Source organism: Tinamus guttatus, unplaced genomic scaffold (genome assembly GCF_059628265.1).
Source record: "Tinamus guttatus ecotype Peru unplaced genomic scaffold, ASM5962826v1 Tinamus_guttatus_pri_ptg000226l, whole genome shotgun sequence".
In the NCBI taxonomy this organism is placed as follows: Eukaryota; Metazoa; Chordata; class Aves; order Tinamiformes; family Tinamidae; genus Tinamus; species Tinamus guttatus.
Window position 1 is genome coordinate 5,183,679 of NW_028288760.1, and position 144,179 is coordinate 5,327,857.

The 144,179-nt window shown below is 36.9% G+C and overlaps 7 protein-coding genes across 12 annotated transcripts in view; 4 read left to right on the forward strand and 3 right to left on the reverse strand.

The window, feature by feature from the left end:
- Positions 1 to 3,957: 3,957 nt before the first annotated feature.
- RALGPS1 (Ral GEF with PH domain and SH3 binding motif 1) lies at positions 3,958 to 87,543 on the forward strand. Its single transcript, XM_088525419.1, has 20 exons — positions 3,958 to 4,061; positions 13,281 to 13,407; positions 14,588 to 14,695; positions 18,096 to 18,146; positions 20,291 to 20,374; positions 20,860 to 20,949; positions 23,362 to 23,454; positions 25,851 to 25,977; positions 65,514 to 65,651; positions 66,677 to 66,770; positions 68,774 to 68,841; positions 79,952 to 80,078; positions 80,970 to 81,121; positions 82,283 to 82,334; positions 82,606 to 82,686; positions 84,032 to 84,137; positions 84,740 to 84,832; positions 85,010 to 85,115; positions 85,995 to 86,086; positions 86,849 to 87,543. Exons 2-20 carry the CDS (start codon positions 13,351 to 13,353, stop codon positions 86,876 to 86,878), a joined length of 1,749 nt encoding a protein of 582 aa, XP_088381545.1. The 5' UTR covers positions 3,958 to 4,061; positions 13,281 to 13,350; the 3' UTR covers positions 86,879 to 87,543.
- Positions 32,287 to 51,692, reverse strand: ANGPTL2 (angiopoietin like 2). The gene is made up of 5 exons (XM_010219153.2): positions 51,215 to 51,692; positions 41,050 to 41,905; positions 34,401 to 34,594; positions 33,884 to 34,154; positions 32,287 to 33,400 (listed from the first exon to the last, which is right to left on the reverse strand). The coding sequence occupies exons 2-5, from the start codon at positions 41,855 to 41,857 to the stop codon at positions 33,201 to 33,203; spliced, it is 1,473 nt and encodes a 490-aa protein (XP_010217455.1). The 5' UTR covers positions 41,858 to 41,905; positions 51,215 to 51,692; the 3' UTR covers positions 32,287 to 33,200.
- Positions 87,544 to 99,722: 12,179 nt separating the features above from the next.
- On the forward strand, positions 99,723 to 105,094 carry LOC104572016 (uncharacterized). Of its 2 annotated transcripts, none has more exons than XR_015913402.1 (2): positions 99,723 to 100,103; positions 102,874 to 103,043. XR_015913402.1 is itself a non-coding variant. In XM_010219154.2 (2 exons), exon 2 carries the CDS (start codon positions 103,645 to 103,647, stop codon positions 104,962 to 104,964), a length of 1,320 nt encoding a protein of 439 aa, XP_010217456.2. In that variant the 5' UTR covers positions 99,723 to 100,103; positions 103,583 to 103,644; the 3' UTR covers positions 104,965 to 105,094. The 2 variants fall into 2 exon arrangements, 1 of the variants encoding a protein (XP_010217456.2); XM_010219154.2 differs by lacking the exon at positions 102,874 to 103,043 and adding an exon at positions 103,583 to 105,094.
- Positions 105,095 to 107,962: 2,868 nt separating this feature from the next.
- Positions 107,963 to 112,418, forward strand: LOC148594605 (uncharacterized). Its single transcript, XM_088525417.1, has 2 exons — positions 107,963 to 108,457; positions 110,925 to 112,418. Exon 2 carries the CDS (start codon positions 110,925 to 110,927, stop codon positions 112,278 to 112,280), a length of 1,356 nt encoding a protein of 451 aa, XP_088381543.1. The 5' UTR covers positions 107,963 to 108,457; the 3' UTR covers positions 112,281 to 112,418.
- Positions 112,419 to 116,396: 3,978 nt separating this feature from the next.
- FBXW2 (F-box and WD repeat domain containing 2) lies at positions 116,397 to 124,481 on the reverse strand. Its single transcript, XM_088525422.1, has 7 exons — positions 124,342 to 124,481; positions 122,423 to 122,932; positions 120,829 to 121,023; positions 119,944 to 120,077; positions 119,299 to 119,385; positions 118,471 to 118,640; positions 116,397 to 117,010 (listed from the first exon to the last, which is right to left on the reverse strand). The coding sequence occupies exons 2-7, from the start codon at positions 122,910 to 122,912 to the stop codon at positions 116,722 to 116,724; spliced, it is 1,365 nt and encodes a 454-aa protein (XP_088381548.1). The 5' UTR covers positions 122,913 to 122,932; positions 124,342 to 124,481; the 3' UTR covers positions 116,397 to 116,721.
- A 200-nt stretch (positions 124,482 to 124,681) lies between these two features.
- On the forward strand, positions 124,682 to 131,749 carry SLC2A8 (solute carrier family 2 member 8). Its single transcript, XM_088525454.1, has 10 exons — positions 124,682 to 124,734; positions 124,844 to 125,060; positions 125,794 to 126,000; positions 127,342 to 127,441; positions 127,560 to 127,771; positions 128,583 to 128,726; positions 129,372 to 129,480; positions 130,500 to 130,673; positions 131,238 to 131,383; positions 131,539 to 131,749. The coding sequence occupies exons 1-10, from the start codon at positions 124,682 to 124,684 to the stop codon at positions 131,674 to 131,676; spliced, it is 1,500 nt and encodes a 499-aa protein (XP_088381580.1). The 3' UTR covers positions 131,677 to 131,749.
- Positions 131,750 to 137,340: 5,591 nt separating this feature from the next.
- GARNL3 (GTPase activating Rap/RanGAP domain like 3) overlaps positions 137,341 to 144,179 on the reverse strand; it is a 39,502-nt gene continuing 32,663 nt past the window's right edge. For 4 of the 5 annotated variants that reach the window (XM_088525426.1, XM_088525425.1, XM_088525428.1 and 1 more), the window contains exons 22-29: positions 143,743 to 143,901; positions 141,856 to 141,922; positions 140,943 to 141,050; positions 140,366 to 140,484; positions 139,798 to 139,933; positions 138,884 to 139,093; positions 138,460 to 138,571; positions 137,341 to 137,662 (exon numbers count right to left, since the gene is read on the reverse strand). In XM_088525426.1, the coding sequence (XP_088381552.1) occupies positions 137,506 to 137,662; positions 138,460 to 138,571; positions 138,884 to 139,093; positions 139,798 to 139,933; positions 140,366 to 140,484; positions 140,943 to 141,050; positions 141,856 to 141,922; positions 143,743 to 143,901 (1,068 nt within the window). In that variant the 3' untranslated portion in view covers positions 137,341 to 137,505. The remainder of the gene's footprint in view (positions 137,663 to 138,459; positions 138,572 to 138,883; positions 139,094 to 139,797; positions 139,934 to 140,365; positions 140,485 to 140,942; positions 141,051 to 141,855; positions 141,923 to 143,742; positions 143,902 to 144,179) is intronic. The other variant, XM_088525429.1, reaches the window with a different exon arrangement.

Consider the following 144,179-nt stretch of genomic DNA (forward strand, 5'->3'; position numbering starts at 1 on the left):
AGACTACTGAATGTAAGTTAAGATCTCTGGCTGCTAGTCCAGATGTTGAAGCCTGGAAGAGTGCTCATGTAGTCCTAGCAAAAGGCAAATGCTTCATCAAGCTTCTTCCTTAAGTTTGGTTATCACTGACTGAATAAAATAATGGGGAAAATGAGATTAATTTCATAAAATATTTAAAAACAGAATTGCTTGTGTAGTCAGGCTTTATGATTCTATGAAAGATTAATTCCATCAGCCAAACCTAACATTGTTCTTGGATGTGTTTGTAGAAACTGACTAAAGTAATTTGATAGCTATAGATATTCTTAATCAAACTCTCTATTATTGTGACACTACAGCTAAAAAAAACCATTGCATTATCCTTTCAATAACAAACAGTACAGAGATTAATTATTGTATCAGTACTGTACTAGTGGCTACTTGAAGAATTCATGCTAATTAAGGATATATGTACTAGGAGTTGCAAGAGGTCCGATAGTGTGCAACATCAGGGATCTGTCAGTTCATGTGTGACTGTTTTTGCTATTGTTTGCAAATGGCATAACCTGTTAAAGTGGTGAACTGAAGGAAGCGGATTGCTCGATATGCTAAGCATTCGAATGAAGTTTGTGTTAAGGCCAAACAGAAATGTTTATATGAAGGGAGACTGTTGGCTTCATTTAATGTACAGGAGAAAGCATCTTGGAGAGCAGTCTTTTTGCAATTGATGTAGGTAGTCAAAATAATTAAGCAACTTAACATGAACTCTTAGCACAATGTTGCAGCAAAAAAGATTAATAGTATCTTTGAATGTGTAGGCAAGGAAGTAGTGAGTAGGGTTAGGAAGGAGATTTAAAGTTCTATAAAGTGTAGGTGAAAATGATACCAGTCTATAAAGTACAATTTTGAAACTCTTTGTTTTCAAAAAGGAAGGTGAAAGTTTTGAGTGCTCCAAAATGAGCAGTAAAAATGTTTTAAGAATACTGGTGAGAAACTTAAATAGCAAGGTCAGCTTAACTGATTAAATGGAGGATGAAGAAGCATCTTGAACACAGGAGAGAAGTCATCTCTATCATCTTTAAGTGGTTAGGCAGGAGAGAGTTCAGTGAGAACATGAGCTTAGAGTGATCAGAAAAAAAGAAGTCTTGGAGTGCTATTTTCTTTTTTTGTAAAGACTAGGGAACAATATAGAGTGGTTGCATATCTTGAGCAGTGTGTGTAGTCTTTATATACCCACCTCCCAAGGATATCACAAAAGTAGAACAGCTATGGAGAAAGGTGATGTGTACAAAGATGAGGCTGTGGTTGCCCTATAAGGACTAAACAGTAACCTGTCATAACCTGCAAGAGCTGGCTGACAGAGGTATCAGTATGACAATATAACTGGAGAAGGTGAATAGTAAAACTTGCTTTTCAATTCTATTTTTTTAAACACAAGAACTAGAAAGAACAGAACAGAAAACACTTTCAAGAGCAGAGATTTTTCATAAAATTCACAATTTAAGCTGCAGAGCTCCTCATCAGAGGATGCTGCGGATGCTCCAAGATCATGTAGATTTGAGAAGCATCTGGTTAGATTCGTAAGGGAACCAACTGGGTAAAGTAATGAGAGAGAGGTTTTTCGTGTTGTATGGAGTGCAAAGATTTCACCTCTGACTGAGGAAGTCCCTGAACTGCAAGTCGTGATAGACTGGAATAATACTTTGGAGAATTAACACTACATGGTTTCCCAGTTCTTCTACTTTTCTTTATGCTCTGCCTGTGAGCTGTTGTGGAGTTGGGAAGCTGGGCTGCACAGATGATTGACACCTCTTGATACAGCTGCTATTATGTTCAGGATACAAACAAATGAAACTGAAGCCAGAAAATTTAGAATAAAACATTAGGATGCATTTCTGGAGCAAGAAAACAGATCTGTGTCCTCCTTTCTGTTCAGGAAGAATCTTCCTTTAGTTTAGTGAAGTTTAGAGACATCAGAATACAAGGTGAGACTAAGTGACTGTAATGATTTCCTAAGGTTAAGTGCTATGAATAGCAGGTTAGGTATAGCAGTGAAGTCACAGCTATGCAAAATATAACTATTATGAATCCAAGAGAGTTAAAACATTGAGGATGGAATAGGAAACTATGTTTATTGACAGAATGTAACTCTGGACTGAAATGATAGCATGTGAGGAAAATATGAATCTTTTAGTATAAGAAATTGCTCAAGTCATAATAATGTTGGTTGGAAGGAAGCTCTGAAGGTCATATGCTCTAAATCCCTGCTCAAAGCAGGGTCAATTCAGAGCAGGTTGCTTGAAGTCTTGTTGAGTTTGGGCTATCGTCCGAGCTCTGAGATTCTGTAACATCTCCGCATGGCTTGTTCAAGTATCTAAGCATTCTCATTTTGATTGTTTTTGCTTATTCTTTATTTGAATTTCCCTTGCTGCAGCCAATGTCTGTTGCACTTCGTCCTTTCATTGCTCATCTTGGAGAAGATGCATCTTCTCTGTAGCATATCTTGAGGCAGTTAAAATCAGTAATAAGATGAGTCCTTAGCCCTGTAAACATGCATACACATGCACACACACAGAGGCATATATGTGCGAAAATTTCACTTCTGAGGAGCACCTTGGGGAGGAATAACCCCAGGCACCAGTACAGATTAGGGGTTGACCTGCTGGAAAGCAGGTCCATGGAGAGGGATTTGGGAGTTGTGGTTGACTACAAGTTAACCAGCAGGCAGCAATGTGCCCTTGTGGCCAAGAAGGCCAATGGGCTCCTGGCTGCAGCAGGAGGAGCGTTGCCAGCAGGGCGAGGGAGGGGATCCTGCCCCTCGGCTCTGGTGAGGCTGCACCTGGAGTGTTGGGGTAGTTCAGGGCTCCCCAGGACAAGAGGGACGTGGAGCTTCTCGAGAGGGTCCAGCATAGAGCAATGAAGATGATTAAGGGACTGGAGCATCTATCGTATGAGGAAAGATGAAGCGAGCTGGGCCTGTTTAAAACGCTTGGAGAAGACAAGACTGAGAGGGGATCTCGGGGAGGATGGGGCCAGACTCTTCTTGGTGGTGGCCAGTGACAGGACAAGGGGTAACGGGTACAAATTAAACACAGGAAGTTCCGTCTCCATATGAGGAAGAACTTCTTTGCTGTTTACGTGCCAGAGCCCTGGCACAGGCTGCCCGCAGAGGCTGGGGAGGCTCCTTCTCTGGAGATCTTCAAACCCGCCTGGATGGACCCTGTGCCCCTGCTCTGGGTGTCCCTGCTGGAGCAGGGGTTGGACTAGACGATCTCTAGAGATCCCTTCCAGCCTCAGCCGTTCTGCGATTCTGTGATGTATGCATGTTTGAGATGATTTTCTCTGCGTGTAGTATTTTATTGTAAATGTTAGCTATAACAGGTGGCATAAAGCAAACGGATGGGAGAGAGGAGAGGGTATGTCTAAGTATCACTGTGACAAGTTACCTAAACAGTATTTTCTGAAATTTGCTGACTCTGTTTGCTAGAAGAGATGAGACTGAATTTGGTAATATAGATGGAAGGGTAATTGTATTTGAATTTCTCTCTTTCATGTTGTGTGTTAAGTCTTGAGAAAACTCTTGAGAAAAGTGAAGAACAAGTTACTGTTCATAAGCTATCTTGAAAGAAGTGATTGAAACCAATATGCACATCCATATTAATTTGGAAATCGTGTGGCTTGACAGGATGAGAAAGGTACATATTTAGGAGCTATTTAGTTACAAAATTCTTAATACATTCCTTTTTCCTCACTAATAGATTCTTTAATTTCTTAAGCTTTAGAATTTGTCATGTAACAAAAAAACTTGAATATGGTGCTGTCATCACAGCCATTCAAAACTGAGGGAGAGCTAATAATAATAATAATAGTAATAATAAAAGAGTGCATGTTTCAGGTGAGGAATGCACAGTTTGGGAAGAAATGAGTTATGTTATAAATATTAACATAATTCTGTTTCCTGTTAATTTACAGGTATGTCATGCTTTTAAGCAAGAGATAAACTTCAACAGCCAGAGGTAGACCCAGTGACAGATGGATGAAGCAAGATGGGTTGAGTGCAGGCAGAATAACCTTATTCCACTGTAAGTATGCAACTGTACCTGCTTAAAGTAGCAGGTATTTTTTTTTCCATTTATCTATATTTAATACCAAAGGTTACAGAGTGTCTGTTAGACCTCTCAACAAGATGAGAACTAGAGTCATGATGGTATGACAATATTATGTTGTAATACTGCACATAGATATTTCTGTGAATGCTTTGTTGAGACTCTCCTAGAATATAATGCTTGCTACTTCCTAAGGTATAATTCCCTCAAATGCATGCCTTCAAACCCCACTCGGTCCACAACTTGTTCTAAGGATTAACTGCTTTTGAAAGAACTACTGGAGAGAGAACAGCAGGTTTGTTTTCATAGGGATCAAGGTTGTATGGAGATTCTTAACTTGATGTTTGTTATTCAGTCTCTGTTAAGAACAAGTAATGCTTTTTGAGGTTATTGTCCTTAACCTGAGAAATAATTTTCGCTTCATTCCTTTCCACATTATGCAGCAGTGCTCACTCATTTTCTTCTTATTTTAAAACATAATCTTTCTCTTCTTAGTGTTTGAAAAAAGTTGCTGCTGGTTTTATTTGAACTAAGTAACTGCCCATTAACACAGAGATAATTATGTTTACATAGTTGTAAATGTTCATTTGTTTCAAGACCAAATATTTGTGTGTGCGTTGTTTGTTTGTTTTGTTTTTTCTTCATTGATCAAAGAGTGACATTCAAGCCATTGGAAACCCAACATACCCTGCAGTTTCAGGGTGTAAGCAATCCTGGATTGGCGTTTCTGTTCTCGCAGATCTGTCCGTTTGACTCCTGAGAGGGTGTAAGTGCCAGCAGGCAGCCTCGATGGACTGCACTTGTAGAGTTGATTCCTGCAGACTATTAACTGAATTGTGTGGATTAAGACAAATGCATCATGACAGGGACTTGCAGTACTATGGCTGCGTTTTTGCAAAGAAGTGGCCACTAGAGTAGCAGTGTAGTGTTCTTTGCCAGAAAATTGACAGCAGCAGTTCCAGGACATTCCTTTAGAAAAAGAGTCAGCAAGAGACTGATCTGGAGAATCTGGTCTGGTAACCTGCTTTAACTGATGTGTAAGTTGTCCTCACACAATTCTCTGTTGCAATGAGAATTTTGTCCTTCATTCCACTTCACTTAATATTCAACCAGGCTTTAAACCAGATTCCTATGTCAGGAGTGATCCCTGAGCTGCTCTGGTCGGGCAGAGGCACATCCTTCTCCAGACTTCCCTGCTGCAGGAGCCTCAGATTGACAGTTCCATTTTGCAGTGTGTGTTAGTTGAAGCAAGCAGACATTTACACTGTGTATTGTAATGATTGACAGTATCTAAGTAAGATAAACACTTATTTCTTATTTTTAAAAGGTTGCTGTAAAATAAGTTCTCCAGATAATTGTATATGTATCAAAAAGAAAAAACAATAAAACGTTTCCTTCAATTTTCATACAAGAATATGTACTTGGTAGACTTTGAGTTATGCTTACTTTATAAAGCATGGGAGAGTTAAGACATTTTGAAAACAGGTCATTAATAAGTTAAGAATCAGTGCCACCTAGTGGAATGTTACAAAGCTTCCCATGTTCTAAAAGTCTTAAATTAGGTTTGGAGAGGAGAGCCTAGAGCTTTTTATGATTGACACGTCATGATAAATTCTAAATTAGAGGCATGATGCTGTTCAGGCAGCTTCCAGCAAAGGGTACTCGAGTTGTTTTGTTCTGTTTTGTTTTAGTAGTCATTTTCTTAAATTAAGAAATGCCCACTTTTTCAAAAGCAATAGACCATGTGAGATATTCCTGCTAATTCTGGACATTTGAGTACTAAACCAGCTTTTAATATTAGTGCACTTAAATATCACAAAGGCTTTGTGACATTAGTCAGTACTGCAAAGGTTAGTTCTTACTAGCTGCTAGTTGTAGCATACTGTTAATTTGCTGTTTCAGAATGTATTCATGATGTTTAATGTGACAGTGCACGCTCTAATCTTGAGAATGGCACCAAATATGAAGCTTCAGCTAGTTTTGCCAACCCAACTGAAATTAGAGTGTAACACGACTGGGAATTACTGCTTCAGTTGTGAGGCATTATTAGTTTCATGAAGCAAATGAAAAGCTGTTTCTTCCAGAAGCAGAAAATGTATTCTAAAGTTGATAACTGACTCTTTTTTGTTTTTGTTTTTTGTCTTATTTGAAATTGCAAGCAGCGGCATCAGTTTTTAGACTATTCATCCATTTTTGGTATCTCCACAGAACAGTGAGATTAATTACTTTAGAGAGAGTTGGCCTTTTTTTTTTTTTTTTAAATACAGCATGCTTTTTCTTTCTCCTTTCTCTTGTATTCTGACAGCTTAGTCTAGTGGACACAGCAAGAGCAGATGCAGCATTTATCAAACTTGGGGAGAAGAATCTGTGACATTGTGATATGGCAATACATATCATTTCAGTAAGAAACTCTTAACTTGTTTAGGTATCCAGGCTTATTAGTTAATGCTATTATCTTGATGTAATTTTATTCATGCAGTTTACTATGTTTAATTTTTTAAGATAGCTTCAATCATGTAATTACATTTTGACACAGTAAATAATGGGAGATGGAACAGAATGGGTTGGGGGAGTAAGAGAACACTTAATAATGAACTTCTAAGTATAATAAATAAATGGTGGTTAGAGTGAACCGAATCACCAGTACAAATAGTATTCCGTATCCAAATCACAATACAAAGAGTATTCCATATCCAAACCTTTTTGAGGCTTGTACTTCTTCATGGTTTCACCAACCAAGGATGCTGTAGGGCATTTAATAATTTTAAAATAAATTTTTGATTTAAGAGCATTATGAAGAGCCTTTAAGAGGATAGTTTCATTATCCTTTAAAAATAATTAGAAAGGTCTTATTTTTGTTCAGCATGTGGAATGTCAGTCTGCCTTTTTAGTGTAGTGATTGTCTCAGATTCTTTTTATATATGTAGGTTGCCCTGGAACAGTAAGTTCTTTTGAAAATTCTTTGAAAAGTGCTCTGGTATGAAATGTGACTAATAAAGTAGTGTATATCCTAGTACCACAACTGAGATATGAGTTGTTTTTAACCTGCTTTGAGGTAAAATTTAAATCAGTTGTGCACATAAAGCCCAGTAAGACTGGGACCTGGTTTTTGAAGTTGTTTCTTAAATGCATCAGAGCAGCTACTGGCAGCTGGAATACTGCCTCATTGCTTGTGGTTGAATTCATTTGCATGTACATACACTAGTAATGGGAGTTGGAAGACTTAGGTGGTGTTTAGTGCTTTGGAGGCAACTTTGGAGTCCCTTTTTCATGGATTAGATTTTGATTTTTTTGCAACAATTGGGACATGCTGTAACAATTTTCTCAGCCTTTTTTCTTAGGATTAATGTATGTTAGTGATGAATACTTCACTTAGTTTAGCAATTTCAGGCTGTGATCCGTTAACGCAGTAGGCAAACTGGTAAGTAATCCTCAGATCGTTAAAAGTGTTTATAGTCTTTTTGATTATAATTCTGTGTTGATTCATTGATGATTGACAGATCTCGTGATCCTAAATCTGGGATATACTTTGTTAGTTAGGCTCAGTTTTTGTATTTATGCTGATAATAAAACAGTGTCTGGAATAAATTGCTGCACTGAATGTGTTTCCTCTCAAAATACGTAACTTCGCTGCATCTTGTCACAGCCCAGTTGAGGTTTTTATATGCAGGAAAAGTATTCCGTTCATTATTAATGTTATTCATCATTAATTATAGTAGGAAGTTTCTCAGAGTAGTATGTGCATAAAAATACTTTCAACTTGTTCATAGCATATTTCATCTATAGGTGGTACTGTTGCCTAAAGCATAATGAAACGGGGATTTTCTAGTGAAACTGATCCTGAAAATGTGTGCACAGGACAGCCACTGCTTATGAGGATCTTTAATCACATAAATGCAAAGGCTTTTAATCTTGTATAGTGTAATTATTTTGTTTCTTACTAGACTGAGTAGGCATTAATTATTTGCAATCAGGATTTTGAATATTCTGGAATTTTGTGTGTGATACAAAATGGCCACAGGTTTTTGCTTGCTGTTAAATTATTTCAAAAGGGCAAGCATTCTTCTCATATAAAGCATTGTGACTGTTTAGATAACTCATGTACCTTACATGTATACATGTGCACACGTTTTTAGACATTTTACATGTGCATTCCGTGTACTAAATATGTCAGAGGGAGTAGTGCCAGTTAGGAATAAAATGGTTTTGTACCAGTGTTGCTTAATGCTTTGGAGGTTTATGCATCAAACCTTCTTACGTTCTCCCCCTCATAGGGCAGATGTTCCAGGCCCCTGATCATCCTTGTGGCCCTGCGCTGGCCTCTCTCCAGCAGCTCCACATCCCTCTTGTCCTGTGGAGCCCAGAACTGGACACAGTTCTCCAGATGTGGCCTCACCAGGGCTGAGTAGAGGGGCAGGATCACCTCGACCTGCTGGAGACGCTCTTCTTAATGCACCCCAGGATCCCCTTGGCCTTCTTGGCCACAAGGGCAACTGCTGCCTCATGGTCAGCTTGCCGCCCACCATGACACCCAGGTCTTTCTCCACAGAGCTGCTTTCCAGAAGGTCGGTCCCCAGCCTGTACTGGTGGTCTGAGGTTATTTCTCCCCAGGTGCAGGACCTTGCGCTTGGCCTTGTTGAATTTCATGAGGTTTTTCACCGCCCAGTTGTCCAGTCTGTCCAGGTCCCTCTGGATGGCAGCGCAGCCCTCTGGGGTACCAGCTACTCCTCCCATTTTGTATCATCAGCAAACTTGCTGAGGGAGCACTCTGTGCCTTCATCCAGGTCACTGATGAATAAATTGAACAGGACTGGACCAAGGACTGACCCCTGGGGGACACTGCTAGCTACAGGCTACAGACTCGTCACCACTGATCACCACCCTCTGAGCTCTGCCGTCCAGCCAGTTCCTAATCCACCTCACTGTCCACTCATCTATCCCACACTTCCGGAGCTTGCCCAGGAGGATGTTGTGAGGGACGGTGTCAAAAGCCTTGGTGAAGTTGAGATAGACGACATCCACCGCTCTCCCCTCATCTATCCAGCTGGTCATTCCATCATAGAAGGCTATCAGGTTAGTCAGGCAAGATTTCCCCTTGGTGAATCCATGCTGACTACTCTTGAGCACCTCGTCCTCCATGTGCCTGGAGACAACGGCCAGTATGAGCCGTTCCATCACTTTTCTGGGGACGCAGGTGAGGCTCACTGCCCTGTGGTTGCCCGGCTCCTTCCTGCCTTTTTGAAGACTGGTGTGACATTGGCCTTCTTCCAGTCCTCCGGCACCTCCCTGGTTCTCCAGGATCCTTCAAAGATGATGGAGAGCGGCTTAGCTATGACCTCTGCCAGCTCACGCAGCACTCTGGGGTGCATCCCATCAGGGCCCATGGATTTGTGGGTATCGAGTTTCCTTAGGTGCTCTCTGACCCAATCTTCCTCTACCCAGGGCAAGTTTTCCTCTCTCCAGGCTTCCTCCCTTGTCCCTAGGGCCTGGGGCTCTAAAGGGCTGCCCTTGGTAAACACCGAAGCAAAGAAGGCATTGAGCAACTCTGCTTTTTCTGTGTTATTCGTCCATCTTGTCCGCCAGCGGACCCACGTTTTCCCTGATCTTTCTTTTGCTGTTAATATATTTGAAGAAGTTTTTCTTGTTATTTTTAATGTTCCTTGCCAGATTGCATTCCAAATGCACCTTAGCTTTCCTTGTCTCATCTCTGCACTCCCTGACTACGTTCCTGTATTTCTCCCAGGGGGCCTGTCCTTTTTTCCACATTCTGTATACCGCCGCCTTCTGCTTGAGCATTGCCACAAGCTCCTTGCTCATCCGCACAGGTCTCCTGCCCCCTCTGCCTGACTTCTTACACACAGGGATACATTTTTATTTTTAAAATTGAAATATCTAACCTTGCAATTTTTAAAAGCTGAATATTGTAGTTGAAAAGTATATTAGTACTTCTGTTTTCTGATATTAGAGCATCTCTGTCTCTTTTTGCTTTACTGAATGTTGAAATGGAGTAAAATTCATTTTGGACAGGATGCAAGATCACATATGGGATTTTTCTTTCCCCTTTCAGAGCATTTTTGAGCCCCCGCACACTGGAAAGCCTAGTCAGGAAGGCGGAGAAGGAAGAGATGGAGAAATGTTCTTGTGGTCCTGATATAAATGCCACATTTTAAAGAAATTACATCATGAAAATTGCTTTCCACTTCAGTATCTCTTAAGGGCTATTAATACAAGCAATTCCAGACCTTAGAAATACTTTGTAGTCTGCTAGTGCACAAACTATAAAAGTTTATTTTATCAGGAAGCAAGATAACGGAAATTGCTTTTTGGCAAGTTTCTCTGAGGAGAACCTGGCATCATTCAAAATACAGTTACTCATCCAGCTTATGCATGTCCATAAAATTGTGGAGAAGAAATTGTTTTTTGTCCTGTAATGCCTCATAGAATGGTAAATAGGACCTCACCTGCCTGAAGGAGTAAAATCAGAGGTTCTTTTTATTCTCGGCTGCTGCTTGCTTATTCAGTGTTTTCCTATTTGTGCAATCTAGGTTTTGCAGGTAAGGCTGAGGATGGAGATGTGGCACTATCAATTCTCTGAGCGCTTCCTATACTTTGCGTATTTGCATGCATGCATACTTGCTCACTACTAGTATTAGTATGTATGTGCACACCGTATCTAAGCAGTTTTACTAGCTGTTAATAGCATATAGAAAACAGTGTCTGCAGCACTTCAGGTTCTTTGCACAGTGAAACAGGACTACACAATGTATGTTAAACTGTTCCTAATAACCTATTTGGGTTTAGTAATTCATAGTCATTAGAAATATTCAGGTAATTTATTCTTTTGCCTCTTGGCATAATACTGATTATTTAATTTGGGATAAGTTGTGTTTTTTTGTTGTTGTTTTTTGCCTATTTTGCAGGTACTGGAATGTTGAGCAATTTTTGACCCAAATTTTGCTGTATTTGTTACTTCTGTCCTTAAAAGGATAGTGCAGTAACAGAAATAACTTGTGCTCATGGAAGTCGATCCTTTTCTAGAGAAGTTAAAAGTCAAATGATCTTTTGATGAGACAGGTGTTTGGATTGAGCATTCCTTTCTGCACAGTCCTGTGAATCTGGATTGTTTTAACTTTTATAGTTGTCTAAACAAGCTTTTACTTAGGTGTCAATTGGATTTTCAGATCTAAATTCTTGCAAAACATCAATTACATGGCAAACCAAGAGGCAGGTCCTCCGCTAAGGCCTTCTCTGAAAGGAATAAAAGAATATAAAGAATATAAAAGCTTATAAGAATATAAGCTTTGGAAGATTATGTTGAACATCATGACTCCAACATCCATTGCTCTTCTACTGTCCACTCAACCATCTCATCATAGTTCTGAGAGTCTTTTAATGTAGTCCTATAAGACTATTTATAAGGTAAGAATGGTCTTAGCTTTGAGAACATATAAATTGTGAATGTGAATTTTAATTATATCATTGTTATTTTAGCTGACAAAATTTCCAATGGTAGGATAAGGCCAAGACCATATGCATTATATTGAACAATATGGTGAAGAAATTTGGCAGGTGCTGTGCCATTGTACCAATTGTCATTGGACATAATGAAAGAGCAAGGTTAGCTCATTAAGCTCATTAAGCTAGCAATGAGTATGGAGATATCCAAAATGGCCCGAATACTATAGGTATAGATAGATATGTGAAATCAAGTAATTAAGTTTTACAGTAGATTTTGAACTCTGATTTTGATTTTATTTCATTTCAGACAAATAAAAAGAATGTTTATCTCCATGAGCCACTTAAGTAGAAACACTGAATTGATTATAATGTTTATTAGATGCATCAATAATTAGACATTTCCACCAGTACTGAAATTTCTCTGAGTGATATGAAGGATTTTCTGAATTAACTAATCTTCTGGCCAAATTGTGTTTTTTCTTTACTGCATAGATTTGAAAATAAAATTGCTTAGGATTCCCCTCCATTAAATGTTGATCAAAAGGAATGGGTTTTATTCTTGGAATTTTCTGTTGTTGTCATTACCAAGTGAGAGTGAATAAGTAAAATGTGGGTATAATTCTTTTATGAAGACCTGTGCTGTATATTCCTGTCAGTTGCCATCACTTTAGTGGCAGTTAGACCCGTGATGCCGCCTTATATACAAATTATATTTGTCTGAATGAGACGCAATTGATTTAGATCCCTGATGTTATATCTTCGCTTATGTCCAGATGATGCATGTTTTTAACATGTGACAACTGATACATACCCAAGAAGATTCCCTGTGAGATTCCCCTCGTGAAATTCCCTGATGTCAATGGAATATGATTCTTTGTTCAATGGCCATGGATATGCTGTCTTGTAATTAATTATTTTTGCTTTTTTTGAAACCTGATCATTCTTTCATCTATGAGTATTACTATTGTCATCAGTGTTTTTGTTATTACTGAATTGCTAGGTTTTAGCTTTCATTACATGCTTTCCTTCTCACCAGAAGCTTCAACTGAAACAGATGGTTTCATTCAAGCTGTTAGGTTTTTTGTCATACCACATACTCTTTTTGTTGGTTTGTTTATTTTCTCCGCTCTAGTCTTTGATTTCTTGAGGAAGCTAGAGGTGGTACACATGTGACTTTCTGTGCCAATTTAGAACCAAATCTATCTGCCTAAACTAGTCTGGAAAGAGTCTCACTTCAGTCCATACTGTTGCTGGATTAGCAGAAGTCCTGGAGATTCATCCTTCCAGTTAGGGATGGTGATATTGTCAGCTTTTCTTCTCTGGAGAACTTCTATTCTTTGATATAAGATGCTTTCAAAGCAGCTGTCTGTATCAGTGTTAGTGTAGACCTAAGCAACTACAATCAGAATTTGTCTATTGAGAAGACACAGTGAGACTTTAGTCATCAGTGATGAGACTAATTTAAACAATGATCAGGAAAATGTAAGGAAACAGTATTTCTTTGTTCAGTTTATAGCTTTGTTTTCCTGTTTTAAAGGTGTGTAGCTATGTAAATGTTCTCTATCATGGACTTCATATAAAACTAATTGAACATAAATGACAAGCTATATATATATTTTTTTTGCATTTGTTGACGACATATTGGAAGTGGGTATAAGGACATGGCATGGCTTTAGTGATAATCACTAATACTCCTTTGCAGTTGATACTGTAATTATATATGTATCTGCTTTACAGGAATTCTGTTCTCATCATGTTGTCTCGTCAGTGCTGGCAGAGCTGAAGCTTTCTGCTTCTTGGAGAGAGCATGTATAAAAGGAATGACCTCATGGCCAATGTGATGATCACCTCTGCCACGCCAGAGGTACGGTTCACTGGAGTTGTTTTGTTGGTTCCTGTATATAAATAGAAGTTACAACTTGCTTTGACTGTTAGAGAAATCCTTTCCACTATCAGTCATGTCACACCTTTTTCTTCTGAACAGTTTAGTATTTAACAACAAAGCAAATTTAGAAAATTGTGCTTCAGAGCATTCACAACTTTTCCTAACTTTTTATTCCATAACAAAAACTTCTGCAAATATAGTAGCTAAGAGCAATGTAACATATCATCCAGATGGAGCAGGTCAGAACTTTTGTTGAAATTTACTAGTCTACTAGGAAGAAAGTACTCTCTATAGAGAGTTTATTTTACCTCTAATGTCCTTCAGAGATCAGGTGGCTCTGTCATGCCATTTCTAAGCCTGTTAATTTCATGTCATTTGTTGTGAGCAGCTGACAGTCTGCCTGTAGCTTCAGCACAGCCAACTGAAGGCTGCTTGGGAATTAGTTATTTTACTGACTTATTTCCTTTCATATAAAACTTCGAAATTTTATAAATCAACTGTAGTAAAGCTTGCCATGCAAAGCACATGTTTTAATGTATAATTGGAGTTTTTTTTTCTGTGTTTATGAAAGGTAACATTTTGATGTAATTCTTCCCCACTTGAAAAGTTCCACTTTACCTCCTAAGATATCTAAAGAGCCATTGAAAGCAAGCTCTTTCACAGTAGTTTGCACACATAACTTGATTGTATCAAAACAGTGGTCCTGCTTTTCATGAAGCAAGTCAGCTGTTTCAGGAGTGAACTAAGCAGCTTTACAGAGGTCTTGATATTTAAAAATCATATAATAAAATACATGATGCAGCAGTGGGCTGCAAAAGTCATTTTCTTAAATAGTACAAATGTCCTCAGACTAACAAAAATAGGTTTGCATATAAAGATGGGCATTTTTAAATGAGGTATATAAGCACAGTTTTGAAAGTCCCCTTCAAAACCATTAAAAAGAAAATTTCAAACACTTGAAATTTTTAACTGTGCCAGTATCATTTTGGCAGAAGTTGGTCAGTTTGGCAAAATGTTGGAATCATTTGTGAACCATGCTGTTTTAAATTGAAGGAATCAGTATTTGACTTTAAAAAATTTTACTCATAAATAAAAAAGGCTTTTAAAAATTTGACATGAAATTCATCACTCTGCAGATAAATCTACTTTTTCTTTGTAGGGTAGTAGCAGCTCAGATTCTTTGGAAGGGCGGAGCTCGGATTATGCCAATAAAAGCTACGATGCAGTTGTATTTGATGTATTGAAAGTAACTCCTGAGGAGTTTGCAGTAAGTAAAAGTGTTATTTTTGCATTTATATCTGTATAATAATCAGGGCTCTCAGGATATAAAAATAGCATAAAAACTTTTTCTTTAACCAAAATCATTTAAACAAACTTACAGTGTTCTCAAAAGCAAATTTATGTTTATATTAACTTCAATAGTGTAAACATGTCTTTAGAACTTATTCAGTACTGAGCTGACTTAGTGTACTGTTTGTTTTCTGCTTAAAACCATTTAATTTTTTTTCCAGTGTTTTAGAAAACACTAGCATACATTTAAGAATAATGTTGGGTATCCATAGTCCTGTTTGTATTTTAGTTGAAACCTCAAATACTCTGCTTTCCTCCTGAAACATCACTTTCTTGGAAACATCAATTTCTTAAATCCTGGGAGTCAACTCAAATAAATTTGAAAGCAAAGCTCTTGCATTGCCAAATGACAAATATAGTTCCCATGTACTTGCCACTGCTTCTAATTTACATTTTCACACTTACTTACTAGGGAGCAGACAGGAGTTGGGGTTACAAGCTAATTAAGCTAGTTCAATATTTTCATTAATATTCTGGGCATCTAAATGGTGTTCCTTTCATTTGGTTTGAGATTCAGTAGTACTATTCACAAAAAAGTTAATACAATATTATTACTGTAATTTTATGACTTTGGAGTTAATTTTTAAGATGAGTCTTTTTAACCCTAGTATAGAGTACACAGATGAATGGCAATTTCAGTACCATATGTATAAAATGGTTAAGTTGAGGTTAGATTGCTTGTAATTTGTAAGAGCATTTTTGTAACATTCCTAATGTGGTTGGTTTGAGGTAAAAGATTGTTGGGGAGGGACTTGATCTAATGGTACACTTCATAAACGAAGAAACAGTACGCCTCAGCACACATGTGTGTACACACCCTTTCTCCTTGTAATAAAGCTACCACAAGTCCAAACTTCTGTAAGGTTTCTTTTCTGTCTTTCTCCAATTCTAGTTGTCATCTATAGCCACTAACAAAAAAAATCCGACGACATCGAAACTTGCATCTGCAGGGCTGACTGTGAATGCTGAAACATACTTTATGTAAACTAAAGCAGTGTAGCTGGACGTTGGGGATATTATTTATGCTATTTTTTAATACAGTTCATGTGAATTTCTAACACAACAAAAAAGATGTTGGCCATAGTAGTTCTTCTCGTGCCACGTTTTCACTGGCTTACCCTGATCCTCTCTCTTCTAAGGACATCTCAAGTCTATTTACTGCTTCTGTGCAACTCAGAGGAATAGAATAAACCTTTTTACAGTAAATTCTAACAACCAGTAAATAATGCATGTAACATCATCTTATATCTACTGTAAAACTAGTAATCTAGTAAACTGGAATATTGGGTGCAGTTCTGGGCTCCCCAGGACAAGAGGGACATGGAGCTTCTCGAGAGGGTCCAGCATAGAGCAATGAAGATGATTAAGGGACTGGAGCATCTATCGTATGAGGAAAGATGAAGCGAGCTGGGCCTGTTTAGCTTGGAGAAGACAAGACTGAGAGGGGGTCAGTCTATACATCTTGGTATAGATATCAAAATGTATAAATATGTGTAGGGAGAATGTGGAAAGGATGGGGCCAGACTCTTCTTGGTGGTGGCCAGTGACAGGACAAGGGGTAACGGGTACAAAATTAAACACAGGAAGTTCTGTCTCCATATGAGGAAGAAACTTCTTTGCTGTTTACGTGCCAGAGCCCTGGCACAGGCTGCCCGCAGAGGCTGTGGAGGCTCCTTCTCTGGAGATCTTCCAACCCGCCTAGATGGACCCTGTGCCCCTGCTCTGGGTGTCCCTGCTGGAGCAGGGGTTGGACTAGACGATCTCTAGAGATCCCTTCCAGCCTCAATCACTCTCTGTGCGATTCTCTGTAATCTGAATGGCTCGGACAAACTTGAGTTCAATGGGAATGCTGAAGAAAAAACAGGTCTGGGCTTGGTGGTGGTATTATGTTGAGTATCTACATTTTGAACAGTAGGTCTGTGAAAGATGGGGGTTTTGTGTTGATATATAGATATTTAGAGAAATGGAATGCAGTCAAGTGAAGCTCAGCTCTTCAAGTTTAGTGTGTTATTTTATTTTTCTAAGTTTAGAAATGGCACAGGAGAAAATCCATGGCACTAATTACATAGCAGAAAGACCAGCAGTTTGGCAATGGTATTGAATTTTGTATTTACCTCCTCAGTGTTTATTGTTTTAACAATGGCTTGTTGAAATCATTACTAATTGTTACTGTTTTTTTGTTGTTGCCTTTTTTTTTTTTTTTTTTTTTTTTAATAGTAAGCTGCATAATATGGCTCAGACTGCTTTTTGGAGCATCTGCTTTGCATCTTACTAGTAGACAGAAGTTAGAAACTTCCAGGTTTTGCAGGAGCTGTGGATGATCTTAATGACCTCTGAGTTTGCAAATGCCTCAAACATTATTCAGAAGTATAAGTCCCAATATAAGAGTGGTCAACTAGAGCTTTGTGGCAAAATCTTTGTCTTAGCATAAAATAAAAGCAAGATATAATTAGAGTATTTAAACTGTTTATGGAAGGAAATTTCAGTGTCTGACTGTGAAATATTACACTTATTAACACTTGCTCACATCTGAGCGTTAATCCTGCTAATAGAAACTTAAAAACAAAATCTTCAAATGGAAAGTTACCATTCTTAATTGACAGAATCAAAGGAGGAAAGATCTAAAGAAACATTCTTTAAACATGTTCTTCCAGATATCGTATCATTTAAATGGCACAATTTAAGGTTTAGTAGCATTATTATGGTTAAACATAATTTACGTTAATAATGCTACATATTTAGAATTAGAGTCACAGAAGCAATGCAGGTACTTTATCACTGTGATGCTAAAGGTAAATAGATAAATAATAAATATTTTTATCAAAATAATTGTTTTTGAAACAACATTGCAAACCTTATTAGGGCATACTCATCAGTGGCACTGAAAATTTCTGCATGATCCTTTCAAAGCATATTCCAATGATTCCAGTAACCAGTTAGCACATCATAATGCTTTAATGCCTTTCAACCCAGCAAATTAAAAAATGCGTTCTGCTTTCTATGCGAAAGCAAATCCTTCTTCTTGCCACTTCTGTACTGTAAATATAGTTCTAAAACAGCAAGACTCTCAAAACCATTTCCTTTGTTATACCACTACAGGTTCTGCAGTTCTTCACATTGGTGTAGTAAATAATTGTAAAAGAAAGCAGGGACATGCTGACACTCCAAATGGTGGAGTTCTGCTTGTGGTATGTCTGCCTGAAGATTAGGGGCCTTATTCTGGACTGAGCAAATCTGAAGGGCCACAGCAAACAGATGTAATATGAGGAGATAGCAAGCATTTATTTACATTATTTAAAATGTTTTCTTTATTTCAGAGCCAGATTACTCTTATGGATATGCCAGTATTTAAAGCTATACAGCCTGAGGTAGGTTTTCTTAAAATATCCCTTAAAATTTTTGGATTTCAGTGCATGAAGAAATGTAACCAGATGGAAATACAAGTTGTTTACCAAGAATTTCATGTAATTAATATCTACTATTTCCTCCCATTATTGAAAGTCCTTGCTAGGAAGAAACTTTTCTGGTAATAGCCTTTTCAGTGATGTTATAATTGATATTAACTGTCTGCTTTGAGGACAAGAGAAAGTGTAACAAAATTGTTCTGAAACTGCTGTTGTATTTTAATTCTACCAATAAGAACACACTGCTTTCTTTGGTGCTTGCTTATGCAAGGTGGTAAGGAGTGTTTTGCAGAACAAGCTTCTTTGGAATTCAGCAGGTAGTGGTAAATATACTGACATATGGAAATAAGGGAATTGCACTTTGTTTCCTCTGCCAGAAAGAGGAAATGAAAAAAGCATGGAGTTGAAGTATTTTGCTTTATTTTACACAGCTTTCTTAGTTCAGTGGGAGAGCTTTACACAGCAGCAGTTCTGAGTTTTCAGCTACTGGGCTGACTAACATTAATCTACAGTTATCTACTGTTGAATTTGTTGTTTGAGAGAGTGTTATATTGTTGTTTTCTTCAAGTTTAACCGTCTTTAACATGAATTTGTGCATGAATTAAGATTTTTAGAGTTCTGGTTATCAAATGCACAAATATCCTTTAAACCTGGCAGTTGCTGAGGCTTTTTGTTTGTTTTGCTATTGAGATAACACTAAAAATGCGTTTGCATGCTACTTTATAACAGCTCAGTAAGAGACCTTTGATTAACAATTCCTTGTAATCCAGTAGAAATAACTACACTAACATTGTAGACTTCTATTTAGCTTTATTTAGAGATTTTTTTTTTTAACATCCTGGAAATGACAGTCTCTGCATATTTGTTGTATGAAAGTTTCTGTTGTAACTTTTTATTTTTCTTGTAACTATCTGCATCCTTCCATACAACAAGATAAAGTTTAATACTGGGAATAGTACATTTCACCAGTTGGGAGAGAGGGATTGGAGGGTGGGGAAGTTCAGGAGGAGAAGTTGGATCATTTACTCATATCATCAACTTTTCTATTTAGTCCAAATTTTAAACCTAGTAAAATTAATTTAGCATTTACAGGATTTTCAGTTGCTACTCACTAGCCCTGTAACAACTATTTAAGATCCTTAGATTCCTCTTCCATTTTTCTAACATGAATTTTGCTATCCCTAGTAGAGTGACTGAGATTTTTCTGCTTGAGCATGTAATTTCCAGGCTCTAAGATGCAATATGTACTGATCATGTGGTGAATCTGTCTTGATGTGTGCAAATTGGCATAGTTACATGCAGAAGGCTTAAATGTTGGAAGACTGCATCATGAAACGTGTTTGGAACTGAAAATGATTTTCCTAGTACTCACACAGCAACATGCAGCCTTCCATTTCTGGAGAAAATGTTCAGTTTATCAGTGTGAATATAAAGTGCCTTTTGGAGACAGAATTCTCTTTGGCTGATCTGCTTTTTGACCTGACATCCTCTGAGGTTAATAGCAATCATTTGGAAAGCTAAACAACATTCTGATTGAAATTGTGGTGCTAAAAACAGTTATTTTAGTTTGTATTGTGGTGAACTCATTTCCAGTATGTACATATGTACCACTTTTTAGATACATAAAAAGTATAAAGACTGCATAGATACATAGAAGTTTAAATCTGTAATTAAAAGGAGCCAGTCTGTCTAAATATGTTTGGAACTGCCTAAAATAACCATTTGAAAATGGATATTTTCTTTCTGGCAGAATCAAATCTGTAGGTACTACTTCAGATTTCCTTTGACGTATTATTTAATACAGTTAATTTAAGGAGAAATCATTAATTATGTTTTTCTAACTTTATAGTTCCAAGAGGAACTTACTGTATTTATTTTGCAGTTTAAGTGAAGATATTTTTTGCTGTAGGGCACTTAATTAATTGTAGTTACAAGTATGCTACAGAATTTATCATTTTTATTACTATAACTTCACTTAGACTAGCTACCATGAAATGAGTGCGTTTCGTTTTAGAAGTATCTGGTAAACGTTTTGCTTGGGTATCAGTTTCTACACTTAATGTTTTTGAACATTACTGATGTTTAGGATGATCTTTTTTTTTTATTAGGAACTTGCCAGCTGTGGATGGAATAAGAAAGAGAAACATATCCTTGCTCCAAGTATTGTTGCCTTTACTAGGAGGTTTAACCAGGTAAACGATATAATTCATGCAATGAAGAGATACTATTTGCCTTTGCATAAAAGGTGAAATAGAACTACTCTTAGGTATTAAAACTTAAGAATCTGTTTAAATATTTTAGTAACGAGGTTTAAGATTTTAAAATGACAGTTCCTCTTTCCAGTTTTTGTCCACATTTTTTTCTCTATTTTTCCGCTAGACTCTAGTGCTCCTAATGCTCTTTGCTGGTGTGTCAGCAGGCTATACTGCATGAGCTTTTCTTCCCTTTCTTATTCTGTGTTCTTCCTATTCGTTCGGTTACCATAGTGCTGTCCCACTTTTCTTCCTAGTTCTTAAAGTCCAGTGGTACTGCTTTGGGGTGATTATACAGATGAGAATTCATGAGATCACATCTGCTCTCTTTTCCTACCTTGTGTTTTCCATGGAACATCATGAAAGTGTACACATTTTTAATAAAGTCCTTTTTCTGTAACTAAATTCGTATGTTTACTTTATAGGTCAGTTTTTGGGTTGTACGAGAAATTTTAACAGCACAGACCTTAAAAATAAGGGCAGAAATATTGAGCCATTTTGTGAAAATAGCTAAAGTAAGTGCATATTTGTTATACTGTTATGCAAAATCTTACTTCCTTTTTGTTTGTTTCTGCACTACTATCAACTGGTACTGGATTACAGAGGGTAACATTCTCTTTTAGCACATCTGCTGTGTTGTACCACATGGCTAAGACGAAGGTATGCCATCTATTGTTTTAACCTAGCTGAGTGAAAGTATTCAGTTCAGTGTTACTGATCACTGCTCTAGCTCTTACATTCTTGCCTAACAAAGTTAAAAAATTACTTGTTGCTGTCCACTTTCTGAACTGCATAAAAATAAAAACAATATACTGAAACGCAAGTGTTTTGCCAACACTGAAAATACTTGTAAACTCTTTTGTTTTGTCCCCCCATTCAGATTTATCTTTTTATAAAAGAAATCTCTGAATCTTTTTTTGCTTCTAAAACAAACATTGTGAAGTATCAAATAATTGTTGATATAAATTACCGCTGTTCAAACATTTTATTTTAATGAATTTGAGCATTGCTTTTAAAAAGTCACTTGTTACGCTCTTTAAATATTTAATTTCCTTCAGTAATTCTGTGGATGTTGCTTAATTTCAGTGTTCTTCAAGAATTTCTTGTATCTAATCTATATTACAGAAATGGGTATTGTTCTCTAAAATATAATTGATGTTTCAAGGAAGAGTCTGGGACAACTGATTTATCACTGAGGATGCTGTTTGTAGGCAAAATACTTGCCTGCTTCAAAACCTCTGGTCCCTTTATGGTGTGTGGGCATCTTTGATATGTACCAATGCTAGTAAGAAGACAGCATTTAGATCAAAGGCCTGAGTGCTAATCTTGTACATGTGTCATAGTGGGTCAGTGTTTGTGCTGTATTTTTTTTTAACTTTCCAAACAGCTCATGTTATCGAGTCTGGGGAATGAATATCTGTGTAAAATGTGCAAAAATAATTAAATACTATTTTTCATACAATATGAACAGTTTGTTTATATATGGTGAACATGTTCCACTAGTTCATGTAGAAGTTTTCTGCAGAAAAGAACATATGTAAACGGGTTCGTGAAGAATGGACCGCTCGGAGATGTGTGGGTAGTCTTAGAAATAGCGGAGTGTTTTGTGGTGGTGGGCGGGGGGAGGTTGTTTTTTGTCCTGTGCAAAAAAGAACAAACAGCCCTTTTTTCCCCCCTTCCTCCTTTTTTTTCTTCAATAAAAATCAATTTTTTTTCTCATGCTTCTGAGCAAGGAGTAAATCTGTTGCTCAGGGAGATGGACTGTGTTTTATTCAAGCATTGTAATGGTATGTTGGCTGAATATTTGATGTATCATTCCTTTTTAAAGAAGCATTTCTAGGCATTTACTTATTTATCAAACCGATGTTATTTACATTTAAAGATTTCCTGCTCTTTGGAAGGTTGCCTGCAATATCACTTACAAAGCTATGACTTTTTCCATCATGCTTGGTCTCTTGCCCTATTCAGCAAGTGAGGACCCAGGAATCCAATGTTTTGAATAAAATTACAAATTCTTAGCAAACAGACTTACATTACCTTGGTCAGTATAATTTCAGTTTTGTGTACTGCCAACATATAGTAGAATTCGAAATGAAGGAATTCTTAGGCAGAATTGTCAGTAATATCAACTCGGTGTCAATTGTCAATAATATCAACTTCTCTCTGTGCAGAGACTGGTTGATATTATCAAAGTCTTCAATAACAAGCTACTGTTTTTAGTAACCAAAGCTGGAAGAAGAAATATGCAACTTTATGGCTTTTTTTTATTCCCTTATATTCTTGGACCTATATGGTAAGAAACTTACCAAATAAGCCAGTTTTATTTAAAATAATAAGTATTTTGAGATAATATTCTTTTGGAAAAGCATCTTCTTTGAGAGCAATGTGTTCTGAGTGTTTCTCAGCAGCGAGTTATTTTAAGGCACGATGAAATGAAAGTGTTTGCCTTGTAAAATAAATTAAAAATAAAATTATATTAATTATGAAGCTGTCATCAGCATCTTTTGTTGATATTTTTAGCCTGATTAAATGCTCTACTTCCAAAACAATATTGTTAATGTTTTAATTTATTTTGATACATTATTCTTGAAAATAATTATTTCAAAACAACACATTCAAATTAGTCAACAAATCAACAAAACAACACATTCAAATTAGATACAATTAGCATTCTCAAAACTTAAACAAAACCCCAAAACTATTGTCGTGGTGGTATATTAGGAAAATTGATGGATTTTAAAGCGGGCTTAATAAGAATTTCACACGTTGAAAGAATTGAGCTTTTTTTTTTTTTTTTTTTTTTCCCAATTATTGATGTAAACTTTGTATTTTATTGTTGCAAATTCTAGATTAATCTTACTTCCCTTTTAGGCATGCTAAAAATATTTCTCTCTCCCTCCTTTTTTTTTTTTTTTTTCCCCCTCCAGAAGCTTCTAGAACTGAATAACCTCCATTCTCTTATGTCAGTGGTATCAGCTCTGCAAAGTGCACCTATTTTCAGGCTGACAAAAACCTGGGCTGTAAGTTTGCTTTTGAGCACTGTCTTGTGTTTTGTTGTTTGAATTCCGACGTTTTCTGAACTCTTACCAATTGCTTGTGTTACAGCATCATAGCAGGAAAAGTGATCTCGTGCATGTTTTGTTAAAGCAGAGCTTAAATGGCTGCATGTTTAAAATCTGTTTTCTCAAAAAAGTCACTGGAAGCTACTGATTACATGCTCAAGAGGATTTTGGTTGATAAATAGTCTTAGCAAACTTCAGTATGAGAGCATGTATCTCTATCCTGTTACACAAATCATTGTATCATTAATAAACTGCATAATAGTAAAGGGGAAAACTTACATATATGGAAGTAATCATTCTCTGTTTATTTTACAATACATTTCAATTTTGATTTATTTTGGAAATTGAAAGCATCAATAATTCAATTTTCAGAAGTAGTCTCTTCATAACAATTTATCATTTAAGGTTAACAATTATATAAACTACATATGCAAATGTTTTGCCTATTTTTCTAAATTGGAATATACCATTGTAAGGTAGCTGTACATAATTCTTTGAATATACAGAGGATTAGGTAATTCTCATTAATTCTGTATTTCCCCCAACATGAATAACACGACTAAGAACTGATGAATATATATGAATACTTAAGTTTCTATCTTAGTTTATAACACTCCTAAAATGCCTGTAACTTTTTATGTTTTGAAAGTAGAAAATTAGGCTCTGATGTAAGAAAAGTGCAATTACCTGATGAGCAGCTTGCTTGAAGTAAATATGACATTAGAACTTAAGGAGGGAAGGCCACTTCTGTGTGAAACTAAGTCCATGAATAACTCATTGTAAGATCTACTAGAAATTTTACGAGCTTGCATTGTGCATCTGTATGTAATGTACTACACTCATTAACACTTTTTTCAAAGCATTTATGTAACATATTTAAGGAATTTAGAATGCCATATGAGAAGAAAATAAAATGTGACAAAGGCCCAGCTGAGAAGTGACATATACCAAAGGGAATTCAGAATTCAAAAGTTACTCTTACTTAAAGGCATTTTTTTTTCTTCTAAGAAAGAAGAGCGTTTTCTGTTTCTGATGCTTACTGCTGATCCTAGTGAAATTTCAGTGTTTGTCACGCCTGTGAAAAGTGTATGCCTAGTCTTGCATTGATTAGAAACCAAACGGCTTCTCTCTCTCTTCCCCCCCCTCCCTTGTGCTTGTGGTGAGGAATTATTTTTCTTTCAGCTACAAAGGGTAAAATTCTGAAATTCTGCAATGCTGACATTGTGCTACATTAGACAGGTTGTTCTTTTTTTTTGTTTTTTTTTGTTTTTAATTTTTATTCCCCTGCCTCCCTCCCCCCGCCCTGCTGGTGTTTTCAAGTATATCTTGATCCAAATGTTCATCCTGTTACATCCATGTGGAGGTTTCAAAAAAACCAAAGGCCTTTTCAAGACCCAGTAGTCCAAATATATGCTACAGTACAGAGTTAGGACCTAAGGAGTTCTCAGTGCTATTTAAAAAGTAAACAGTATAGTTAACTGGAATCATTTCACTCTTGTACCTATTACATTAGTTTATTAACAGATGTTATTTAGCTCTGATGTGGGTGTGCTGTTCCTGAGTTGGAGGTTTCAGTGTTCCTATGGACAAGACTCAGTTTTACTGATGCCCTTTGTCAAGTCTGTCTTGTTCTGAACAAAATTGAGTGAAGTAATTAACTCATGCATATGCATTGCATTTTAGACTCATGACTATACTAACAAAAGAGCAAGGTTTATGAGCTCTGTAGTAAAAGAGATGAAATTTAGAGAGGAAGAGGTTTGTTAAGAAATGTTCTGGGAACAGCTATCTGTGGTCAGAATGTAAAATGCAAGAAGTCAGTGTACAGTGTCATAATCCTCCACTCAGACTGGCTCAAATATTTTTTTTAAATAATCTTTAAAAGATTACTGGTGTATCTAAAAGCAGCTGAAATAAGGTACGTATTTTCATAGCTACAGTTGTGTGCTATGTGTTTATGCTTCCACATTTTGTCACGAATGCTATTTCGTTTTCCAAATTCAAAAAGCAGTTCAGCAGTTGTGGTAAATTCTGAGAACATTACTGGCTGTATAGTAATACACATTTTTCCTTTAAAAATTTAATACTACTGATGTTGTTCAAAACTCTGAAGTAGTGATAGGTGGATTCTTCAGAAAGTAATAATAATAATTATCCTTAAGATTTAAGATGAAAGTGCATTTTTTCCTTAACTGGCAGCACTTCTTCAAACATTGTGCTGTTTTTAATGGGGATGAATTTAATCTTAACTTGAGCATGCCTTTCTTTACGGTGAGAAATTCAATAAATTAGAATTTGTTGTCTTTGTACAGCTCTAAATTTTGATGATTTTCTTCATTTCACTTTCTATCTAGCTTTTGAATCGCAAAGATAAGGCCAACTTTGAGAAGTTAGACTATTTGCTGTCCAAGGAAGATAATTATAAAAGGACACGCGAGTACATCAGAAGCTTAAAAATGGTTCCTGCTATTCCATATTTAGGTGAGTGAGAACATTTGTCTCATTTATCTGTGTAAATATGCAAGAAACTGTAGTTCATTTTGACAATCACTTATGTAACATGTTGTGCACCTGAAGCACACTAAATATAGAACATATGATTCATTTCATTTGATATTCTGAAAAATTAAATCTGGTGGAGATTTTTAAGGTATAATGCTGTCTAGGGTCACACTAACTCGTGAAAGTTTCATATTGTACTGAACTCTCAAGCCATACATACGTTTCCTGTTTAGATTTTATTTAAATTTATTAATATTTGCAAGAGCAATGTCTTCAGTTACAACATGATTTGAGACCTTGCACCTATGGTTTGCTAGACTGATGCTTTAGATACCCCATAACTCGGAATCTCAAAGCTGTAATTTTTTAGTGACAAGTTCTTGTGACTACGGTGAAAAGAAGTGCAAGCTGAAAAGGTAGTTTCATTTATTATTTTCGGCATTTCCCTTTTATTGTTTGTGTGGGCACACTAAATCCTTATTTTCTTAACTTTTCTTTTAGCTCACTATCCCTTCACATTACTGAACTGTAGTAGCATTCTTGAATACTGTGGTCAGATTCCTGCTAATAAAGGCCATTCATTGTACTGGAATATCTTTCCATTGGTAGGGATTTTAGAAGTAAGAAGTTAGTCTAAGAAGTATTTAATCATGTCTAAGCAATATATAGCATAATAGCATAATATATAGCATAATCAAAACAGTAAGATTATTTATTGCAATAATTTTCTAGTGCCCAAAGAAGACAAATACTATTCTTTTTCTACAGCAGTCTATGTGTATAAAGTATAATCCCATTGAAGGAACTTTTGAGCATTCTATAAATATGACTCTCAGGGAAAAATAAAGAAATTCCTAAATAAATTATTGTTTTTATCTCAAATGTTCAGCACAAATCATTAATGTTTCGTAAAGTTACTTCTTTATGGCGTATTCAGTTGCTTGTATCTTAAACATTTTTAACTATTGGTGTAACCACAGACTTTACTTTTAATGCAGCTTTGCGCTCGTCTAACGTCATTTTGCCTTGCTCTTCAACCACATGAATTAATGCAAAGTGAGATGTAAAATAAGTCTTTAGGTAAAGTCCTAGTCTCCCATCTGTATTATTGCTGACACAGAAATTTCAGTTAATGCTCTACAGTTACAGCCACATGTATGAAAAGGAAACATAGATATTCTAAGAATGACGCACGGTTTTTAGCATGGCTTCTTTGTGACACTTGATGCAAACTGTTCATCAAATTTCAAAAGGTTATATAAGGGTTTTTTTTTTTTCTTTTTTTTTTGCATTTGCTTTACAAGCTTGCTTGTAGCCTTAAGGCATTTAAAGGACTCCTAGAGGAAACAAAAGGACTTAGGAATGCATAAGCTCTTCAAACTTGTTACTAGCTTGATTTAATTTGTAGCATGTTTTTGTAGTATCTTCATCTCCTTGATTTTCCACTGTTGATTCTGTTTATTGCATATATGTTGGAAGCAATTCATGACATATATTGTACTTACTTTAAATCATTTGAAAGTAATAGCCCTATAGATCCATCAGGGTAAGATCCTTCCAAAATTGTGATTTGCAGAAATACTTTTCTTGTTTTACCAAGAGGCTGTTAGAGAAACAAACTGATGCCAAGTGTAACGAACTGAGCCTTGTTGACAAATAGGTTAGCATGGACAGCCTGACTTAAAAGACGGTAGTGGAGTTTAGTAGATTGGCACTTAGATGATGTGAATAATTGCTGGAAATATTTTGCTTAGGGTATTTGTGCTTGTAAAGAGAAAGCCTTGCACAAATTTGGGACTGTCAAATTCTAAAGCATTTTTTGTGTACTGCTTTTATATCTGCTTAGCCTATAAAGCTCCATTTTTATCTCTTACTCAGCAGCAAAAGCAGGCTCAGTTTTGGTTTTGGACTTGTTTTGGCTTGGGTGAAAGATGTAATCATAAAATGCAATCTGCTGTTGTACAACTGATGGTTCACTGTGTATTTGTCATTTATGCTCTATCCTCCCTAGAGGATAGAAGAGTAGAAGCAGAGATAGTAGAGTAGAAGAGGTCTTGATTGGCTTTTATTTAGCATCACTATAAGTAGGTTTTTGTTTGTCTCTTCCCATCACTGCTCCCCACAGGACTTTCTCACCAAATTTACAAAATGTGTATATTTGTTACTCGAATTTGTAATGAATGATATGGCTGGAGAGCATGTCTAACTGAGAGTTCAAGGGGAAACAAGCTTTTTCTGATGATCCTGAGTGAATTTATATGCTTATATAAGAAGAGAGACATTATGATCTGCATTGCTGGAATATGTGCCTATATATGAATGTCCAGCTTCCCTGTATTCATGAGCTTTAGCATCAGCTGTTGTGGTGCTAGGAGTATTGTAGTAGTCATTTAGCTGTAACTTGTCTTCTGTTTAGATTATGCAATCCTAGTACGTAAACAAGTCCTGTCAAGTTCTAACTTTTGGGTACCTGAGGATTTCAAGACACAGATTTGGGGGTGCCGTGATGTAATGGAAAATATAAAAATATAGTAGCCAAACTAGATCTTAAGTCCCATATTTTCAACAAGTTTTTTAAACAATATGAGTGTATAATGGGGCAGTATTAAAGCACATACTCTTACCAGCAGAATTTTGAATTATTGCTTGCCGTTTGTCTTTAGTTTCAAATAAATGTATAGTTAAGAATTAAAAAGAAATATGGTTGATTGCTTTTTGCCGTCCTGGAAACAATTTTTGGCAACAGTAACAGGAATGAGGTTTTAAAATTTCAGTGTATGCCCAAAACCAAATCTCTGACAAGGGACCCTGAGGATGCTTAACAATGTTCGGGAAGTATATACAAGACTTGCATTTTTGAGAACCTGCGTAAATAATACTTTTACTCATGCTTTTTTCTACTCTGCTACCTGAAATCTCTAATTACCCACTGGAACAAGAAAATCTGACAGTATGAAACAGAGCTTTTAGCAAAATAAAAACTTAGAAATGGTATATGCAAACACTTTTGTACCCTGTCTCTAATCATTTCTCTTCCAAACCGATGATTCCTTGTACACCCACCTCTTGGTGTATTTGACCACCCACAGCAATCTTCTTTGACAGCAGGGGGTCACTGTAGAGAATGGGCATGGACTGCACATAGTATTCAAGATGAAAGTGCACCTTAAATGTATACAGTGACTTCAAAATTTGTGTGTTCGATTTAATAATTCCTAATATCCTGTTAGCTCAGCATTTATTAACAATGAAATAAGTGAGTTATTTTCAGGAACTACTCATTGTAATCCCAAAAACTTAACTTTTAGTGGTAGTTATTAGTTCCTTTCATTTTCTGTGGAAAATAAATCCTTATTTTCCTCTATTTGTGTCACTCTGTCTATCTTGGTAGATGTTTATCTGCTGTCTCATTGTCTAGACTCTGTCTCATAAGTCCTGCAATTCCACAGTCAGCCCTTCTCTGTTACCAGAATTGGTTAACATCAACAGAAGCTTTTTGTTCCGTTGCTCACCCCCTTTTTTCAGGTCACTTATGAATATATTGAACAGCATGAGTCCCAGCCACAAATCCCTGTGAATAATAGTCAGTACTGTTTATGTAAAATATTTCATATTAAATAAATTTGACAGCCATTCCTAATGGCCACACTAAAAAAAAAAAAAAAGTTGAAAAACTGCTTAGAGCTACTGAAAATTCCATGGAAATAGCTTAAGGTCTGAAGGATTGCTTAACTAATCAAAAGAGAATGTTCAAGGAGGTCTGAGTATGGCAGATAAATATCTTTTGGGTAAAGACAATAATAGGCACAGGAAAGCTTCATTAATCTAAGGATTAGGTTAGTTACACCTGAGGATTCCTCCACCACAGAGAGCACCACTCTCTTCTGATAGCAAAGATGAGGCTGTGTCCCTGCCCTTTTGAAATGTTTCTCAGCTTCCCAAGATGTGCAGTCGCTCCTTTGTGTAAGTAGGCAAATATAGGAAACAAATGGTGTGTTCACAACGTCAAGCCCTAATTGGTGAAATGAGAATATTCTTTACTATGTGTAAAAGATCAGCAAGAGATCAGCAAGACTGTGGCCCCGAATGCTAGAAACATTTAGCCACAGTTTGGTCTGAGAAATAGGAGCAATTAAGTTTTGAAAATTTGTGGATGGAGTCTTTTCCAGTGTTTGTTGCAGGTGATCTTTTATGCTATATCTGTATATCATTTAAAAAAAAAAAAAAAGTGGGAGCGTGCTGCTACAATCTATAATTGTGTAAATATATACCTGTAACAGTGGAGATAGGACTTTGATAACAAAAGAGTCCCTGGAATGAACCTTTGTGAAATTTGTGCATAACCGAATAAAGCATTGTTGACTCAAATGGCTTAAATATGGTAAGATAGCCTTTTGTCTAAATGCTATAGGAAGAACTTCACTGTTCATTTCTTGATATACTGCTAATTTATTAAGGTATTTACTTCAGTGTTTTGACAAAGATATCTTAACATTATCAGAACAGCAATGTCAGTATGAGAAGTGGCATGAAGTCCAGTTGGAAGCCAGTCACTAGTGTTGTACCACAGGGATCGATGTTGGGTCCAGTGCCTTTTAATATCTTCATTCATGACGTGGACCATGAGTGTGTATTATGGAGATATATTTGTATCTGTGGAGGTTCCTACAGAAAAGAAACTAGTATCTTTTCTGATGATATGTCCCATCATTGAGATGTGCAAATGGATACCTGAAGCTCTGTGCATTCCTTGACAAAGCTAAGAACTTCTGTGTTTTGCTAAGTACTTTTAGGTGCAGATATTTTCAAGCATGAAGTGGCACTTGGAAGACCATCTTTCATTTGCCGCCTTCATAAAGCTTCTGACAGAGACTTTCATGTAACCTGTGCATGTGGAGAGTACTTTTAAACTATAGTTCACTTTACAGACAGTAAGAGTGGGCAAACACTCTAGCAAGTTTGGAAGTTCTTCCAAACTACTGCATATATGACACAAGTGATAATGCTACTGTGTGTTGTTTTGTTTTGCCACTCTCTCTTAGTTTCTCTGTGGTTGGTATGTTGTGAGAAGTGGTATGCTTTGTGGTCTAACCATGCATGCTTTGGTAGCACATCACAGAGGGGAGCGGTGGAGGACAGTGGAGTATGAACACTACCTAAGGCTAAAGCATTTTCAAGAAGTCTTACATGTTTGATCATGCACACTGAGTATGCATACAAACCATGCATTTGAAAGCGCTTCCTGATAAGTGATTTTTCTAATGTGGGCATCAGTCAAATATGCATGTTTGCTTCTTAGAGAACTAGTAGTTGATGTCAATTAATAGGAGTTGTCTTATCTTAATGTAATAATCCTAGTTGTAAGAATGTTGGCCAGGCTACAGAATGAATACACATATTTAATGTTTCTTATCTAAACATTAAACACTCAGTTGTTTTCCAAAGTCCAGTGAATAAATCAGTCAAAGATGAATATTCAGTACTGTTTGAAAATTTGACCTACAGAAATTTCTTCCACCTTTGGGATGTCTGGAAATTCAGTATTTTTCTCAGTTGGGAATGACTATGCTTTTGATATTGCAATATTAGACCATAAACTTTACATAGATTAATAATAATTGCAAATCAGAGCTGATTTGAATTACAAAGAAGAGCTGTGTGCAGTTAGATAATTATTCTTTTCTCTAGGTGATCTGCACTGAAACAGGATGAAATCTAAGTATGTCAAAATAATGTTGCTTTATTAAAGGAATGCAGTGTTACAGGAATAATCTGATAATATATTAAAAAAAAGACTACTTTCAGCTGTATACATCACATGCTACATCAGGCATCACTTTAATGCACATCATACATTTGTAAAGAAGTGATGAGGTAATAAGGGGAAAAGCATGCGTGAGTACACATGCACATACACACGTGCGCACGCACACTCGTGCACACATTCAGAATCTCACAGGCTTACTGAAAAATACATTGAACCATCAAGGCCTTTGGCCATCATCATCTGTGCTTTCTCTAACTACACATTTCTGTTTTGAAATGGGCATTACAAAAACCTGTTTTATAAACTGACCTCCACAGAATATTAGATCTATCCTACTCAGTATTTCATAGTTGTTACTGACCTCTAAACATAGGTGAGTAAATCTGCTTAAGAAATTGACAGACAATAGCATGTTATAATTGTGCAATATAGTAAATATAATTGCTCTTGACTACAGATAACTTCTTTATATAATTTTCATCTACTGGCTGAGGGGATTAAATAGATTATATACTGGTATCCATCATTTGCCTGCAATGTTGGATAGTTCCTTTAAATTATGTCCAGCCATTCTGACTACTGAGGCTACATAATAGGTAGTGGTGGAAGTCGGATGTAAAATAACTTGACATTTGTTGTTCAGTATAATTTGTTGGCTGTACAGCATACTGTAGCCCTTGTACATCTGACTCAATTTCCATATATAGGTAGCCAGTTCATTTTGGTATAAAAGACTTAATTTTTTATCTAAAATATTTTAATCAAAAGTGAATAGTAAATGATAGGAGCAGAGGTATTAAGAGGCTTAAAGTGAAGGGGACAGAATGAATTTGTTGTGACAGTAATGCTTGAGTATATAATTTGAGTTTTTGAGCAGATAGTGCTAACTTTATTAATGGCAGTTAACAAAGATTAAATTAGAATAATCTCACCAATGTACATATACCAGCTACGTAGTTCAAAGGATATGATTTCCTGTGTCAAATGATTGCTAATAATAATAATAAAACTCTTGCTGTACAGTTTGTAATATTTCCTATATTTGAGAATATTTATACATTTCATAACATACAAAAATATTTAAAAGTCATGGGAGTATTTTTATGATCTAGCTTAATTTACAGGGGATAAAAAAAAAAAAAACACCCAAAGCTTATCTACAGTCACTCTCAACTGCCAGTTACAAAAGGTTTAATATTTGCCTTTAGCACAAAGAAGAACTCTGAATGTTATGTCTTTTTTTTTTTTTTTTTTTTTTTTTTTTTTTCCTCCTGGAATGTTTCTTGAAAATACAATATACAAGGCCTCATGTCCTAGGACTAAATGTACAATATCTTACATGCCTTTTTTTTTCCAAAAAAATAATTTCAGATAACTATATAGCTTCACATGCTTCTTAAAAAGAACGGGAAAACAAGCCAATAGCAGAAGAATTTCAATGGAATGTGTTGGGGTTAGGTCTTATCATCATAACAACTTTCTTTAGTGAATATGATCCCCCCCGGAATTCAGCCCAGTAAACACCATCTTGGTACCGACTGCGGTAATGTCCTCCCCGATACCAGACTCCGTTGAGATTTGAATGAGCACATGCATTGTACCACCATCCTCCCTTCTGGTAGTGAGCACAGTTACCTGCAAAAGAAAGTTCTGAGTCAATCCTGGGAGCAAATGAAAAATTTTTCAACAAACTGGTTAAGTGCAAAACAAAAACTTTGGCTGTGTACTTAGCACACAGATTCCATCTGGTAAAAGATGGGTGAGTTAGCTCTATTTACGTTCTACAGAAACTGTAGTTCTCCTCATTACTGTTTATCTCCATCACTAGAATATTTATTGCCTTAGACCCAAATTCAAATTTTTGCATTACTGTCTCAAATAGTAGCCAGTAGTATATTTTACAGACTCCTACATTAGTTCAAATACTAAATATTTTGGTAAGAATTTTTGTTTCAGTATTAGTTCTCATGAGGTTTGAGAACATAAATTAGTTTGTGCTTTGTAAGTTTCTAATGGTAGACTCTCTAAAAGCATTATACTTTTGTGTGTGTGTGAGCATAATTATGAAGTCATGAGTTTTTCCTTTTGAAAATAGAGAGACAAAAAGGAGCTTCCTACCAGTGTATACATCATGGTCCCGGTCCAGAGTGGTGAACTGTTTTCCATTGTGCCAAGTGAAAGAGTCTCCAGCATTGCCATTGTAGCGTCCCAATCTCAGCTTGAAATATTCACTTTCTGGCTCCAGTCTGAAGCTAGCATACTCAGCAAATACTTTCCGACCTGACCAGTCTTCCATTGTTATTAGCAGTTTGTAGTTGGCTTGATTTGTTAACCAATAAATGTTTTCTAAACCAAGCCAATACTCTCCATCTATGTTACCAAATCCTTGCTGTAAAGGAAGAAAGAGAATCACGTTTAAAAATTGTGTCTGTTTCACTAGTAAGTCCTAGTGCCTTCCTAAACATCAAACCAAAATAGCTTGTTTTCATAAAAGTTCCTCTTCTGGAAGGGTAAAAGCACACGTTCTCTTTTCAAATACACTACTGTCCAGCTTCTAAAATCAACACTCTTTACATTAAATTTGCCAGTAATTTTTTAAAGGATAGAAAATGCCAAACTCCTCACTTGTCCTAACCTTGTATGTCTCCCAGTTCCTGAAAAAGTTGACAGACCCATCCAGCCGTCTCTGAATGACTGTCCAGCCACCCGGGTCGTGCCGTTGATCACACCAGACCTGCATAAGTCGGTTTGTGTTTTCTGGTTTTACAAGATAGATGGAGCTGGTGTCATGGCCATCTTCTAATGCCTGTAGACAATCTCTCCAGGGCCCTGTGTCAAAACAGGAGGATTTTGCAGTCAAAAAGTAATTGAGCATATCTTTAATACAGAACAATATTTGACTTGCTAGTTTTCTTCTTTTTACAGTAGAGTTGCTTTTGTTGAGAACTGCATTTTTTTCATCTTCTGAAGGTATAGTTTCCACTATGTCTGCACTTTTAAACTTCCGGAGCACATCACGGTTACCAGTGAATAAATAATAGAAATTGTTTGTTTGTTTGTTTTTCCCTTTTTAAGGCTACTGAAGTGCCAGAATATTGATTTTTATTTAGAGGGAAACTAAACATGAATTATTCCAAAAATGAATAGTAATATTTTTCATTTAGAAAACAAAATTATAAATATGACTTAGTTTCTTTCTTGGGGACTTTCAGCTTTTTAGATTACCAAAATTATCAACAGCAAGAACATTAAGACCTATGGAATCAGCCATAAAAATTAATTAATTTAAACATTGCTACTGTCAGTCTAACAAATGATAGCAAACTAAACACAAAGTAAGAATTCAAGTTCGTGATTTATGAAGTGTCTGTTACACAGTGAGGGAGATAAATGAGGAGACTTCTGTAATATTTTGTGTTTACAGAATTTAAAAATAATGCTGTCCTGTTTTGGTGAAAGAGAACACACGCTTATTTCTTGAGTTTCATAGATCCATAAAGAAGTTCTTAATCTTTTAGAAAGTATTTTTCATGATTTTAAAAGATTTTTTCTCTGATAGGAAGCTCATTACATTCCATGCTAATGATTCTGAGAAATAGTTTGTATTGGTATCTGTTTGTATTGGTTTGTCAGTTCGCATTGTTATCTGCAGGTAGACTCTTCCAGTTGCTTTGCTGCTATGTTCATATGCCTGCCAAGCGAAAGGAGTTGATGAGAATCCTTGAGGTCAGAGACTCCTGGGGTTTTTTGTTCTTTTTTTTTCATGCTGAGGGAATAAGATATGTCAGATCTTCTCTATCAGTACTCATACTGAAGTGTATTGTGGCTGTTAAGAGTAACTTCCATTTTAAACAATTTCCATTCATCTACCTTTTTTCATAATTGATTATTTAGCTTTGGAAGTAGGGCTATAACCATACTCAGTAAATGAGTATTAATTAAACAGTTCTGTAGCAAGAAGCTCTTTTTTTTTTTTTGTTTTGGATTCTTTTGGCTCTGTCACTGTGAAGGTGACAGATCCCTGGCACAGGCTGCACCGAGAGGTTGTGGAGTCTCCTTCTCTGGAGATCTTCAAACCCGCCTGGATGCCGCCCTGTGCCCCGTGCTCTGGGTGACCCTGCGTGTGCAGGGGGGTTGGACTAGATGATCCCTAGAGGTCCCTTCCTGCCATTTTGGGATTCTGTGGTTTCTTTATTTAAGTTAGTCCACAGGAGGTGATACAAGTTTTCTGCTCCGTGTCCACATTGTTGTGTTCTTGCTTTCTTAGTTGTACTCTCAGACTGTAAATAGAGTGCTGCTTCTAACACCCTTCTTTATTTCTGTTATGGTTGGCTGCTCAGATTTCTAGCGACTAAGGTGTAGACACAGTATTCTGTGGCACAATTGCGTGATTTATCATGAAAGGAGACAGACATACATCTGATAAATTGGTTTTGTTTATTTTACTACAATAGCTATGTAGCATAACTTTTTTAAAAACAATAAAAAAGAACAGATCGGTTCAGAGTCATCATGGAAGCAGCTCCTGAAATAATCAACTACAAGTATTCCATTGTGTCTTCATAAAAATAAATACACAGCAATTTATGATTTAATACATACAGATTTTTAATATTGCAGTTTATTTCTAGACCATCTTACACCAATGCTGTACTGCACATGAATCTTTTCCATTGAAGTGGTTTAAGATTAGCTATTACAAATCTTTAAAGCAGAGTTTGCAACTACTTTTCTATAGGTGTTTTTACAGACATTTGGAAGGTTAAACTTTGACTAAGGCTTGCAGTATGAGATGCCAGGTGTTGGAAATACAAGGCAAGGTACTGAGGAACACTGGCCCCAGCACACATCTCTGCAGGGCTTACATGGTTGACATGCATCATGATACAGAGCTCCTTCTGCATTAGGCTTTCTGATAGGCTGCCATGTCGATAACTTTAATGAAGGCCCAGCTGTCTGGTTCTGTTATTCAACAGCTACTTGTATGCATTTTGGGACATGAGTGGAAAGAAAGAATGAAGAAATAAGAATCGGAAGTAAGTAATTGGTGAATTGATACATTTGAAATACCAAGTTCTTATACTGGAAATCAAACCCAGCTGTTTTTAACATTTTCCTTTATTTAAAAAAAAAAAAAAAAAAAAGGCGTTTTGACAAGATGCTATTCCTGTATGCCTTGTGTCTCTTAAATCTGGTGAATTATTTATTTGTTATTTGGAAACCACATTTTGGCTTATGAGTATGGGACAAATATTCAGTTTACATTTAGATCATATTCAGGAAATCTGTAGTGGTAGGTTTGAAGTATACTTCAAGCATGACAGATAAATATTTCTAAATGTGTACCTTATTTTGGATCATAGTCACCAGAATGTACACGATTAGTTCAAATGAGAGAGAAATAGGTGAAGCAATTGAAGAATAAAAGTTTTACTTTCTGTGCACTTCATATGCTTAATTAACTTAAATGTGGTTTCATTTTTGATGCTAATTGCTCCTGTCTTCAAGGGGCTCTTTTACATGTTATTAAAGGCTTTTTTAAAGTGCATTATATTGATATTTTCTCAGATACTTTTTACCCAGAAGAGATCAGAATACTCCCCGTGCTCTACAAATACAAATCACAATGCTTTGTTCAGTGTTTATTGTCTTTTTTTGTTGGTGATGGTAAACTTCTGTGGTATTTAAACCTTTTTCATGAATCTTGATAGAAGCATTTCTTCAGCATGCTCTTCTCTTTTCAAGCTGTGATACAATCATTACTAAACTTAACTGTTGCACATGCTACCATCCATCTCTTTAATCATCTATCTATACCATACAGGCTGCACATATGCATGCGGATATTCTACTTGCGACATTGCATGTATCTATATGCATCTGTCATTTCATGGGTATTTTCTATATTATTGGTATTTGTTTACTGAGCATTTCCTTTGCTTTTTTTCAGAACAACCCTTTCACCCTCCTTTTGCATGTTAAATAATCCTAGTGATAAAAGCAGTTTAGGTAGTCAAAAATAAGGAAAATCAGTAGATTTGTTAGAAGAACAGTTAATAAAAATATTACAGTTCATAGCTGTCTATAGGAAATCTTAAATATTATGTTCCACTTGACTGTTCTAGCCTGGAAAATACATGTTCTGTGGTCCACAGATTTTTACACTGTCATGATAGAAATTGGGCTTTTCTGATTTACTAATTTTTTACTTTTTGAATTACTAACTTCTAACTACCTGATGAGCTGCTTGGGAGAGGAATACAGCAGATACAGAATATATAGCAAGTTTATGGATTTATTTAATAAATGAATAAAGTGGTGAGAGCAAATACAGAACAGGATATACTAGTTTGGAACCTAAAAAATAGGGAGGAACTGTTTGAAAATGTGAAATGGAAATCAGTGTAAGTGATTTTGACTGAGAAATAATGGTATCCACAATCCTTAAGAAGGGAAAGCAAATAGAAAAACAAAAGATAGACTTGACTAAAATAGAATTCAGCAAATACAGAGAATGGGTAGAGAAATTCTGTAGGAGATTAGTTTGTTGGAAGAGTCTTCCAGTTTCCTAGAGAGTCTCTGTTAAGGACATTGTAATGGATTTCACTAATGTGAAAGACTATGGAGGATGGTAAGAAACTGACCTGCCTAAATCATGAGCTTTTCAATAGCTCTGAAAATGTAAACAAAGCTCAGACAAAGTAGAACCTGCTTCAAATTACTCGCGAATGTTCAAATACTAGTTGTGTCAAATTATGGTCTAATGTGTGCAGTGAGGACAAAATAAAACTAGTGAAAGAATTAAGTGTGTGATCAAGAGGAAAGTATTGGTCCACTACTGAGTGAGAAAGGAAAGTTGCTGACCAATGAAACAGAGAAGGCATTAAATGCCTTAATTATTATTATTATTATTTTTTGCTTCAGTTTTTATATAACAGGCAAATATTCTACATAGTCAGGTGAATAACCAGGAGTGTTGGTGCAAGTTGAGAACTCAAGAAACAGTACAGAAATGACTGAATAAAATGGTATGTAAATTACTTTCAGTGGCTGGGCCTAAGCAGGGTTTTTCAAATTTGTTCCAGACACCTGTGACGAATTAGCTGAAGGAACTTTTGCAGTATTACCTGTGGGAGGGTTTTGTTCGAAATGTCATTTTACATAGAACATTAGAAACATTATGTTTTGGCTAAGATCTTGCATTTCACAATGCAAGCTTAGGCCAGTTCTGCTTTGGCAATATAGTGGAACAAGTGCTTTGTCAGTAAATGTGTTGAAGGCTGTGCTTTAGATCAGAACAACTGTTCAAGCTTTTGTTGTAGGTGTTTCCAAGGAGAAATAGATCTGTGTTTAATTTGACAGATACAGTATTTGGAAATCTTAAAGCATTTGACACTGTCACTTGGAAGCTGTTGCAAGTAGCCTGATAAATATGCCGTGGGCAGCTTATGTGACTAACTATTTCAGTTCTTTTTTCAGATGTCTCAGGCCCCTCTTTATTTTTGAAGCAAGCATGTTGCCCACACACTGAAAAGCATACTAGTTTTATATTCATAAATTTGGACTAATAATAAGTATAATGTTTTTGGAAATATGTGAAACTAGAAGTGAATCTAGATTCTTTATTTTTTAATCATCTAGTTCAACTAATGTCTAATATGATTATATATGCCTGCATATATAATGCAGAACTTCAAAGACACTAACGAGCACCATCTAATGTCCCTTACTGTGGAAGGCTGTTGGGTATTACTGTGGTTTTGTTTATCAGATTGTCTTAGCCTGATTGCAGTTTTTCATTAGCCTGGGTAAAGCTGCTGACATGCATTTTATCTATATATATTTTAAAAAATCAAAAATACCTAGGACACAAACTATTTTCCTTTCTATTTGATATTAAAGAAAACTAACTGCATAACCATAGTCATAACAATTACCTCATTAGTAAAAATGCAGAATCTTAACTCAGACTTCAAATTAAGGACCTAAAAAATTGAGAGCAAAAGTAAAGCTGCTTCCCATTTGGAGAAAGAACAAAGGGCCAAAGATTCAGAAACTGACTAGAAATGAGGATTTATCCACGTCATGAACAAGAAAATTATTTTTCTCGAGCTATACTACTGTCAGTTTTATTCACTTCAGGGCTAAGAATATGATTTAGCTAAAGCTGAGGCCTATTTATCAGTTCTAAACTATTCAGACCAGTAATCAATAACAAAACCTGAGTCATCAATAAAATGACTGAACTGAACCTATTACCATTTATATTCTCAAAGCAAAAGCACAGTAAGGCATAAGAGTTAAAATAATACTAGAATGTCAATTGATTATTTAAGTGGTTGGTTCCAAAGTGCCATTGGCTTCACTGAGCATCTTCCTATTGATTTTTATTGAGAGTGATTAAATCTAATTAGGGAAGTTAAATAATGATTTTCAGACTTCAATCCCAATTTAAACCACATTTGGTATTCACATGCATGTGAATGTCCATCATTAGCTGTATATACACTGCCCCATTTGAAAATAGACCTGAAGTTAATAAAAATCAATCTTCCATCATTTCGCTCAACTTCTCATATTTTCATTTTCCTACATTCTCTCCTACAAAAAAAAAAGCTTTGGAAAAAAGTCAGATTAGTAATATTATCCTAAAGTCGTTAAAGCCAGGATGAAACAAGCTGTAAATTAATGCATATTCCGTAGTTTGAATGACCACTCTGTGAACTCTGTCCAAACTATAGCAAGCTGAGAGAGACATTTTTAAAATGTTCTAGACAGTCCTCAGTTACGTTTATGCTTTGTCTTAGGATGTCAGTTTCTGAGGAGTCCTATCATACGTTACCATTTTGTTGTTGTTGTTCTTTTTTAATCCTTGATTTGTACCAGTGACAAATTTGGAACCAGTATAACTTACAGTTTCCATGGAGCTTTGCTTTTTTTCACGCACACCCACACTTAAAAGTTGTTGCAGTAACTGAAACCTGTAATAACCTTAACTGAGCATAATATGGCAGTAACACAATGTCTGAAGAACTTCTCAATCACTGTAATGAATTCTTTTATATTTGCAAGAAGAGGATTATAATCTTGTGGCAAATATTGTTAAAGCACTTAAACATACAGTAGAAACCACAAGTCCAGTGGCCTTAACTGAATCTCCATCAGTTCAAACTCATTTGCTTGCATTTATTTTGCTAAATAAATAAATTCTATCTGCATTTTTGATACATGAATCAGTCCATATTAGCATAAGTTAATGTAGACATGCCAGTAACACTACTTACCAGATGGCTTATCAGTTCCAGTTGGAATGCTAGTAACTGCAGGCATGGTTGGCAAGGTAGGTGGCAAAACCTTTAAGTTCTGATCGCTCTGAATCTCATTAGTAGATATCTGGTTAATAATGCGATTGTAAGTGGGAGGCTGATACACTTTGTTAGGTGGCTGTGGAGTCTGTGGCAGTGGCTTTATGGACGGCATTCTTTGACAGTGCTCTTCCAGCTGGGCTATTATTGTTGACTGATTATTGGCAATTGTCATCAGATGCTGGTATTTGTGCTCTAAGTCTTTGTATTTGTTTGCAAGCTGCAACATATCTGCAGTTTGGTTCAAAATCTTATTCTCAAGTTGGGAAAGTTCTAAGGCGTTGTCCCGTTTTCGGATAATTTCATGTAGTAGTTGCATATATAGTTGTGTGACACGAGAGTTCATATTTCTGCTTTCTTTTCGTAGAAGTTTAACCTCATTAACAATTCCACCATCGACCTCTACCAATTGCTGCAGAGTTTCTATTTGTCTCTTTTGTTTAAGAAGTTCATTGTTAAGTAATTGTAATTCTTGTTTATTTACCCTGTTTTCAAGTAGGACTTCAGGTTCCTTCGAATTAACACAAATGGCACCTGTCACTCTCTGTTGAGGTACAATAAAGGTATAAGTGCACTTGTCCTGTGTGTCACTGGAACGCTTATACCTGTTGGTATAAATGAATTCTTGCTCTGTTTCCTCATCATTGCTTTCAAATTCTTGTGTTTTACTTGCAGTAGCTCCCAGAACTGCTATTAACATTAAACAGATGAATCTTGCTGTCATCATGCTTCTTTATTTCTTGACAAATTTTCTTCTGCGAAGTATGTTTAATATCTGTTTTAAAATAGATTTAACAGTAAGTAACAAATAAGAAATCAATTACAACTTACAACTGGGGAATCTGTTCTAAAGCTAACAAAATAATGTTGCTTAGCAATTGATATGTATGTGAATAAATAAGACACTTATCTAGCAGGATTAGTTGTATCATTCTATGACCGGGACTGCAGTTAGTAGTTGCTGGCTTATCTAAAGCCTGCCAAAAAACACAGGAAATAAAGTAATAAATAGCAGGACTTTTTTTTTTGGAGGGGGGGGGGAAGAGAGGGAAATACTTTTTTTTCTAGTCAAATGGCACAAAAGTTTCCAACCTGGGTGCTTTCATTTAAATAAAATTACATTTTCATTTCTTATAATCAAGCTGTACATTGCAGGAGGTGTGGCTTGTATGAAATGAAACAATTTTATTTTGGTCAGCAATCTTGAGCAATACAGGTGTTTTTTTTTTTTTTTTTCCATTTGTTTTGTTGTTTAGGTGGGGTACACTTTTGTCCTTCAGTACAAAAGCAAACACACAAACAAAGAAAACCCTCTACTCTCCAAATATCATGGGCAGTGAAATCTGTTGTTTTTCCAGTGTAGGAGAACTTATAACTTCAATATTTAATAGGCAGTCACTGGGGAAAGGGGAAAGGCACAGAAGACAAGTCCAGGGAACTAAGAAAATCCCCCACCTGTTAAAATTAGCTACTAGTGTTTATTGACGTCCTGCAAGAGTACCATTTTGCTGAAATTAGTTTAATTTACTCCTTGGAGCATTTAAGTGATATGCTTATTTGTGATGTAAATTTGACTTATCTTTTAAGCTTGCAATGACCTTAATACCAGTAGTTTATAAGCAGCAGTCTTCTAGGAAACATGAGCTCAGCATTGGCACTACTGCCGTGAATGTCCTTGTGAGAAAATATTTTCTGAATCAGCTGCGTTAACAACACTTAGATATCATATATGTCTACTAACTCTTTGTTGTAGAATGTTAATATAATTTATTTTTTAAAAAATATAGAATAGGAAGCCTGTTTAGCAGTTGGGTGTTCTTTTAAATCTAGATGTTTTAATGACATGAAATGATGATTCTAACAGCTATTGAGAAACAGGAGTGAGTCCAGCTGAGGGCCACCAATGTGGCAAGGGGCAGCAGACATGAGGTGTGAGGAGAGGCTTGAAGAACTGGATTTGTTCAGCTTCCAGAAGGGAAGATGAAAAGAAGATCTTACTGCTTAATAGGTATTTATAGAGAAGATGGACATTCTTCTCCGAAGTGCGCAGCAAAAGTGTAAGGGTCAGAGGGTACAAGTCCTCAAGGAAAATTCTTTTAGGGTGTTAGAAAAAATATATGTATATCACAATGGGGAGGCAAGAAAGGAAACAAGTCGTTCAGAGAGGCTTGGAAATCTCCACTCTTGGAAATAGGCAAACTTTTGCCTTGGGCAAGGCCCTGAGCAATCTGATCCAATATTGGTGTTAGCCTTGCTTTGTAAGAAAAACATTGGACCAAATGACCTGATGAGAGGTCCCTTTTGATCTGAAATATTCAATGATTCTATAATTCCAAGCCACATCTGGCTTTTTTTTTTTTTTTTTTAGAGTTTCAAGATAAGCTGGATCTATATGCTTTATTATTCTTAGTGAACAGGTATGATTTGTCAGTCACATTTTTCTGTTGTTTTGAAATAAATCATAGAAGTGTTATAGCTATTTCTATAAAAGTTTCAAACAAAAGTGAGTAGGAATGAGGGTGACAGAGCCCTGGCACAGGCTGCCCAGAGAGGTTGTGGAGTCTCCTCCTCTGGAGATCTTCAAACCCGCTTGGACGCAGCCCTGTGTCACGTGCTCTGGGTGACCCTGCGTGTGCAGGGGTTGGACTAGATGATCTCGAGAGGTCCCTTCCAACCTTCAGCGTTCTATGGTTCTGAATGCTTTCAGAAGTGTTTATATGCCTCAGTTTCTTATGCAGTTTGGAATAAACTTATTTTCATTTTGCAAGTAGAAAAGGATTGTCCTTGACAGACTTGACGAGAATCCTGAAAAACTTTTCAAATACAAATCTGGAATTTGATATGGTTGCTGCAAATAAAGCAAAGTTATCTGGAATCCTGGAAAATAGAGAACATAAATTTTCCCCAGACAGCTTTAACTTGCATAATCAGCATTTGCACAGCAGGTCATACTTGGAGGCCCTGGCAGTATTCCAGGGCTCATATTTCTACACAGATGAACTGTTACTGCAAATGTTGCTGGCATTGTGGGTGTAAAATGGGTTTTATTTCAATATTTTAATTGAAGAACTTTTCTTCACCTCAAAAACTACATTTATGGTGACCACTGAAAATAAACTTTTCTTTTTCTTAAAGTTCGCCTTTGGCCTTGTTACTACATCTCGTCACAGAATTTGGGGTGAAAATTCTTTTTTCCAGCCTGAAGATTTACAGAGCAATATTTAACAGTTTGAGTTTATCCAATACTTTTTGAATAATTGCAAATTTAAAATAGAAAATAAAGTTCATCACCCTTATCTTAATATGGGTATTTAACATACTTCAAAATGCAGAAGGTAAATTGTCAGTGAAGGATATTAATATGCCCAGACCATGCCAAAATGCTTATTTTTCTCATAACCTTTTGTGTGTAACATATTCTATATTGTTGCTTCTATAAGAAAAAAATATTTAAAGGAAAGGTGTTCCATATACATATAGCAACAAGAGCCATACTATCTTCAAGATGGCTTTCCTGCTGCAAAGTCTGTTTGTGAAGTGATCTCTTTTCTACCTTTTATTGTCCTGCACTCATTCAGTTAAAATAAATAGTTCAGAATGGAGACTATTGTGACTGTCCACAGAAGATAAATTGCATTTCTTCTATTCTGTGTCGGATTGAAGGAACTTTTACAACCAACATGAATGTTTGACCAACTCTTTTGCACGATTGATCTTGCAAGGAGAGAAATAGTGTTGCTGGGGGAAGTGGGGAAGGAAGCCGTAGAAACTCATTTAAGGCAGGCTAACATCCCTTTAGTACTTTTGAGTATCTTGCTGTTCTGTTTTAAGCAAGAGTACATCAAATTCTTAAGACATAAGATTTTTTTCCCATGAGAGAGGAAGAGGATCATATTTAATAGGTCTCCTGCACACTTAGCTTTCAGTTTTCTCCTGATGAATTTGTGCCAAGTAATTGCTCATACTTTGTCCTTAAATAGTGCTGCTTCTTGCTGATCGCTCATTTCTTTTTGTTTCTCCATCTCTGCCTCCTCCACCCTCCACCGCCCACCCTTCCTTCAGCTCTTCCAAGCTCTTCTGGACTGGAAGCTCTATTACTTTGGCCATGTTTGTCTTTAGTGCAATATTCCACTTAAGCATCGGCGATTTTTCGACTCCACGCTTTGCTTTGCATATAGCCATGTTATATAAAGGCATACTTGCGGGTTACTGCAACTTTTCATAATTAGTGGAAGTACAGCATGCCATTCTTACTTTCATACACACTGAAAAACTTCAACAAATAAGCATGCCAACAAAACAGCGGGAATGCAAGTGCACTCAAAAAGAGAATATAAGTGTGAGTTTAAATATCAAATAGTTTTTTTAATCAGAAAAAAATTTAAAATTTTAAGTGGTTCCTATGCTTAGGTTCTAGTTGCTGAAGGCTTTTGCACATTTAAAAGGATTTTTCATGGGAGTTGAGCTGGTACAGATATATTGCTGAACTCCTTGAAGGTCAACAGTTACTGAAACCAAGGTTATTTCATTTTCTATAAATTAGCACTACATGGTAGTATATCGTAACTTACTCATGTAGAAGATATATATTTTTTTAATTTTTTGCTAGTAAAACTTTGATATTTGGCAACACTGAACTAAGGGTTATAGCTCATATATATCATGTTTGCTATATATAAAAACATAAACATATATATAACATATATATATAACATATAGCATAAACATGTAACAGAAAATGTTAAATATAACATTCTTCATATGCCTAGTTAGGATGTGCTGAGGTAAAAATTCAGTTGGTAGACCAAATGTTCGCTTCTCTATCTATCTGTATGACTGCAAGTAGGTAATAATGGGTTTTACTCCTTCACTGACTGCTCGACTGCGGATGTTCCATTCATCTGATAGAAAAAAAAAAAAAGGAAGACGCTTATTAAAAGGTTATCAGTTGTTTCAGAATCTGGTGGAATTTTCCTGTGCCTTTGAAATGAAAATTAAATCTTTCTTTGACTGTTACTTGGAATTACTTTTCTATCCTGTACTCTAGAGCACTTACACATGACTTTTATTCTGTCAGAAAATATTGCCTTTTTATTGTTAAAGTATCTTAAGACTTACAGGTGATATTTCAACAGTATTTTAAAATTTATCATATTTTTATCATCTGAAATAATATAGATCTTTCACCTATGATTTATGGCTTTCAAAATCTTGTGAAGTTTAGAAATATTCCTATGTGTAAAGTATTGTTGCTGATGCATATTCAGAGGGTTGTTTTGTTTTTATCAGCTTATCTTAAGAAATATTAAATGTAGCAGTAGTTCAAAGTTGTTTTAAGCCACTCGCAGCAAAATATGCACTTCCTGTGGATATTCCAACATGTATACCTTTTTTTTTCCAGAATTTGTTTATTTTGATGCTGTTCTTCAGAAGGCCTCATATTCACAAAATTGACAGGCACCCATTTGTATTAACTACCTTTTTCGGGTTTTGTGAAATATTTTACATTTTAATGGGATTTTTCTGTGCAAATGAGGATGAAGGTACATCTCCGTCAACTAGAAATATGACTTACATAATAACGTACTAGCGAATCATGAAGTTGTTTTGGAAATGCTACCAGCAACTCTTCAGTCCTTGGTTATCTTTTGTCAGACATTTTTAGTAACTTGAGACATATTAGATTGAAAAGAAAGGTGTTCACTAAAGCTATATATCGTGACCATTGCTGCGCTTAAATCTAAAGAGATTTTGCAGTGCTGTAGATTTCAACAAGTGAGATTTGGATATTTAGTCTTTGCAAATTATGCTCTGTTCTCTCTACAGTTTCTGTGTTCATGTTCTGCTAAAAAGAGCTGAGACCATGTGAAGATCACTGTTTGGTAGTGAAGCAGATATCTGTAGCACTGCAGGAATACACAAAAGCAAAATAATGACCTGTGTAGATCTTGTCTGGAAAATTGTAACCATGACATAAATATATAAAAGGAAATGTCTGGATTTCATATTAAAAATACAGATCTTTGTACCTTAAATAAAAGTAGCAGGTAAATGCAGTCAAATTGGTTGTTTTTCTATACATATAATAAACTGTTATTAAGCTAGAGGACCATAGGTACAAAAGCTTATGCATTGACCTATATAAATGCAGCTTTTGTACAAATGATATGTGAGACTATACCTGCCCTTGGAGACTGCTTTACAGAGAAGGCGATTTTCCATGCTAAAAGCAAGGGGATTTCTTTGGACCTCAGTGACCATATGAGTTTCAGTATAGGTAACTCCACTAAAGGGAGTCTGACTAAAAAAAATTGATTTCATAGAATCATAGAATCATAGAATCATAGAATGCTTAGGGTTGGAAGGGACCTCTAGAGATCATCTAGTCCAACCCCCCTGCATACGCAGGGACACCTAAAGCACGTGGCACAGGACTGCATCCAAGCGGGTTTTGAAGATCTCCAGAGAAGGAGACTCCACAACCTCTCTGGGCAGCCTGTTCCAGTGCTCTGTCACCCTCACTGTTAAGAAATTTTTCCTTAAGTTCCTATGGAATTTTTGATGTTTCAGTTTCCGGCCATTTCCTCTAGTCCTATCAGTGGCCACCACTGAAAAGAGACCATCCCCGTCCTCTGCACTCCCTCCCTTGAGGTATTTATATACACTGATTAGATCCCCTCTCAGCCTTCTCTTCTCCAGGCTGAACAGGCCCAGCTCCCTCAGCCTCTCCTCACAGGGCAGATGTTCCAGGCCCCTGATCATCCTTGTGGCCCTGCGCTGGACTCTCTCCAGCAGCTCCACATCCCTCTTGTCCTGTGGGGCCCAGAACTGGACACAGTACTCCAGATGCGGCCTCACCAGGGCTGAGTAGATTTGAGGAGCTCATACTTCAAAACCAGCTATGTGATTAAGATGGCAGCAATTTTCATTAAAATGTTAAAGTAGATTTTAAGTGGTTTGTGTGATGCAGTTTTTTGAACTGGGCAGTATTTTTAGTCTCAGTCAGGCTTCAGGTTATGATGTTTTTTATAAAGCAGGATGAAGACTCTTTTTTAAGTGAACACTCACTAAAAATGCCAAAATAAAACATGATGCCCCATTTAACTCATTTTATCTTTTGAGAAAACTGCTGCTATTTAGAAAAAATATTGCTGTCCTTCTCTGTTGCTATTACTCAGACTCCCTAAAAGGCACTCACAGTGTTATACCTGTAAGAGAACTAATTCCTGAGTGTTGGCATGTTTGGTTTATTATTTACTGTTTCATTCTATCTTGTGTATGTGGTGTGATTTATATGTCATATTTTCATCTTTTTGATAATAGAGGGTTTTCTTTTCATTGAAGAGTGGATAGGCAAGGTCCAACACACAAAGTTTATTCTCAACTTCATTATTTGTTCAGCGAAGATTTCCTGTAAATATTTCCAATGCTGTTTCTTAAGAACAAATTATCAAATGCAGTATGAATATATGATCAAATAAATCTGTTTATCTTTTCAGGACTAACTACAATAAGAGGTAACACATATCAGGGCACATTTTGTGAAGTTTTATATAAGTAAATGCTTCTGGAAACTGTGCAAAAGGTACCATAGCATGTAAGGTGCATAGGAAAAGACAGCCCATCAAATGACTGATAGCCTTGCCGTATTAAATATGACCTACACACAACAACTGATACACTTCCTGAAACAGATTTTGTCACAGACTGATTTTATATGTTAAAATAAACTCATCTGTATATACAGTATCACTTTTATTTTTTTCTTTTAAGGTAAAGCAGTTATGCAGGGAAATGAGAAAGTAGGTATCTTGTATTTGTTAAATAATATCTGAATATTTTTAAAGGCTTAGTTTAATTATTAAAATATGTGCATCCAACTCTGCATTTAGACTTACTTGCATCCGTGTTGATTCAAATCTTCACAGAATTTCCTTAATAAGCTTTTGCCTATAAAATTTGAATAGTGCTTTAAGATTAGTTAGTGCGCAGTTGTACATTTTAATTAGATGGAGCAGATGGATCAAAGGTGCTGAAAATGGAAAATCCATCTATAAAAACATGAGAGGATTTGCTTTGTTTTATTTTGTAGGTGGACATTAAGTTTTACCTCTGCAAGAGTCCTTTGACAGTCAGTGTTTGTGGACTTACAGTTGGCTGGCATGTTCCAGGCACTAGGCCAGTAATTTGATCTGGATTTCACAACACCATTGTAATAAGGAAGATATGCATGAATTTTCCAAAGCTGCTTGCTTTCTTATTGCCCACCTCTTTTCTCAAAACATTCACTCAACTATTCTTCCTCCTCTTTGCAACTGTTCTTTTGCCTAGGTTTCTATTAATCCCTTATCATAACTTCTCATTGAGCCTTCATAGTGATTTGCGATTAGTTAATTCTTGCTATCTTTTCTGAATGGAAGGACTTAAATTGTTTGAGATTTTCTTCGACAGTTCAACTCACGTAGTTCGACTTTAGGTAAAGAGTACTGTTGCTAAACTAACCCTTTTTATTTTGGGGGGTGGATAAGGGAAAACAGCAATTCACAATGAAAATACTGCATAATAGTATGCATACCACAAGTATTAGGAAGACCTTTGATATTTTGCTTAAAGTTTTAAAGTAAATAGGAAATAAGGAAGGACTGACCTGCAGCATGCAGTTTTACTTAAGAAAAAGTAATAAAAGGCAAGTTGAAAAGCTTTATCTCAAGCTTATTGGATGGAGTTATTTTTGCATTTTTGCCACTGTATACTCAATTCCACTGTAAGCAGTGCAATACCTTTGACAGACATAAATTATTTTCTTCACATATTGTTGTTATATTTCATTCCATACTGTGCTTTTTCTGTCCATTTCAAATTGTGGTAGATCTAATTTCAGAACTAATCTATCCTTAAAAGTAAAGATTTTGTTTTACTGAGGGGATGACGGATGAAATTCTTAGGAATGAAGGTATCTTAAGTAATTCTTGGAGAACTTTTGTTTTGAAATGGTACCAAGTACTGCAAGAAACTTCAAAGGATTGCCTATTCTTTAGTGCAACATATCTTTCATTTTCAAGTTTTTGGCAAAATAATGTAGCCTTTTGTTACGAGAATTAACAGTTTTCTTTCTGGATTGTCAGGGTATTTTGTTTTGTTTTTTAAGCTTGTCAGTGCATTGTTCTTTAGGCTTTACTAAAGTTCTGTCGAGGGCTGAGAATGTAATTACTGAAAGAGAGTACAGCTTTTGCTCTTACTTCCCTTAACTGCGGCCTCACCTTATTTTCACTTAACTCAGTCACTACCAAAAAGCGTTTGTTCCGTGTGTACGTGTGTGTGCATATACGCACGCGCACTTAGTACATAACTGCCCTTAAACCTAGGTCTCACATTTTAATAAGTGTGACTCATTTAGCTCAAAAATTGTAGTTAGATCATAAAGTAAATATTTTGTGCTTACATAAAGATTTTCAGATAAAGGTACTCATAAATACTGTCCTTTTTAAAATGAAAGTTCTGTGAAAATTTTCAATGGTTTGTTTTATTAGAACCTATTAAAGTTGGAAGAATTTTTATATTTCCTTGATTAATCATAAATGTAAGAAAAACTGGAGATAATTTTTTAATACAGGTAGTCCTTTTGGAATGTTATTATAGAAATTACTTTGTCATAGAAAGTTTGTTGGAGGCTATATGGTATTCATACACTTTTTCAGTCAATTTGAGGAAGCATGAAGCCCAAAATTGCATGCAGAATTAAATAAGATAAAATAGATTTCATATTCCTTACTATATGACATCATAAAATGTCTCAACTATTTTAACAAGCATATTTTAATATGCTAAAAAAAATCCAACAACAGTCTTGCTGCATGTATTAGGGATCAGTAACAGCTTTAAAAAGCTTATATTCACTCATAAGGTAATCTTTGTATTCTATGACATCTCCTCTGCAAGAAAATACATTTGTTACCCAAAGGCTGACTTTGCAAATCAGTCAGTTCTTGGACCCTGGACATTAAAAACAAAGGAAAACAAAAACGAAAACAAAAAAACCTCTATGTTTTAAATGCAATCAGCTGTACTGCAGCAGCATTCTTACCCTGTCTCCTTTGGCTTCTTTCTTCAGTCCTTAGCGTGCTTTCATCAAAAGTTAACTGAACAGCTTGTCCATAAGAGTTGTGACATCTCACTTCGTTGATTGTATCAGACGAATCTCTCTTCAGTGAATGTTACCTAAAATTTAAAGCTGAAAAGCTCTGTATGATGTACTGTAATTAGCAAAGTAAATAACTAGAGGTTCCACAAAATTATTTTCTTTTTTCCCCTCTTTTCCTTTTTTAAGACTTTTCACAGCTTGGCTGCCTGGTCTAAGCCACACATCCCCACAGTGGAGGTACAGTAAGACTTTCTTTCAGTGAAAGAGGAGACTTCAACATTCCATTTCTAAAGTTTTTAATCTGTCGTTTCGTGCAAGGCTACAGCAGCCTTATTTGAGCTTCAGTTCCTTTGTGGTGGACTTACATCCTGGTAGGGGAAAAAAAAAAAAAAAAAAAAAAAAGGCAAGCATGCAAGAAGCTGACAAGCTCTGGTTGGACAAGCGCCTTTCCCCCTCCCACATGTACAGGGATCCACCGCGAAAGACGCGCTCGGGCCTCCCCCTGGCGCAGCGCGAGGCCTGGCCGGAGGCAGCGCTTGGGGTGACCTCAGCGCGCGGCGCTGGCAGCGCGGCCAGGAGGCTTCCGGAAGGGCTGCGCGGCGCTGAGCGCGGCGGGGATTTGTAGGAGTTTGAGTGTTTTGTGAGAAAAGACTAGGATTTCATTCTTGGTGTTATGTGATAGGTTCACTGTAGTTCTGTGCAGCTTTTTAAATTGGTTTCTGTAACTGAAACTTCCCACAAACATGAGTCATGAGCTCTTTTTCATAATACTTAAGCCACGTGAAAACTAGACTCAACTAAAAAGTTTTGTTGTTATACTGCGCTTACTGATTAAGTAATTAATGATAACAGATAAATAGCTTTTATTTTAGATTGTGTGTGATACTGTTCTTAAAGATAGGAAGAAATTCTGGAAACTTTGAAGAGTGCTTTTTTTTTTTTTTTTAAATCAAGTGGGGTGTTAGAATGTGTTACTGCATATCAGATCACTTCTTGATATAGTTTTCAGTTCTTAATAGGATTATTTAAAATTCTTTTAAAATTTGTCTTAAAGATGTATTTATAAGGCACTAGGAATGTGGAAAGAAATTTACAAGAGTGAAAGTGAAATTTCACAATATTTGATATAAAAGCATTCATTCCTAATCTACTGTTTAATCAACAGTTGAGCAAACCAAACTATTACTTCGCTTTTACAATATATTATAGCCATCATTAGAAAGTTCATACCACATTCAAATAATTAATTTGTTCATAATGTTTTGATTAGAGTTATGAAATATATTTGGAGTTTGAAGAAACTGAGAAAACCAGTATGAGAACACTTTGAATAATGAAAGGACAAATAAGGACTTTTGAAGATACTGAGTTAAAGGCAAAAATGTGTTCTTGTTTAAGCTGAAATGTGGCCAAGTAGTAACCACCCTAATAGTAATTAAGAAATTGTTTACACTGTAAGAATGGGTGTCTAGCATGTCACAAAAAAAACTCTGAATATACTGCACTGGTAATTCAGTGTGCTTCAGGGTTTGTGTTTCTTGTATTTCTTTGTTTTGTTTCTTGTTCAATATATTCTTGCAGGTATTCTTGCAGGGAGCATTAACACCTCTCATAAGTTATTATCATTATATGATTATTGCTATTTAATTTGAAAACTTACTAATTTTTACGACTAACGAGGACAAAACCAGGGCCTGAAGGGTTGTTTTAGCATTGTTAAGTAGGGTCATCCAGATTCTTGAGAGCTCTTTCTGGAGTAGTGGTTTTGTACTGGAGTGGGGGAACGCTGATTTAATGGAACCAGAATGTGATGGTTCTGTTCATTTTTGACTGAGTTTGCAGATAGGCCCATCAGGTTTTCTTCCAACCTGCCAACAAGCCCCCGTTTCATTTCCCGGTTACCTTTTGGCCTGCAGATACACAGAGCTTCCCAAGGGAGAGAAGCAGGGAGCAGAAGCAGTGAAACTAGGTGGTCGCCAAGATTGTTTGCCAAGATATTCAGGTGGCTAATGCCTGTGCTGGTCAGTTCCTTAAATCCACAACTGTTTGCAAATCTGGGCAGGCAGGTCTTTGCCTAGATTACTACTTGAGTTGACTGTTTCATTTTCACCTAAAAATAAGCGCAAGCAAGTAAGTAATAAGTGCAAACGCAAATTGCACTTATTTAAGTGCAATTAAATGCCTGTATATTTGCCTGAATAAATCGAGCTAAACAATATCTTCTCTTGTTGGTGTATTTTTCATTCATTAATGCTATTACACACAGAGGAGAAAAAAAAAGATTTGAAAGATCAAATGTAGACAAACCGCTTTTCTTGGTCCTGCCTCTCTTCTGAACATGAAAAAAAAATGCATTCGTGCACAGATAAACCTTTTGATTGTTTTTTTTTCTTTTCCGCAAGAGTCTAAATAGCCTATTTCTCAAAATGTTTCCACGTATGAGTGATTCAAAACTGTGTATGACAAAAGCTTTTTAATTGTTCGATATGTTACAGTTTGTCTTTTGGGAAAAATAAAGTTGCACTCATCTGGCAGAAGACAGGAAGTTTTTATGCGAAATGTGAACAGAGTATTTGATTGTTTGGTAGAACACTAGGAAGAGTAGAAGAGAAAAAATAGCATTAGCGCAGGCCTTTTGCTTGGACAAAGTGGGAATGTCCTTTCCTTGGTATTGTGATATTAGATGAATTTCATTGCTTTTATTAAAGGCTTTATGCTGAGTAACATGATTTTCCAAATGTTTAATAGTTGTTGCATTGACTGACTTTTCAGTACTGAGAATCTCTGAGGTCAGCTTACATTTAAATATCCATGATTAGAGAATAACAGATTCTACTAATAGTGGTAGACCCCTATTATTTCTGGCTGTGAAAGCTGACACTTTCACTCTGACTTTTCACCAGAGTAATCAGCAAGGCATGATTGAATGTTAGACTTGGCTTTGTAACTAATGGTAATACTGTAAAACAGCTGGTCATAGAAATTAGCCGTGGATTGGCTGAGCCAGAAGCTCCAGGCTATGCCTAAAAGGCAAGAATGTACCATAGATAAGAATATACCATTCTTAAAAGGTAAACATCAAGAAATCAATAAAACAAACAGAAAAAATAAACTGTGTAGTTAAATTGCGGAATTCATTGCCACAGGATGTTGTGAAAACAAAAATGGTCGAGAAATGGTATGATAAATTTAAACAAAAATTCTTTGTGCGAGATCTATCTCAGGAAGTCCTTAAACCACAGAATACTGGCTACAGGAAGTTACATCTGGAAAATTACTATTGCAGCTTTGTATTTTTCTTATGTTCTTTCTCTAAATATTTTCTGCTTTCTGACACTGGATAACAAGGTGTGTGAAACTGTCATGAGTCAGAAGGCACATGCTGTTGGCATTTGTTGGCAAACAAATAGGGATGACTAATGTTTGAAAGAATCCTTTCTCTTTCGGTTTTGTTTTGTGGGATTAATATAATACTCCTACAGTTTTTATAATAGTACAAATAATTGAACTGTTTCTGAAGTATGACGTGACCTTAGGCTAGGGCTAGTGGTAGACTTAACGGGTTTGGGGCAGAGAGAAAACTGAATTGCTGTAGCAGGCTCTCTGGTTTTAGGGGAGAGACAACAGAAGACAGAACTCCCTACAGATCTCCCTGTGCTGGTGAGGACTGTCAAGGCCCAGGATGCCACTGAGCCTTTTGTAAAAGGGCTGAAGCACTGCAGGGATGCTGGGAGAGTTATCCAGTTCAGTAGCTGAGTATATTGGCTAGCAGACTAAGCCTCCAGCAGGGAGTGGAAGCAAATGTTTAAAAATACTAAAATGAATCAGTATTGCAAAACTTATATTTTGTAATATGTTTTTGCCTGCTTTGTGAGAAAGCATTGGGAAATAATTAAGCTTTCGCGTACTATTCTGACAATCTGAACTCTTAACTGGTGTAGAAAATAAAGGAAACTAAATCATTTAGATTAGATGTGAGTGGATTAGGCATTTTTGTGCCTTCAGGAACATCAGGTTTTAGGTTGCTTTACTTTTACTTTGCCTTATTAGAAGTCCCAGTGAACTTTTATACTTGCAACTCTATAAAGAATTGATATGTAGTATCTTCTATTGAAATATAGGGATTATCAGATACCATGAACATCTGAAAAGAAAAAATGTGTATAGTACTATCATTCACTGGATGAAAGAGGGAAAGGGAGATTATTCATGGTGTCTGTGCATATAGGACAAAGAGCATTAAAAAAACAAAGAGTTTGTTGTTGTTGATGTTGTTTTGTTTGGTTGGTTGGTTGGTTGTTTTTTCCTGTAGGAAGGCAAGCAAGAAGCTAGTCTGTGTATTTCATTAACAAAAACTTTACAGAAATTTCTGAAACAGGTAAAGAATGATCAGCAGTTAGTGTGGTTTATCTACAACCAGCTCTGGCTTTCACTCTGAGAATACTATCCAAGAAATCTGGAGTTGCCTAAACCAAAATCATATATCAATATGCCTGCGTAAATCTTGTAATCTACATGTAGAATTTGCCATGCCAGTTGCATATTAATTTCTTGAAAAGAAAATAACCTGTCCACATAGACATTTTAGAAGGCAAATAATCCATCATTTCATCTTGTGTTTAGGGACCCTACTGTTTGCTCTGCATCCAAAGCAAAGCATTTTTGATACTGAGATCAAATATTTTTATTTAAATTTCTGTTTACAGCTCAAGTGTTGTCCATATCTTGTACTCAAATATTCAATAGGTGGGACTACTGAGATGAAACTGTCACTTGCCTGTTGTAGACTAGTGTCTTCACACTGCTACCGTGCTGGCCTCAGTCACATGTTTTGCAGAAAGGATACCATTGTGCTTTGTGGCGTTGTCCTCCATCATTCAGAGGCATGCAGTCCACAACTATCGTTTAAACCGTCACGTAAATAAGATAGATACTGAAGAACAAACCCATCTTTTTTTCTGTAATGTTATTTTGAACAAAGCTTGATGATCAGCAATATCAAAATCTGCTGATGAATCTGAAATAATAAACATAGACGTTTTTATCTTAGGAGGACATCATCTGTTAAATCATCATTTCACAACTGCTATTCTCTAGTCACATTTTTGTCAGCATGAAATGAGGTTCAATATGCAGGCCAGTTGCGTAGCCTTATCAGCAAGTTACTGGGGAACAGGGTAAAACTGTATAGGAAAAGGAAATGTAGTTCAGCCTTCTACTGAAATCAGGGCTAACTTCAGAGTTAGGTGAGATTGCTTATGGTTTTGTCCACCTGGGTTTTGAAAATCTCCAGAGACAGAAATTCACAATCTCTCTGGGCAGTGTTTCAGTGCCTGACCACTATCAGTGATGGATTTTTTTTCCATTCCAGTTGGAATTTCCCATGCTGCAAGTTGTGTCAGTGCCTCTTGTCCTGTTGCTGTGAATCTTTCAGAGGAGTCTGGCTCTGTGTTCACTGCAACTGCCACTCACACTCCTTTTTGGTAGGTAAATAACTGCAGTTACCTTCTGGCCTCTCTTCTCATCTCCACGCTAAGCAAGCCCCATTTCCTAAGCCTTTCCTCATGTGTCACATGTTCCTGCTTCCTGGTCATCCTGGTGGTCCTCTGCTGACCTCTCTCCAGGTTGGCATCTGTCTTGTACAGGGATGTACCAAGGCTGGATGGCAGTATTTCAGATGCGGCCTCATTAGTGCCAAGCAGAAATAAAGAACTAATGTTTAACACCTTTTATGAAATTAAATTGTATCCTATTTGATTGCCACGTCTCTGCAAACTATAAAACATTTAACAGAGTGGCTCTCTATTAAGCAACTTTTCCTGACAACTATATGTTTGCACTCTAATCTGCCCTAAAAATAAAGTGAAATTCATAATGTTGTTTTCTTAAAACTCCTTAACAGTTATAGAGTGGCTTTTCTCCTTATATGTCCACTTAGTGATTTTTAATCAGTTGAGGCATTCAAGCTTCTAATATACGGCTCCATTATAAGGTCTTTCAGCTTTTGAGAGGGAATTGTGATTGTACTTTTTTCTGGAGTTTGATGATCATTAGTTCTCTCTTTTAGCTACAGAGGGAGCAAAAATAGTACAGTATAGCAGATGGTCTTGCTAGAAAGTGGAATTAGAAAAGGAATCAGTGATTGCATTTTATTTATTTTTGTAGAATGAATGTTTATTTTTAGATATCTATGCTTTTCCCGAAAAATGTTTAAGAATAGTGTAGTTGTCTCCCATTGCTAAAGCTATTGCTTATGCACGTATCCTCTGATTGGATTTGCTTTTGGACTTACGTACATGCTGTAATACTGGCAGTGTAGTTTCCCTTATTGTTACTAAAAAGTTTTTTAAAATGACACGTTTTGTCAGTTGTGTTGAATGTGGGTTGAGTCCTATCTTTGTGCTGCTGAGTTTGTTTTTTCATGTAGTTAATCTAGTTTTAGATTTTGTTCTGATAGAGGTGACGAAGGCCATAGTGTTTTTTTTACTAACGTTTTCCTGTGAATACATGACACTATTTGTAGGATCCAGTTATAACTTCTTGGTTTTCATGAAGTAAAATCATTTTTAGGAACATTTATGGCCATTATTGATTTTTCTGCATTTTCATGTTTGATTAATGGATTCTTATATTAGACTCGTTTTTTGAAGCTGTGAAGTGTATTTGCCTGAATAATCCTAAGGTTTTTTTCTGACAAATGCTGCCTACACTGAAAACTTACTGAAGCAATTATTCCATTGAAGCTGAAGTTGGATATGATCATTCCAAAAGAATGCTGGGCCTGTAATAGAATATCTCTTCCAGAATAAATATTCCAAAAAAGTTCATCTGAACTTTCCAGGCACACACAAGCCCTAAGTAGTAGTGTGGCCATTTAGAAATGTCTGTAAGTGAAACCGGGAGAGAGAGATTATTTTATACGTGTATAGTATGTTGGTATGAAAGAAGCTTGTTTGATTCGGTTAAGAAATGACATATGATAAGCATTCCAGTACAGAAAACTTTTGGTCTTTGTATGATGAATTGCTGTTTCAATGCAAAAAATACTGCAGACTTGCATGTGACACCTGTTGTGCTTTTTTGTTCAGAAAAAGACTAACACGCTTTCAGATATAATTGATTATCTCTAAAATAGTTATTAATGCATTCTGCCTTATCCACTAGGGAAGCATTACAGAAATTTAAAGTGTGTATACTACCAATGTGAATTTTTATTTTTGCTAGTTCTGGATGTTGAAGTTGATTAAGTCAAAAAAAAGCTATTTCAGTAGTTGTATGTTTTTGTAAGCTAAATTTTGCTTACATGTCATGATTTCAGCAAGTGTTTCAAGCAGTCTCTTTTTCACAGTTCCAATCAGTGTATGTGTCCATGCATAGCCTTGCAGTAACAAACAGTATAGTCCATATAGTTTCTGTAGTCCCTGTCTGCCCTACAATATTAGATGCATATGTATTTATTGTGGAATTATAGAAAAGACCTGGTAGGAAGGGACTTTCGGAGATTGCTTGACCCCGGGTTCAGCTTTCTGTTGAGAGGAGGGTTGTAGGTTATGATGCTTTATAAAGAGCAGCTTTCTATAAATACCAAAAATCAGTATTTCTCAGTAACATTCTGGAATTTGGAACTGTATAAGTAAAAATAATACAAATCTTTTTTTATTAAAAAAATTTACTGTCCTTCTGACTCACCTTCATTATAGTTCTACGTTTGTGTATGTGTGTGGTTTTGATGCCAAGGTCTGTCTAACTGGCATCAGGAGTGATAAATTTGGTTAAAAATCACCCTTGCTTTCCTCTGACTGATTCTATTCACTTGGCCACTGGACTGGCAACATGTATTACAAGTCACATGTTGTTGACTTGGCAAAGATTCACATACAATTCGTGGTTAGAGTATTCCAAATTCTACCAAGGCTAACCAGTATGTACATTTGGTTGTACAGATAAATTTTCCAGCCCTTAGTCCAGGGAAAAAGCCTAGTTTCTTGAAACCAGCAAAACCACAGAAGTGTTGGCTCTTTTCTTACTGTGAGCTAATCTCTTAAGAATGGAGTCTCTGGTTTTCCAGACTGCTGACTGCAGTAATTTGGGCTTTTACCAGTTAGTAGTAAGTTGATAAGTTGGATTGTCTTTGTTCTCTGCTTGATTTAGTGTGCTGCAACCTCACTAATATATGTGGGAAAAAGTTTTTATTAATATAGCTGACTAGAAATTGGAAACATATTTTTGTCTCTTCTGGTTTTCCTATCAAATCAACTTTAGGGGACAAAAAAAGAAGAAATAAAATGATTTTCCATAGATTTCTTTCTGTTATGCGTGCATGTCTTAGATACCACTTCCTGTACTAATGAATGTACTAGACTCAGATCTATGTTTTACCACAGCGTATGTGTGCCCAGGGGCTTCTCAGTTGCACATATCCTTACAAAGGGTATATGATGATGTCCTGATTTAGTAGGGAACTAAGTGTGTTAATTGTGATAATCAACTTTTGTTTTTCTTTTCTAGCATTTATTTGTACTTGTCATTGTTGTAGTAACACTATAATTTATCAAATAAATATGGTTATAATTCTGCTTAAAGCATTAAGTAAGAATAACAAATCTAAGTAACTAGACTTATCTGAACTCATCTGAAATGCTTCTTTTTCAGTTAACTGTTCTTTGCTGCAAAGTAGTGGGTGTCTGCCTAACAAAAGTGAAATACAGAAGTTGCTTCCTATTATTTTTCATTACAGAATTCTCTATAAGGTATTTAAACCCTACTTTTGTAAATTATTAAGGCTTCATAGTCAAAATACTTACTTTCATGAAGCTTTCCTTATGGAAGGAAATGCTGTCTTTCTTGCTGAACATGAATAGTGGTAACTTGCCTGGGACTGCCTAGGTGGCAGAGCAGGAAATGTGAACAAATACTTCCAGATTTCCAGGAAAATGCTTTAAAAACAGATTACCTTTTGTTTCTGCTGCTGGAGTTTAAGATAATGCCTCCACAGATCTTCTCACTGAGATATCTTCATACATATTATTTATTGGACTGCAAGTATTTTGTCACTCATAGCATCTTAGGTCATTCTTGGTGAGAACAAATCACACACCATAGCTGTTCATATCAAAACTAGGTGTGTTAACATTGATTTGAGAAGGTTTAGAGGTATGTTTCTTAAGAAAAAGAACACGTTTCTTAAGAACAACAAGAACCCATTATGTCCAAAGTTCAAATATTTGCTGCCTACCTCAGTTCAAGTTTCTCCTTCACAGAAGCCTTCAGTACTGAATGAAGAGAATAATAGAAAACTTTAATCAAAAGTGAATCAAAAGACACAAGTATATAGACTCCAGCATCCTGCCGAACTCTGCAATTCTCCATTAAGTGTTTTTCAGTCAAGTTTAGTCCTAGAAGTAGTTGTCTAGTGAGTGGAGCACTCAAAATTCTGATCTGGTTGGCACTGACTGCAGCCTTTCAGGGTCACTTTCCTATTGTACCTCAGTTTTCTTATCTTTAAATTGTCAGTGGTGTTATTGCCTTGTTTAAGTTCCCACTATGATTAAAAAAAAAAAAAAAAGCTAGGCATTATAGGTTTTTTTTTTTTCCAATTTAAAAAATAGCCCATTCCATTTTACAGAGTGTACTTTCCATTGATTCATTTAATTGTATATTATTTGGCCATGCTTTTGCTTATTCTGTGTTAATATTTCCATGATACCATAAATTAATGGATGCTGTATTGTCCACATATAGCCAGCTGGGAAATTAGTTTTAGTAACAATGGAGAAAAGTTAGAATCGCTGGAAAATGTTTTGCCTGTGAAAGCAGCTGCCCATGAGCTCACTTTCTGGAAAATATCCTGATGGCTTCACATCTTAGAGAACTTTTTCTGTGCACAGTAGCAGAAATGTAAGCCAGGGCTTGAAAAGCTAGCACTGTGTGTTTTCTTTGGCATATGGCAACCTTGAGCCTCTCCTTTGTGAGGCTTGTCTTAAAAGTCTTTTACTGGAGGGAATAATTATCTTTCCTCTCAGTGAAATAAATTGATTCTCATCAACTATTCTTATCACATCATATTTATAGAAGTCTAAAATGCCAAGAGTTTAAAGAAGAGTCTAAACCAAGGTCAAGACTGGTAATACTAAAAGATTTATTTGTTGAAAAAGGAGGGAGGAAGGAGAACACAATTGACTAGGTGTAGGTGATGTTTGTTTACAAAGAATAGGGTTCCTTTTATCCCAACATTCTGCATTCAGGTTAATTTCTCTGTTAGAATCTATCCCGACCATTTTCCTGTTCTCTTCTTTGGAACTCACAGAAGCTATGTTAATACTCCATCTCTTTTTGTTTCCATTGCATCCCGTTGTTCTGGTCCTCTTCTGCATATTAGCTTGGAAAAATTAGTTTGCCATAAAGAAATAATTAAGATCAATAGTACAAAAAATTAATCTAGATTTTATCTGGTGCATTTTGTTTTTTAGTTTTTCTTTGACAATTTGTGTAATTTCTTCACCCATTCGTTACTATGCTGTGGAAGGACTTTGGAGAACATGTGAACGAATAGGCTAAGTACTAAAGAAAGGAAGTAGATAGTTGCAGCCTAGCTGCTGCTGGACGTAATCCAGTGTGACCCAGTGAGCTGTTTGTTGGTCAAGGTGGCAGAGATCTGAAGAAGCAGAACTGGTTCAAGCCCAACTCCAGTGACTAAAAGTTTTGTAAGGTCTCAGGGAGAAGCATTAGTGGAGATCTTGTCACCTGGTTTTTCTTAAATTCACCTGAGTATTGCTGTTGATCTGTAATTCATAGTTCTAGATGATGGCAATAAGACTTAGTACTAGACATATTTGTCGTCTTTTTTTTTTTCCCTTTTTTTTCCCCCTTTAATCTGAAAAGATTTGAGGTGCAGTTCCTACCAAAAAAATTACACTAAATCTGTATTCCCAAATACAGATTTGGGAATTTTGTTTTCATTGCCCAAACTCGATACACTTCCAGAGAGCTGAGCTAGGGCATGCATGCCCAGAGTACCCTGGAAGGGTTGTGTTGCTTAGATGTCTTGCATTGCATGCAATTCACCACAGTAGTTTTCTGTGTGGCACTTGACTAGCAGATTGTATTTCCTGTTGTTTTAATAATTGGAATTCATCGGGGCAATTTAACATGATAAAGCTGCAAGAGTATAACTGAGCCACCTAGCTATTTTTCTGAGCTGTATAGTATTCTTTTCAAAGCAAGGCAAGAAAATGTGGGGAGAATTTCATCAATTGTAAACATGCTCAAAATAGAAAATGGAAAACTTTTTATGGAAGTATGGCAGACTTTTTATGTTGCACGAATTATTTTCCTACCCAACAGAATGTTCCCTTTTTTTCTTACGCAACAAAGAATCACTGACTTAGCTATGCAGTGCAAAATGTTTCAGGAATATAGTAAAGTAAATTCAGCTTTTTATCTGACCCTAAATGTCTGAGCAATCCTTTAAAGAAAGATCAGAGGTAGTTAATGTTTTTGACAGTGTTGAAATAGCTGCAGTGATCACCAAGTCAATCAGTGATTTCTATTCAGACTATGTGAATACAGCATTCACAGTAGGCTCAGTACATTTTGTGCAGCATTTTCTCAGTGCATTCATAAAGAATTTTCCTTCCAGCATCACTGAGGTCAGAGAGAGTGGTGCAATGACATCTGAGCCATGGAGACTATGCCATTTATCTTTTTAGCTAAATGCTAGAGTCAGAAATTGCAGAGCAGCACTTAACCAGGCAAAGATTTGTGCAATGTTTGGATTTCTACTGCACAGGTTTTTACAGAGCATTTTCTGTATACTGACCGTAGTGAAAAATACTAATTAATTATTATATTACTCTTGCTTTCCAAAGTACAGCATTTCCTAACTCTTCTTCTCAAATTTATAGATAAAAGAATTATCTCTATCAAACTAAAAATTTGGAATTTTAGGTTTTAGGAGCAGATCGGTTTCAAAAACATGGCCTCTCCATCAGATTTGCTTTAATGGAGATGGAAGAGCAAGTAGCACTAGAATATCAAATCTATTGGAGCTCCTGATATTCTGGTACCGGGAGTGTAAGTCCAAGACTTGAACAGTTCATTCTGAGTGCAGTAAGTTTATACAAAAGTCTTTTCTTCAATGAGCATTTTATTTGAGCCTGCCTGCTAACTTAAGATGAGCTGAAAACTTACTTTGTTGTGATCTCAGAACTGGAAAAACAGCTGTGAGTTTGCAGTGCTTTTGTACTCAACACTTAAATAGATGGTACAAAGCAAAGCTAAAAAGCTGTGGATGGTTATAGAAAGCATAAAAAGCTTCAGATTCCACATCCCTAGAAAGCTGTACAGGCAGACTTTGTGTCTGAGACAGTCCTGCCCACATCTCTGAGATGCTGTGAACTTCCGTGCAGTTGTTACCATTTCAAGACAGTTCTGCAGAATCAAAATTTTATCACACAGTGCTGAGGAGTATTTTAGTCTAATTTCACAGGCGAAATGTAAAAGAAATATGTAAACAATCAGCAAGATACTAATAATAGTTCTGCCAAAGCATTTTGATAACTGCCTATGTTTACCTTGTAATAGATTTAGTAAAAAGCCAGAAATCTGTCTCTGGCTGACCTCCTTTTAGTTCTTAAAATCATTTTCTGAAGCTGTTTTAATTCTCTTTGCTGTTGTTTAATTTTTTGCTTCAGTGCAATGGCATTTCCTGTTTGTTAGTCTCCAAATTTTGTGTAGGATCAAAACAAGCAGCAGTTCTCCAGTTCTGTGGGTCCAATTCATGATAATCTCTACTACACATTTTGTTGCCATGTACAGAGGGCTATAGGGAAGACAGGCCAGATTCTCTCAGAGGTGTGTATCAAATGGGCAAGAGGCAACAGTTTTAACATAGTTTTACATGTTGTACATAGTTGTATATAGTTGTTGTACGTAGTTGTACATGTACAACAACAGTTGTAACAAGTTGTAACATAGGAAGCTACAACTGAATATAAAAAAAAATATAATCAATACTAAAATGATTAAGCACTAGACCAGGCTGCTCTGGAAAGTTAAAGAGTCTCCATCCCTAAACGTGACTTTGTAAGTCTCTGAGCAGTGTGATCCAACTTCAGTTTAGCCCTGCTTTGAACAGGAGTTTGGACTAGATGACTTCTGTATGTCCCTTTTTATCTACACCATTCAGCATTTTTTGTGTGCCAGTGCAAAGATAAAATGCCACCAGGTAAAATTCTAATTCTCATTTAATAAAGATACCATTATGCCGAGCGAGAGCCAAAAGCAGGCTGCTTGCCGTTATATTTCAAGTTTCCAAAATTCATAGCTAAAACTTTACATGAATTTTCCATGCTGTTTCATTTTTCCTAAAAGTGGTGATTGTATGTTGTATATGCTTCACAGTCAATAGTTTTTCTTCATTTGTAATGCCTTTTAAACTGTCCCAGAGCAATAAAAGAAGCTCATTACATATCATAATGGCATGCATGAAAGTGAGATTATATGTCTTGATAAATGCAGTCTACAAGATATTTTTTGCAGTATTGTGAATTTATTTAGTTCTTTAAGCCTGCCTTTTTCCATCCTGCAATTCACAGGAGAACAAGCAGAATTTTTGGTAACTGCAGTGATCATAATCTTGTATTTGCAAAATGTCCAGGGCTAAGGCCAAGTGTTTATACCTTTTTTCAATAAAGAATTTAGTAGATAAAAAACTTTCCTGTTTATCATTTCTAAATCAAAGCTTAAATATGATTGCTTTTTGTCTTTTAGCAAATGCAGCCTGGAACCTCAGCAAAAGTATATAGTATTACCAAAATGAAGTAAATAGTGGCAGACATAGAAAAGCACTATAGTGCAGTAGAAAACTCTATTCACTGTGGCCAAATAACTGTTGTACTTGCTTGCAACTTCATGGAGATTACCTTTACTGTCATCAGTAGGTCATGGGAGCTGTTACTCTTACTTTTTTAGTGTCACTGTTATTGTCTTGCAAATGCTTCATAGTAGACATTATCCTGTATCAATGTGTATGATCAAAACCCACTATTTTTTTTTAAGAAGAGTCATAGAATGTAAATTCTAAGTAAGAATTAAACATAACAAGATCCAATCTCTCCTTTTTTTTTATGTGACCAGCCCAAAATGATGGTCAGCGGTTACTGGCTGTTCTGTTTATTGACAATACTGTAAATCTTTCTGTATAAACACTAGGTCAACTGGTGAGTTTGTTTGTTTGTTTCAGGTATTTATCTCTTAGATTTAATCTACATTGATTCTGCATACCCTGCTTCAGGCAGCATCATGGAGAATGAACAAAGATCCAACCAAATGAACAATATTCTCCGAATAATAGCTGATCTGCAAGTCTCCTGTAACTATGGTTGGTAGTTTTTTGTTTTTTTTGTTTTTTTTTTTTTACACGTATTTGGTCTTAACTGAAATTTCATTAATACGATGTGATAAGAGGTTTCTGCCTCATGTAAAAGCAATACAAGAGCTAACAAGAGCTGAGGGCTACTAAATGATTCAGCTTCCATCACTGTGCAGTTTCAACCTTGCTGGCAAATTAGGCAAATGAATATGTGTTCTAAATTCTGGGAACAGTAATAGACATTATACAAAATTTGTTTGCTAGAACAATGGAAGAACATATGGAATAAAAATATCATATTTCAAGGGGAGTTTTTACATTTACTTTATATTCTGTTTCTGCCAGAGGCAATGAGATAATCTTCTTAAGATCTTTTTTTTTTGCAGTACGTACAATGACTTTGGAGTGTACAGAGTGTTAATTTCGTTACCATTTTGTTGAAATTACTCATGTATGTCTAAGTATGCCAGCCCTTGTCCATGTCGACTTCAATATCGTAAATGTTCTTGTGCTTAGTCACATTTTTGGAATATTGAGTGCCTTTAAAACATTTGTTTTTAGGAAAGCATTAAAATTAAGTCAGATATAGCAACATGACTGCATGCTTTGATTTTCTCTAACGCAGTCAAATCAAAGCTTGCACAAAAATAACACTTTGACACTTGTGAATTGATAGCACATAATAAATCTTCTAGCTTTCCTAATGATAAAATGCTTCTGTGTTGTCTTCAACAGTTGGGCATAAATTTTGCTTGATCAAATATTTAGCATGCTCATAACAAAGAAAAAATAATAATTGTAGCCATTTTATTCTTCATAATGGCTCACATTCTCTGTTTCCTTTAAGATAACTGTGAGAACCAGAAGAAACTGAAGGATAATGCTTAGAATGCTCAGAATCATTATGGTTGGAAAAGGCCTTCAGGATCATCAAGTCCAAACATAAACCCATCAGCACCATGCCTACTAAATGATGATTTCATTTGTTTTTGTGATGTGCATATTCATCTTTTTATCTTTTTAATATTCTACAGATCATCTTACAACGTTACCCCATGTGCAGAAATACTTAAAGTCTGTCCGTTATATTGAAGAGCTTCAGAAATTTGTGGAAGATGATAATTATAAGTAAGTACCATTGTTTTCCTCACATTTGGGCAACATAATAGAAATATCACCTGTCTGTTATTTTGATTAAAACATGAACAAAAAGCCTTTGATAGAAGGGATTTGGGGATTTGCTTGGAGTTGCTGTAATATTTCTGAAAGAACTAGCACATTAAATCATAGGTCTGGTAGCAAGTTTTTAAATAACTCAACCAAGGCAGGTGTGATGCTATATAATTAGGGACTGACAAACATAATACCTCTATTTAGGTAAGTAATCAAATAAGTAATCAAGGCAACCAGAGATTTGTTAGTATGATGGTACTAAGCAAGATGTTTGGAAGAGGAAAGTTCGTAATGAAATTCCTTTAAAAAAAAAAAAAGTCTTATTTCCAGTTTTCCTAAATATTTCAGTTGAGAACCTTGTCTCAAAAGTTGTTTATACTTAGGCCATTTGCTGAAAAAAAAAGTGTTGGAAAGGATGATCAAGTGAAAGGTGATTGAAAGATGATATCACAAAGGAAGAACTGGATGACCTGGTGACCCAAATAATAATGATATGAAAATGATATGAATTTATTCTACCAATAATTTATGATATTGATCAGATGCTGTCTGTATCACCAATGAGATACAGCCATAAAAAGACAAATCAAATATGGCACTGATATTCTTTTTTTTCCAGCTTATGACGTTGTGTTTCACAAATGGAGGAGTTATGTAACAGAAGTATATTGAACAGCTGCGTTATGCATGGTTTTGTAAAAACATCGGGGAGTCCAAGATTTGTATTAAATGTATCTGAGTATTAGGATTTAATAAATGATTGTTATTTACGTATTTCCAACATGTTCCATGCTTCATAAAAGTAGGGAACATAGAGCAAAGTTAAACTAAGTAGCAATTGAGAAATATCAACATTGTAATTCATACAGGCTTTACAGCCTTGAACTAGATGCAAGAAACTGGTCATATTGCTTAATTTTACCTGATAATTTAGCAATGTTGACATATCTACAATAATTTTCATTAGTTCTAATATTTTTAAGTGTATTAAACAAATGGTTTTTGTAAATATTTAGTACCATGACATAACAGTTGAAGAAACCAAAAGTCATATTTCTAGCTTAAGTTTTTGAAAGCTATTTTAGTTCCATCGGGGTCTTGCTAATAATTCATAAAGGTATTTGATGTATTGCATGAGACTGCATGAGATTATGCAGTACTTTTGATCCATTTTTTGTGAGAATGAATATCTTGATCAAATGTACAGTATTTTTTCCTAAGCCTGACTATACCAGGCTTACAGTTCTAAGAGGTTTTGAAATGGGCAAAATGCTTGATTGCTAGTGTAGTAAGTTTAGCTGAAGTTTATAAGCGTTGCTCTGTATTAAAAAACCTTGACTTTATTCTACCATGTTTGTTTCATCAGGAGGAAAGCTTTAAATCAATCTTCATCAAAACTTCTAACATCTGTCCATAAAGACCTCTCCCCTTCCTCTTCTGTCTTATTTGAAAGAAGTTTGTGGATTTTTTTTGAACATTAATTTGTTTTGAACATGTTGTTCCTGATGGGTCTTTCCTAGCATTTTTCCCCTATTATACCGCCTTTCTGTAAGTCATAGTAACTAGTATTTCTTATTAGCTATTTCTGATTGTACAATTCCACAAGATAACAAAATTAATTCAACTTTTCATGCACAGAGACAAAAAATGTTCATTATGTTTCCATCCAAATTTACTAACTTCTGGAATTTTTTTTTTCAGATGAAATATATTAACTTACACTTTTATATTGATAGAAAATAAAAAATACCGATTTCAATATCTGTTTTCATAGACTTTCCTTCTCATTTATTTCTTGGATCTGAGGGGCTTGTTTTATTACGTATTGAGATAAATGACTACACTTCCGAAGAAGTAAATTTCTTGTGTACCATTGCTGCAGTAATTACTTTCTTCAGTTTCTTTTTGTTTTGTTAAGATTTTTTAATGTTAATTTGTCTAAAATCTTGTATTTACAGATTATCATTAAGAATTGAGCCAGGCAACAGCTCTCCACGACTAGTTTCCTCCAAAGAAGACCTCGCAGGTATAAAATTTATTTGAAATTTTGAACAAGAAGAAAATTTTAGTTACAAAAATCCTTCATTGAAGTTCATAGGGTAACCCGTTTTTTATCAAATGACCTTTGGAGGGATCAATTTCAAAAATGTGGTTTTGCTGCAATTAGGAATTTTTTGTAAGTATTGTCAAAGAACCAATGCTTCTTCATGCATATGCCTGATTTTGGAATATCCTTGGCTGGAACAGCACTGCTCCTCTGAGAGTCATAAAAATGAGTGTGTGTGATGTGGGAGTGGTTGTTTGGAAAGCAAATCCTTCAAAACCTGTCTGCCTCTACTAATGATTCAACCACCAAATAATGACATTGCATGCAACTCAGCCATCATGGACAAGCTGGTGTGTAACAAAACCATTTGGTGAACAACACTACAATAACATATTGGTGTATGCATGCAGTAGAGTGTGGGGAAGTGTTTGAATTTGGACAGCTTTTTATAGACAGCGAAACATTTTTAAGAAGCCAAGTTTAATCTCATTTTTATCTGTATCTTTTTTCAGTGTTTCAGTTAGATTCATTACTTCTCAATGCAATGCCAGGCTTATAGATGAATTCTGGGCATGGATATATCACCTTTCCTCATGTTTCATGTTTGTAGTTTCTTTGATAGTTCAGATTATGTCAAGAGTGACTATCTTAGTAGGTAACATTAAAAGAAGCTATGTTCTCCTGCGTTGTACATACAGATTAACATTTCCTCATTGGGCACAATAAGGTGCCTGATCATTCAGTTGTGTGGAACACCTATAGCTTTGAACAAGCTGTGGAGACTGCTAGTGGTAGTGACATTGTCCTGTTTTGCTAGTACATGTTTTGCTAGTTCATGTTTTGCTTAAAATAATGACATATTCAGAAAAAAAAATATTGATGACATGAACTTCGGTGCTGTATTGTTAATTTCCAGTTATGGTAAATAGTGATATTTTAGGGTGAAAGTTGTGCTGTTAGAGGGAACAAATAAAGCCAAAAAAGAGCTTAAAGTTCAATATATAAAAGCAATAGTTCACAGAGCAGTAGAGGTAATTCCCCAAAAGAGACGGGCATGTTGGAAGAAATTTAAAAGATGTGCAAAATAATTAAAAGTGCTCGAGAGATGAGTTTGAACAGAAATTTAAGGGGAAAAAAGAATAAAATGTGCTGAAGTAATAACCTTGGAAGAAAAATACTTCTTCAGGAATTCCTTTCTCACCTGCCCCTCAATGCTCAGTACAGTTACTTGTTGGGTAAAAGGTAAGGAAATAGTTCACAGGGAGGAAATCATTTTTAAAATAGGTAAGTTGAAAAGTAGTTGTTAACTAATTAGCACTTTCTTACTTATATGGGAAATTTGATTTTTTGCGATTTTGATTTCTTTGATGTTTACGAAGAGTTTTTAAACTTGAAAGTTAAAGCTAAGATATTGCATCTCATATTTGAAGAAGACATACAGGTGGTCTTTTTAACTTTTTACTTCGGTACTACTTACATTTAAATGTTTTGCACTGGGGTTTTGATACTAACATTCCATTAGGAAGATTATGAAAGTTCTGACTGAAAGGCAATTAAAAATACAGTTCCAAAGATGGAAACAAGAACCTTGAAACTGTCCTGAGCAATGCCAGCAGTATGACTTCATAATGCAGTGAGCTCAGCTGTAATGGAGAAGTCATGTTCAGAGTGATGTTCATATTGACCGAATATGTAATTGTATGGTATCTTGCAGTATTAGGAAAGGGTAAGCCCCTACATATTCTGTAAGGTTGTTCTGTTAAAATGAGAGTTAATATAATAACTAGAAGCTGAGTCTAGAGTCATTCCTATTGCTCCATTTTTCTGTCAGTATTTCCTTTGAAAGCTAGACACATTTGCAATCTAATATATATCTAGATCAGCTGCAGAATTCTTATCTATTGACAGAGAGTGAATGCCACCAACATTTTGTAATACCTAAATCATTTTTTCAATGGTTTGCATCTGTGTGACTAAATGGAATCCAGTGTGCTTTATTAAAAATTAAATAAATTCATGAAGGTAAAATAGCAAATTGAGATTTAACTAAGCATGGAGGCAATGGTTTATTGGTTATTTCACAACACTCATAGAAGAAGATGTAGATATATGTTGGTCTTGAGTAATTCTAGTCTGAAGTATGTGTATATGAGTAATGAGAAATTTCACCATGGACAATTAAAAATAGTACAACTTAAGGTATCTGTGTCAACGTTATTGGATTCAAATTATAGTCTGAAATCATCTTTCCACTTCAGTTATTATGAGTCGGGAATAAACCCACTGTAGTCAGCAAGTTTATAATGATAGGAGATGATCTGAAAGTAGTCTAGGTGGTAGTTTCATGTTCAAGTCAATGTTTTAAAGCATAGGAGTCTGAATATAGAGATTTCATCAAAACTTAAAAGCTCTTGGCCCCTTCACGGCAATCATCAGTTTTATTTCTCTGATAGTCAGATATCACAAAAGATAATGTTATTTATAACTAGGTCTAGCTGAGTTACACATATAACATACTTTCTTCTTCTAGGCTGTTGTATGTTTCTAAGTACAAAGGAAAACTCCAATACTGTGTTAATGATTCCAAAAATCTATTAAGGACATTAAGTGCAGGGAAAAGTATCTTCAGGTCCTAAATTGTAATTTCTTATGTTAATGATGGAAATGGAGTTTCCTTTTCAGCATTGCAACTTTTATCTTCTAAAAAAACTCCTGCTTTCCTTCCTTCAAAAGAAGGTAAACATTTTATTCTAGCCAGGGACACTGTGGTTTTCTCTTTTTTTCGCTTAAAATATCCTTGGGAGTGCAAGACTCAATAAAAGCAGCTATAATCTTCAATATTTCTGTTTGTAAAATAGTGGAGAAAAACATGTGTCCATTTTCCAGCTTGATTGCCAAACAGTTTTCCCGTAAATTTGAACAGGAGGCAGACATCTGATTAAAATGGATGTCTCACAACAGAGTATGTTTTGTATATTAGTGGCTAAGATGGTCTCATTTAATTACCAGATTCACATATAATAGTGAATAGTGCTTTCACAAGAAGGCTTCATGCCTTCCATAGCACTGTAGAGATTCTGGTCTCTTGCAGCAAGTATTTAAAAAGAAGCTTTAAACAGTTTAATTTTGTGTTTTCAGGAACTGTGATTCACACAACTTCTTTGGCAGCAACCTAAGTCTGTCTGTTCATTCTGTCTTGCTATAGTGAGAGCAAGTGAGAGAGAATGTATCTGGAGAGCTTATAGTATGCTAACTGTTCAGTTTCCAGTTGAATTAGCTGCAAAAGACATCTGTGTTCTTGCAGTGCTGGCTATGAGATGCCCACATTTATGGTACAGCCTGCAGACAGATCATTTTAGAAGGTGTAACTTTTTCCCAGAACAAAAGAAAATATTTAGTGTAGTATGTAGTAAATGAGTTATCCTTCTAAGCAACTAATCTCCTTAGAATTTGCAAAATAAATATAAGTCAGTATAGAAAACTTTATGCATAATATGTATATACATCTTGATGAGTTTGGGGATCATATTCTAATCAGAAAATAGGGCTCCACCATCGAAATCATTAATTTGAGGGAGGTTATTATGCAGTAGTTTGGATCATTTCTCGCACCATCACCACCTCCTTTTAGTATGCCCTGGTATAACTCTCGAGAGGAGAATAACAAGACTAGAGGTTTTACCCTGTCACTCTAGCAGTCATCTGGAGGTAATATATTTCCTTTTTTGTCAGTGGGCTAGAGTTCAGGCCATTATGTGACTCCATTCAGTTTTGAAAGTTGCTGAAGAACTCTTAATATTTATTTTAGTTAACTAAAAGCAGTTGCTTTATTTTATCAGATGTGAAGTATGTGATTTATATGTAAGAGTTGTAAACAGAAGAGATGCTGAGATGTTTGCACATTTGTATCCCTCTGGCAATAGATATACTACACTGGTGACGTCTCTGTGGCACTCCCAACCTTTTAGATTCAAAAGAAAGCATCATTTTCCATGTAAACATTTAGTCTGGCATTTAGTTTTGCCATTTGTTTTACTGGTTCCTTTGGTAACCAATAAACAGTTTGTGGTAAGTGCTTTGCAGCCAATCGTTTTGTAAAAATGTGGATTGTCTAATCCTCCTACAAGTGCTTGATTATTGCTTCATGTGTGTAGTGTCTGCTTTCCTTATGCTCAGTTAAGGTGGAAGTGGCAGAACTTTTTCTCCACGAAAGTTAACAGCCCATCCAGAAAACTTTGCCCTTGAGTTTCAAACTCAAGTCAAATCTTTTTCTTTGTGGTACATTTCATGCAAACATTTAAAATTCATTTGAGTATTTTTGAAGTCAGTTAATATCAAATAAATGTGTGGGGTTCACATGTGAACCGCTAAATGCAGAGTTACTGTATTGTGTGGGATTTTTTTTCTAAAAGACTGAAGTTTCCCAATAATAAGTTGTAGAAGAGCATTCTTGACATCTTAACAAGCATCTTGACAAAGAATATACAGAGTCATAAGGGAGAAAATGGCCATACACACCTTTTAACTCTTATCAATTTGTATTATTTTCTACAACTGCCTAACCAAGCAATTGTGTTTAGTGTCATAATTTACTGATACTTATTTTAATTGCCAAGCTGTTGTTCCCTAGGAATTTTAAAGGCATTTAAAACGCATAACAAGGGATTTTACTGTTCTTTTTTTGTCTCTTCCTTGAGAGTGGCCAACTGAAAAAGGTTTTGCAAAACCTCTTTTTTACTGTTTTGGTTAATGTATTTTATTCAACTCAGATTTCAAATTTTCCCTTTGACTATGCTCACACAGCGGGTGGGTCTTCACTACGAGCACAGGGGTCATCCAGGCTCTTGCACTACCCTTCAGAATCAGCTGCAAGAAACTCATCGTTGGTGCTGAAGTGTAAGTCAGGGTATTGCACATTCTACTGTTGCAGTATAAGTAACACAAATGTTGAAATTCAGGAAGTTTTTAAAGAAAATACAATCAAATCTTTTTGCAGTGCAGATTAGGTGTATGGTTAGCTGTACTTGAGCTTAATAACATCACATAGACAGTGCACCCCAGGTTTTTTTTGTGTTGCCCCCTTCGCTGCTGTCCTTGCTAATTGTATTAAACTAAACAATGAGCCTTCCTGTATTGTAATCTCATTTTTCACTACATTATTAACATAATTCCACAGTCCTACTCGGAGGAACTAGATCGAGCACTACTGGCGAGTCTTCTGTAGGGTCCATTTTGTATTTTATTTGACATTTCATATATTAGCATCAACAAACTCCCTTCTGTGTCCTCACTACTTAATTGGTAACAGCTGGTCCCCTTTCTGGCAATTTTAGCAAAAAAGGAAGCCAGAATCAAATAGTCCAGGAAGATGGAACTTCTTTGTCACCCATGTACACACGTTTTTTATAACACAGATGGTGACAGGGTTAGTAGATCTGAGCCAGCCTAAGCTCTCCTTGCCCAGCAAAGGGACATCAGGCTTCTGAGATGAAAACCCAGTGTGATTCACTGTTGTACTTGAAGTTGTGGGAAGAAAAAGTGTAACTAAATATGCTTCTCCAATTTTTTTTTGTTCTTTGTTACCGGCAGACAGCTTTTTATTTTAGTGAAACAGTGAAAATGTTGACCTACCTAGTGTTTAGTCTCTCACTGCAGACAATGAACGAAAGCATCTTTTGAAATTAGCCTTTAAATTAGTAGATTTAGTTAATGCAAATGTGAACATAATACAAAGATTGTATCAAAGGAGGACCACACTTGGGTGTCTATTCCAAGCATTCTTGGCCCAGGTAAGTGGTAATGTTTCGAAAAAAAAAATCAGGCCAAACTATTCTTGTTAAAGATTGAAGAAATAATGTTTGATAAAATAATGTACAATACAGTAGCTATGGAGAAAATGTTCTAGTAGATTAACCAATAAATGTGCTATGAAGTCCTATGAACACAAAATAAGTCTGAAAAAAATGGGATCTGGAAGTAATGTAAAGGAAAAGAAGTCCACATTCTTCAGATCTCTCCTCTCTCCCTTTCAAAATTTGGGCAGAGGGTTGTTTGAACAAAGCAGATCAGTTGACCGAGGGAGGAAGGAGATGCTCTGTCTGTCCTTATCATGACTTATATTTTGACGAAATGAATGAATGTTCTTAGACCATTTAAAGTTGACTCCTGATTATAGAGAAATTTTAACTTGCACATCTTGCTTGAAAATCTGATAAAGTCTGTAATAAGTGAAGGATCATTTAGAAGGGAATCAAGAAGAAAGAACAAGCCATGATTGGTAAGGTGCAAGTTAGAAATTAAACAGAGAATGATATTGAAGGAAAATGTAAGCAGATCTTTAAGCATATTAGAACTAGAAAGGACTTGAGAAAATTGTGGTTCATCTGGACTGTCAGGAAAAAAAAAAGCTTGGAGAAGGAAAGGGCAGTGCAACAAATCTAGGTTGTTTATTTGCAGGAATCTCAATCGCAAATTCTGTTGAACATTTCCATAGTCTTAATATATTCTTTCTATTTTAAGTTTTCTATTTTAAAAATAGTTTAAAGCCCCTCTGAAAGAAGTAATGAAAATCATCTCCATGGCCTCTGTAGCCACAGGCCCTTTCGTGCTGTTTCGAGTCAGAGCAGGCAGACTTAAATTTGTTTGACCAAAACACGCTGGCATTTTTTGTTGGCATGTATTTTGAGGGGGTGCATAAGGGGAGTGACAGCCAAGTACTGATGTTTTTTCTTGATTTGTTCTTGTCTGGGAAGCGGGCATAATTTACATCTCTTTCATATTGGATGCATTAATAGCATTTAGTTGATTTGTAAAGGAATACTTTGAAAAGGAAAATTCTGCTTTTAAAATAGCCGTCATTCTTAATTTCTTTCCTTTTATGCTTTTCTTCATTCTGTGCACAAAATTCTTGATTGTCTGTTTTGCAAGTAGATCATTGTATATGAAAGTTTTTATTATCACCCATTAACTTTGTTACAATGGCAACAGAACTGTAAAAATTTACTACAGAGTTTTAGCTAGAGTCTGTGGCTTTGCATGTTCTTACTAGATTTTAGAAATGGAGCTGGTAAAGCCTACTCCATTTCTTCGAGATTCTCAGGAAAAAAAAAAAACGGAGTTGAAACTGTTTTACAATCTTCCCTTCCCCCCAAAAAATAAAACAAATAAAAATCCACTGTCGTTCGACTTTTCCCCATCTGATATGTAACTCATTTTCATTTTTCTGTTTGGGTGCCCATTGTTAGTTTACTGATGGACACATAGCAGATGATAATTTTGAACTGTTAGCTCTGCCCCTGTTGCTTTTCTTAAAAAAAAAAAAAAACTCTGGAGACTGTGGATGTTCACATGTTCTCCTGGAGGATTGCAAAAGTAACATTCATTTATAACATTTGACAGATTATTCATGGAAAAATTATGCAAAGGAAAAAACAGTGAGATCCTTTGGGATATGTGTAAACTTTTCCAAATGTTCTTGCCACAGATCTCTAAACAGCACTCAGTTCATTCTGATGAAGTTGTCTCACATTTCCTAATGTAAACAAATTGTAATAATGTTTTAATATTTTTATACATTTTTTGTACATGTCAGCATAGGCTTGAAAATGATGCTGAGAAATAATGAAAACCAAACTAGCTCTTGTTCATGCCAGGTGACTGGAAAATCCGACGAAGAGTGCTTTGTCTCCATGAAAGGCAAAATAACAGAATAGCAATCATGGTAACAGTATGCACTAGGAGTGAAGCCAGGGGAGTAAAGAAGCAAGCTAGCAGTAGCAGATGACTTCACTTATTGGAAAAGAGGGGCAAAAGAACTCAATCTCGAGTGAATTTAAGTACTGGAATTTTGTTATCAGCAGTATCAGGCATAGTTCCCCCAGCTAATTGCTCAGCAGTCTGGTATGTTCATGAACATCACTTGATCTATGCAAGTTTCGTCAGTATTTTGCCACTTTGGTATCCCTTCTCAGCACAGGCTGTCTTACCCCTTTACAGAAATGAAGTCATCTCCCTTGTGCCCCATACTCACTGACATCCTCTGCACTGCAGGCTTCTGACAGAATTGACAGCAGAGTTTCTGTCCTATGAGAGCTCTGAACTTCGCAGCTGCCCGAATGCTGGTGCATTTGACAGCAGGAAAAGGCTAGAATAGATGGAAAGACTTTGTAAAGGTGTCTAGGCTTTGATTCTTTTTACTGTAGCTCTGTATATTTCCTCCTCTTGCCTTGGAGATGAAGATGCAGGGTTACGTGGAAAATGGTCACTCCAGGCAGAGTAATATCAGCATAAAATGATTTACTTCTGTTTTTATCTTGCCTCACAAAGCATATTTCTGTCTTCATCTAATCTCAGAAAACGTATCTTCTTTCATAAGGATGTCTACTATTGACACATCACTAGGAATTAGAATGAGTTTATTATCTCTTTTCACAGGAATGATTCAAACAATCATAATTGCCATGTGGAATAGCAAGGAAACCAAGCTGGAACTGTTGCTTTAAGCTGTGAGACCCTTTTCCAAAAATTCATTCACTCTTTACACCTCTCACTTTAGCCAGGCAGCATTTTAACCTGATCTGAATTCTGTTATAACAGATTCTGTAATCTATCATCAGTCTGAGATATCAAGTACTTTTCAGCACCTTACACTGTTTTTGTTAGTTTGTTTTTTAATCCACTTTTCTGTTCTGAGGATGTCTGCTTAATGAAAGGCCTTGCTAAAATGGAGTAATAGTGATTATTCTTTAAATCTTTTTGTTTGTATTGTATTAATGTTAGTGTAAAATTCAACCTCTTGCTTCCTTAATGGAGGTTTAATTTCCAAGAGAAGGGACTGTAGAGTGGAAACTCTCAAAGAACTATTTCTCTTTGCAGACAACATCTGTTATTTTTATAGGTTTTTACAGAGGTAGCGTTTGAACCTATAAATACTTTAGAATACTTGCAGATAAATCCAACTAACTTAGATTTCATTCTGACCAGGTTGACTCAGTACAAGACTCATTTTTTTGCTGCTCTTTTTATAGGTTAAGTACTTGTGGTGCAATCTTGATGCTTTGTCTCCATGAGCATTGTCTTTGAATCAAAGAAATCCAAAGTGTTACTGATTTGAGCTCAGAGACTCACCATGGTGAGAAACTTAAACCCTTAAACACTAGAAGCTAGAACTAGAGTGTGCTAGAATACTAGAAATTTTAACTCAGTTATTTTGATATTTTGAACAGCTTCTGTGTGAAAAAGCACTGCATCATACTTTAAACATAAGTTCTCTGAAGCCACATATGCCAGTGACTCACTCTACTAGTTTCTCATAAAATCTCAGCAGTGTGATAAACAAATTGTAGCAAAGACAAGCAATTAGAAGCCCTCCTGCATGTCACTGTACCCAGGAAGAAGGTAGAAAACAGTATTTTAAACTATTTTCTCTTTTTGTTCTTCCACTAAATGGGTGATCCGATATATGATGGTAGTGAAGGTTCTTCTAATGAACTTTTGCTTTCTCTCTCTCTCTCTCTGTCTCTCTCTGTCTCTCTTTCTTTCTTGCTAGAAGTTTCATCTTGTCTTTGTTTTCAGAATCCTTTACTTGTTAATTAAACAGTGTGATGGACGGTCTGATCAAATTCATACAACGTTATGTATAAGGATTTTCCTCCTACTGCCAGGAAACAACCTTTGTAATTCTTTCTAGTGGAGACTTGGCTCATAGTGACCTTCCTGAGCCTAGGCTGTAGCAAAATGAAAATCAAGTAATAGGGAATTTGTTCACAAAACTTGATGTAAATAGATTGCAGAGTGGGTATAGACAATAGAACACCTTACATCTGTTCAGTTGGGCTCTCTTTTTTTGGGGGGGTGGGTAGAGGGTAGGCTTGGTTTGGTTTGAGTTTCTTTTGCAGGACAAACTCATTACTTATCAGTTTGTATCCCATGAAGGTTCCTTCTCGTATCACATGAATGTTCAAGGCAGAAGCAGCTAATGCATATTTTCTGCTTTTGGAGAGGAAGGGAGCTGGAGACATAGCAGGTGCAGAATCATTTCTGGTACAGCTAGTTCACTAGCTGTCCAACTGTGCCCCATAATGTTCTTTCTACCATTGCTTATCACTAATTTGAGTCAACACTTCTGAATGGATTCAGGAGATAGCTCTGTATGTTTTTTTCATATCATGAAGGTTCCTGTCTCTGTTGAGCTCTTACAGGCAGTTTTAGATTAGAGGCTCAAAGTTGAATAGTTTAAGGTCCTTGGAGCCTGCAAGAAGTGGCTCCTGGAATGTGGAGGGCAGGGGGGTATTGATTTGCTGCTACTTGATTTGTACTAGGTCTGGAGAGGTGAGGCAGACAGCTGCTTTTTATGACCCATTTCTATCATAGTGTTAACATCACCATTAAATATTTATTTTTTTTCTATTGTGAAGTTAAGAATAGTTTTACATTTACTGAAGATGATGATAGACCATGTTGTTCATATTGCAGAGTTCATTGCCAGCCTTTTGCAAACAGCATCAAGGAACTGGAACGAGAACAGCTTGTCCATGTTTTCTGTGGGGCCTCATAAAATTTGTAAAATGAGAGGAAGAATAATTGCAGTGAGATATCCGTAAAGCTCATAGATGACTGAGAAATAATACATCTGTATAGCCATTAGAAACATGAAAAGCCCCTGCCTTCTCTTACATGCTTAAGCTGTGAGTCAGTATGAGCAAATTGTTTACAGTTGATGGGAGTTGTGAATAAAATTCAGAACATATGTGTGAGCATTCCTGCTCACACCCGAAATACAAACTAACTTTATGGCTCTGCGTATTACACTTCAGCATATCCAGCTGTTATATGAATGCCAACACATTTTTCTGTTAAGTTCATCCCTAAAAATATGTCTAAAGCTGTTTTGAAAATGTCTTCCAGACAGTTCAAGAAAATAAAGATGAATTTTTAACAGAGTGGATGGTGTAATTCCATTATGCAAGAGACACTTTTCAGAAATGGTGCCTTCTGGGTATCTGTAATAATTCATTTTAATCAATGTCTAAACAAAACAGATGGTGAAGTTTCTATTCTTCACTTCAGTGTTAATTGATCTCTCTTTTAGGTCCCTCTGAAGTGTCCACAATTACGAAATTCAGCAGGAGACCAACATGTCCTGATGCCTCAATGGCAGCAGGTCTACCAACACCTCCTGTACCAAGGCACAGGAAAAGTCACAGCTTGGGAAACAAGTAGGTGCTCCAGTCTGTCTCACCCTCAAGTAATTCATGCGTCACAGGGTTTAATCTAGCAGTTGAACACTTTGGTGTTTGCCCCTTGCATTTCTTGATTTTAAGAGTACTTCTGGTTTTACTGTGTATTCTCTAGGGTTTTCCAGACAGGTACCTTGGCACTTTGTTATCTTTACTAACACTGTTTTCTTATAGTGCCAGAAAATAGCAGTACTCAAAAGCTGCATATCCACTTTGTAGGTGTCTGATGTGTTTAACAGATTTTTATTTTATTTTGTTTTGTTTTTTTAGTATCTGATAATACATCTAAGGAAACTTACTGTCTGCTTGGTGATCCTTCCTTATTATTCAGGAAAGTTGTGAATTTTTGCACTGTTCTAGCTGGGTAACATGGATTATGTACATTTTTATGTGTCACACTTACCCAGATAAGTAAGAGCACCCACTTCCAGTTGAAGTTTCAGTGTCTAACAAACTTCATGATTAATAGGATAAGGAAAAAGTTAATGTGACTTTTCCAAAGCCAGTATATTCCGTTTAGCAAAGGACCACTGAGCAGTGGATTTGCTGGGTTTTTTTCTACCTTTTCTCTACCCAAGTAGTTCAGCTTTTGTACAGAGAGGAGTCAAAAAACTTAATACATTTCTGTAGATGGGAATTTATAATGGTTAATTGTAAAGGTCACAAAAATGTGAAGCTTGTTTTGGTAGTCAAGGAGCATATATACAAACAATAGGAAAACATGACCAGTACCATTTAACTCTCTGCTATTTAAGAACTTTAATTTATGATCATAGTATGGTGAGGCATAGCCTGAGTGGAAAAATCAGGAGCAAAGTGTTGTTATCAGATTATATAAGAGCCTTTTTGTATTTTCCTCTGATTCTCCAGCATGATGTGTCAGTTCAGTGTCGTGGAGAGCAAAAGTGCCACGTTCCCAACAGAGAAGCCACGCCATCTGCTGGATGACAGTGTCCTGGAATCGCACAGTCCTGCGCGCAACCGCGTGCTAAGCTCGGTTTTCTCTAATGGCATTTCCATAGGTAAGGTCTGTAGAGAGAACTGCCGTAAGAAGCAGTTCTGCATTTCTGTACTGGCTATCTTGAAACTCAGAGAAGCCCAAAAATATGAAATCAGGAAAATCACTAGCTACTTAGTCCCTTTCATAGAAGAAAATAGGTAAGAACTGCTACTCAGCAACTTACTCAAGTTTATCTCAAAACAAATCTCCTCAGTTAGCTGATGGTTTTGACAGAAGTGACATAAAGAAGGATCGTCTTTGCGTGTAATCTCTATGTAACATGGACGGTGTGTGAGTTTTCACCAGCAAAATAATAGTGTTACTTAAACTGAATACTGAATATATTTTAAAAGCTACATTTTTACAAAGAAAACTTGTTTTAATGGAATATTTTGGAAGACAGGAGAAAACAATAGCTCTTCTATGAGACTTCAAATGAAGCATAATGAACTTGTAAATGTGGATGATGACAATGATGACAACTATACTATGGTGGCAAAATGACTATCTCTGGGATAGGAAGTAGACTGTGAGAGCTAGTAGGATCCTTGATCAAGGAGAACTTCACACTAAGATAGTCTTTGAACTTAATTAGCATTCTCAAAATGCAGACGCAGCTCTCTATATGGAGTGGGAGAAGATCAGTGTTAGACAAATTAGAACCATCTCCATGTATATGAGTCATATATCTGTGCCAAAGAAGGTGAGAGAAACTGGTCATGGGCTTGGAAGAAAAAGAGAGACCACCATGGCGAATGCCATCCCATTGATTTATTATGGCTCCAGGCAGCATCATACAGCTGTCATGCTTTCCAAACAGTGATACCATGTCCAATACTCTAATAACATTAATTCATCTGCACATTTTGTAGTGAAAATGCTGTCTTAAAAACTGAACTAATTTTATTTTCCTGAAGTACTCAGCTTTTTGAAGGAAAAGCAACATTGTGAAAATGAAAATGACATGCAGACATTTGCTATTCAAAACATAGCATAAACATAAATGGGAAAATTCATGTAAGACTCTTCTGATTTTAGATTTTACCTTAAACTCTAAAGACTGACTCTGAGACATGATTTCCATAGTCCTGTATAAATATTACTCTGATGATCACCCTACATTGGCATTTTATTTTCCTTTGGGTGGTTTTCTCATTCCTTCTCTGTACTTCTCCTTTTCTAGATAGCAGTGAAAGCTCAGAATTTAGTGAGGAACTGTCTTCAGGACTTGAAAGGTGAGTTAGTCTTCATTTACACTAACTCACATTATTCAGAATTAGCTAAAAAAAATCCCAAGTGACCTGTAACACAGAAAAAAAATGAATCGGGTGTTATTTTTATCACATTATTGATCAGGTAAGGAAAAATGGTAAACGTTTTGAAGTAAACCACTGTAAACTTGCTGTATTTTACCATAAGAATTACTCTTGTCGTGTTTTTTGTACTCTGATTATTGAAGATCTCAGACTAGAATTTTCCTCATGAGATATTTACATTCACAAACAGGGGTCGTTTGTATGCCACGCTGGGGCCTAATTGGAGGGTACCAATCAGGAATTCTCCCAGGAGTCAAAGCTGTATCTACAGGTACTATTCATGGTTTACCTTGCTTTAGTGTATGGTGCTAAACTTTTATTTGAGTCTCTACATTTTCCTAGCCTAATGCATTTTTGTGAATAAAAGTATTCCAGTATGATCATATCAGCTCATGGGAGTCCACCTGATGGAATGGTGCAAAAGTATTTTTGCCAACAGGTTGGCCAACCTTGGAGGCAGAGTTTTAAACTAGGAATGCCGAGGAGGAAGAGAGTGACCAGCAACCAAGTGGTGGATGGGTTCAGCTAGCAAAGAACCTGGGTTGGGGTGAGCAAAGGGACTCTTAGTCAGCAAGACAGAGTTGATGTGAAACCACACTGAGCACATGCAGGTAAATAAGGAAGTGCCTATGGGGAAAACGTTATGGGGAAAGCTCTCGTTCTCCTCCTGGCAAAACCTCATGCTGGTAGCCTCTCTGATGTGCCTGTGCACTAATGTATGCAGGCTGGAGAACAAGCAGGAGGAATCACAGACCTGTGGGCAGCTGCGCGGCTATGACCTCATTGGGGTCATGGAGGCATGGTGAGACAGCTGGCATGCCTAGAGTGCTGCATTGGACAGGACAGGAAGGTGAGGAGTGAAAGCTGCCCTTTATGGGAGAGAGCAGCAGGAATGTCTGGAGCTCTGCTGAGAGAAGGGGAAGAGCCAGCTAAGAGCTTATGGGTCAAGTTTTGTAGGCAAACCCACAGGGATGACACTGCAGTGACTTTCTGCTATAGGCCACCTAATCAGGTAGAGGAACTAGATGAGGCTCTCTTCAGAAGTCTCACATCACATCCATACCTGACCTGGGCTTGAAAAATTCTATGACAGCAGGAAGTGAAGTATATATGAGCGATAAAAAAGAGACTCCAGAAGCAATATTCTGCAAATACTGAGATTTTACTGCAGTTTAAATCCATTCAGTTTTTATCTGAATTAGTTTGCTGTAGCCACTCTAGCTTGCATTCATTCTTCTTTTTCTGGAATCATCTTCTGCTTCTTTTATAAAATTCTTGCAGTTGACAAGAATTCCCATTAGTGCAGACAGGGCAATTCCACTTAACCAAAGAAGCAGCATCTGCCAATATGAGGCTCTAGGTCAGAGCCAATACCAATAGGTGTTATTCCACCACTGTGTGTTTATATGATATTGTCAAGCTTGTTCATGATAGAATGGTGTTTCTTTCGCAACTGGATGGTAGATCTAGTGTCTGTCCTTTTCTTTGTGTTCATTATCAGACATCTTAGTTGTTAGATGATATGCAAGGTAATGTATTTAGAGTTAGGTTATGTTGCTTACTTTTTGCTCTTTTTTGTCTGCTCAAATATGTGTGGTGATATTTTGTCTTTCCAGCCCAGCAGGAGCCTGTAGCTGCACATCAGGTACTTCTATAGGAGTTGTTACCATGGAAGGGCCCTTAAGAAGGAAAACATTGCTCAAAGAAGGCAAGAAACCTACTGTAAGTCCTTGATGTGATTCTAATTAAACTGTGGGTTTTTTTTTGTTTTCCAGGGATCAATTCAACTTGCATCATGGCACCAAAGAAAGAATGATCTTTTTTTTTTCTAATGTATTGCAAAATCACTTTCTATTCAAAAGTTTTAACTGGGTTAATAAGGTGGTAATCCTTGCCTGTCATAACATTCCAGACTGTGACAGCAGAACAAGAGGCTAGCAGCTCTGAAAGGCCAGAAACTTGGTGTCATGTGAAAACAGGAGGGCTGCAAGACATCCACCCTTAGCACAAGAGATCTGGTCTTTCATATTTACCCTAAATGATTCTAATGATATATCGTATAGAAGGCAGCATGCTACTCTGATGTGAAACAATCAATCCAGAAATTTTCATCAGATAGAGATGGAGTAGGATGGATTGTGTTAATGGCAAGGCACCAGAATTTAGGTAGCTGGGATGAGCTACTCCAGAAAACAGTCAGTGTCTGACTCTGAATTCCTTGCTTCCAAGCTTAAATTTGTCAGCCCTTGGACTTGATGATAAAAAGGTTTTTGAAATATCTGAGGTATGATAAGTTCTAATTCTTTCTTTGCTTTCTGATTTAGATCTCATCATGGACTAGATACTGGGTTACGCTTTCAGGATCAACTCTTCTGTACTTCGGAGCAAAATCTTTAAGAGGCACTGAAAGAAAACATGTAAGGCTTAAAATTTGTTCCAAAACCAGAAAAAAAAATAGTCATAAACAGTTCTGGAAGGGTATTTGAAGTGTATTTGCTATTGTTTCAGGCTAAGCCATATCTGCACAACTTTTATAGTCAATAATTAATTCCCACTACAGTCTTGGTTGTGACTGACTTATCTGTCTCTTCCAGTATAAATCCACACCTGGTAAAAAGGTCTCCATTGTCGACTGGATGGTAGCACTGCCTGATGACCCTGAACATCCTGATATTTTCCAGTTAAATAACCCTGACAAAGGTAGATGTTGCAAGACGGAATTTCTCTGCACTGCATTTCATGTGTTTGTAGATAAGAGCACTTGCAGTGATACTCATTTTAAAGACTGAAGGAGAATTTCAAAGAAGGGTACAAATGGAGTGCTTCTATGGTGTCTACAGAAGTTTTGTTCCATTTGACAATTACTGTAAGAATTGCAAGAATTGCCTAATATGAGATTACTTTCTTAGAGTTGGTCAATACCAAATCTTGAATTACAGGGAGGCCAATTTAAATATTATGGAAAACCTTCAAACATCAATCTTTTATCAAAAAAAAGTATTATTTAGATTACTTTTTAGCAATTAATTCTAAAGTGCCATAACTCTTCCACCTTGATCAAACTTCAAAAACTTTAAAAGATCAGAAAGACCCTGGAATTGTTTTGCACTTTCAAGGTTATGTGAAAATTTTTGAGGCTTCCTGAGGCTTTCTTCCTCTTCTCACATTTTCAACTTCACAATTTCACAAATATCAAAAACATCAATTGGACAATTGACAGTAATCACAGCAGACTTAATGAAAAAAAAAAAAAGCTAGGAGCAAAATAATTTATATCTGCTCACCTTTCTGACTGGTCTTTTCTGTGACTGTAATTTGGTCTCATGGACCATATGCCCCTTATATCTTTACAGACCACATGTGTGTTTATGCTCCCTTCACCCATGGATTGTTAGTTAACATAACTCCTATGAGCTGTGTTGTATTAGAGAGATGCCGTTTGACCATTTGAGGTGAAAAATAATTCAATTGTTTACTTAAGAGTTTTGTCATATAAATCCACATAAATCCATCAAGGCTATATTTATGTTGAATTTCTATGTTGCAAATTCAGAGCCTTTGATTTTCTTAATTTTGTAGGCAATGTTTACAAGTTCCAAACTGGTTCAAGGTTTCATGCAATATTATGGCATAAGCATTTGGATGATGCCTGCAAAAGCAACAGGCCTCAGGTGAGGTTGGGAAACTATATTTCTACTCAGTTTTTCGCATTTTCAAAAAAACCTTACTAGAAGAAGATGCTTCTTTGCCAATTTTGGGTGCACGCAGCCCTGTGGGGATGTTCATAACTCCTTGTTTTGTGCATTGATCCAATTTTGTAATAGGAAAAATAAAAGTTAAAACCGTAGAATTCCCACCAAAAGTCATGATTTGTGCAAGTCTAGCTATATGTTTGGAGACCTTAAAAGTGCATAACCCTTACACTCACTGCTTCAGGTGAGTGTAACCCTGTCTTTACTTTGGAAGAAGCTTTCTCATGAATAGTGTGTCAAACAGGGCAGCATTTATGCTGATGACTGGGTTCATAAGTAGCGTTGAGGAGACTATCCCATAAGTTGTCATTTTATCCTTTAGATAGCAGCACCATTCTTCTGAGAAAAATGTTCACTCTTAAAAGGATTTTCAAAGGTTGTATTACTAGGTTGCTACTCCATGCAGGAGATTAAACAGAGCGGAGCTTGAGAATCTTCTTTATGCCTGCCATGCCCTCCTGCCTCAACACGTACTGATGAATTTGTAGAATATTTTGGTTAGATTTTGTCCATGAATATAAAAAAAAAATCGGGTTTTTATCTTTCCTTACAGTTGTGGCTTGTTGGGCCTGTTTGGGATTGATTGCACTGTCATACTGAGCCCATTGTATTTTATAATTTCTTGATGCCATAATAGATTCAGGAGCTTTATACTGCTGAATAATTTACATTTTCTTCCAGGTACCTGCTAATCTAATGTCATTCGAATAATTTCCTGTCTTACGTGGTGTGACTTCAAGTGCCAAACTGAAGAAACAAACTATTGTTCTCTTAAAGAGGAAGAGGATAAAAAAATGGTTTCTCCTGACATGAGCCAGCCACATATATTTCAGCACTTTCCTGTGTAACTTGAAAGTGATTCTGGCACAGCTTTTAAAAGCAGAAAGTGAATGTTGTCCCTAGGACCAGATAAAGTCTCATGCACTGAGTGAAAGTAGACAATTTAGGTGGACAGAAGAGTAATCCTGACTGCTGCAGGATTCTAGAGCCCTCAACTCTAATTTTGTGGTCACAGACTGCCCTGAAAAAGTGTTCAGACACAAACTTTGCATCATATCTTCTGCCTATTCTTTTTTTAAACTGTTATTTTTATTATTAAGCTGCTTTGTGTGACTGAAGAACATTTGGCCCATGTTGGGTTTCAATTCTTTTCTAATGCACAAAATGATTTATGGTGTTAACTTGCTGCAAAGTGACAGAATAGAAAATTGTAGAACAACATTTTTATAACTTAAGTGCACTGAGTTGCTTGGCAATGTGGCTGCCTCAGATTTTATATCAAATTTCTGGACAATTTTGCTGTTCATATTTGAGCTATTTGAAAAAAAAATGTATTTTGGCACAGGACAATTAGTAGCATTTTCAGTTTTATTCAATGACGTTGCTCAGGAATGCCATGACAATGGATCTAAGGCTATTTAAACTTATGCTGTGTCAAAAGTCTTCGTGGGTTCTTTTACTAATGGTATGATTGCTTATATGTCTATTTTTTCTTTAATTTGGGTGCTATCTTAAAACGCTTATTATCTTAAATCCCTTAATAAAGGAAAGTGGATATTCAGGCCTTCCATATCACATGATCCTGGCTTCTCAGAATGGTTCCATAGAGTTTTATTTCTGTTCCATTTTCTTATAGATGACCCAGACCCGCTCAGTTCCAGTAAATGATGCACTTGTATGATATACAGTAGTGGTACATAGTGCTGCTGTTATGAAATTGTGATGGGGATGAGAATTCAACTACAGCGGCAATGTAGGAGGCACAAAGAAGCCTCCCAGCATCCTGAAAACAAAATAAAAAACAAAAAGGAGAGGGGGAGAGAAAGTGAGCCTTCTGCTGAGAGAACTCTCTAAATACCATGCTATTCCCTAGCACTCTTATGGGTCAGAGTGCTTTTTGGTTCCCATGATAAGTTAGTAGTTTTTGTTTTTAAGCTCTTTTGCCATAAGACATCAGTATTCAGACTTATTAAATCATAAGAAAACAAAAGTATCTTAGAAATTGTCCTTGGAATATGAATGCTCTGCGTCTTTTTTGGCTTGGAGTTAAAGGGTAAACTGCCTGAAATGAGACCTGAAAAGTCAAGCTCTAGTTTACAAACCATGAAGAAATCAAAAGTCAATTTGTATGGACTAAGCCTGCATTAGAACAAGCGTTGTTGCATAAGAGTATTTATTCTGTGGACTTAAATGATTGCAATTTTTCAGAATTTTTATTTTAAAACTATTCCTAACAAAATAAGGTGACTTGTTAAATTTAGGTTGAGTTTAATTTTTGTGTTTTCTCAAGTGTTTGTGTTGCAATCCTGAGAATGAAATGTGATACACACCAGCTTTTCAAGAAAGTTTAACTCCTGACAACTCCTGAATTTAGAGTCTGGGATGTGTGAGTTTATATAAAGCTGGCAGTTTCTTCAATAGCTCAGGAGTTGAATAAAACAAGTAGTAACGCCAAGTAAATTTATAATTTTTTTCCCTTGGTGTGCCAAATTAAAAAATGTTTTAGCAGTGAACAAACTGCAAGAATATTTGCAAGGATAAAGTATCCAATGCTATTAGAGCCAGTGTAAAAGCTTTTGAATGGGGTGATAGTCTGTCATCATTATATGACCTCAGACTATTAGAAAATGGAATAATCTTGAATTGTTCTGCAAGACAGGGACAGATGTAGATGTTTGTGATTAGTATCAGTGAGATTATGTATGAGGATGCAGGGATTGCGTGAATGGTCATTTTAATTAATGTGGTAATGTAAGTTTGTGCTATCTATGAAAATTCCATAGAATCACAGAATGCTTAAGGTTGGAAGGGCCCTCTAGAGGTCATCTAGTCCAACCCCCTGCACACGCAGGGTCACCCAGAGCACGTGGCACAGGGCTGCGTCCAAGCGGATTTTGAAGATCTCCAGAGAAGGAGACTCCACAAGCTCTCTGGGCAGCCTGTTCCAGTGCTCTGGCACCCTCACTCTTAAGAAATTTTTCCTTAAGTTCATGTGGAACTTTTGGTGCTTCAGTTTGTGGCCATTACCTCTAGTTCTGTTGGTGGCCACCAGTGAAAAGAGGCCAGCACCATCCTCCCCACTGCCTCCTTTAAGGTACTTACATACACTGATCAGGTCCCCTCTCAGCCTTCTCTTCTCCAGGCTGAACAGGCCCAGCTCCCTCAGCCTCTCCTCACAGGGCAGATGTTCCAGGCCCCTGATCATCCTTGTGGCCCTGCACTGGCCTCTCTCCAGCAGCTCCACATCCCTCTTGTCCTGTGGGGCCCAGAACTGGACACAGTACTCCAGATGCGGCCTCACCAGGGCTGAGTAGAGGGGCAGGATCACCTCCCTCGACCTGCTGGAGACGCTCTTCTTAATGCACCCCAGGATCCCCTTGGCCTTCTTGGCCACAAGGGCAACTGCTGCCTCATGGTCAGCTTGCCGCCCACCATGACACCCAGGTCTTTCTCCACAGAGCTGCTTTCCAGAAGGTCGGTCCCCAGCCTGTACTGGTGGTCTGAGGTTATTTCTCCCCAGGTGCAGGACCTTGCACTTGGCCTTGTTGAATTTCATGAGGTTTTTCACCGCCCAGTTGTCTAGTCTGTCCAGGTCCCTCTGGATGGCAGCACAGCCCTCTGGGGTACCAGCTACTCCTCCCATTTTGTATCATCAGCAAACTTGCTGAGGGAGCACTCTGTGCCTTCATCCAGGTCATTGATGAATAAATTGAACAGGACTGGACCAAGGACTGACCCCTGGGGGACCCCGCTAGCTATAGGCCTCCAGCTAGACTCTGCACCGCTGATCACCACTCTCTGGGCCCTGCCATCCAGCCAGTTCCTAATCCACCTCACTGTGCACTCATCTGTCCCACACGTCCGGAGCTTGCCCAGGAGGATGTTGTGAGGGACGGTGTCAAAAGCCTTGGTGAAGTTGAGATAGACGGCATCCACCGCTCTCCCCTCATCTATCCAGCTGGTCATTCCATCATAGAAGGCTATCAGGTTAGTCAGGCAAGATTTCCCCTTGGTGAATCCATGCTGACTACTCTTGAGCACCTTCTTGTCCTCCATGTGCCTGGAGACAACGGCCAGTATGAGCCGTTCCATCACTTTTCTGGGGACGGAGGTGGGGCTCACTGGTCTGTAGTTGCCTGGGTCCTCCTTCTTGCCTTTTTTGAAGACTGGAGTGACATTGGCCTTCTTATTTGTATCATGTGTATTATTAGCACTCAGAAGGTTTGTACCTTGTACAACTACTTCATTATTTTAGATTAAACCTACATCGCTAACAGAACAGTTTTATTTGTCAGTGCCTGTGCAGATTTATAGTACTTTTGTGATTCTGTGAATGCTAGGTCACTGCTATAGCAGAAAGATCCCTGCATTCCTGGATTTCTGGGTTTAAGTCTGTGCTGGAATATAGTATCGTACAGGACACAGGGGCTTTCTTATAATGTATTTAGATGTATTTAGATCTCCTGGTGCAAGATAAGCCTTATTTATTTTAATTGTTTTGGAAGTCTTTAGAATACCTACCCATTTGTAGTGTGATTCATTGGAAGAGATGATGACTCACGACTCTTTTTTTCCATTACTTGAGATAAATTAGTAGATGTTGTAACGAATTTTCCTTCTGTGTGACAGCTCTGTCTCAGAAGGAACTCTGCTGATTGAGTAACCCTAATAGCTTGACTGTTCCTAAAGCATTAAGTATGATATTGTATCCACAAGAGGCAGAGCTTTCTATCATTCAAAAGCATACATTTTCTCAAAATTAAGAGCTGTAGAACCTGTTGGAGCAATTACAAAATGGGCTATTTTCTCTTGTTTGTAAAACAGATTCCCTGCCAGAAAAGATGTATCTTTACCTGAAACCATGATAGCCCCCAGAATAGTGGGGCATGAAAAAGAGAATATTTCAGAGCATTTCCTATAGCCAGTTTTTTATCACTAACAGGAATCAGTGTATCTGTGGAGAAATGAAGTCTTTCAAGTAATCCTACTCAAAAAAATTGTAATTTGGAAACATGTCAAAAAAAGAATTGAATGCCTTCCCACTGTTACCATCTGAGTGTTAAAAGCATTATATAGAAGAGAGATGAACACTGCAAATAAGTCTTGCACATTAGACAAGTAAATGTCTTTTCACTGTAGCACAATTATGAAAGTGATGCATAACAGTAAAAAGAAAAGATCCAGAATGTTGGTGCAATATAAAAATATTATCAAAAATATCTTGATTCCATTTTAGATTATTTTTTAGGCATCAGATGGTTTGTGGCTACTGGTTAGGGTTTTTTTTTTTTTTTTTAGCATTCTGTATACAATACTTCTGTTGTAAATTTAAAGCACAACATGGTGTGTATCAGTACTGATGAAAATATCATTTTTGCAAAAATATCACAAACCATGCCAGCTTTCATCCAAATAAAAATAAACCTTATCTGAGAATGGCTGTTTTCAGAATTGTGAATGCATAAAATATATTTTGGTAATATTATTTATTTATGTGTGCAATTTTCAGTGCCAAAATGCATGTTTTTTCATATAGCACTAAAGTGAGGCAAAGAGTAGTTTTCAAATTGCAACTCATATGTCACATTACAGTAGATACAAATTTCTACATTTTCGTTTGTTTCTTGTGAAAACTGTTGTACAATTTTTTGGCTGTATTTTCCAGCAATCCACTGCATGCCATTTGTGTAAGGGTTCTTTCCATAGTTCTTGTGAATTGTTTCACCCATAATAACCACTAAACTTTTAATCTTTGTGTGGGAATCTAGGTTTTTGGCAAAGTATTTCGTTACCTCAGTCTTGTATCAAGTTGCTGTATTTTTCAGCTTGTTACATTGATAATGATTGTTTCACTAATTAAATACTTTAACACAAAAAAAAGTTTACTTGGACAGGAATTGCATTTGGTTGTAAATTTAAACATGAAAAAATGTGCAAAATATGTATGTTGTTAAGAATAAAATATTTCAAAAAAGAATAGTAGAGATAAAAAAGAACTTTTCAGCTCAAACACAACAAGCATGTTTTATGTATACAAATACCTGAAGAGAGAATGTAAAGAGGATGGGGCCAGACTCTTCTTGGTGGTGGCCAGTGACAGGGCAAGGGGTAACGGGTACAAATTAAACACAGGAAGTTCCGTCTCCATATGAGGAAGAACTTCTTTACTGTTTACGTGCCAGAGCCCTGGCACAGGCTGCCCGCAGAGGCTGGGGAGGCTCCTTCTCTGGAGATCTTCCAACCCGCCTGGATGGACCCTGTGCCCCGGCTCTGGGTGTCCCTGCTGGAGCAGGGGTTGGACTAGACGATCTCTAGAGGTCCCTTCCAGCCTCAGCCGTTCTGCGATTCTGTGATTCAATTGTGATTCAGTGATGATTGTGATCATTTGTGATTCAATGATGACACAGTTGAAGAGTGAAGTTTCTAGTTGCCTAACATCTAGTCACTTAATAATGTAGATATTACAGAATCAAAATATGTTTCAGAAAACTGAAAATCCCTGCAGATTTTGTAGTTCTTTCAAGTAGGGCTTGGAAATCCCAAAGAAGTGGAGATGAGCCTGTTCTGTTTCTTCTCAGAGAAAGATGTTTAGTCACTGTCAAACCTACATGTTGATGTTGACATCAAAGTAAATTTATTCACACTTATTAAACTTTTTTTTAGAAACTTAGGTTCTGCTGACAGAAATTGACAGAAATTATCTGCCCTACCTTAAACAGCATAGCAGTGAAGCTCTTTATTATAATAGCTTCTGGTATTAAAATCTGAAATTTATGAGAGATTTCAGAGATGCATCCTAGAGCCTTGAAACATTGAGTACTGTTGATAGGGAGAGTCTGCCAATCAAATGTTTATTTAAGTTTCCTCTTGGGGAAGAATCAACAGTGTCTTATTATTATTATTAATAATATTTCTCTTGTTTTTGAGCAGTATTTTTTGCTATTGGAAATAGATCAGCTCCACATTGTGAATGGCAAAGTGGATGCTCTAACTTCTGCAGTTATTTTAATTTTGTGAGAAGTTGCCTGAGGGAGAATAAGAAATTATCCAATATGAAGCTGAGAACAGAATAAGCTTGCATGGAAACAGCTGCTTTCAGTGCTGAACAAGGAAGTACACAAGGAAGTTTTTTTTTTTTTTTTTTTTTTTTTTTTTTTTTTTTGCCATGAAGTCTTGGAAATCATTTGGCTCTATAGAACTTGCCTCCAAACCATTTTTTCTTGTATAAACATTTTATGCTCCTCCTGAAAAAATTGCAGACATGAAGAATTGCTTAATGCATAAGAAAACATCAATGAGTGCCTCTTATATCTACCAAATATGGGTTTTTGTGGGAGAAGGAAAATTAATCAGAATTCTCCAAGTAGCCAACAGGCTAGAAAATAGAGCAAATGAGCATGTTTGCAATGATCAGGGTGTTCCATAATGTGCGTATTATTGTTAAAACAACGAATGATGGGAGAGAAAGGAGACCATTTTCTGCATTGCAGTATTTCACTGTAGTGTTTCATGCTTTTCTGATAAAACACACAAAGACAAGTACCAAAGAGTACATCATTAAATTTCTCATGATGAGCAAGCCATTTTTTTTTCTTTTTGTAGCCTGTGAGAGGAAACAAAAATGAAATCTTTAATAAGTTTGTTCCTACTTTACATATGAAGTTGTCCTAGGTAAGTAAGTTGTGGCACAGATAAATTGTTTTGGGTTTTTTGTTTGTTTGTTCTGGAATCAGTAATGTTTGTTGTGGTATTTCCATAGCTGTGATCTATTGATACAGATTTTTTTTCTTTGTTTTTTCTTTTTCTTCTAATGTGTCGGAATTTTCCTTTGGGAGAGTGCAAAGAAGAAAGAAAACTGGTCAATGTTCACATGCTTCAATAGGCTACAGATGTAAGTACAACACAGCTTGACCTATTAGGAAAAATGAATACTCCCATTTTACGTCAATTCAAACACTCTTGTCCATGAGAAAGTATAGATAGTAATGAATTGGAGGAAGTATCCTCTATACTTCTGGACTCTGCCTGTAGTCATGCATTTCCTGCCAGTATTATGCTTTTCAGCTTTAAGGAAGAGTAGACTGTGTTCATGTCTGAAAGCACAATGTTATTGAATATTAAACTAACAAGCACATTCAGAAAACAAATATATTCATTCTAGTGTCCATTCTAGTGTCATTTTTGAGTACAGGAAGACACCCTGGAAACACTGACAGTTACAAGAAAACAGGATTTTCTGTAGCAAAACAAAACTTCATGTAAATTGTTTGTTGCAAGTGAACACAAAGGAAGTGTGCCTTGTCTTTTAGAAAGTGATATTAAACCTACAAAACAAAGAAATAAACATGAAGAGCAAGGAAAGGGACAGGTAGGTAGTGCAGAAATTAATAGGTGAAGGAGAAAAGTGGAAATTCACAAGAAGTTACTTCCTTTTAAATAATGTGGCCTTTCTGCTGCTTTCAAGTTCAGCAGTACTTGAAAGTCTAACTACTACTGTCAGCTTTGGATAGCAGTACAATTGTTTTAATCCTACCAACAAATATATGTCATTGGGGGGATGCCACCACAGTCTTACTTCAGATACTAGCCTCAGAAAGCATACTGCTGATTGCTGAGGGGACTTGACTTTCAGATCCTGAGGATGAATGCAGGTCTGTAGCGAAGGAAAAACAAATTTTAGGACAAATACTGAGATACGTGAAAGCGAGTTACTTGCTTTAAAGTGGTAGTGTTTTAAACTGGTAGGGCTTTTTCCACATTTTTTTAATAAGTGTGTGAAGCTCAGCAACTTCTGTGTAGTATCGGAGAATTCATATAACACTGTCTTAAATAGATCGTTGGATTTTCTATAGAAGCATCTTGTATAACAAGCTCCTCCATGACTAGAACTTTCTAGATACTACAAAGATGTTCACACCAGATGTAGCTGAGATATGCAGTTAATTTATAATGAGATAATATGAGATGGTAAGACAATAAAATAATTCATTAATTGTGAGCAGATTTTTAAACCTCTACACAGTCAGAGGTGGTTACTCACCTCTAACAAATTGAGCAAACTCATACAGTTATTTTGAATTTGTCTCATGGAGACTGTGATTGTCTTCCATGGGACTGAAAACAGATAAAGAATTTGAAACTGTAGGGTATTTCTAAAATCCTACAACTACTTGAGGACCTATTCTAAGCACAGCAGACTAACTTGAAGCTGCTATGAGCTCTGCCTTTGTCTTAACGTCTGTCCTAACCATCTGCTCACATTCCCTCTCATGGACAGTCTGTGTCTCCGGATGTGCGAAGGACTGTGAATCCAATGTGTGGATTATATTCAATTAGCTGTAAGGCAGGAAATGTGAAGAAGATACCTATCCATTCATAAGTGGTGAATGTCCTGATTTACAATTAGGAAAAGCATCTGTGGACCACAGGTCCCTTCCTCACTTCCTTAGATAACCTTGGAGATCAAGCTTCCTCAGTTTGCTATCTTCTTTTGCTCTAAGGAATCAAAGAAAGGGGGAGAATGTATAATGTCAGTTACCAACTTCTGTATTAGCAAAGTATTAAGATCATCATATCTACTGGGCTCATCCTGATGGTGACTGGAGCCAGCATGCATGTTGGTATCCTATTATTTCCCTGCAGCTGTCTGCTCAGTGCAGACAGATGTGCATTCACTATAATCCCTTAGATCTATAATGCAGGCCATCTAGGTGGAATTGTTTACAAACCCATCTCTTTTTGCTTTTGTGTGTGTGTCTGGCGTTTTATTTTTAGTCATTAGAGAAGACAGGAGGTGAGCTTCTATGAATTGTGTATCTCAAGATATTTACTTGATATCTGCTCTTAGCTGGGTTTTCTATGATGGCTTTTTCCCAGATGATGTCATTTCTATTTAATCATTACAACTTGGAACCTAGTGTTTGTACATACTTCATCACTGACTTATTTTGCTTATAGAGCTAAGGTTGGGAAAAACGCTTGTCTCTATTTCTTTTCACTAACATTTAGTGAGTATGACGCTGTACAGATTTAGCTTTATTATCAACATGAACCTTTTTTATATTTTCCTCAGGATTCTTGGGTCAAAATATGGCAAGGTGGTAGTGCAGTTATTGTCTTATTAAATTGGAAGAACATGGTATATTTTCAGATGGAGAAAAGCATACATGGAACATCACTGAAATCGTGTTCTGTTTCTTTAAAAAGTTGATTAAGTCCTATAAACATTTTTAGAATATGACCAACAGCAGTGTCTGGGTGAGGTGCAAGTGTGGTGAAGTCTGAGTGCCTGCCTTCACTAGTGACTCGCCTCAGGTACCTTGTAAGAGGCTGCAAGAAATCCTGTACCTGCCACTACAGAATGTAAGATAATTATTTCTTATCCTGCTATCTGGTGCCCAACTAAAGCTGTGCAAAACACTGAAGAGGATTTCTTCATTGTTTATATTTGTTACATAAATTACTAATAAAAGTCCAATTCTTAATCTCAAAGCTATTTTATGATCAGAAGTTTAAAATATTTGTAAAGGTAGCAGTAGTTTTAAATAATGCATGACACCAGTCCAAAAAGTTGCAGGTGCTGTGTCAAAAAACAACTAGACAAAAATGAACCAGAAGCATAGGCCCAGAAACAGGGCAAAGATGGAAATGAGGTAAGAATATACTGTACAAGCAAAGTATCTGTGGATATGTGCATGTTTGCTTGAGCTCTCTACCCTTTAACAAATTTTTATCTGTCCGTATTTGAAAGTATTAGGAATGTCTACACTGGGAGAGAAGCATGCAGTCTGTAGCCAGCTTACTTTGTGCAAGTTACAATTCCAACACCTGTAGGTCTTCTATTATTCTCTGATTAGACACATCCACACTGTGAGTCTTAACATATGCCAGATTAGTTACTTTTTTAGTATATCTGTATATGTACTTCTATGTTATATATATAAAATATAAATACATTTATTTATATATATATATACACATAGTATATTTACCTATACTAATGTATTTAATATTATACAAGCATCATGTGCTTTTATATGAAAATATATATGTGTGTGTATGTGTGTGTAACATGTTCATGTTTAATACGTTCATGTTTAACGTACTTAAACATTCCTTTTTTTCTAGTTAATAAACAGTTAATGTAGCCACCAAGGAAATCTGTGCCAGGGAAGAGGGACACGTTGGTGCTGAAGTCCAGTTTGCAATGCAATGTTTCATTCTTTTTTCTGCAATTAGGCACAACTGACCAGACCAAGAGCCGCATCTCTCACTGACGTCCATGCTTCATTCAGCTTAGTAATCCCCACACCACAACAGAGATCTCCTAGAATGGAGACATCGTTAGCAAAACTGGAAATCAAAGGTAAGCAAAGAAGTTGGAGGTCACCTCTATCTAGAAAGTGACATATTTCCCCTAGAAAAACAGAGGAGTGTGGGCATGAGCATGACCTGTGTGAAAAATCCACTGCACCAAGCATTAGTTGATGCAGCTCTGGTGGTGTGGTGCAGTTTCAAGGAAATAAGCCTGAAAACTTAAGAGTGAAAGACTTCTAATCATTTTTTTGGTTGTTGATGGCTGTTTGTGGGATTTTTTGTTTTTCAACTCGCCAGTATCTTGAGCATGTATAGACAAGTTACTGTACCTCAGCCAGAAAACGAGGTGGTACTTCAAGCCGTTCAGTCAGGCCTCTGGGGCACTGACAGGCCTTTGTGGCCCTGACCACCTAGGGACACCACCTACAGATAGCAGACTGTGGGCCCATGAGCCTGCTTAAGCACAAGCCTAGGGCCTCGCTCCCTGACGGGGTCATGCTGTGTATGCATTGGTCTCTAGTTTGGCTAGCACTATGCTTGTGCCAGGTCATGCAACCAGCAGACTGAAGCCTGGGCTGTGACGCTGCTTTGCAACATGACTGCAGGCCTTCTCTATCACCACAGAATGGCCCAATATCTCTTGGTTGAACCTGTTACTGGGGGAATTAATAAAATAGAGATTATATAGGACAACACAGCAGCCCAATTTGACTGACAGAATTTTGTTAAATATGAGTCTTTCTTATGCACAGAAAAGACTCACACATCTAATTAAAAATATCTTAGTGCAGACTTTTTAAGTTCTAGCATAAAAACTATGATGCACTTGACCAGAAGTCAGGCACTTCCCTGGAGGTTCTCCAGGAAGTGACAATATGTGCCCACAGCCCTCAGGTGCTTCTAACTGCAGCAGCCTGGCTGAATGCATCAGGAATAAATGGCCAAGAGGGCTATAATGCTCTTGGGGTGGAATCCTGACATCAGTTGACTGAGTATTATAAATCATATTACAGACAGATGCAGTATTAGTCACTCTAAACCTGAAAGCAAAACAACACAAAAAAATCCTTACCTAAAACTCGTAACCTCCAAATTTAGTGATAACATTAAACAGAAAGATTATTGTTTTCTCTTAGTCTTGTTTTGAAACCTTTGTTTTTTATAAATGGAAAATTCCCAGAACATGATTTGTTTCGTAGTGACATTTGTTTATAGAAACGAGCTGCCTATGAGGAAGTTGATATTGCATTGCTAATTGACATCTTGCTACATCAAGTGTCCACTGCCTTTCCCAAGAATTGGCAAGTTGCTTCTCTTAGTTCGCATATACAGGATCACGCAGACCACTGACTTCAGAAGACGGCCTGTTCTGAAGTGCAGTGCCTGAATGGCCTTGGGACTCGCAGGAACCCTCAGCACTAGTGAGCATTGAGCAGTTGCACATACAGCAGCCACTCCTGCTCTACAGGCTGCTGTCTCGAGCTCTCAGTAGGTAAGTCATGACATGCCAATTTCATAACAGTATCCATATGCTACATATCAATATGCATTCAAATAAACAATAACAATTGCAGTCAAATAAAATAAATGAGTTATTTATTTTATAGCATTCAAAAATGAGTTATTGGCTGTCTTCTCTGAGCCTTAACAAGCTGTTTTCATAAAAGGTATGATCCAGGTGAGAGCATAAGAACTGCTTTATGAACAAAGTCAGCTAGCAGTTACTTTTTTCTGTTGCAGATCACATGAGTATGAGGGTTAATAAGAAATAAGTCAGAAAAGCTGGTTAATTTCCTCCTCCATCCCCCCCCCAAAAAAAAAAAGCTGACTTCATGCAATGTAAGTCAAGTGCAAATTCAAAGACTGCTATTAAAATAAGTTCAATAGAAATAAGATTATTAATGTATTTTAGAATTCTAGGAATTTTAACAACGTGCCTATTTGAAAACATTGACCCAGAGAATCACTGACAAAGTGTGCTGTTAAAAATGACCAGAATTCCTCATACTGAACTGAGCCAAGTAAGCTGCTAAAAGGAAGTGGATGTTAGTTGTGTAATGCTTTGCTTGGTGCTTTTGTGTAAGGTTTTGCTTAGCGTCAAAGACGTCAGTGGGCTCCTAGAGTTAATTTAGTCTGATGCTGATGAGTCTAGGGCTGATGTTTTCTTTTACTAGAAAAACAAAAAACAAATATGACTTTTTATTAACGATATCATTGCTTGGAGACTGTCTACCTAATGAGCACATACAGCAACCACAGTAACACAGCCAGCCTTACTTCAGGCTGGAGCACAGTCATCATTCTCCCAGTTAATAAATATGACTATCTGAGATACTGAGATGTTTTGCATGGTTTGAAGAATGTGTTATTCTATTAAATTGATAAAGTTGTTCATCTGAGAAAACAGCAGGGTAGAAAACAAATTGAGTTGCAGTACAGGAAGTTAACGAAGTCACCGGATTTCCCACAGACGGCCAAAAGTACTAGTATAATCGCAGAGGAAGCAGATGTTGAGGAGGCAAACAAGGGTGCAAGGTCTCCCCTTTCAAAGGGAGCAAGGGACAGAATTCGGGTCGAAGTGGTGGAAAGCATGAAATGCTAGACAAAGAGACTTTGAACTGTGAGTAAATGCACTGTATCTTGTTTGATTCTGACTGTGTTCAGGATTTCTTGTGTTCTCATGAAGTATTTAGACTGCGCCTAACAAACATGGATTCTGTTAATATTTATTTTTTCCTTATATAATACCACAAGGTGCTGAGCTTTTGGCTAACTGTACAAAGCAAAAATGAGGGACAGTACTTTATAAAGCTCCATAACACAGCTATTAAAAGCAAAGTCCTATTCAACTTTGCTGATATAACATATGTTGCAGTAAAACATTGTCTTCTGGTTTCTTCTCTGTATTGCTAGTGACATAAATAGATAGAGGAGGTCCAGAGTCACTAATGTATTTTAATGGGTCCTCTTTTTAAAAGGAGGGATATTTTTCAGCTTCTGATCACACAGGGTATGTTTTCAATAGCTAAAAAAAAGTATGTAGTGAAATCGGTTATAGTAAAAGTGTGGCCATTTGTCCAACATTTGAATGTTGGAAATAATGTTTTATGAAGAGAGGTTTTGCCAGCATACATTCACTTGAACAAAGGACAATACAAAGCATGGTAATGAATATTGCCTAATAAGTGCGTATGCAGAATCATTTTTCATAATGGCAATGGCTGTTCCTGTTCAGAAATGACTACTCTGACAACAGCCAAAATACATCTTTAAAAAAAAAAAAATACTCCTGCTACAGCTAGAACCTTTTAGTCACATAGTTAAGTGGACACCTAATGCAAGTGTAGCTAATGTCTGCAACCTGTGGATTCTCAAAGAGATGACACAGGCTGGAACTCAAAATTATATTTCGTATTTAGGAATTGCTGCCATGTATTTTTTAGAAAGAAAAAAAAATCCCCCTGAGAACAGCTGAAGATAAAAGACAGAAATGTGATCAGTTAGCAACCCTTGGAGGTTTCCACAGTTCTTTAAATAATTTCATAAGGGCAAAGCACCAGGTTATTTAAACAGATGACATGTATCTCATAGTATCTCTCTAGATTTATAGACTCCTTTACATAAAAGGAGTGAATCTTGTCTTTCTTGTTCTTGCCCATAAAGCTACATTTGCATTGTAGTTCTTGCCCTAGAACACCATGGGTTTGTAAGAGGAAAGCTAGTTTACTTTGCCTTAGATCAAGTGTAAGATCATGGTTAAAAGTGGCAGAACAAATGTTTCTGTTTCAGCAGGCCTGTAGGTCTAAAAATATAGGCTATTAGGATGAATTTGCATTGCCCAAATCAAGTAATGTATTCATACAAAATTTCTACTTCATACAAGCAGTTTGTTTTCAGCAGATTTAAAAAAAAAAAAAAAAAGACGTGAAATGCAGGGCAATGTAGAAGTGGACTTCCTGCTTTGCGTTACTCACTCATTGAAATGGCAACTTCTTTCCATACGAATGTGGAGAGATCACTCTCTCCCTTTTTTTTTTTTAAAAAAAGAAAAAGAAAGCTAGAAAATAGTATAAGCGTACTTCCTGTGAGAGGATTTGGCCATTAGATTTCTGTTGCAGAAACAGACAAATATGTTAATTTTTCTTTATTAAGATGCTAATATTAAAAATGTAATTTTCATGTAAATTTCTCAAGCCTGATTTAACAATAAAATTTTAAGGCATAGAGCTGCCTCTAGAGTAAGACTGACAGTTGAAAAGAAATTTCATCAGAAATGTATAACTTTTTGCTAAGCATCTATATCAAAACAAACAAACAAACCCATATTTCTGTAAATATGTATGACAGACATTAATGATGTGAAATTTTACCAGTGTTTTTTTTTTTCGTTGTTGCTTTTTAGTATATTTGCTCTGTCTCTTAGGCAGTAAGTTGTCTCTAAAATAGTGACAAATATTTTTATTGAGATTCTGTAATATTCTATATCTATCTGTAGATGCATATAGATATCTAGAGCATATATAGGTATGTCCTATAATGTTCAATCACTTTCTGATGAGAAGAGAAGAATAGGGCCCACAAACAACTGTCCTTTTACATGTTAATGGAGGCTCCTGACCTCTGTTCTGGTTAATTCCTTATGTCTTCTGACCGACATCAATCTCTGCAAAGAATCCTCTTGGTTTCTTCCAGAACACCACTGACGGCCAATCTCCTCCTCCAAAATATATTTTTAAATAAAAGCAATTGTAGGTTTAAAACCAGAACTAGAGTTTGGGATGGCTGCTCTTTTTCCACATGGCCATCAGGCTCTCTTTTATATTTTGAGGTTTTTCTTAGAACTTTTTGTAACTATTTTTCAATCCTACTTCTCAATAAATGTTCCTATGGAGGAAAAAAAAAACTTCAAAACATAATTTCTCTTTATTTGCTATTAAAAAACATGCTAGTAATTGTAAATGGTTTACAAGCCAAAAATAGAAATAACAAATATTTGAAGAACTTTGGTGCAGTTCAATTAATAACTGATGATGAAGCAGCACTTTTCACAACTTCTGTATATTTTTTCTATTTTTTTTTGCTAAATATGACTAATAAGGTCCTCTTGACTACTGAAATAATGATAATTTGTGTATTTTAATTTAAGTAGTTAATTGGGCAGGTAACATTAAAATATTTAAAGCAGGTGAAACAAAATATTTTCTGCAGAACCGTAGAACTGTAACTGGGACCTTTCTTAGTAGTTTAGAAAAAAAAATTCAGCAAACACAATGAATCTTAAAAATAATAGTCTGGAAAGGGAAAAGATAAACAGCTTACATGACAATTTTCAGGGAACAATAAACAAGACTTTAGAGAATGAGGCATTAAACATCTAAAATATTTTATAGGCCACAGAAATGAGAAAGAACATCTTGGATTTGCTGATTACACCAGGCAGCAGTGTTTTCATTGTGTTATTCAGACCTAGAATTCTGAGTTTGGTGTAGACTAGTAATGCAGTTTTGTGAGTCATTAGAAAGCAATTATTAATCAACTGGAATTGAATGCATACAAAAGAGGACAGTAGGTGTTCTACCTACTGAAGATACCAACTCTTAATGGTTAATTGATGGGATGAGTTGTTGTAATGTGTCACACTTTTTTCATGTCATTATGGCCACCCATAGTGGGGCTTGGTTTTGTTTTAATTTGCCTATCATCTGCTTGATGGCTTAGGCATGTGTAAATATCAAGCTGTATTGTAACTGAAAATCTTCACTTTGTGGTCAGATTTGGTACCACCTTATTCAGAGAACTTGAATTTTCCATGGCAAGATTAAAAGGTTCTGTTGCACATGTAGATGAGTTGAATGGTCCCAGTATTCTCATAAAGTCTTACTAAAATCAACTGCCAATTTAAAACAATGATCTATGAATTCATATTTAGTGATAAAATCAATTTACTTTAAAGTAATATCAGCCATGTAAAAAAACTGTGAAAAGATCATTCTTTTACAAATGATCACTCTTTCTTTTCTTTTTCTAAATGATATCCAATATAGTTCAATGCAAGTATGTCTTTCACCGGAAAGTGTGCTTTTTTGTTCTTTGTTTTAGAGAAAGTGAATGGAAGACTATGTGTGCAGCAGTGTGTTAAATATCAAGTTTGCTGTTCAGCAATGATGCACTGTGGGAAAAGACATATATGTGCTATAGTTGCATGTATCCTTGTATTTGGAAGCATTTTAATCTGCTCCTGGAAAGGTACTTATCTACAGAGTAATATCATTAGAAAAATCTTCCTCCAAGAAAAAAATGGCAGACCAGCAGGTTGCTTTTGTAGAGGAAAACCTGCTCAAAGTGTCATAACACCCTTAAAAGATAACAAAACTTTTATCATTGCCCCGTACTTTGATGGCAGAGAAAGCAAGGTCACCCGTGTGATTGGAATTGTTCATCATGAAGATGTAAAGGAACTTTACTGCTGGTTCTGCTGCCAGCCTCATGGTGAAATACAGACGACCAATGCAGAAATTGATGTTCACTCAGATAGATTTGGATTCCCTTATGGTACAGCAGACATAGTTTGTTTGGAACCACCAAACTGTGATCCAACACATGTGTCAATCCACTGGTCCCCACATGGAAATATTGACCAGCTGCCAAGGTTTGAAATTAAAAACCGCAAAGCCGAGGCCTTTTCTGTTGACTTCACCGTATGCATCTCTGCCATGTTTGGAAATTACAACAATGTCTTACAGTTTATACAGAGCATGGAGATGTATAAGATTCTTGGGGTGCAGAAAGTGGTGATCTACAAGAACAGCTGCAGCCAGCTGATGGAGAAAGTCCTGAAGTTTTATATGGAAGAAGGAACCATAGAGATAATTCCCTGGCCAATAAATTCACACCTCAAGGTTTCCACTAAATGGCATTTTTCTATGGATGCCAAAGATATCGGCTACTACGGCCAAATCACAGCCCTGAATGACTGTGTATATCGTAATATGCTGAGGAGCAAGTTTGTGGTTCTTAATGATGCTGATGAAATAATTCTTCCCCTTAAGCACCCAGACTGGAAAACAATGATGAGAAGTCTTCAAGAACAAAACCCAGGGACTGGCGTTTTTCTCTTTGAGAATCATATTTTCCCTAAAACCATATCCACCCACACGTTCAACATTTCATCGTGGAATACTGTGCCAGGTGTTAACATACTGCAGCATGTTCACAGGGAACCTGACAGGAAAGAAGTTTTCAATCCCAAAAAAATGATAGTTGATCCAAGAAAGGTGGTTCAGACTTCAGTTCACTCAGTTCTACATGCTTATGGGAACAGTGTGAGTGTTCCTGTGGATGTTGCACTTGTTTATCATTGTCGGGTGCCCCTCCAAGGAAACCTTCCCCGAGAGTCCCTCATCAGGGATACAACGCTGTGGAGGTATAACTCATCATTAATCATGAATGTTAACAAAGTGTTATATCAAACAGTGCTGTAAGGTCAAAAGTGAAACCTTTGTTGCAAGGAACAAAGTGCAAGTGGAGAGCTGCCCATGTCCATGGAGAGGCAGAAGGTATCACTTAAAAGCTCACACTGGAAATAATTCCACGTGCAGATTTTTGTAAATTTGGGTGATGGTGGAACGATTCTCTTATGCACTGTATGAAGGTAAATTCTTTTTTTTTTTTTCTGTAACATGAAAAAAGGCACCCGGAGTAGATAATCTCCAAACTAAAGAACTTGAATTTGATCCAAAAAGAGCATTCAGTCTTCAGTCATCTGACTTGTAGAGGTGTCTGGAGAATGTTGGGAAGAGCCTGATGAGACTTCACATGTCATTGCAGGAAACCTTTTGAATCCACACTTTTTTGAATTCAGGGATTCATCACTTGGGGAAATAATATATATCTTTAGTTACAGAAGTTAAGCTCTGAGAAAACTTAAGATTTTAAGAACAGCAGTGAAACTAAGGCATTCCTGTGCACATTTATTGTTATGTTCTCCTTAATACACTGCAAATTCAGGATTGTCAGAGGGTCACAAAATGGTCTAGTGTTTGTCCTTTAAAAATATCCTACCAAGAATGTTAATAGAATTTGGTGTTTGAAACCAATGCTTGTCTGTAAAAGATATTAGTGTGATATTATTATTACCATGCCATGTAATTATCAGTTTCATTTACTATTTTTCATTAATTTGTATGTTGAAAATACAATGGCTCATTTGTGTTCCTGTATTTTACCTTCAGTTAACAAGAGTCACAGACACAGGCGGGGGCCGGGACCGAAGCCCAGGGCCGGGCCCTGCGCCCTCCTCGGCGGCCCCCGGCCCAGCCGCCTCCCCGCCCGCGGGCGGCCCCCCGGGCTGGCGGCTCCCGCGCGGGCGCTGCTGGGAGCGGGCGCTGCTGCGCGCGGGCTGGCGGGGCGGCCTCGCCGCGGCCGCCAGGGGCGCTGCCCCCCCCGCCTCCCAAGGCCCCGCGCCCCCCGGCCCGGGCGCTGGTCCCGCCTGGGCGCGAGTCCCTGTCGGCGGCGGCGCCGCGCGGGGGCGGCGCCCCGGGGCTCCGCGGGTCTCGACCGCGTGACAGCGCGGGGGGCGCCCGCAGGCGGCTGCGCTCGAGGCCCCGCCTTGGCCGTGAGGTGCCGCGCGGCGACGCTCCCGCCCGCGGGCGCCGGTTGGCAGCCGACTGCGATCGCGGCTATTTCTCCTCGCCCCTTGCTGGTAACTTAAAGGTATTTATTAACTGTGCAAAACACTTTTCTTTTTGAGCCTTTATCAGCATATGCCTCACGTCAGAGCGTTTAACTGTAGATTTAAAGAATGCAAAAGAAGCCACTCCTGAAAGAGTGGTTTCAGTGTGAAAGATAAAAAGCTGGAAAAAATAAGGGCCTTTAACCATTGTCCCAAAACTTTTATTTTGCTTGAACTCTTTCTCTTCAAAGAACGTAAAAACTAATTGTTACTGTTGTTTACTGTTGTGCTTACAATTGGATGCGCATGTACTTATGCTTGTACACTAAATTACGTGTTTTCCCTCTGTGCCAGGCCTAACACACACCAAATACTAGGAAATTATCCTAGATTATGTCTTATTCAAGTTGGGAATAGAAATGGGCAACTTAATCTGTGTTAGAGCGATATTTTACCAATAGTGAAGTAATAGTGCCCTCAGTTTCACCCTTCAAACAATAATTTAGATCATATAACAGTAGAAAACCACTGGAACTGGAAACATTACTTCAGGAAAAAAAAAAAGGCTATAAGATTAGAGAGAGTCTAGATTAAGGTGATTAATGATTATTATTCTTTCAACCTTTTACTTATATTTAAGCATCAATGTTGTATATTGCCATTTCTGGCGAAGCAATAAGCAGAGAATACTTTAACAAAAAGTGATATTTCTTACTGTTGGTTTTTAGTCTGGAGGTGGATGGTTCAAGGGTAAGGCCTTCATCATTCCTGTTATGGAATCTAATGCTGGTTATTAGGAGCTGAAAGGTTGAATCATCTCTCTCTGGTGCCCCTCTGAAGTGTGTGTATTTCTCCCACCCCAAGTCAGGATGTGTAGGAATAAAGTGAGTGTTACCAGAATTAAATTCTGTAGCCTTAAATTCTGTAGCAGATCCCTGCTACAGCCTTCTGTAGCAGAGATCTCAGCTGTTCCAGTACAAAGGAAACAAATTAAAAAAGGAAAGCCACATTGTAGACAGTAGTGTAGGAAAGATTAATAATGACCTGAGGAGAGCTCTTGAACTAAATTAAGACTTTAATTAAAGTTTTTGTAAGTATAATGTTAGCTGTGGAAGTTAAAGATAATGGGAATGAAGGTCTGAAAACAGCAGTTACGATAGCAAAGATCTAAATAAAAATAAGATAATACTCCAGGTAGAGGTTGCTACTGAATAATTTAAATTCCAAAATTCTAGAAAGACAGACAAACTGTTGAAGAGCCAGCAACAGAAACTTACCAATTGTTTCACATTTGTAGTATTCCAATATGGGGGAAGGAGAAAAAAAAAAGGTTGTTTTGTTTTGGTTGGGCGGGTGAAAGGTCAAGTCTGCCAAGTCTGAAACTGACATCTGGATTGGACAAAAGGCTTTAGAGTTTAGAAGGACAGCTAGAGAAATAAGAGGAATTGCGATGAGTTCTTGTAGCAGCTGACTGAACTATTTATTATGACCTTGTTGAAGAAAAAAACACATTGAGTAAGTGCGCACTCAGGTGAAAGACAAGGTTGATGTGGTAATCCCAGTTTTAAGACAAACAAGCTCAGTTGTATCTGTACAACATGATGCATCTACAAAAATATGTAATCCTAGTATATGTTAAGAAAGACTTTTTCCTATAGTGATAGAGGCTTCGAATTGTCATTTACAAATGAAAGAAAACCATACATTTTTTGTCGTCCGTGCCTGACATTAATTGAAACTGGGTCAAATAAAGAGAGGGGGCTGCTAAGGAAGTATTTTTTTTTTAATAAGTATAAATTAGAACAGTCTATCCTGTTTCATGAAAAACTATCAAAAAGGTAGACCAGGAGGGATATGACTCCATAACAGTAATTTCCACAAGGAAACTTAACTATGTAGCCTTAGAAAAAAATCACCTAAGAGCCTGGGTTTGATTTGCTTGAGCAATTACTTGGGAAGTTTTGTAATTTAAATTAAGTTGTTGAGAGGCAACTGTATGCCTTGCTCAAAAGAGGTTAAACTTGTTTTTCTGGTAGGTGTGGATATTTTACTAACGTTAAGGCACACCAAGCATTTGAAATAAAATGTCTTGGCAGGCATCTTAGCTACTGTATCTAAGTTTTTTTTTTTTCTTGGTCTCTTTCTGGTATTGAACAATTCTTGCAATTTATCTTAAAAAAAAAAAAAAGTTTTTTGCTTCTGCGTTGAACTGAGCAATTGGTAGATACATCATACCAAAAAGTAACTGTGGAGAACCAGTTGGAGAACTGAACAAAACTTTACTCTGCTGTCTGCTTTAAAAGGTATGTTTGCTTTCTAATGCTTCATATTCAAAATGCAGTTGAAAATAAGCTTCATTGTTAATTATTTACAGCCAACAAAGGAGAAGAAGCAATAAATTAATTGCATTTTTAATGTTGATTTATTGGGGATATTTTTAGTAAAGGACCAAACCATATTTTAAATCATAATAATATAAGATCAAGGATAAATGTTAAAATATTAAATGGGGCTTACTCTCTGTTATAAGAACACTAAGAATAAGATTAGTAAATGCTCCAGGTAATCTTTCTGCCCAACTTTAGAAGTTCGATTGAAAAAAAAAAAAAAAAAAAAAAAACTTACAAATGTTTAGTTGTTCTTAGTTACTGTTCTCCAGCAGAAAGTTCTGATAGTAGCAGGCGTTTAAGCATACATTTGGTTTTGGTTCTGCTCTAAATTATAAATATTTCTGGAAAGATTCTTCACTTCAGAGGTTCAGTATAGTCTTGCTGCTGCTGTTCTGCTTTGTCCCCAGTCTGGTATAGTGAGATTTGCAGTGCTCCTATGACAATTCTTCACTGCAAAGCAAATTCCTGGGAGCTATCAAAGGCTGCTGTAAATCATATCAATCTTGGGAAACAGGATGTTTTAAGAATTGTATTGTGACCTTGTATCTTACTACTTTTCTTTCTGAGGAAGGAGCAATTGGACAAAATATTGCACATTCTTTATGACGACTTGGTCAATTATCTTCTGCCTAAACTCAGATGAGATTCAGAAGTTAGATTACTTATTTTGGAAAATATGTTAAGAAGAAAAACAGGCCTCTAATGATCCTTTCAAATCAAACAGTGAAAGTGCTAGTTATGAGATGCGGAGTATGATCTCTGAAGCAAAACTATAGATTTAGGTGTTTATATACTCTAGATTTGTCACATTCTTACTTTGCTCCTATGATTTTGAAATTATAATATTCTGTTCCAGCACAAAAGACTATTGAAATATAAGCTCTCAAAATGTCTATAATTATACAATATGTGAAATATTTCCTTCTTTTTTTATTAAATCTAATTCTGATTTTACAGTAGATTAGGAGCATTTTTTTCAAGGACATTCAGAGATTTTGTATACTCTTGAAAGATACTTAAAAAAATAAAACAAGTAACTACTTTACAGCTCTTAGTGGAAGGACAAGAAATATGCAAACTTCCAAAATCTGCTACATCTATGATATTGCTACTTGCTGTCTCTATAAATTACACACATACAGATTTGGGTCTTTTAGCAGCACAAATATTCTTCTCAGCAGCTGGCTCTATACAGCACTGACATGCCTGCCGGAAACATGTTATCTTCTGCAATACAATCAGTTTATTCCATTGGGAATTTTACCCCACTCTTTTTGCTGGATAACTGAGAGACTTTCTCCTATGCAGTCGGGTTTTTCCTGTCTAAATGACAGCAATATGATTAATCTGGGGCACTCTTCTGAGAATCTGTGGTACAAAAAGGCCTTTGAAAAGGTTTGCTGTCCGCTTGCTATTCATTATATCTGTATCCCTAATGATGCATTTCTTTTAAAAAAAATTTACTCTGAGTTCCACTTACAGAAACTGTTATTGGTGTGAGCCATGAGCTCAACCATTTCAAATCCCAACACTTGACAGCATTTGAATGCTGTCAAGGACTTTGACCCTGCAGGTGCTAAGGGGTGACTGTGCAGCAGCAGGAGAGCAAGACCTCACCAACCAGAGCCATACCAGGGACTGCAGACATTAAAGCAATGCCAGCAGATCCTAAACTCTGTTGAGAATTATGTGAGAATTATGCCTTCCCTACAGACCCTGCATGGTAGCATTTATAAGTGAAATATACTTCCATCAGTTCACTTGTCTTCTGCTGAATTGTATCAAGTGAGCTTTATCTGTATGTATTGTCTCAGCTGTAATGAAGGTTAGGGAATTTATAAGATGCAGTATCTAGACCATCATGTGTAATAGTTCCTAATTGTCCTGTTTATCTATGAACTTGCTTAATCCTGTATTCCTTTCAGTTATATCTTTGCCCCTAACATTTCTGTGGCAGATCCAGTTGAGTTTAGCTTCTGTGTGTGATTTACTTAGACACTGTGTTGAGAAAACAAACATGGTTTTGTTGTATTTTAAAATTACTGTATAAGTAATCAACTGAATGATCTAAAATCTTTTTTATAGAAAATAGTGACTAATAGCATCAATAAGCAATTGATGGTCATATATTCCAATACCACCACAGACCCTAAAGAAACCTCCATATACAGAAACCAGTTGAAACCACTGATGTTCAGGGCCATTCAGAGAGTCATGGACACTACTGCCGACCTGATTCATTTTGCATAAAAACCTATTGATCGAGTCACTGATGAATCAATGCACAGTGACAACTATTTGTCCCACTATCTTTTTTATGAAATTCTACAGTAATGAATCTAAGTCAATATCATCTAATGTTATATTTTCTTTCCTGCAGATGCATCAGCATAAACTGAAAGGACAAAGAAATCTACATCCACGTTTAGACAGACTGAGAAAGCTCTGTGGTGGGAAAAAATCCTACTTTGCTGCTGTTGTGTGTATTATTACTCTAGCTTCGATGGTCACAATTTCTTATGTTAGGTCACAGAGACTTTCTATCCTGCCCAAAATCATTCAAGAAGGTAGAAAATGTAGAAGGGAAATTGCTAATAACATAATAACACCCTTAAAAGATAACAAAACTTTTATCATTGCCCCGTACTTTGATGGCAGAGAAAGCAAGGTCACCCGTGTGATTGGAATTGTTCATCATGAAGATGTAAAGGAACTTTACTGCTGGTTCTGCTGCCAGCCTCATGGAAAGGTGTATGTATCAAAATCAAAAATTGATGTTCACTCAGATAGATTTGGATTCCCTTATGGTACAGCAGACATAGTTTGTTTGGAACCACCAAACTGTGATCCAACACATGTGTCAATCCACTGGTCCCCACATGGAAATATTGACCAGCTGCCAAGGTTTGAAATTAAAAACCGCAAAGCCGAGGCCTTTTCTGTTGACTTCACCGTATGCATCTCTGCCATGTTTGGAAATTACAACAATGTCTTACAGTTTATACAGAGCATGGAGATGTATAAGATTCTTGGGGTGCAGAAAGTGGTGATCTACAAGAACAGCTGCAGCCAGCTGATGGAGAAAGTCCTGAAGTTTTATATGGAAGAAGGAACCATAGAGATAATTCCCTGGCCAATAAATTCACACCTCAAGGTTTCCACTAAATGGCGTTTCACACAAGATGGAACACACATTGGCTACTACGGCCAAATCACAGCCCTGAATGACTGTGTATATCGTAATATGCTGAGGAGCAAGTTTGTGGTTCTTAATGATGCTGATGAAATAATTCTTCCCCTTAAGCACCCAGACTGGAAAACAATGATGAGAAGTCTTCAAGAACAAAACCCAGGGACTGGCGTTTTTCTCTTTGAGAATCATATTTTCCCTAAAACCATATCCACCCACACGTTCAACATTTCATCTTGGAATACTGTGCCAGGTGTTAACATACTGCAGCATGTTCACAGGGAACCTGACAGGAAAAATGTAATCAATCCCAAAAAAATGATAGTTGATCCAAGAAAGGTGGTTCAGACTTCAGTTCACTCAGTTCTACATGCTTATGGGAACAGTGTGAGTGTTCCTGTGGATGTTGCACTTGTTTATCATTGTCGGGTGCCCCTCCAAGGAAACCTTCCCCGAGAGTCCCTCATCAGGGATACAACGCTGTGGAGGTATAACTCATCATTAATCATGAATGTTAACAAAGTGTTATATCAAACAGTGCTGTAAGGTCAAAAGTGAAACCTTTGTTGCAAGGAACAAAGTGCAAGTGGAGAGCTGCCCATGTCCATGGAGAGGCAGAAGGTATCACTTAAAAGCTCACACTGGAAATAATTCCATGTGCAGATTTTTGTAAATTTGGGTGATGGTGGAACGATTCTCTTTATGCACGGTATGAAGGTAAATGCACGTTTTTATCTGTGACCTGAAATATGCTTCCATATAATAATACAAAGTGATCAAGATCTAGTACACAGCTGAGTTCTTCAGATAAAGTCTGTTCTGCAGCTTTCTGGCATGTGAGAGCTGAGGCTTAATGATAATTTTTCATTTAATAGCCTCTAAGCATGAAAGGGCATTATTCAAGACATAGGAACTGATCATGCTGGAATAAGATTTTCCTGATTTCTGACTTTTACCACCCTGTAAACAGCCCAAAGAAAGAATTAACTAGTTCTCTGTATCTATCTAAACACATGGTTGGCGGGGAGGGGGAGGAATGCAGTTGTCTAGTGGCTGCTGAAAAATACAGCTGTGTTTAGTGGTGTCTCTAATGCACTGTGAAAATGACTTCAGTAAATACACCTATTTCAATTAAATAAAAAAGCATATTATTGGGAATAGGTTTTGTTAAATTGGTGACTTACTGTAACACTAAACATAGCTTTTAGAGTTTTGTTAACTCGAACAAGCGCATGGTTCTGTGACAGCTGTAACTTTAAGACAAAGGGCGATACCTTTTTATTTGCTATTAACAGCTGTGGTGAATCAATTGAAAGTGCTGAGTGCTGCTTTGTGTTGGAACTCTTAAAATGGGGCAAGGGCTAGAGAGTGGGGAACCTGAAGGAAGAGTGTTTCTGTGTGGAATGACAGTAAGGAATAATGGCAACTTACTTATGATGGTGGTCTTTGTTTGTTTGTTTTCATTCACTGGAATCAGACCCCAGATAAGATGTATTGTTTTGTGTCATTATGTGGATGTAAAATTACAGATCTTTCTTCCCCAACTCCTATGTAAATAAGCACAGTGTCATTTTTCATTTCTAATGTAAGGATCAGATAGAAAGAAAAGCAAGCAAAAAAAAAATATGCACTCACTGTAATTTCTTACTTTTAGTCATGAAAATGTTTGCAAAAGTCCCCCTTTCCACCCACCCATTTCACATTTTCATTGCCTCTTCTGTGGTGGCACATACTTAAATTTGGGAGTATTAATTTGTTCAAAATATTTTGGAAGTTGGGAAATAGCAGAATCCCTTTTCCGGTAGTACTGTAACAAACTGTAGTAGTGACTTCAGAGTGGCAGCATCTGCCAAGATGCTACAGCTCAGGAAACTCGAAGTTGTGGTTATGTCAGCAGTGCCTGCTGCAAAGTTAGCAATTTGCTTGTTGAAGGGTCCGTTTAAAATTAGAGGCTCATGTAGTTAGAGGGGGCATCTGGAGGTGTGCACTGCAACTACCTGCTCCAAGTAGGATGGTCTGAGCTATTTGTCCTGAAAAGCTGGACACATAACCAACCAGCCAAGCTGTTCCAGTGTTTAACTATCTCATACTGGAATTCTTTTCACAAGTTTGCTGGAGTTTCCTGTGTTGCAGTTTATGACCATTGCTCCTTCCGCTGCAAGACAGCCAGAGCAATCTGATGTTTTCTTCTTTGTGTTCTCCCTTTACGTACTTGTGTACTTGGAGAAAGCTGTAAGATGTCTCCCAGCTTCTGTTCCCCTGCTCCAGGTCTCTTTTGAAAGCTGGACAAATCCAGCTTTCGCACCTTTTCTTTAGATGGTATACTCCAGCCCACCATCCATTGCATAGGCCTTTCACTAGATTTTTTTGTGCGGTAATATCTGTTTTGTATCAGGGAGCTTCACACTGGAATCTGTGCAGATGTGATCTCACATGCTGAAGAGAGAGGAAGAATCCTTTATTTTGACCTGCTGACTACACACTTCCCAGTATAATTCAGGATACAGATGTCCTGCTTGGTCACAGGTCCTGTTAAAGAACTGAGTCCTGTTAAAATGTGTTGTGTACTAGAATGTCTAGATTCTTTCCTGTAAACCTGTTCCAGTCTGTCCTCTTGTATGCCATTGTCTTGTCAAGCGCAGGACTTCTTACTATTTGCTTTCTTTCAAGTTTAGGAGGCTTCTGTCAGCCCATTTCTCCCATCTGTCGAGGTCCCTCAGAATAGCATCCCTACTCTTTGGTTTACTGATGGCTTTCCCTTCCCATGGTGCCTTGTGTCCCAGCCAGTTTCACCCTGTCCAGCAACTTGCTCAGTCACATCATTAGTAAAGATGTTAAATAATATTCGCTGCAGTTCTAGCTGTTCAAGGACATCACCTGTAGCTTGTTTCCAGCTGTATTAGCTTTCACTGATCAACAACCTGAGCCTGGCAGTAGAGCCAATTTTCTACCTGTCTTACAGTCCACATATTTAATCCATACTTAATCAATTTGGTTATAATGTATTTTTGACACGTTCCTGTCTAAATTCCTGCCATGAAGGACTCTGAACTAAGCTTTCAAAGCTAATATATTTTATAGATAGCCCATTTTATTATGGTGTCTTTAATGTGAATTACTGCATCCATTATGCACTCTGGTTATGCCCATATTGAGAGTGATGAGAGCTGGATTTCAGACAAGTTATTAAAAGCTTTGTTTCATATGGGTTTCCTGCACCTAAAAGTTCTAAGAGAAAAGCTCTTAAGAGATCACCACCTGTGCGCCAATCAGCATGGTTTGAAACAAAAGCTGTGAACTTGGCTTCTGATGTGTAAACCCCTTTACTTCAGATACTTTGTTGCATAAAGGTGGAAAACTCTGTACTTAAAGACTGTAGCCTTGTCTTCAAGGAAACACTCACTATGACTTCATGCAATTCCTGTCACATCACTCAAGTACAGTGTCTTGCACAGAGAAACTCCCTTCCCATAGGTGTAATATCTTTGAGGTATCTTTGGAATTTGGGTTTTCATTTAGTAGTACTTAGGAAACTAGCTCTCCACTAATCTTTGACAATAAAAATAATATTAACAGTATCTATGATAGGTACTTTTATCTTCTCAGGTATCTGAATCATCTTCATTCAAACATTTTAAAGTTGTGTAAAAATAAAGTGAGACTTTTATTTTAAAAAAAAACACGGCATTTCTAAAGGATGGGGAGTTGAGATATACTTAAAAGTTTACTAAATTTATCAGAAGTATGTGAATAAATATTTGCTACTCAAGTTAGCTCATATTCATTTACCTCAGATCTCCTACAGCTGATGAAGTAGAAGACCTTTTCCTATGCCTATTCTTTTCTTCCTCATAGCTTTGATTCTGAGAGATATGGCAGTCGCATTGTTATTTGTTTCTGCTTTCCAGTCAACAGTTAACAACTACTTTAAGCATATCATTCTCTTAACTGCATTATTTGCAAAATGTGAATGTCTGGTAGCCCCCCTTTAACATAAAAGATCAAGTCTTGCTGTAGAGATTGAACATCAGCTTTCCTTTCATTATATTTCCACTTACTGATGAATTAAGCTACATTCTCACACATGCTGTAGGAATCATGGGACTAAAAACACTGATCAAAACAATCTGAGCACTCTGAGTACTCTGTAGAGAGAGTATTTCATGAGATGACCAGGACATGGTCCAAACTGTTCCTTTAATATTTGTGCCACTGAACAGCTTTTGGAGAAGTACAGTAAGTTTGTTAGTGATGGTAATGAGTCCTTTTTGTTGTAATTGCACCACTGGCAAATATAGTAAACAATGGCAGATATTCTCTGAGGTTAGTTGCCAGGGCAAACTTTTATCAGTTACCCAAAATGTTGGCTCATTCTGGTGAGGAAAGCTTGCATCAATGTACTACTGACCTTAGACAAATTACTGTTGTTGGCATCTGGTCTTAGTTAATGGATTAAATTGATTCTTCAATTTCAAAGGCTAAACATTGAAAACTTCATAAGGAAAAAAAAGTCTTGAAGAGATTGATACTAAAAAGAGAGAGAGAAAGAGCGCGAGTGTGTTCTTGTTTAACAGCCACACACTGTAACCAGTATTTGTTGTTACATGTACAAAAGTCTATTGTTCTAAAATATTAGCTGCACCTTCTGTTTCAAAAACAAAAAAAAAAGGGCAAAAGTCAAGTCAAAAAACATTACTTCATTTTAGACTTAATGGTGAATTTGAGAGGTTTAAACTTTACAAGCTATGTTTCAGAGCCCAAATAAGTATGCTTAAACATGAGTACAGACAAAATTTAGTGGTAAATACTGTTAGCATGCTGTGTTGCATTATGTCAAAAACAACCCCAAATGCCCAAATAAAAGTAAGTGATTGTGCATTGCATGATCATACCATTAGGTGTGCAACTTTGGTTCATGCAAAGTCTTATTTTGTGGATACAGCTGATAGTCCATATATTACTGAAGATTCTGCCATGTGTGATCTTTTCAGCCATGTTCTTTCCATAATACCAAATGGATACTGTGGTCTGGCATACTGGTAGCAAAAACCAAGCCCATATCATTTTGGCCATTTAGTCCATTTAACCAAGACATTTCACCAGCCAAAAAGCTTGAACCTCTCTTTGACTTTCTATACTCTGGTAGAGGCCAGCGACTGATCAGTTTTTCTGTCCTCAAGTCCATTATATACAAGTATCTGTTATCAAACAGTAGAGCAAATATCTCTCCAAAGCCCAGCAAGGACACATTTGAGAAGTCGGGAGGTTTGATAACCCTAGAAGATAAGACAATATTGTTAGAATATGTGTCACTATGTAGTCATGAGCTTGTTTTACTATAAATAAATCCTTATGTATGTCTGTAGAGATTGTGTCTAAAGTCATCAATCCCAAATGACTTAGTAAAAACTTGACGCTTTTTTTTTTTTTTTTTTTAAATTACTTCAAGCACCTGCACATTTGCCCTGAGGTTTCATTTCTTGCTTTGTGCATTCAGGATGGACCCTTCTAAACAGAAGTAGAGGTTAAGGAAGGAGGAAGATTCTGCATAGCTGAAGGGAAAAAGAAAGAAGTCTGTTTCCAGACCTGAAACAGCAAGTTGTAGTGATTTGCAGCTTCTGCCTCTTGAAATTAAGAGGAATAGCCTTTTATTATTCTTTTGACTATTCTTCTAGAAGCTGGAGATAAAACAGAAATGTGATGATAACATAGCTCATTCAGGATTGATCCTTAACAGAATGCTGTGTTACTGGACAATTAGCCTAGGCTAAACATTTTCATTTTAGGGGGAAGTAATAGTGTTTGTTAATTCCAGTACATCTTTGAGGGTTTTGTGGCCTTCTAAATAAAACTCAAACAGGAGTTAGAGGGACTGAGTTTCCTACAACTGACCAGAGCATTTGATTATAGCATTACATGAAGTAAAGAACTAGAATTCAAACATGTCCTGAGACCAAAGTTCATTCTCAGCAGCACAGGCTGCTGTATGTTCTTTTGAAAGTCTTACAGACTAAAGAGGTAAAATTACTGAATTATTCTTAGTGAGAAGAAGCATTTGTTCTGGAGTAGATCACCCTACAATAGGGTACAAATATTCAGACCATTTCAGCTAAGAGCTTTTTTTAACAGTTTTATAATGCATTTTTTCCTTTAAAAAATGGTATCTTTGATGACATCATTTCTAATAGAAAGAGCCTCATTCTGAGTTCTTAATGAAACACTGTAATCTCATTTCATCTCTCTCTGCAGTCTGATAGATTTCACTGTCATTCTGTAGAATTATCAAGAATGATAGATCTCAGTTCAGCAGGGCTATAACAAGTTCTTTTAATTTCTTGTCCCACTTATTGCCCCTCTAATTTGGCCTTCTGTAGAACAGGCTTTACAGTAGCATTAACTCCTAGCAGTGCCAGGAGTTGCAGCTAGCAGTATTATTTTTATTTATGTTGAAACTCTTCAGCTTGTGTATTGAACATAGAAAAGATGACTGGCTTGGGACCAAAAAAATAAAACAGGAATCAAATGGTTAGTATAAACAGATGAAATGTATAGAGTTTTAAATTATAAGAAAAGCTGGCAACCTGGCAATTCACAGAACTTTCAGAAGCTTTATCAAGACTCTGTTGGCCTACATCTAAAATAAGTTACTAAAAGTGAAATAATACGGTCTACTTCTTACTTACAGAAGACCTCTAGAATAACTTTACATACCTTAGTCTTAAACTGAAAGATTTACCTGAGAATATCATAGCTGGCAAAGTCCCACTGGTACAATCCGAGAGCTGAGCTGCAGACTATGTATTTACCATCAAAGTGCAGTCTGGGCTGCAAGGAGATGCTGCGATCTTCAGAAACAGATAATGTTTTTAAGCACTTGCAGTTTATTTCCCTTCCAATCGGCCAAATCTACAATTAAAGGACAGTTTAAGACTGTAAAATACTCGGACTTTAAACCATTGCACATATAAAGAGATTGTAACCTTTATAAGCTAGTACATGTGCACATCTTCTTCATAATTATTTTTCTACTTTAGGTAGGAATTCCAATTCCATCATGTCCTGTCTCATGTTATAATTTCAATATGTATTCCTTCTAGCTTGAAAAATCACAGTGAAAGCTGCGTGCCTGGTTGTTTTTAAAAAAATGTCAGAAAAATCCCATCATTCAATTGGAGAGAGAAGAATGATGCTTCAGATATGAAACAATTTTGTAACTAATGTATTTGCAATATTATTCAACTCAAAAGACCCTAACAACAACAGTAATTGTAGCAAGTGTTTCACTTTGAAGTTAGCACATTAGGCAAACACTAAAAGCATTATTATTTTACATTACCATTCCCCCAGACCTACTATTCAAAGCACATCTAGCTATTTGGTACCTTTACTTAAACCTTAAAAAATGAACTAAAGCACTGAAAAGTTTGCTTCCAAAGAATTACTTGTTTTTTACACAACTTTCCATGCAGGAAATATGGAAGAGAATAAAGTCATATACTCTTTGTAAATTTCAGATACACGGGTATTTGATTTCCCTGGATACCTTAGTGTATATTATACATACCTTGATTTCATACTTATCTGCACTTAAAAGAATATAATCCCCAGGACTGTGCATAAGAGATTTGACTTTGCACTTCTGCAAAACTACCTGTAATTGAAGGAATATTTTAAGAACAAAAAATACTTACTTTGATGCTGTTAACTACTCAGACTTTCATTTGCATTGTTGTTTGCATAATTCATTTACCATCTGGGTAATGTACTCTTCTGTGTAGAAGGTAGAATCTGCAGGTACCAGGTAGAACCTGCAGATTTTCTGTTTCTACTAGTTTTAACTTACAGTATTAATTAGCTAGCATGTATACTTTAAAAATCTCCTCCTTATCACCTTCCACATTGTGGAACACTCAGATGGTGTTCTGTTTTCTGACTTGAAAACAATTCTCAACACTTTTGGTTATCAAAATAATTGGTTATTCTATTTGATTTTTAAAATCACTCTCAGAACCAAGGAATTCATTCGTCTTTGAATAAGACACTGATGCGTAATATTCCAACTGCTTTAGAATAGCAATTATCTGCAGTTTCTCCAGATTCTACACCTAGGTGCAGGATTACAGTTAGCAAACAGAACTACAAAAATACATGTAGCAAACTTCTTGCAAGTGTTTTGCAAGATTTATCAAAAAAAAATATATATTCCCACCTTAGTGACCCATTCTGTGTGTCCAGTAAGGGTATTCAGACATATTCCTGTTGATAAAGCCCATACTTTCACAGTGAAGTCTGCAGAGCCACTGACCAGAATATCCAGTTCATCATTGTAATCCACACTAAAAACTACAAGCAAAGAGGATACTAAATGAGGATACCAGTCCCTATGCATGTGTGTTTCTGTGACACACTAAGTAGCCTCAAAATTCATACACCCTGACAGCTGTGGTGTATGGTATAAGAACAACAGTTAACTGTTGTTCTTAAATTGTATATGTGAATTGTCACTCCGGACTCCTAAGTAACACTGCAAAATTACTGATTCTTCTCCAGATTACAAGATGATAAATCAGTCATTCCAGTTTGGTTGTAAAGCATAACTTAAATAAGCTAGTTTTATATTGCAGGAGTTCTAATAAGCTGGTTCCCATAGGCTTAGTATATCTCCTTACTCCAAAGCGGGAGACTCACAGCTCAATTGAGGATATGTTGCAGTAGAGGATGAAGAACTTCATAATGAGACATGTAAATACAGATTCCTGGGTCCTACCATGCTCTTCCCTGTAAACCCCTCTCCAGTTTGTGGATACTTATAAGGAGCTCCAGTTGAAATGTGCTCCCTGTTACCTAGGATCTGCATCTTCTTGTCAGACTCCAAAACACAAATTAACACATCATTGTAGAGTTTTATAGGTACATGCATATAATACCATGTGACTAAGCCTTAGTATTTTTCAAGGGCAGAAAGATCTACGTCGGTTGTGGCTCCTTTCTCCCAAAGAGCAATTTGGGACAAAAAGGAAAAAGAATAGTTTGCAAAGAGTTAACTTAATTTGTGATTTGTTTGATAGTATAAAAACTGAAAAGGCTAACATACCTGCACCTGTGTGTCCTCTAAAATGCTGCATCTTGGCCCCAGAGCTCCATTCCCAACAGGCTATTGTGTTATCAAAAGATCCCGTTACAAGCTTTTGTTCATCAAACTTCACTGCAGCACAAGTATGCGTCTGGATACCATATATGCACTGACCTGTGCTTACATCCCACAGTTTTGCAGACAAATCATCTGATCCTAGAACATGAAAGAAGAGTATAATTGGAAACAAAAAGCGATGTTTCCAAATTTATGCTGGTTTCCCTTTCAAATAGCATTTTCTCACTAAGAGCAGCTTTCAAGCTAAGTCTCAACACTACACTGAAGACCCCTGTTTTCAGCTCAGCTGAGCTGAGGATTCTGGCAGTGGCAATTCCCGATGTCCTTTTTGCACCTTCAGCAGATTCCAGCACTATGTCTGCTTTGACAGTATCTACTGGAACAGATGCATTGACGCTTTATATGACACATCACTCTCAGGTTTCCAAAGCCACTGATTGTACCTGTAAGCTTTGGTTTGTTTCAGGCAGGAAAGGAATTCCTTCAAATCTCCTTACAGAGAAAGGAAGACAGCAGGTAAATATCAGGCCCCTTCACCCCGCTGTCCTCCTTTCTCTCACAGAGCGTTGTTTTGTGTTGTTTTTAAGTGCATAACCCTAACTCCGTCTGCTTGCTTTGTAGAGCAGAATAAACTCTGCACCCTTTCACCTGATTTCTCCACAAGGCGCTTTCATAATAAAAGAGCAAACAGTTCGTCAGTAAGATTCGACAATGCCGTCTCTTGAGTGTTTTCATTCCCTGGTGCTTAGGCAGGCAAGACTGGCCGGAGGCTAGTTCCTAGTTTCTCATAACCTTCTGAACATGACAACAAACGTGGGAGTACTAGCCAGTACTCAGCTTATCTATAGCACTGCTGTCTCAAGGGGCATAGTTAGGAATGCTTTGGAATATGCTCTGGCAGGAGTTCGCTGTAACTTTGTTACTATTCTTTCTTACTTAAGGTTTCATATTTGGTCTGGCTTTATTTTCAAGGTCAAACTGTAATCTTGAAATCTGAAGTCCTTAGGAAGAAAGTTGATTTCAGCATTATAATGTGTAATTCAGACTAGTAACAAGTTTAGATCTTGTTTTCAAGTCTACATACATGCATTTACATTACATTAAGAATCAAAAGAACTTAGCGATTGTATCACAGAGACTGTCACTGCAAAGAGAGACAGTCCCTTTAATCTGAATAAAGTATCCTCTAGGATAGCCAACATATCTGTACTTCTCAAATGGGCTTACCATTCTGAAGCATTATATGCAGCACTGTCAGTTTTTTTGTTTTTTTTTTTTAATAGTAGTAAGTGCTTTCTACTGAAGTGACCAGGGAGCTTGCCAGTATGCCAGGTGTTCCAAAAATCAAAACAAAATAAAACAACAACAACAACAAAAAAAAAAAACAGTTATTTTGAACACCTTATTCTGAGTAAGCACGATGACAATAACTTGCCTAAGGAAAGTCAAATGGTCAGTAATCACGTGTGGAAAAAAAAAAAAAAAAAAAACGGACAAACTAGGAAATTTAAGACACTCAATTTTCTGAAGTTCCTACCTGTACACAGAAGTCCATCTTTATAGTAAAGTGCATATACTCTGGCACTGTGTCCAATCAAAGAGGATGTCTCAAACGCTTCATGGTCCTTCAATTGCTTCATCCTTAATATAGCCTTTAGGTAAACCTTCTTCCAATGTAGAGGATCCTGAACAGAGTCATCTATTTGCCAGCCTAAATTCTTACATGCAGTCTGCCATACCTCTGTACAGGCACTTATAACCTTATTCCACTGCTTAGAGACGAGGCAACATGTGAGTAAGGTCTGAGGATCGAGCCATTTTAACAGATAAAAACTAAGTTCCAGCGGAAGAAGTTTGAGGAAGTCCCTCTTGAGGAGAATCTCTAGATTATTGGAGAGGTGCCTGAGCTGGACTGCTCCACTCAAGCTAATCAGGTGATCCAGAGTTTCATTTTTCTGCAAGTCCGTCAGAGAAAGAAATGTAATAGAAATGTTATCAAGCCATGCTTCAAAGTCCTTTTTCTCCATAAGGTTATGGAAAAATTTACCTGTGATACATCAAAATATTGTATTAGTTCTGTTCAGAAAACAAGGTAAGCATCACATCTTTCATTACTGGTATATCAAACTGCATGTTAATGCATGGACTGAAATGACCAAACATACTCAAATATTCAGTGGGTTAGTACTAAGCATTTGAAAATACTTTGAACCGCTAGGTGGACCATATTAGACTTAGATATGATTTGTAATGAGCCAGTGCATGCTAGTGTTCACTGTGGAACATCTTTCTTGTTCTACGTTAACACTTTCAAGTTCTTAATCCAATAAGGTCAGGATTGTTTCAAGTTTTAAACTTATGGCAAATAAACACTGTCTTACAGTTTACCCGTGGATTATACTGATATGGAAGAAAACAAAAAAAATGTACAGATAAGGTGATGAGAAGCTAGCTGCTGACAGAACTTACTCCATACTTTTGTCCTATACTCTTTTAAATACAAAGTAAGTAAACATGCATTTTTAAGAGGACTTCTGAAAAATGGGATGAAGCATTTGTTAGCCATCTAGATGGCTATTGCAAAGACTGTAAATTTTGCTGGCATAATATCAATTTTAACTTATATTTATGTGTTTCCTATCTTTCTGGTTTATTTCCAGCAAACAGAATTAACTGAAATCCTGATAAATGACTTCTTTAATTACCTGAGCTATATATAATTTTACTACTTTGTGGCATCTCAAGTTCCTACAGTAAGTTTTAGTACAGTATTAACAAGATAAATGTTACATGACTAGTTAAAAAGCCATAATTAATTCATTACTCTGGAAAAGCTAATTTCATTCATTAGGCAACTAGCTGAATTCAGTTCGCAGAAGCTCCTACAGCCAAAGCACTGAAGAATGTGAGTGGGGGTCAATAACATGTTAATTTCTATGCAGACATTTTATCTTCACAGAATAAGACTTTAAAATATACCTCTTAAAAATATGAAGTTATAGCACAGGAAAGTATATTTTTTACTGTGAAAGGTTGCATTACACTGGGTGTGAAGTGCATAGGAACATTTCTTCCTGTTGGATCGTAAGTTTGCACGGAGACTTCTACCGATAGCGCTTACCAGCTTTTCTCAGCAGGCCTGACCAAAGCCGTTTTTGCTGTTCTAACAGGTTTTTATCCTCTTAGGACCGAACAAAAAATCCTAACGCCTTCCCTATTGTTAACAAAAGTTACGCGAACCTGGGGGCAACTGCTGCACTCGACGGAGGGCGCTAGTGCGGAAACCAGGAGCTGGAAGCGGCACTGAGTGCTGGCCGCGCGGGACCGGGTTCCCGGGGCCGAGCGCCGCCGCCGCCCGCACGCAGGAAACGTGGCGGGCGCTGTGGGCTGCCAGCGCCGCTCGTGCCAGCGCCGCTCGTGCCAGCGCCGCGGGCCGCGCCGGTCCGCTCTGCTCACCTCAGGTAGCGGCCGGCCGCGGCGTGTCCCTGGGCGGGCGGCTCGCGCGGCTCCCCGGGGCCCGGCAGGGGCCGGGCTGCCCCCGCGGCCATGGCCCCACCGCAGAGGCGCGGGCTCCTGCCGCGCCCGTGCTCCTCGGCGCGGCCCCCACGGCAGGCGGCGCCGCGCGGGGCGGGGCGGGGCGGGGCGGGGCGCGCTGGACCGGCCGGCACCGGCGGGACGGCGCTGCCCGGCCGCGGCCCCGCAGCAGCAGCCGCAGCAGCAGCAGCAGCAGCTTCCGGCGCTCGCCCTGTACGTCATCACTCCCCGCCAACGCGCGCGAGTCGCTTCCGTGCGGACCATGGCGGCCGCGGAGGAGGCGCAGAGGCTGCTGCGCCGGCCCGAGCGCCCGAGGTGAGGCGGGGGCGGCGGGCGGGCGAGCGGGCGGGCGGGGGCGGCGAGCGGGCGGGGGCGGCGAGCGGGCGGGCCCCGCGCGGAGCTCCGGGCGGCGGGGGCGGGGGGCACCAGACTGGGGCGGCGCGCGAGGCAGCGCCGTCCTTGTCGGCCTCTCCCGCCTCAGAGTGCAGAACGCGAAGCTCTATCTCGCCACCTTCGCTGCAGTCCTGGGACCTCTTAGCTTTGGCTTCGTGCTAGGCTACAGCTCGCCCGTTATTCCCGAGCTGAGCAGAGTCAGCGATCCCCAGCTCAGACTGGACAGCGCTCAAGCGTCCTGGTTTGCGGTAAGACCGTGGGCTGCATTGCCCTGGCTTCCGTTGGAAGCGTAGGTCAGGAAAATACTATTTGGTAGGGGGGGCAGGGGAAGGGAATGTTTTTTTTTTTTTTTTTCTTTAGGATGATAGTAGCTGCATATGTTAGTTACAAACCCAATCCTTTGTTCTTTCCCATGAATTTGGTGAGTGGGTCTCTTATTCCTCCTCCCCCCCACCATGGTTAACAGTGATAATCTGATGACATTTCGCATATGCTAAAAGATGGCCTTATTCACTGAACTACTTCGGTGCTAAAATACCTTCTGACAATTCCAAGTTTTCTCAGCTGTAGATGTTAGGGGACCACAGAGAATAAACTTTCTCACAAATTAGCTGCAATCCATCTACATGGGAATATCTGCATTTGGATGTAGGCAGAATGCCATCTTAGTTAAGATGGTAGCTAGCTTCTCTGGGTCTTTGAAACATTTTGAATAGCTGTTTGAAGAGACAGTATTGCAGACAGATTAAAAAGAGATACAGTTTTTTTAAGTTTTGCTCTTTTTATATTTAATCTTAAAATCATTTGCTGTTCATTTGTGCTGAGGAGTAATTCTGAATTATATCTTGATGAAGACGTTAACATTAACTTTGTTTTCTTTCAAAACACTGCTGTGTATTTGCATATTTTATTTAGAAGCTGCTGTTTACTTACCAAAATTTTTCAAGAAATTGAAGTCTGATACACACTTATTTTCTGAAGTCTGTAGTAACACTAGGAGCTGCTGCTGGAGGAATACTGGGAGGCTATCTTGTGGATCGAGTTGGGAGAAAACTGAGTCTAATGCTGTGCTCAATACCATATGTTTCTGGATATATGGTTATTATTTCTGCTCGGAATATTTGGATGCTTTATTTTGGAAGAATACTGACCGGCTTAGCCAGTGGAATTACTTCACTTGTTGTTCCAGTAAGGCATTTTTTTTCTACTTAGTGTGAGGTTTTTTTGTTTGTTTTATTTTGTTTTGTTTTGTTTTTTGGGGGTGGGGGTGAGTAAGAGATGCTGATTGGTTGGTTAGTTTTTGTAATTCTTAGGGGTTTGGATTAAGTAACTGGGCAACTGTAGCCAATACTGTGGATTTAGGAGATATTTTTTAAAGAAACTTGGGCATGTTATTTTATTCATATTTTCTTGATTAAAAGCAAACAAAATAAGTTTTGTCTTCTCTAGTGACATTAATGTACTACACATTCATAATACAGTGATGTAATCTTACTGCACCACCAGAAGGGATTAAAAATGAATTTCCAGCTCTTGAAGTGATATGAATGCTAAAAATCAAAGAATAAGAAACACTATAGAATAAAATGTTTTTTAGTTTTATTTTTATAAATTTTTATATTGGTAAGCATGTGTAACGTATTGCTGAAAATACCCTTTTTTAGTCTGGTGTGTTAGTATGTGTGCAGGAGGTCCATCTGCCTTCTCTTTGATTCATGGAGCTGAGCTTTGGTTCCCGCAGCTAAGGGATTTACTTAGCAGCCAACAGGGAAAAAACTATGACCGCAGTGATGAGAGAGGGGAGCATGGTATCACTATGTGCCTTAAAATAATTTTCGAACTAAGAGTTGCTTGCTTTCCATCTGAAAAAGTGAGAGATCTAACTTTGGGAAGACTTGTATGCCTGTATTTGAGAGAATATTTTTTTCCAGGCTTTTAACTAAACTGTAACTGCGCACTTGATATCAATATCTAAAAAGAGCTGAGCACTTTAAGGGTAACCGAAATATTGGATGAGATGTGATGTTCTTCATATAATATATGGAAGGACAAGAGCTGTCAGTCTGGACCTCCATGGAAGATAAAATAATTTGTGCTCTTCATGTTGAATTAAAATTTTAAACCTTCCTTTGAAAAAGCATTTTATCTGTGGCTCAGGATATATGTTTATGCAAAAACTGTTCCAAGCTTCAGGCTTCTTTGTGCGGATGTATTTCTTGATGAATATGGCCAACAAAATTCTTAATAATGCAAGATTGTTTCAATTTCTGGGATGCTGATACTGCAGTTTACCAAACAGCATCAGCATTCTTGTGTTTCAGGGCTTCCTTTCTTTCCAGGATTTTTCGTAATGGCAACATCAATTTCTGAGTACTTTTCTGCTTACTCCATTTTATCAAGGCTTTTTTTTGAGGAGGGGAAGTTAATGGAAAATGCACCCATATTTTTTTCAGAAACAAATTACTTTTCAAATCCTTGATTTGAAATTGGAGAGGAGTAATTATTAGGTATTTTCTCCCTATGTTTTAGGTGTATATTTCTGAAGTATCTCATCCTAAAGTTCGTGGTATGCTTGGCTCTTGTGTTCAACTGATGGTGGTGACTGGCATACTGGGAGCCTACATTGCAGGTATTTTAGTTAGGGCTGTAGGTTGCAGCAAAGAGTTTAAGTAATACTTTCAATTTCTTAGTGTATGTATTACATCGGATGCTTATAGTCCTCTCTCTCTTTCCTTTTTGTGGTCTAGGAATAGCACTAAAATGGCGCTGGCTGGCAGTGTTGTGTTGTTTTCCATCCTGTATAATGCTTTTGTTCATGTCCTTTATGCCTGAAACACCGAGATTTTTGTTAAAGCAGAACAAGCGTTCAGAAGCCATAGCTTCCTTGCGGTTTCTGAGGGGACCACATGTGGATCACGAATGGGAATGCAGGCAGATTGAAGATAATGTTGAGGAGGAGGTGAGGAGAATCTGATTTACAGTAAAAAAAAGTGTATGGACACAGTATATAAAAGTTACAGTTAAGGGTTTTTACCATATCTTAGTTTAATAGCCTCCTCTACAAATGGTTATCCAAATACCTTTCGTCAGCCTAGTTGTATTTAAGAAGCAAATAAGATTGCAAGAATCTTCATCTCTGCTATCACCTCTGGCTGCCATAGGTGCACATCAGTAGCAGTCAGGCTCTTGATCTTAATTACCTGTGACAACTATCTAGTTTTTCTGCCATATTTAACAATTTTATAGATAGTTGAAGCTATTCAACACCTAACCCAGGTTTCCTTTCTGTGTGTGTGTGTGTTGTACCATTGTATTTCCTCTTGCATCTCTGTAGTAGTATATTTTAGTCCTTTGTAATGAAATATTATATAACAGCCTCCTTAAGCAGGCATGTCTAATCATGAACCATGAATTCATTCACATTAGCTTTTCCTACAAAGATTTATTCATTTGAATAATGTCAGATAAGGTGCCAGAGAAGTGTGAGAAATCTAATTTCTCATCCATGGAATTTTGAACTCACCACTTGTTTTTGTTGTTGGTTTTTTTATATATATATAATTTCCATATATTTTGGCAATATTGTGAGTCAGGACCTGAGATAAGGAGGAAAATTTATTCAGGTATTTCAAATGAAAACTTTTATTATCAAGGCATTTCGCCTATTTAAAAAAAAAAACGTTTTTGAACAGACTGATATCTTCTGAGGATGTTTTCTTTCATTTAAATGATTGAGTTTTTCACTGAGTTATTGCTTAATCTTTTAACAGGGATTGAGTATCTTAGAGTTCAAGAATCCCTCAATCTACAGACCACTTCTTATTGGTGTGGCACTGATGTTCTTCCAGCAAGTAACAGGCATTAATGCAGTTATGTTTTATGCAGAAACTATCTTTGAAGATGCAAATTTCAAGGTAATTTGAGTGCATTTGCAAATTGGCAAGCATGTCTATAGTTTGAGCACAGGCAGTGCTAGAGTAAGTCTAGATCACATAACAAAGTGACATGATGATGATTCTGTATGTCAGAAAGACTATGGTTTGGCTTTCCATGGGCTTTTTTGTTCTGGGTTATAGAGGCTTTCTTGACTGTGGGGCTTTGGCATACTCAAACAGTATGCATTTGGGGAAGTGTATGGCAGGTTGCTGGTCTGAAACTTTGCTACTAGCACAAAATTCTGTTATTATCATCTTTGTGTATAGACTAAAGTAGCTGAAAATGGTCTGCTTGAGAGAAGGTAAAAACTACAGGAATTTGTGGCTTCTTTTAAAAGATGCGATCAGTATGCTCAGTAACTTGTCAAAGTGTTTTCCCCATCCTGTTGTCAGTCTTTCATTTAAATGTCTTCAGAAAATGTCTAATAGTATCTTGCTGTTGGTGTGGGGTCTTTTTCCCTTTTGGTTGGTTTAGTTTTATTTTGGTCTCACTCCTCCCTCCACTTTGGTAAGTCCTGTGGCATAGTTTTCTCAGACTCAAGAAATGAATGTATGATGTGTAATGTCCAGCAAGTGATCTTCTTATCAGTCTGAACTTTTTTTCTGCCTCTTTCTTTATTTCAGGACAGCAGAATGGCTTCCGTTGTTGTGGGTTCCATACAAGTATGTTTCACTGCAGTGGCTGCACTTATCATAGATAAAACTGGACGAAAAGTTCTGCTTTACGTATCTGGTAAAGCATTAGTCCTATCTTAAGGGCTACGCAAAAGGAGGGTTTTAATGACCATAAATGGTTAAATGGATGCACTTCATATTTTATGAAATTTTAAGAGTCTGCTTGTAAATCCCAGGTTTTCTTGTTGCATATTTTTAGTCCTTACTTATACCTGTTCATCTTGACTAAATGCAATGTAAATGCGCTTTTATGAACAATTCTAGCAACTCTAAGGTTTTTTTTTTCATATTTTTTTCTAGTGAGTCTGGCAACAAGTCAATTAGCATGCCAAAAACACAGCCTCAGTTTGGATTAAGCGTTAGTATATCAGATCTGCAAGGGTGTCTCAGCGCTATGGAATTTTGTACAGTAACAAAAAGCTACTATACATACATCTAGAGGGGATTAAGAATTAAAACTTATGCATTTTATGTAGTTTGCACTGTAATTTGAAGTAACTATAGACTTAAATTATGATTCAAAGGAGAAAGGAGATTGTCATGCTTAGAGTTAAGAACATTTTGAGTAGTTTGGAGATTTATAGACACATTGTAGGGGAGACCTCTTGGAACTAGTTTTTACTTTGAAGTAGCTAGCCATGTTAATTTTTATTATGGTGATCATCTTTGCATTTAATAAAGATTTACTGTCATCATAATCTTCATTAATCCATGGCTGCAGCTACTTTCATGGAACATTATCCTCTGTAGTAACAAAATGTATTTTTTTAACTTAGCAAGTTTTATTTTTTAACTTAGCAGAAAATGAATCGATACAGTTATGCTGCACACTCACTTCAACAGTAATGACTGTTGTCAAGATTATATTATGTGTGTGACATTGTTTAGAATAATCATGTCTGGGCTCTCTCAATTTTATCAAGGCCAGGGTTTGTTCCCAAGAACACTATCATGAATGTAAGGAACATTTTTTTGCCAGGGCCAGCAAACCTTGTCTTTGATCAGTTGTATTCACGCTCTCAAGAAGATTACCCAACAGGCAGTCAATGACAGCTTGGCTATTGCATGATTTTTCAGGGTTCATCATGGCTCTCAGTACTGCACTGTTTGGGCTTTACTTTAAAATGGTCCTTCCAACACCAAGCAATTCATCACATCCTGACCTACTCTTCACTCTAAATACAGTAGCCCCAGGAACAGAAAGCAGCCTACCCTGGCTTGCTGTAGTGAGCCTAGGGCTCTTTGTTGCTGGTAAGTGGGAGATGCTGGTAAGTAGAGGTTGCACAAAACAGCCTTTCTCGTGAAAGTAACAAGTTTGTCACAGTAGAGATGAGTTTTGTCTTCATCAGAGCTTTGTAGCGTATATTGTGAAGTTGGGTTGACCTTTACAAGCGTGGTGGTAGAGCTAGGGGTTAAGTAGTCAAGCCAGTACCTGAGGAAGTCAATTTATGCCTCTTGTGCTCAGGTTGAATTGTTTTAGTCATTAATCAGTCTGTGGGAGCATCTGTGCCATGCTGAGTTCTGAGATAGTACAAGGCAGCTGCAGATAGACTTAAAAATTAACCTCAGGTCTATGACGTTAGGGACTTCTTAGCAAGAAGTATGGCTTGTTAAGAACACCTTTATAAATAAACTGTCGTGAAGCTCATCAGCAGTTACAGTGCTGCCCCTAAATAACTTACTTTACTGGTTTCCTATAGATGTATTGGGTACCTAGAATCATGGTGAAAAAAACTTATGTTTTTGGGGTGTCATTTAGTCTTTGCTTTGTAATATGTTTAAGTTGCATTTATTCTCTTTTGTTTGTAATTGCAGGTTTTGCCCTGGGCTGGGGTCCCATTCCATGGCTGGTGATGTCTGAAATTTTTCCACTTAAAGCTAGAGGCATTTCCAGTGGTGCTTGTGTGTTAACTAACTGGGTTATGGCCTTCTTTGTAACCAAGGAGTTTCATGACCTTATAGTAAGTATCATAAACTACACTCAGGAGTTCCTTTTCAGAGGGAGATGTTAAAGATGCTCCTGAGAGAATCTTGGGGCACACTGTTCTCTAGCAATACCAAACTGCAGACTGCACTACTGATTATAATATTCTTCCCCTTCTTTTCTTTCCTTTAGGGTTTATTAACAGCATATGGCACATTCTGGCTCTTCTCTGCTTTCAGTTGCATGAACGTAATTTTCACAGCCTTTTATGTTCCTGAAACAAAAGGACGGACCCTGGAACAAATTGAAGCCTACTTCAGAAGATCTTAAACCTGAAATTCTTATATTGATATGAAACTTTCATATCATGAATTATGGTGCTATTGTTAAACTAGCTGCAGCAGTTGGCAGACAACTTAGTGATGCATTTTGATTGAGAAAAATATTTTTTTAATGATAAAAAATAAAGGGAATCTGCACACACACACACCCTTTAGCCTTTTTGTCTATTTGTAATACATTTTTCTCCCTTGTACAGGTCTTAGATATATTCTTTTCCTTCAGTTCTTGTGTTCCTTTCACTTATTTCAAATTGACTATAATAATCAAGTAGGAAGGTTGTTAAACACTCTTTTCATTTTTTTTTAATATGTAAATTAAAGATCTAAAGATCTAAATTTATAAAACTTAATTGCTTTGCCACAATATACATGTTGTGCTAACTTTTTAAGACATATGCTACAGCAAAGAAACTCAGGCTATAGCCTGGTTCCTGTAAAGGAAAAGCCATAGGGAGCTGAAATTATTTGTGTACTTGCTGCATGTCTGGGATTTAGGATTGTAGAGTAAGGATGATGGAAGTCTTTGACTAGATATGAAGGAGCTGCTTTCATATGCATTAAAAACTCCAGCATTTCAAAAGACAGCTTAACGTTAAGTTTAGTGAGCCCTCAAAAAGCTGCCTTGTGCTAGGACAGCTGCACTATCACACTAATAGCTACTCTATTAGTAGTTGAATTTCCTCAATCAAGTTTGTATCAGTGTACACTTTATAGAAACCAGTATATACAGGACCTAAAAGGAATCAAACAAAAGCAACAACCAAGCACACCCCCATTCTTAAAAGGAGAGAATGTACCATTTGCAAGAAAAGAAAAGCATCTTTTACAGTGTTAATTTAAGGGATAAAGATCTGTAACTAAAGCACATTTCTGAAAATCTTTAAAAAAACAAAAAACAAAAAAAAACAACCCACCTTCGGAACTGCTTGCCCACACTCCAGCAATGTTGCATATGGTTCTTGTCAGTGATGTGTTATACTCAAGCCCCAAAGCTAGTGTCATTTGCGTGACACAGCACTCGCATAGGTGAATCACATCTGGAGCAAAAGCTTTACAGAAGGTAAATGGTAGAAACAGTAACCCAGTCCTGCACGTGCAAAAGAAGTGATGTCAGACTTATTTTATTATAGATGAAGGAATAAATGGTGTGTGTTACCCCTGCAGAAAAAGTGATACACTGCAGTTGCACCAGTTCTAAGGATAGGAATGTTTCTATTGGGATGCTACATCTAAACCAGAAACATACACCTTATCATATAACATTAAAAACAATGCCAATACATCAAATTTTAAGACAAGTGGTGATAAATAGGTTTTCATCACAGAAATTTAGCAACAGTCTTAACAATATACAATTATTCAAGTACAAAGCAATCTGCTAACATTCGAATATTTCATTAAAACTGACATTTCGAGTTGATAACACTTTCTGTACAAACTTTTAGAGACATAACATTTTCATTGAACTAGATAAATACCTAACAAAGATGTAAATAAACACTCAAAAATACTTTTTTCTCTTCGAATCATGTGCTTATGTAATTTTATGCAGGATTCAGTGGGTTTGATATCAACAACAAAGTGAAGCAGCTAGGCATTGCATAGCCTGGCTAAGTTACTGTCCTCTCCTGTATGTTAACAGTAAAAAATCCTTTTATCCTGCATGTTAGTACAGGTGTTTGCTACAGACAGTCATGGAACACTTCCTATATCCTTAATATTAGATATGGAGTTCTCAAGGTATAATTAATTCCCTTTAAAAAATTAGGTAGGTTATTAGAAAATACTGCTTTAACATAATTGTCAGGCACTGAGCATATGAACTGTGGCACCAACCTGTTAACAGTGGTAATACAGTATGTGGTACATAGCTTCATACACAGGCAGCAACAAAAAAAATGATACCAAAATCACCTTTTCACTTGCAAATGAGATGATATTTGGTGTAAGATCAAGTTATGTTAGCTTCTTATATATGCTTAGTACTTTTATTCATTTAATACCTGTGAGAGACAGCACAAACATAAAAGAAATGCTTCCCAAATGCAGAAAGGGAAAAAAAAAAATCCCAAACCAAAACAAACAAAAACACGGATCTGGCTGGGAAAGCTCTTCCATTGACATAAATACATTATAAATGCACACCTTTAAGAAAACTTGTATTAGCATCAAAGTGGCTTGTCTTAGCTGTGTTGGTGTAACAGCAGAAATTAGACAAGAGCAGCAACTCTGAGCATATGTAACTAGTCAGGCCACAGTGTTGCTCTTCTTGTGGGTCCTACACATAATGGTTAACTGGTCCCCATCATACTGTGAATTGCTTTAACATTTACACAATTGACTGGACTTGTACTCAATATTTCATTTGAATCTACCAGGCAATAACAAATATTTATTATACATAAGAAATATTTGTAGTGTGACTTGCATGTGTATATAGTCAGTTGCTGGCACGCTACTCATTCTGGCTGTTGCTTGCATGCTGTACATTATGCACGTTAAAAACAAAGCTACAACAAAATCCAGGAAAGGGTTGTAATCAGAACATGACCACTTTTTTTTTTTTTTTTTTTTTTTTTTTTTTTTTTTTTTCTCAAAATAAGCAACAGAAGGTTCTGCTTGTTCACCTGCATCCATTCTTTCTCAAGTTTGTATTTCTGCCTATTGGGACTGATAGCACCTACCCCCTTCCAAGCTCCCCTTGTGTCTTTCTCTCTCCTTAGAAGGGTTATTTTCATTTTTCAAATATTTATAAAATTTATACTGCATGTAATGCATGGCATGTTTCAAGGCTCTTAAGAATGAACATCCTTGTACAGTGGCTGTTTTTCCAGTTATGCTGACAGTTTCACACAATTGTGCAATAATCTGTTTTAGATGTATATGATACAGTACTTCATGGAATTTGGTTCTTGTGTCACAACAAAACTGAAACATCCCTACTATGCTCTCTACCTTGTACTTGCTAACGGAGAGCAGCCGGAAGCAAACGTATATAATAGCTACATGTACACTGCACCCTGAGGCCTCAGCTACCATCTCTGGGAGTCATACAGCCAAACTAATGTCACCTGATCCCCCTTGATTCCTTTTGATAGATCTGATATTATCCCTACATGCCTGCAAGACATACTGATTAACTACAGAAGCAAAAACTCAAGAAATTACAGTCTTAAGGCACTTACTGCAAACATTCGGAATAAAGACATATATTTTTTTTCTTTTCAGTATTTAGATCCTGTGTCCTATTGAAGTCCTGTTCTGCCTTTTAGGTTGAGAAGGTACCAACATGACCTGCTAACAGTTTGCATGTGACCCGTTAAGTCAAATTACAGCCTAAAATTCATGTTATGGAGAAAAAAAAAGAAAAAGAAAAAAAAAACCCAACTTAGGCCTTCAAATTTTAGCCGTAATTTGGTTCTTTTACTGCCTGCTAGTATATGCTGGATATCATCAGTGCTGCTATTACGGGCAGACTTATACACAAATGTATATAGAGATTGTATATAAAGACTGTGTGCCTGTGCATGCGTATTTGTGTGCATACTGCACAAACTACTACTAAAAACTCTGGGCAACACTTGATTGCCATTGCTGTGATTCTGTTCAAAGAACATAACTCACCTTCCTGGGGCCCTTGACTATAATCAAGTCTTGGCTATCATGCAAACGCCATGGCTATATGCATCCAAAGTACCACTACTTCCAGGAGTCATCTTCTGCCAGGATTTCCCCATTCTTCTGAGCTCTCTAGTGCTCCATCTCTGAGGCCTTTCTATACATTTCAGCATATGTATTTGCTGAAGTTCTTCAAAATAGCATTTAAAACACCCTGCAAAGTTTCAGCTACTATCAGAAAAATAGATATGTTGTCATGCTAGAATAGCAGGAGTGAACAACTGCAATTTATTTAAAAACTGATATTCTGAGAATGCGAAGTTTTCAGTAAAACCTGAGTTACAACACATTGGAAATCTTCAAAAAAAATCAGACCACCACAAAAACAAAAAACATAGACAAAGCAGAAGCGAAATACTATGCTGAGAAATCATTTTACAGAAAGAGAAGTGGATGAGGCTGCTTTCTAAACCTATCGTGGTGTGAACAGTGCCCCCTAAAGTGAATTCAAGGAGTGCACAGAAGCTAAGAGTTTCCAGCAAAAGTAGGCATCACATGCTACTTCCAGACTGATCTTTTTTTCCAGCCTTAGCTGACCAGATAAATAGGACAGGATACATTAATACATTCTCTGGAAATGACATTTCCCCCCCTCCCTGCAAAAACAACAACAACAACAACACACACACACACACAAAAGTACAACTTCTTGCAAAGACTTCAAGCTAGCATTACCTTTCAGAAGTTTTCAAGTAATAGTAGCCATTGGTTAACTGCTCCTGAAATAATTACTGTTTGAAAATATTGCTTCTTTCTTTGACTGGCCACTATTGTTGAGAATAAGAAGTGATCCCTTCAATTAAGGCCTTGCATATTTTCTTAACTGGAACAATTAAGCCATTATAGACAATAAATAGGGCTCAAAGTACTTTGGGAAAAAAAGTTTTACATTCAGACAGACTGACATGGAAAAAAGGCACAAACCTCCAACTATTAATGCTTGGACAGAAAATGAAATCACGATATATGACTGCCACTACAAAAATAAATCCAAAAAGTAGAAGTATTTCTAAGTATAGAACACAAAATACTTGCTTCTAAAGCTAAAATTTCCATACATAAAAAGCTTGTGTCACATTTTAATGACAAGAAAAAAGCAAACCTTTTTAACCTTTGTTTAAAATTGAAGAAAGGATTGGCATGGAAGAAAGGATTAAAGAAAAAAAAAAGAGCAATCCTTAAAGATGAAATCCTGTTCTTTAACATAACAAAAGGACCCAATAACACTCTTTCCTAATAGAAAACTAGCTGCTCATCAGTGAAACTTCATTCCAGAACGACTTAGAAAAGTACAGTTATCTGGAGGAAAGACTTACACTGTTAATGCAAGAGCAGACAGCAGGTAATTTCTGATGCTCGCATAAGAACCCTTGTGTAGTCAAAAAGCAAATCAAGCATTGGTTTCTGCCTATAATGGAAAAATCTGTAGGTGCAATACCAGAGTAGCATTTCCAAGGACAGAGAAGCAAAATATTACTTTGATTTTTCACATTTTTAAAGGAATATTTCAAAAGTTTGTATTTTATACAAAGAGTCTCTGCTCAAGGGCTCTTGATGCAAAACTGTTTTCAGGTTTCTTTTAAAAATGTGCATGGATAGGTTAGAGCAAAGAAAGCAGCATGTTCATATCTTACCTGATCTTTACAGAATATCCTTGATTCTTCGGTGAACGTAACACAGTTGCACCATTTCAAGGTGCAGCTTGATTTTTCTTTTTAAGATTAAAAAACAAAAGGCTTGATTTACATTACCAAATTCCTCTTTCTACAAGACACACTGCTGTAAAACTCGTAATAGCAATAACAGTAATCAGCTTAGCTAAGGGTTACTTTTATTCAGGTACTTCAATTATAAGAGGTTCAGAAGAAGGATTATTTTTTATTCAGTTCAGCATGAAGCTGTCACTGATTACCTACCTTTTAAAAGACACAAAGAGTAATGTTCATTAACCGAGAAAGAAACACAACTATACGTCAAGCATCACCAAGTCAGGTTGAGCTAGCCACAACAATATGAGTTTTATAAAGATTAATCACCAATACCTCCAGCCACTTTTATCACTAGAAGCAGTGTTTGTGACATTCTTATAGAGCTCACAGAGTTTTAAGAAAAGGAAGTAAGACAGCTTTTAAGACTGTCATCACTTCAAGTCAACGATGTCTTCATCATATAAACAAGTCAACTGAAAAGGAGAGTTAGACAGTGGGCTCTCCCCTCTGTTCGCTACTGTATCAGTATCTGACCTAGTGGAAAGGTGATGCTTTTCAGAATTGCTTTCCGAAGAGCTTGAAATTATCCTGAAAGAGGAAGATAAATGTCACTAAAAAAGTACACAGATCAGAGCAAGTCATATAAATGGCTAATTCTGGATTCAGTCAAGCTGCACTAAAGACAATACCATCAAAACTGAGTTTCTCTCTGTTCACCTTTACTTCAGTAACCATTCATACTGCCACCATATAAACACAACACAGTTAAAGCAAAGTTTATAAAGATCCAAATATTCTAAAGAGCTATTATTAAATTTTTCTTTCAAAAAATATTTTCCAAATATTGAAACCCATCAAATACAGTTTTAAATTTTCAAGGAAAAAAAAACAACCAAACAAACAAACCCTATTTTATTCAAGCGAGATTCTGTGTCTATACTTCACCAATGTAGGTTGTGAAGACTGAACATAGCAGAATGGCAAGGGCACTACCTAAGCAGAGCCATATAGACTAACGCTATGCTGTTTGTTTACAAAATTTATTTTGGAAAGTTAAGACCATATGAGCAAAACGAATTAGTATGCATAGGGCAGATCTTGTCATGCAGATCCCAATAAGACACTCTGCAGTAGGTCCCCCAACAAAATTCCAATTAGCCTTGTTTGGCTCATAATATGATATTAGCATAAAGTGAAATCATTTCAACAATACTAATATTCAAATACTGAAATAAACACATTAGTATGAAATTCACATCGATACACAGAGGTCTCAATCAACCTCAAGCCCATTGTCATGGGCATGAACAGCGAGAAGAACAGCCTGCAATTCTAAAGACATTTACAGTCTAACTTAAGTTTTTTTTTCAAGCTAGTCTATTTACCTGTCACTACTAGTTGATCGTACTGCTTCCTGCTTCGAGTCTGACTGTCTTTGAGGAACCTTTTCTTGTTTCTGTGGGCCTTCTGTCTTGGGAATCGGTTCATCCAAGAGACCTCAATTAAGGAATAAAAGAATTAATATTCTCAAAACAGAAATAAATATTCATTAAGATATTCAGATCTCTCTCCTTGGTTTCTATTAGCAACTACATACTTTCTAGCTGGCTAAGAATATCAGACCTAAAATATGACTAGACATTAGCTAGACTATTTGCAACTAGGGAAAATAGAGTTTTATCATAGTTTCATTTGTTCATAGTAGTTATTTGCGAAATTGAATGTCATAAATCTGTCTGTGGTGGTACAAAGATTAAAAATGTCATAGTTGGTACACAACATTTACACTAAAGGATGAAGGAACTTTACCCAACAATTCTTTACGTGTTCTGCTTGCAATTTCTTTAATTTCCATACGAGATAATGATAGTGAGTGAGTAACAGGAACAGAAGCAATGCCACTGCATATTGGAGTAGTGACGACCTTGGGAACCAAAGGTGACTTCAGAGGTCGTTCAATGCTCCGCCCAACCAGATTACTGAGAGGAATTTTGTACAGGTTTTTGTATGGAACTTCACCTGAATCACAGAAGGAAATAAGAATGTTACAGTTCCGCAATAACAATGGTTCTTAATGTTGACAAATGAAAAGTTATACAGACTTGACTATGCTGGATGATTTCTAATCCAAATAACAAAGATGTTTCTTGCTCCAAAGATCTTTCAATACAAACAGGCCATGAAGAGGGAAAACTACAACCAAATTTTGCAGCCTGGCATTTTGTCTTAGAGAGAAAAAGACTGATTCCTAGTGACATGGTGAATTGGTAATAGGAATGCAAAGTGAATTCCCATGTCAGTCTACTACCAGCCTCAGGACTACAAGACCATGACTTTGTACTCTGTGCAAGATTTTCCACATTTTAATGTGTTAGAATACTGGAACCAGGATCTTAAATGACTGAAGCATGGCTCCTCTTCTTAAGCAAAATAGGTGAGTTTGACTAATTTCTAGAAAAACTAATTCACCCTCAAACTACTGAAATTCAATTCATTTCTTCGAGGCAGTGCTGTCATGCACTCAGAGGAGATAGTATGGGGGAAAAGCTCAGCCAGGTGCTTCAGATCTGTGGATAAATATAAAATGTCTATCTTCTGGACTCAGCTGTGAACTTATCTTTTACCTGATTCACTTTTATTTACTAGAGACATGCTTCACTAAGACATGGCAATTTTTGGAATGACCCAAGACCATCACCCAAGCTTCCTGGAAACCATGTTACCTTCTAAAGAAGAAAGAGGACATTCTGACATTTCATATGTTATTGGTGTTTGAGGAGAACTTCTTGAACTCATTTCCTTGGAACTGCTATTAGATGTTCCACTTACTGTAGCAGTAGCTTTAAAATAAATATCTGACTGAAATAACAAAGAACATATCATTAGTACGGCAGATTTTCTAAATCATCTATTGAATAAGAACTTTGATTTTTACTCATTATTTTCTATAGCCATTGTTACAGTATTTATGCCAAGCCAGTCACAGTTAGCCACAGAAAGATTACCCAATGTAAATGAATCCTTCTGTCATGTGGAAGATAGCATTTGCCCCTCAAACAAATACCCAAGATCTAGATTACTGAGAGCAACAAGAGACAGAGAGATGAATTCCAATTTTCTTTATACTTGATACAAAGTAAGAGCACACATGTCAGCAGTTACCACACATCAAGTAACACATATTTCAGTTTTGTCTTGATTCTTTTTTTTTTTTTTTTTTTCTCATTCCACCAGCTTTCTTTGTAAATTAGATTCCAACATCTTAAGAAACATGCCCTTACTACGTCTTACCCTTGATGCTACAAGTTGAAGTCCAGGTACAACTGCCGTGTGGACTAAGTTCCCATTCACCACTAACCGAATCTCGATGGAATCAATAGTGAAGGCAAGGATATAAGGGAAAGCACAAACTGCAATGGAAAAAAAAAAAAAGATATTTGGCAAGAAAAAATGAGCAACATAAGTGTTTCTCACACGCTCCATGAAAACCAATACACCAACCCTGAGTATCTGACTTAATTCTGGCATCTCCTTTTTCTATGACAAATATTCTCTAATGCATCGACGGACATTAATCTATGTCAAGCCTGAAGAAAAATTCACCCCCTCTGTCTAGCAGAATATAAACTGAATGAAAAATAAAAACCGGAAGAAAAAAGACAAAAGCAAAAATTTCAGCAAGGAAGCATTTGGTCCCAAAGCTCCACTTAAAAAAAAAAAAAAAAAAATGGCGGCACGATGAATGCAACATGCCTATTTCTAGAATACATGTTCTAATTCCTCTAACAGCTAACTGCAAACATAATGAAACAAACAATAATGAAAAAAGAGCCATCCAGTAAAAAGATATATGATGGTATTTTCTTACCAACAGCATAAGGAACTTGATTCCAACTGAAGTGGAAGTCAGAGGCCGACTGCTGGATCAACGGAGAACCTCCGTTAAGGGGATACACCTTCCTATACTGGCAAGTATCTATTAAAAAAAAAAAAAAAAACAGAAAGAAAAAAAGAAAAAAAAAAAACACCTTACATTGCAAATGACCCAAACTGACATTATAGGCACATTTTGCAGAGAAATGGGTTATACATACAATCAAATATTTTTGTAGAATATCTGTTACATGTAGGTAATAGAGAAAACATGCTTCATTTGTGAATTCAACATTTAAAAGATCAAAATATAGCAGATCACTCAACTGTCATTCAAAGGAACCTTGACAGGCTGGGAAAAGGGGCAGAGAGAAATCTCAAAGTTCAATGAAAGGAAATGGAAAGTTCTGCACCTGGCGAGGAATAACTCCTTGTAGGTTAGGGGCCAATGAGTTTAAGAAAGTCTGGCAGAGAAGAACCTGGGGTTCTATGGTCTATGATGAGACTTGTACATGTACATTGCAGGAAGAAGTGTATGTGTGTGGTATCCAAACCTTTTTGCAAAAAGAGGATGAGAGAAAGGGACAGCACAGCACAAAGAATGTGATACCACAGAGAAACGGGTTGGAAGAGAAGAGAACTTCTACAAAGACTTGATATACAGCTGTACAACTGAAATTAAAGCTGCACAGCTTGTATTTCTAAATTTAGCATAGCTTGCAATAAAATAATACTTCCACTTCTAGTCTCTGTAAAATGCATTTAAACTGAAAAGAATATATGTTGAAAATCTTTTAACAAAACACTGAAATCTATTTTAAAATACTTACATAGACCCTAAAGACAAAAAGAGGAAGTACCTATGCCAATTGAGACCTCACCATTTTCAGTCTTTCTTAAGTACTTACAGTTGTAACATAACAGCAGCCCAGCTTCGCCATCTTCATATACATCAATAGCTGCAACAAAATTAACCTGCAACGATCATGGGCAAGGGTAATGAACAGACAGACCAGACACTGAAGTTATTGCAAACAGATTTTGACTAAAGAGTAATGCTATCAGTTGGTGGGTGTACACAGGAAATCACTTTTGTATTCAGTGTTGACTATATTTATAAAGTTATAATAACTTCTGAGTTATCTGTCAAAGAGAATGTTAGTAAATGGAGCGATTTCAGGAGAGATGTGAATCTACATGTTACGCCAGAAATATCAATTCTAATAAGAAAGCTTTTACAAAAGCAAAAAAACAAAATGTTCCACAGCATATCACGACCAGCATGACCAGAAACATCAATTATTGGATCAAAACCAATAACACTTAAAGAGATCAACAGGGATATACTTCAAGAATTACTGAGTAGGTTGAATTTAGAAGCTTAGAACTGACACTGGATAAACTACAAGGTTTTTTACATAGCATAGTCTACATAAATCCTCACACTTTAACCCTGCATTTCTCTTCTACAGTTAAATTAAGAAAATCAGAACATGCATAGGGAGTAGGATATTCTTTCAGAAAATGCAATTTTATTGAAGAACATAATTTAAAAGAATATAATTTTAAGACGAAAACCTTTCTGCATATAAGGGTACATCAAATTCTGCACTACATTATCAAATGTAGTATAGACTGGAGCACATAGAGTCATAGAATCACAGAATGCTTAAGGTTGGAAGGGACCTCTAGGGGTCATCTAGTCCAACCCCCTGCACACGCAGGGTCACCTAGAGCACGGGGCACAGGGCGGCATCCAGGCGGGTTTGAAGATCTCCAGAGAAGGAGCCTCCACAACCTCTGCAGGCAGCCTGTGCCAGGGCTCTGGCACGCAAACAGTAAAGAAGTTCTTCCTCATATGGAGACAGAACTTCCTGTGTTTTAAATTATATCTGTTACCCCTTGTTTACCCTACACCTGCCATGCCAGGAGTACCAAACATTTTAATAATCAAATCTGAACAAAAATAAAGTTTTTTTTTTTTAATCTACTGAGAAGAAAAATCAGATATAAGTAGTAGTGCTTGATCCCATTAGGAGGAAAAGAGTGGGTTAAAAAAAAAAAAAACTAACTGTGAAAAATGTTCCTTTTTTTGTATCTAAAGCTAGATGTCCACATTCATATTTAGAAATGATTAAAATTATCTGACTTTTAGAGATGCTGAAAATAATTATTTTCCCAGCAGCATGAAATACTGGAACTCCCTTCTGAAAATTAAGACATTTACTCAAAACCCCAGCCCTAAATCCTAGTTAGAAAGATGCAGTCACTGTAACAGTAATATCAATGCATTTTGCCATTTTCCTAATGTTATTTGTGGGTGGAGCAACAATTTCTTTAATAGATCTAAAAGGTATATACAAATATCTCAGCCTTAGTTCATGCAAATACGCAAAACTGAATGAGACACTAGTGGCCAACAGCTGAGTTTCTTTTGCTGCAATTTCTTAACAAAATACTGAGACTATAAAGAAAAAGCAAAAAGTAAACTGTTGACTAAAGGAGGCAGAAAAAGGATTTGCAACAGTGATATTCCAGAGTATGAAATACAGATTCTTTCCCAATGCATCAAACCTTATATTTATACTGGTAGTGATTACTATTACATATCCTAAAAAGAAAAAAAAACAAACTCAAGAGTCTCCTAAAGCAGAGGTTACAGAAGTGAAAAGAGACATGATGAGCTCCCTAAATTATACTTCCAGGGTAGGCCATCATGGGATGCACTAAATCTGCAATAAACTATGCTCAGCATAGCTCTGAGAAATTAGTTTCAGTGAGAGCTGCGGCCTTACCTTGCTTGCTTCAACATGATGCAATCTATAGCACTCCCCAGTACTTTCATTAACTAAATCAAACTGATGCCGATATGCTACACAGATCATATTGTCACTGTCTCCAGTAGGTCCATCAACCAGTGTCATAACCACTGGAGGGTCAGAAAGGCATATTTCCTGCAATATAAGTAATCAAATTACTCTCTGTTTCAAGTTCTTACAAAGAGTATTGGAGACAAATTTCAAGTGATATGTTGTAAGCACAGAAACTTGACAAGTAACAGGCAGAAACTCATCTTAGGAAAAAAAAATCTGGAAGGTTTCTTCAGAACACATATAATGGAACCTCATAATACAGCTTTTACCTTAAATCTATTCTGAGGTTCAGGAAGATAAAATGTATGATCTTTGCCTTCCCTGCTACTAGTCGAGTGCTCCCCAGTCCCTAAAGGCAA

Coding starts and splice junctions, on each gene's coding strand:
- ANGPTL2 (XM_010219153.2), bottom strand. CDS start 41,857: ATGATGACAGCAAGATTCATCTGTTTAATGTTAATAGCAGTTCTGGGA. Junction 34,155..34,400: donor GGAACTGGGAGACATACAAG/GTTAGGACAAGT, acceptor CTTCCTTTACAG/CAAGGATTTGGTAACATAGA. Junction 33,401..33,883: donor GGACCATGATGTATACACTG/GTAGGAAGCTCC, acceptor TTTCTTTTGCAG/GTAACTGTGCTCACTACCAG.
- LOC104572016 (XM_010219154.2), top strand. CDS start 103,645: ATGATGCACTGTGGGAAAAGACATATATGTGCTATAGTTGCATGTATC.
- FBXW2 (XM_088525422.1), bottom strand. CDS start 122,912: ATGGAGAAAAAGGACTTTGAAGCATGGCTTGATAACATTTCTATTACA. Junction 121,024..122,422: donor AGATGGACTTCTGTGTACAG/GTAGGAACTTCA, acceptor TTCATGTTCTAG/GATCAGATGATTTGTCTGCA. Junction 120,078..120,828: donor TAGAGGACACACAGGTGCAG/GTATGTTAGCCT, acceptor CTTTGCTTGTAG/TTTTTAGTGTGGATTACAAT.
- LOC148594605 (XM_088525417.1), top strand. CDS start 110,925: ATGCATCAGCATAAACTGAAAGGACAAAGAAATCTACATCCACGTTTA.
- SLC2A8 (XM_088525454.1), top strand. CDS start 124,682: ATGGCGGCCGCGGAGGAGGCGCAGAGGCTGCTGCGCCGGCCCGAGCGC. Junction 126,001..127,341: donor TTACTTCACTTGTTGTTCCA/GTAAGGCATTTT, acceptor CCTATGTTTTAG/GTGTATATTTCTGAAGTATC. Junction 127,772..128,582: donor AAGATAATGTTGAGGAGGAG/GTGAGGAGAATC, acceptor ATCTTTTAACAG/GGATTGAGTATCTTAGAGTT.
- RALGPS1 (XM_088525419.1), top strand. CDS start 13,351: ATGTATAAAAGGAATGACCTCATGGCCAATGTGATGATCACCTCTGCC. Junction 13,408..14,587: donor TCACCTCTGCCACGCCAGAG/GTACGGTTCACT, acceptor TTTTCTTTGTAG/GGTAGTAGCAGCTCAGATTC. Junction 85,116..85,994: donor GTTAAATAACCCTGACAAAG/GTAGATGTTGCA, acceptor TTAATTTTGTAG/GCAATGTTTACAAGTTCCAA.